The 144,179-nt window shown below is 46.2% G+C and overlaps 1 protein-coding gene across 3 annotated transcripts; it reads right to left on the reverse strand.

Annotated features, from left to right (window-relative positions):
• Positions 1 to 9,298: 9,298 nt before the first annotated feature.
• IGSF11 (immunoglobulin superfamily member 11) lies at positions 9,299 to 114,482 on the reverse strand. Of its 3 annotated transcripts, none has more exons than XM_030471915.1 (7): positions 113,955 to 114,482; positions 16,174 to 16,337; positions 14,767 to 14,974; positions 13,859 to 14,014; positions 12,743 to 12,865; positions 12,360 to 12,510; positions 9,299 to 11,677 (listed from the first exon to the last, which is right to left on the reverse strand). In XM_030471915.1, the coding sequence occupies exons 1-7, from the start codon at positions 114,286 to 114,288 to the stop codon at positions 11,227 to 11,229; spliced, it is 1,587 nt and encodes a 528-aa protein (XP_030327775.1). In that variant the 5' UTR covers positions 114,289 to 114,482; the 3' UTR covers positions 9,299 to 11,226. The 3 variants fall into 3 exon arrangements, with proteins under 3 accessions (XP_030327775.1, XP_030327777.1, XP_030327776.1); XM_030471917.1 differs by lacking the exon at positions 113,955 to 114,482 and adding an exon at positions 90,162 to 90,178; XM_030471916.1 differs by lacking the exon at positions 12,743 to 12,865 and having other exon boundaries at positions 113,955 to 114,102.
• Positions 114,483 to 144,179: the final 29,697 nt, after the last annotated feature.

Raw genomic sequence — 144,179 nt, forward strand, 5'->3', positions numbered from 1 at the left:
AGGAAAGGGAATGGGAAAGGGAAAGGGACAGGGAAAGGGAAAGAGAAAGGGAAAGGGAAAGAGAGCCCACAGCCAGAAGGAAAGATGATTTGAAAGCTAGAGAGTAAGAAAAAGGAAATTAGACAAGAGGCTTCAGCCTCATGGGCTGGGGGGACAGGCCTGAAGAGGGTAGGGGACAGGGAAAAGAAAGGGGTAGGGATTGGAAAAGAAGGAATGGCAGAGTCCACAGAAAGTGAACAGAAATGTCAGCAGTAGGAGAGGCAAAGCAGAAGTAGCAGACAAGAAAAAAGTCCTCTCTGAGGCAAACAGCAAGGGAGGGAATAGCTCTGCGAGGATATGTGGATGGAAGAGGGAAAGAGATGGAGAAAGCCAGAGAGGGTAGGTCTGAGAGCAGGAGGCTGAGGGAGTAAGACTCTGTGCCTTTGGGACTTGGCTTGAAAAGACAGTTACATCCCCTTGGCGTTGGAGATGAGGCATATGAGGAGGGACAGCACAGAGGAAAACCCAGCTGCCCCGTCTATGCTGTGGCTGTCGCTGTGCAAAGGAACTGTGCTCACTGTGAAGGCTCTCAACAGCTCCACAGAGAGCGGCTTTTGCCAGCTCCCCTCTGAGCACACTCCCTGGTCGCAAGTAACCAGCATGTGGGGAAGCTGTTAATGCTGCAGCAGTCCTGTCAGGAGCAGCCCAGGCAACACAGCTGATCCTGTATCCTGAAAGAAAGCTGAACCACCACACAGTGCAGCATTGAGAAGGTCCTGACACCAGATTAGAGAGGACTGACTTTTGCACCGCTCCATAGAGCAGCAGTGCTCCTCCAGCCAGGGGGGCAAGTCTTAAAACCCACCTGCTGCTCCACAAACCCAGTGGATGGTCCCTTTTTCAAGGCCACACAACATGGCAACCAAAGCTCTCCATCTCCTACAAATAGCATCAGAAACAGGAGACCCATAGCTCCCTCTTCGTCTCTAGTTAGCAAAAAAGGTTTGGTTTTTCACCCAGGTCTGAGGAGGTCTCTTGAGTTAGCTGGGACCCTGCAACTCCCAGCCATAGCCGGGAGTGACAAGACTAACCACAGCTCTCCTCTGCTTATGGAACAACCCCAGGATTGAGTTTGCTTGATGCTAGATAAAACCAGCCCCCCATGGCTCTCCTGTCCACTGGATGAAGCCACCAGGTTTGCCAAAGATGACTAGGACTGAATTATATCTCTTCTTGCATCTCTTAAGAGCTAGTTTGAGCTTGGCTGATCGCCTACGCCAAAGAGGTTCAACCCCAAGACAGCAGAGTGAAGGAACTATGTAGTCTTGAAAACACAGGTTAACACTAAGGAAAATCCTAGTCTCTGGTTACAAGGCTACTCCTAGTATGCCCTCTCTGCGGCATCTGGCAAAGTTAATACCCAGGGCTGGCAATGTGTGTATGAAGAAATATGTAGATTATCCTTAAAAATTAAAACTCTTATAAGGCAGTCAGTCAGAAACAATATTGGAAGCATTCCCTTTAATCCCTCTGCTTAGTAAGACTGAGGAGTCTCTGAGCAGAGATCTTTAAAAGCAAGTTAACCATCTTTCAGCAAGGGATTAAATATAGTTAAACCTCTTAGGTCGGACCTTATGGGGGTTATGTGTGCACGTGCATGCGTGTGTAGATGAGGTGATTTTCTTTAAGTATTTCTCAAGCCTGTTCTTTATGATTATATCGGTTTTCCACGTGGGAACAAAAGTTTCAGAGACACTAAAGCTAATGTTTTCACTCTCAGGCTCCTACGGTCAGATTAGCCAATCGGTCTGGCTCTGACATGCACTCTAAAAGCCCATCTGTGGCCTCTCAGGATGGTGTCTGCATCCCTGCTTACCCCATGTCATGCAGCAAGCCAATGCCAAGAGTGAAACCCTGACTAGTACCCCAGCACCAAGTTTGCTGGATCACAAGTGCCCAATGTATTTGTCTTCATTTAATGTGCTTTTTTTCTACCCACTTGAGTAATTTCCTTCCTTTGAAGGATATAAATCACATGCCTACAAAGTAAAGAATTAACTAATTCTTTAAATTTATATTTGCATTTAATTTATGTTTAATTTTACTTTAATTTATATTTAATTTCAAAAAGGAGTTTGAATTTAACTCTTTAATGTCTGAGATGTGACTTGGCTTCCCTATATGAAGATGTTTTATGGCTTCAGCACCAGCTGGCCTGCAAACCAGTTTTACACTGGGGTGCTACTGTGGGTGAATACCCTTGCTGCAAGTTAAGTTCATACTGCCTTCATTCATTTCGCCTTAATTGAACTACACTGCTCTCAGCCCCAAATGCACACACACACATCGAGCCTTGCCCTAAGTTAACTCGATCAGTTTAGCAGCTCCATTTCATTGCGTGCCACTCTAAGATGGAGACAAGGTAACAGAAGTTTCTCTTTATTTCTCTAAGTCACACCACAATTTAATTTTGACCCTGATCATGTTGCTGTTAAAGACTAGGAAGAAAATGCAGGAATGGAGCCATTCCTGTTGACTTTAATGACATTGATAACAGCAAGTGTTAAAGGTAATCTGTTAGTACGAAAAGGGATAATCTTTCTGTTTACAAAGTGTAGCTGCACAACAGAAAAACCAACAGAAGCTCTAAATGAACAGTGAAAAGGACCTAAAAGAAATTAATACGTGGAGAAGAATCATAGTGACTATGTTCTAAACAACCTCGCACCTAGTACCTGTTCTCTCCCACTACTACCTTGTGTAGCAGTTGCATTTGTGAGGCCTGTTCCCTTCCCTCTGTGCTTCTCTCTGACAATCAATGGATTTGCAGCAACTCTGAATAACACAAGTCTAATGCTGAGACTTAAGTTTGAGAACTGAAATATGATGCAAAGATGCATGGCCATTACATCTAGAAGACAGGCAGTCACTGATAACTTCCAAAAGCCTTTGTAAAAGCAAACAAAACAAAGATCTACAGCCCAAGAATAATCCTTTGTGGCCAACAAAAATCATTTAAAACTGACAGAGGCTGATTTGATCAATTTTAATGCAGACCTTGAACTCCATGCTCAGAAGTATGACACAGCCGTCAGACACTGCAGCTCCCTCCCAGCCAGTGGACAAGGAACTTTGTGCCAGTTGAAGGAAAGGTTAGATGTACTGTGTATCTGGTGCGTGCTGGGGAGAGATGGGAGCACAGGCTTATATTAAAGGCTACCAGAAAAGCCTCATGGGCTGTATGTTTTTGACTTGACTGACAAGAACAGAAATGAGGGCATGGCATGGAAATCCTGATTATAAAGCTGTATTTCAAAGGCACACAGTATTTGATGAGTAGCTGGGCTTAGAGCTGTGGTTTGGACCATTTCATAACCAGCTTTTGGTAAACACAGACCTCCCTCTCTGATTTCTAATATCCTAGGACCCCATTGCCTGGGGCTAGAGATGGCTCTGAGTAAAGTGAAAAGCTTTGGAGCCTTGGTCACATCCAAAATCTGTCAGGGTCATGTTTCCTATTTCCCATCTACACGTAGCTGAAAAGAAAGTCTAACTTGAGAGGTTTGCTTATAATCACCTTACCTTTTGGCCAAAAGCCTCACCACACGTGCCAGAGGAAGTACTTTGTTCTCGTATCTTAACCCAAACTCCCAATGTCCTTGATGCTGCAACTAATCTGGTCCCATTATTGAGCATGGGCATGGGCACTGCTTTCACAAGGTCACTCAAGCCTTGGATCCCCAGAGCTGGCTGGCAGGCACATGAGACTTAGTTTGCAGGCTCTTCCACTCAGTGCGCTCCTAAGCTCTGAAACATTGCTCTTGTGTGGAGGAGCTACACAGCTCAGCCAAGCAGCTCTTCTCAACCTCAACAGCAGGGCAGAAGAACAAATCTGAGTCGGTTGTGAGCCCATAAGAAGTCAGTTCCACTGGTTGATGCAGGTAAATAAGGAAGCAGCATCTCTTTGCACTATTTGTGTCCCATCTGTTCCCTAGTACTGCACATGTAGCAGCCCATTCCCCATGCCTTTGAATCGCAGATCATCATAACAAAAGGAATAGCTGGGAAGCTAAAGACAGGCCATGGTGAAAACCATTTGCTTCTGGGACACAGACAAAGTATTCCAGCCTCCCCACCACAGCACAGCAAACACTGCAGTACTAAGGACATATCCTAAGTAACAGTCGTAGGAGAGAAAAGGAAGAGGTGTTCATACGCAGGGCACAAAGTACTTTGTTCTTGGAAGGACCACAAGGAAAAGAAACCAACCTACGAGCTACTAAGGAGGTGAAGCCTGGTGCAAACAAGCTGCACAGGAACCGATGTAGTTCTTCATCCCTCCAGAGGATGTCATCGTAGAGCCACCAAAAAAACCGAGTTTTGTGACCCAAATCTGGAGAGAGTGAATAAATGCCCAGTGCTCAGCCGCTCACGGGACAATAGCCCCAAACCTCCCTGTTTACATTCCCAAAAGTAACCAACTTCCCCTAGGAAACTTGTGGAAGGACAGGAGGAGCGGTAAAACCCATCATGATGTGAGAAATGTGCAACAGGTTAGCCTGGAAAACAAATAGGATGCATGCTTTAGGTGACTGGGCTGACCAAAGGCATAGGGTGTTTACACACCTTACAGTCGGGCCTTGCTTTCAACCTCTTTTGGTGTTCCTGAGCATGGATGGGTGCTTGGAGGATGCATTCACACACAAGATCTATGAATATGGAGATTGTGTTCATAGATAGCAGAAACAGGCCATTCTGCAGCCCTCAAGGAGAGAGCTGGTGGGAGGTCCATATGCTTGTTCACCCTGTTCACCCATTTCTGTGGCTTACGTCACTAAAAGGCAACCTTTAGTTTTGTGCATATTTGTCCCAGCAGCAAACCACAGCCAAGAGGAAGAGGCACTGATGATGTTCGTGGCACATTTCTGGAAGAGCTTCTATCCCTAATGATACTTTGAGAGTCTAAAGCCACACTGGCTTTTCTACTGAGCTAATTCTAGCCTCTGCTGCCTTTAGTCCTTCATGTGGGACACAGGGGACACAAGCCTTTGCCACAAGCCTCGGTCTAAGAAGGCAGAAGATCACTAATGAAAATGCTGTACCAGTGATGCAGAGCACTAAAAGAGAGTCTCTAAGCTACTGTGCAACCTTAGAAACTGCCACAGCTTAAAGTACTGCTGCTGCAACCCAGAGCACACACATTTTTCCCATCTCAGATACCCATATGGACAATGACCTGGTGATTGTTATACTCAGCTTGCCAAAGTATCTTGAGATCCTCTAAGAATAACAAGTACCTAAGAGAAATCCTGCAGTTATTGATAGCATCCAGGAAACTGGAAGGCTGGCTGTGGGTTTAAATACAAGCAAGCTAAACTACAGCATATCAACTGGAAGCAAGTCATCATCCCTTCCAAAGTATGAATTAATAAGTCCAAATCCAAGAGCTGACCCAGGCTACACCCAATGCTAAAGAATCACTTACCAGCCAGCCATGCAAGCTGTGTCTTAATCTCCTCTCTTCTTTGCTGCTATTTGTTTCTAGGGTTTTGTGTTTTTACACGGATAGATTAAATTTCCTGCCAACCCACTTTCTCATTCAAACATGCTACAGAGGATGTGGAGGGAAGGAGGAAATCAGGAACAAATAATAAGCAGAAAATGGCATTAGAAGGCTTAGTGAAGAGTCTGATCTTTAGCCATGCACGCTTTAGCATGGCCCATTCCTGCACATCAGCAGCACTCTCTAAAGCAAGGGAGCCTCTATCACAGAGAGAGAAAAAGTGCTTTTTTAACTGTTGTTGTCTATGGAAACTCATTAAAGAAAATATCCCACAGCCCTGGAGTTGGGAAGTTCCAAGTTTCTTCTCCCCAAAACCCCTGCATTTGCCAATCCATGCCCAAAGCTCTTACCACGCACTATCTCCCTCTCCCCCTCAATAGCTGTAGAGATGAAACCTCTCTGGTGCCCACCAGCTGGCAACAGAGCTTTGGGCTAGTGCCAGGCTCAGGAAACGCCTTATGTGTGCCTTCTCTTGCTTAGGAGGTTGCAGACCTGGTAATTCTAGTAACATCCTCCTGGCACTTGCAATGCGCTGGGCAGACATGGAAGAAAGCAGTCTGGAAAGACACATAGACTGTCACTCTCCCTGCTTTCAAGGCTTGCTTTGTCCCTAATGTTCGCCTGGTGCCCACCTGAGCACAGACGTTCAGTGACACTGAATTCCCTTTCTCAGCACCCATATTCTCAAAACTCATCAACACATCTTGCCTTACTGTAACAAGGGCATGTTGGAGGAACCCTTGCTTTGCTGGCATCAGAAGAACAAGCTACAGGCAGGATGGCCGGCAGCACTTGGAAAAAAGCACAGGGAGAAGGGCAACTTAGTCACATCAAGCTACCTCTCACCTGCTCTGCTCCAGGTATCCCTTTAACAGAGGCCATATGAGTTAAAAGGACAGCCTGTTAGGTTTGCTCTGAAGTTAACATGTGAAAGGGATCCATTTCCTCAGTTTTCCCTGCCCTCTGCCTTAGAAATGCTGAAGACCCTCTTAAGAGAATCTGCTGAACCTTTTTGGGTGCATTTAGTGTAAGCACATGCATGCAACAGACTCATCCACCTACGAGTCATCAGCACCATGGCTGGAAGATCCCGGTTAGACACAGAAAGGCACTTGCATGCCTAAAACAGACGAAGCTGGGATGCAAAACGTTGCTTCCAAGAAAAATCCAGTAACTTGGAAAACCTTACCAATAGGTTTGATGAAACCAGAAATTTATCATGAAAAATCCCCAATGTCTTTCCTTTTAGGGGAGTGTAAAAAAAATTCAGTTTGATTTCCTCTGCCCAAATGGATCACGCAGTTACTTTGGTCCTGGGTGTTATCTGAGGCTACCCTGATGAGGTACCCTTCATGAGGACCTAAACTATGACATAAGGTGGATTGATCTCCTGAGCATCCCAGGTCCTTATGGGAAGCCAGGTAGCCTGAGACAGGACACCATCTGTTAGACTGGCTTTCTCTGGAAACTCATCTGTGTTCTGGCAATAGTTTGATGAAGTGCATGTCTCTGGGTAATTTTACTCTTTTTTAGTTCAGATGAATCAGCAGAGTTGAGTCCAAAAGCTGTAGAAGTTAAAAAAAACCTTCTGTCAGTCTACAGCTTCCCAAATGTTTTCAATTGAGCTCTCATCTACACCAGCCTCTAAAAAGATCTTGACTTCTAAAGCATGAAGCACCCTCCCATGGTTATTTCTCTGTCTCAATACTCAGATACACAGTTAATCCTTGTGCTAGAACAAGCTCTCTTCTGACGTTCTTTGGTGGAAGGTGATATAACCAATAGGTATTGACATTTCAAGTAACATAGGTGGCACCCACAGTAGTGGACAATCCCTGTTACACAGCTGGGATTGAAGGCTGTCCGCAAACTCAAGCACTTCAGTAGTGACTTCCACTGACAACCATAAAAGCTTGGGCCTTTGTTTGCTTTTTAATGATAAATAGTCACTTTGGAGCACTATCCAGTCATCTAACTGGTATTATTTTTGGCTAGATATTTATATTGCAGCAATGCCTCGCTACATACAATTTGCAGGCTAAAACTCCAGCATCCTGGGTGCTGTACAAGCCTGGTAATCTATCCTGTCTCTTAGGAAATTCTCCTCTAGATCAATAGGCAGAGCCATGCAAAAGAATGATGTAAGGGGCAAGCCATGACAAGGAATGAATAGGATAGCAGAACACTGACAGGGCTATCATGGGAATAAAATACAAAGATGCTATTAATGTCACATCAAGGTTGTACAACCAAAAGATGAAAAATGAAACAATAAGATTCCTACAACAACTTTCCAAGAATGGCAATGCTGTCATCTCATTTACTGTAAGGCCTATAGCTGAAAGCACATTTATAGGAGTATTTGAAATTAGGTGTTGAAAAATACCAAGGAATGAGAACATGATGCATGCGCAGCAGGGCTGAATTATTACTGCTGGTTTATCTGTAGGTTTCTGGTTTTAATAATCATTCTCAGAATATCTGGGGGATTTTAGAGAAGAAACAGGGAAAATTAAACACAGAGAAAAATGCAAAATCTTTGGCAAAACATCAGGTTGCCCTCACTAATAATAACCTTCTGCTAGCAGCTATTGATGTTGACTAAGAAGCATGTGCTTTCCAGTGCCCTTATGCCCTGGAAGTGTGAATCATAGAACAGTTTAGGTTGGAGAGGACATTAAGATCATCTAGTTCCAAACCCCCTGCCACGGGCATGGGCACCACACACTAAACCGTGTCACCCAAGATGCTCTGACTATGGGGATCAGCGCTTTTCTTAGCTTCTTGACAGTTTCCCCTATCAAACTTACTCAAAAGCCAAAGAAAGTCAGTGAGGACCATCCTGGTGACTGCCTTAAATTCTGACTCTGGGATGAACATGCCATGTTTCATATTGGAAAACTAATACATGAGCAAAGTTAGGCAATTTTAAAAGACATTTACCCACATCACTCAAAGCAGTGAAGGATTTTTCCCCCCAAATGGCAGAAAATAAAACTCACCTTTGTCTAGAGAAGTAGAGACCTTGGAAACCTGGGAAATTGTACTTTCAAGGGCAATGTGTCAGTCTATTATGAATGACAAAAACAAGACTATAGTACCAGTGTTCACTACAAGACTATAGTACCAGTGTTCACTACCGAACTGGCTGGCCTAAGAGCATGCAGCTCTTGGTTGCACGGTTGCTGCTTTACTGCCATTCGTATCAAGGAGGAGTATTAACAGCCAAATTGACTGTAGTTACAGAATTAGGTAAAGGGGGTGGAAAAAGCAGCAGAAGGCAGTAAGAAATTTTTTTTTTATATGAATAAAGTTTTATTGAATTTTAGACAATTAGAAAGAACAAAGAAAGAGGAGCAAACAGTCTCATGGAGGGTAGGAACCAGAAGAGCTTTCCCAGTAGAGGAGGGGACCTGCTGAGGGCAGTGTTCCTGTAAATGTCACACAGGGGTTGTTACAACAGCAGAGAGAATGTGTCTGGGCTTTTCTTTGATTGTTTTCCTTTGTGTTTTCCCCTCCCACATTAGGGTTTCTAAAGCCACTTTTCTTCCCACTTCAATCCTACCACCCAGCAGCAAAGCGAGCAGACAGGCAGGAAAGAGGATTGCTCTGGTAAACCATGTGTACACACACACAGAGCAGCCTCCTGCCTGCACGGCTGCAGGGGTTTGCACGCATTCTGGATGGAGTTGTGTAGAGGGGAAAGAAGGGAGGTTGGATTATTTCTTTTTTTCCCCTCCTTTCTGTTTTATTTTGTTTTTAAGCAAAGAAGGCACAAATTCTCAGCCAAGCTTCAAACCTAGTGCTGCCTGGGAGCCCCCAACCTCCCAGAAAGCCAGTGTGCCCATGTGGGAACCCAGCCCTCATCTCTCCCCTCCTCTTCTTCAGAGTCTGTGCTTGCATTTGAAAGGTACTGCTGGGGCAGAGGGGCCCGCCCAAGGTTTGTGCACTGCTAGGGAAAGGAAAGCCGTGCCAGGACAAGGAAAGTGGGGATGAGGAAGAGTCTGTTGGCTTAAACAGACCCTTTTTCCAATGTGAGAGCTACGGAAAGTCACCTGTGACTCCCCACATTGCTTTTCCAAGAGCAGATCTGGGATGGCTCTGGTGCTTTTGGAGGTGCCCACTGGCTTTACATGTGCAAGGGTTGGTGTTCTGCAAGAGGGCTGAGACACCCATCCAGGCATGTTCCCTTCAAGCCAGTGCTCTTTAAGAGGGTAAGTCCCAGCCCTCAGTCCAGCCCTCCAAATGGCACCAGGTTCCTTCAGCAGTTTCAACTCTTGGCTTTGATTAAGGCTATTTAGTTGCAATAGAAAAAGGATAGGTGCCAGCCACAGCCACCTCCCTGGCTGCGAGGAGATGGCAGAGCCACTGGCAGATACCACCAGTACCCGGCCGCGGGACATTGAGGGGAGTAGGGGAGGCAGAGAGATAGCATGTGGGCTTCCACAGGGCTACCCCCTCCGTTAAGCCCCTGCCTTCACTCTTTCTAAGGAGAGAGATGTGGAAACAAATCCTGCCAACCTCAGCATCTGCAAAGTCTGTGCGTGTGGGAGAATGGGAAGGAAAAGGGTGATGCCTCCATGTGAGGGCTCCAAGCACAACACGTGCCCTGCCGAGGCAGCACTGCATAGGCTGGCTAAGGAAAACCCACCATGCAAATACCAAAGCTCTGGGATTTGAAGCCACTTGCCCCAAACCAGAACAACTCAGGCAGATGCCTCTGGACCTGCCTGCTGCTCTGCCACACCACCCTGCTCCTCTCTGCCTCCTGAATAACTCCAGCAACAACCAGAACTAAAACCAAAAAGAAGCAAGCCCTACAGAAGCAGCAGTAGCAGCGACGCACCATCGCCCTGCACTGAGTGTCTCAGCAGAAGATGCTCAGAGAGCTGCATCCTCCACAGCCATGAACAACATGAGCTCTGGTGGCACCCCAAGCTAGTGCAGGAAGAATGTCCACTCTGAGGAGGACCCATGTGTGTCTGTGTGGGTTTGTGTGCGTGTTGGGGTGGGGGAAGAACTGCAGAACATAAATACAAACACTCCCCAGTCAGTGCCTTCAGCCAGCCATCCCCTTTGGCCAGGCTGGTGGCTGCGCCTTCATCTTGCCCCTCCAGCCTGGTCCATACCTCCTGGCCCTGGTGCACTGCTCTTCCTCATCCAACAGTGGGGCTGGGGCCATGGGGAGGGAGCTGGGGCTGCCATGTTGAGGCATACCCTGCCTCAGCACCTCTCCCTGCCCCAATGCAGGCTGTCGTCCTCTTGGAAATAAAACAGCAACAACAACGGAAAAAAATAATATATATATATCTCTCCCCAAGCCTCCCCGAAAGACCCAAATGGATGGAAATTGATCCCTAGAGGGAAACAAAAGCAAAAGTCCCCCCAAGGTCAGGGCCAGGTGCACGTCCCAGCCAGTGCCCAGCAGCTGGGGAGCACATCCCAACATCCCTGCTCCTCCGGCCTTGGCACATCTGCAGCATCCACCAGCACAAGGAGCTCCAATGCGGCACAGCCGAGGATGTCCCACCAGCCAGCAGCAGCTTCCAGAGGGGAGCGCAGGGGGAGAGGCAAGTGTGTGTGTGTCCCCCGCCACCTTGCTGCCTTTCAGGAAGGAGTAGGGTCTCTTTGCCCCCATCAGGTAGGAGAGGTCCCTTGCTTGGCTCTCAGCCACCGGTATGGCCCTACACAAGGGAGCCAGCCCGGCTCTGAGCGGGCACCATGACGGGGACAGCCCCGATCCGCTCCAGCGTGGCCTGGCTGACAGCATAGGAGCGAGTGTGCGGCAGCCGTGGCTTCCTGCTGACCGAGCCATTGCTGCGCATCACCTCCTGAGGGGACGGTGCCGTGCTGGCCGTCACCACCAGCGTCTTAGGGGGAGCCGGGGATGGGTGGCCGCCGTTGGCATAGACGGGGCGGGTGCTCGTGCTCCCCGAGCGGGAGAAAGGGGGCTGGTGGGCATCGTTGGCGTTGCTGAAACGGGTGAAGGAGTCTGTGGCATGGTTGGCTTTGGGGTCGTTCCAGTAGCGGCTGTTGTAGGTGTTGGAGGAGGTGAGGGTGTCATTCTCCGATGAGGATGCGTCGGCGTGGAATGTCTTCGCAGTAGAGGAACATTTGGGCGGCAGGTCATCTTCCCTGTGAAGGAGAGGGCACATGGAGGGTGCTGTCCCGCTTGTCCAACACCTCCCCACCACATCCTGCTGGGGTTAACACCATCAGTTCAAGGTGAAGGACAGCTCCAACATGAACCAGCATTACTCCTTGGTCCATTTACTCACCCCTCTTTGCAGAATCCACCTCTTTGCACATTAATTGGTCCGTGTGCCTACCACTGAAGCAAACAACCCACATTTATGTGTCTAGGGGGGCAAAACCAGTGGCTGTATCAGCCACTACTACTTCGCAGGTAGTCAGTATGACTGTACAACCAACGAAACTGACTCTTGGCAGAGCTGCAGGAAGCCACCAGAGGGAAACACTGGGAGAGTAACACCAGAGAAGACCAAAGTTCTACCTCCAGCGCTTTTCAGCTATCACTGCCTAATGTTGTGGTTCTGGATCCCCAACATGTCGTTCTCCTACAGAGCTAACACCACCAAGTCAAAGCTCTCAATAAAGGCAATACTGAAAACAAGATCTGTGATTACCGTTCTTCGTTTGCTCCCTTCATTTTCTGAACATACAAGGACATTTTCCCCTGACCGACGGGAATAAACCCAGGATTAGCAAAAGTGAGAGTTCCGATTGTCTTCCTGTCAGCCGCTGCTTTTGCTAAGCAGTCAGAGGTTCCCTGCCACCAGCTTTCCCTGCCTCTTACCTTATCTCATTGGGAATCTCCTCCTCCTCTTCTTCTTTGTGTTTATTTTTCCAGTAAAACAGTGCCACAGCCACCAACACAATGCAAACCACGAGCACAACAGCACCTGTGGCCACCGCTCCTGCAATCAGGCCAATACTCCGGGGATGGGCTGCAGGGACAATTGAACAGAGAATGGAGAAGAAATCAGCGCTGGGCTGTGGCCATCCATGAGCATTTGAAGCTAACGTAGCTTGGAAGGGGGGAAAGGCAACATCCCCTTTTCCAGGGCACAACAATCTTCTGATAGAGAGGCACATGGTGGCTCACAGCAAACATGGTTACACGCTCTACTGTCACAAGGCAGAAGCAGGTAACCAAGCCTCCCTTGGCAAAATACTTACGTGCAACGACTTGCAGGTCCAGAAGGCAAGTGCTGGTTCCAATGGCATTTGAAGCCACACATTGGTAAAGACCTGAGGACACAGTGCTGATATTTCGGAGAGTGACAGTGCCCTGGACTTGGTCTAGTCAGAGAGAAAAGAAGGATTTAAATCCCTCCCCTCCTTGAGGAAAACCATGAAAAGGCAAAGCCAGCAAATAGAGAATTTTTGTATGAAAGAAATAAATTAGGAAATAAGCTTGAGATGGAAGCACTGTGTGTGTGTGTGTGCGTGCACACACCACCCCTCCCAACCATGGACAAGATTAGGTCTTCAGGAGCTTACACTACGTGTTTCTTTTTCTTCTAATAGCTAAATTTCTGCAAATGAAAGCTTGGGAATCTCAGCATTGTGTGAGGAAAAGGAGGAAGGATGATATGTTCTATTACCTATACCCAGATCCACCTACCAAGTGGACCCTTGCACTCCCATCCCTGGGCTTCCCACCCCATGCTCTGCCAATTTTCCTCATTCTTGAATTATGTAAAATGAAAAAGCTTATGTATTCTTAAAATACACCAAAATAAAGGGCAAAAGTACAGCTATCACTACTTGGTCAGGACACCTAGACTTAGAAATCTTATGGATGGGACTTGGAGCTGGGTGATACCCAGTCTGATCAGAGCCTTGCTTTTCACGCATATGCAAGGCAGCTCTGGCAGTAGCATAGAGAACAGGGATCTTGGTATGAGAAGCTGGCAGTATTTTCCTAGGATGATTCTGCTTCCCTTCTCCCAGTTTCCAATATATGACCCTTTCATTTGGTTTAAAATTCAGGTGAGTCAGTAGCTGAGATCTCCAGCCACATGCCAACATCTGGCAACCATGCTCTCTTCCATTCAACCAGACCCTTGTTTCTCAATGGGGAACATGTTTCTGTACCAAAAACTCATGAAAATTTAAGTGGCCACTGGAGGGTACCTAGTCCACCATGGGCTCTAGGAATCTTTGTTCCAATAAAGTGACCATGCAAGTGATGGCAAACACTCAATGAGCCATGCTTCCTCTGGCGGCTCAGAGAAGGGAAAGCCTAAGCCGTCATCTGGGAAGTAAGAGTATAATCAACAGAATGAGCACCTTGTGTGGCAGTTGGGGGTAACTTGGGAATATTGTCCAGTTTCTCCCAGAGGTATGTTGGTCGGGGAATGCCTTCTTCCGAGCTGCAGGTCAGTGTGATATCGCTGCCCACGTCCAGGGACCCCTGGATTCTGCAAAGCGGGGCAGAAGGAGGAACTGCGAAAGAAGAGGGGAGGGTAACAGCAGGTCAGGAAATACAACCAAACAGTGGAGTTTCAGGCTCTTTCTGGATACGGGCTGCTGGGGAAAGCAAGGACACCGGCAACAGGTGACAAGGGGAAAAGAGGGAGGCAGCAGACAAGTACCCCTTAGGGTTTGCGAGGTGACAATTCACAAAGATTCCTAACCCACAGCCCATCAAGGTTACAGACTACTGCCGACCTTCACAGGGCCCAGTTCTCTTAGATCCCTCGCTAGAGAAAAAGGTGAACATTTCTGTCTTTGAGACAGCAAGGGTGGTGAGAGCTAATAGAGGTTGCTGTGGTCAGGTTTTGCTTTCATATCCCTATAATGGCACACACTCTGGAGTACTGAACATCCTAAGGAGCATCCAGGATTAACTGCTTTCATGAAAAGGAAGCGAAGATCTATAGTCATTCTCTTCTCCGCAAAACTGTTCTGGTCCCTTCAGCTCTCCAGGATGCCCTCATACTTAATTCATGCTTCTTTGCAACTCCACACCACAGTGCTGCCACAAAAGTTTTCTCTTCATCATAATTTAAAACTCCATTACATGTTACCTGTATATGAAGACTGTGTGCCCTACAAACTCCCACAATACCACCCCTCACCACAGGATGCCGATGGGCTTCAATGTGTACACTACCATATGTCTCTGCTATGATGCACTACCATGCACAGGGATGTCCCTATTTCTCCCCTCTCCCCCCTAACACCAGAAAACGCACCCAATACAGTAAGTCCAATGACTCCAATATTCCTGACTCCTCGGTCGGGAAGATTGTTGACTAAGCACTGGTATGTGCCAGTATCCGATAGCTGAGTGTTGTTGATGAAGATCGAGGCACTGGTGGTTGGCATTGTCACAGCAAACCCCACTCGCCCATAGAATTGGGGTGCACCACCGAAGATCTGACCCCCTTGGTAGAGAATAACCTGGAAAAGAAAGGAAAGCTCAAACAACGCTGAGTAAGGAGGAAGAACAGCATGCAAAACATGAGCTTCTGAAGCCAAAAGGAGCAGTTCCTAAAAGATCTCTAAATAACCAGACCTCAGTATACAGTTGTCCAAGGCAGACCCATCATAGCAGAGGTGTTTTCTCTAAAAGAACACGCTCTGTAGCCTATTTTATGTCAATAAAAATGTTCACAGGTAACAGAACAGATAGATACCCAAGTCTTCCAGCATAGCTGGATTGGCAGTACCAGCCTGCTTCATATAATAGTCATCACCCATCTGGATAGAACCAATGTAGAGAAGCTGAGACTTTACAGGTCAGTGAGTACTTTGCTGAAAAGCACCTGCCCAGTGGACAGCATCATTTGGGGTCTCAGCCAGTAAGGTGCTGCCATGATTTGACACTTACTAAAGATCATTGGGATGAACTGAATGACGGGCAATGTAACCCTTGAACCTGCACAGCCTCTACCAGTCAGGCAGCTTACACAGCTGTACATATTCAGACCAAGTTCCTGAGAAGCAAGTACTCATCAGTGCAGGTTCTCACAACTGAATACCACCTGTGATGGGGGCAGTGGGACCCAAGACAGATGCATTTCAGAGCAATGGCGATGTTCTGCTGTCAGAGTTTGTGGGCAAAAAACAGATCTCAGCTTATGATTCGTGTGCCCACCATGACAGACTCTCATTTGCTGATGTTCATAGGAATGGCACTTGCATAAGCAACTGACAGTGCAAAAGAAGAGAAGCAAAAGGACAGATGAGTCTATGAATTGAGTTATAGCACATTTGACATAGATTTCACCAGTTTAAGCCTGACGCTGCTTCCAGGTCCTCCAAATCCAATATACAGTGCACCAAAACCTGGATTACATCTCCTGTGCTCTTCTGAACACAAAGGTCCAGGGCAGCAATACAGTACCACATACACCTGCACACCCAACTGCACTTCCAGCCAAGGTGGCCAAGGACACGATGTGCATCACTTAATAAGGCACTGAAGAAAACAGATTCATGTTAAGATCCAGGGGGCATGTTCAGCAATGAAGGCACAATGAAGTTCTGGGACAACCGGAGACTCAGTGTTGTAAAGCATCTACACCCAGATCAGCACAAAAAGGGTGAGGTAAAGGAAATCCCCAAAGAAATACATGCTCCAGTAAGAAAGGACCTACCTGTTGAGGCTGGTTGGCGTTAGAAAGAGGAATGACCATCCAAATGACATTAAGGTTAGTGAGAGCAGCGTTAGTGGTGAAGGTGCAGGGTAATACTGCTGTCTGGCCTCGTGCAACCTGGATACTCCCTGAACTGACTGACACCTCCAGAGGACACACCAGACCTGGAAAGAGAAGGACACCTAGTTCAAGCATTGCAAGTGGCCCCATACACTTGCAGGTCATGACAGCAGCATCCTGGTTTTGCACAGTTACACCTTACCGATTATTTCAGGCTGAAAAGAATTATATTCCTCCTTCAACAGATCAGGCTGCTCTCATGCAGACCTTTTTCACAAACACATGCAGATAGGTGGCCCTTTTAAGTGACAACACTCTAGTTTCAGAGCCTCTGAAAACAATAGGTTTTGTTTTGGCAACAGAGAAAGAGCTGTAGGAGCAGCCAAGCTGGGGGTAAGAGATAACAAAGTGTGTTTTCAAACCCATCAATCTTAAGGGTATCCAACATCACTGAAACATAAAAGGAAACTGCATTCCAAAAGTCTTCACCAAGAGGTAAGAAGTGTTCTCCCCCTACTTCTATGCCTCATAAAGTCTCGCATGAGCAGAAACATTTTAGTGCTACTTTTAAAGGGTTAAAAATGTGAAACTCTTACAGACCAGGTATTACTATCTAGCTGCTGAAAAATGACTACTGATAATGAAGGACCTCATCAAATCTCATTTATTTCCCAGCATTTCCACCATTCACTTATTTGCATTCCACACAGGCTGGACAAGGGCTCAAAGCCTGATAAGCCCCAGCTTTCCAGCACAGCAGCTAAAAGGCTGAAGGTTTTAGACTGCAAGTCACACAGGAAAATGCCTCCTACTGCCAATATCTTGTCAAATGAAACTAACTAAGGAGTAACCATCACTGTTTTGAGCACCACTGAAATTCTTTAAACCATTTTTCCGCCAAAAATCAAAATATTGACTCCAAAAACCATCTCTCTATATGACAGCTCACCATCTTCTTGTTCAAAGCATGTGGGAGGCTGCTGGAGAAGAAGGCAAAGAGTTTTCAAGCTCTTAGGCAATATCAGAATATTGTTAGTACCTAGGTGTAGTCCATGGACCACACTATCGTCTTGCTGACTCCAGGAAAGGCTGCCAGCAAAGCTCCTATTTTCTGCTAAGAGACACTGGTTTGCTGAAGGTGAAATGCTTCATGAGAATAAGCTTTAATCTGAACTACGAAAAAATCAAACAGGATGATTTCTGAGCAAAAGATAAGTGTTCTTCCACACACTTGTCTGCTGTGGGATCCTTGCCAGCCTTCCTAATGGAGAGATGGGCTGCTCAGAGCCTGGAGGCACTGAGCTTCAGATGCTACAGATCCAAAGTTTCTAGCACCTGAAGAGCCTATGATGAGTGTCTGGGTTTGGACTGATTGCCCTGTAGCTGCAATACCCCAGGACATTGCAAAACCTCCCTCCTCCATGTCTGCCTCCTCAAAAGCCTCAGGTAGTTGAGGGAGGCTCAGAAGTGCTTCAGAACACAGCTAGACAAAATGCCATTTTAATGTCTCCAAGTGAAATTCATTACTTTCTTACTTTGCAGGAAAAAAACCCCCGACTTTCCTCGCAGGCTTGGAACATATTTAAAAGTACGGAATTTCGGAAAGTCCTAGGGAAACAGTTCATCTCTGGTGCTAACATCTCAGAGAATTGGGTGCCTGGATGAGGAGCAGCTGGTGAAAGCTTCAATTCCATCAATCTCCTATGCAGGGCTGTCAGCAGCAAGTGGAAGTAAATCATTTGAAGAGCCAGTAATAAGCATCACCTTTATTACAAAGCATCTGCCTTCCAGTTGCATCTGTGGTCAACAGACTGGGAATGGTTTTGTACTCCTCATTTGCTTATGGCTGGCCAAGCAGTGGCAGTAGCCCAAAGCCCAGAAGTGATCCATGTCAAGTTTGGAGATGGCTTTTACTGAATATGACCCTGATGAGGGATCATATTTTCTGCAGACCTAGAGTTGAAGGCTACCTTGCCATGACTACTCATCCAGTCTAGTATCATCCATGGGCTAAACAGTGTGCAGAGTTACAACAATTTGGACATTTATTGGATTAACCTCTTATTCCAACATGGTGCAGAAAGCTCTTCTGCCATGTTCAGTGTAGATTTAATGAGATGCTTTCCATGAGAGGAAAAACAACTACTCATCTGATTGGAACAGCAGCACGTGTTCTTCAGCCCCATTCCTTATGCCCTCCAAGAAAACCCCACACATTCAAATTCTTGTCATTCAGAAAAAATAATGCTTAAGTGTGAGTTATTCACTAACAGTAAATTCACTGGAAAAGACAGAGTTTCCAGTTTGCATTGCAAGTTTAGTTACATCAATCAATCATCAAGCTGATGTGATTTTCATACCTTACCACCCTCTTGCTTCTCCTAATATTTACTATTAGTTGATTGCAAACATCCTGCAGAATAATAAAAACACTAAAATAGAACACGCATAATTTCTTCACTTTAAAAATATCTCTTCAATACATTTGGGAATTTCCCAATCTACTTATGAACACTTTATAAAAAGGAAAGAAACATATAATATTCCCTTTGCTTTGCCAGTACCCGACTCCTGCTCTGCGGCACCCCACAGCCCACATAATCTCCTTCCCTTTTCAAGGAACCACAGCATCCTTTTTAATTTGAATGCCATGAAGTGGTTTCAGGGGAGAAGGGAATGCACTAAGGCAGAGCTGAGGTCACTGTCCATTTCTCTTGCCAAGGGGAGCTGCTTTGAAGCTGCCATGCGAGATGAGCACCCCACACAGACCATGCTGTCCTGTTAAACCTGTCTTGTTAAACCACCTGGCAAGCCAGCTCCTCAGACTTGTCTTTGCCTCATGTATCCCAGGGCCTGTCAGCTGCTCTTTGGCCCTGAATGTGTACAAGAAAGGAGGCACTTAAAGACAAGGACTCGTTTTGTCAAGCTAAGTGGCACCTGCAGGGCTACAGCTGGGGAAAACACACACAACCGCTTCTGACAAGTAAGCTTAAACAAGGCAATAGGAGAGTCAGGAGACCAAATGTAGGCAAAGTCCTCTTCCACCAGCATAAACAAGGGAAGTAGGTGTGTTAGCACAGCACCTGGGGGGCATTACTACAACACAACTCCTTTCTAAGGGGGACAGTTGAACGACCAAAGATCAAATCTTCCTTAGAAACTACAGTGTCTTTCTTTGTATCTCAGACTAAGTATCTACGTGGCTGCATCCTTCCACACCAATACTCACGGCCCAAAACACAGGCGGATGCTCACAAAGAAACATACACTTATGAACCTGTATGCCCAGGAAGACACCTAGTAGGAAAACTCAACCAAATGATATATGTTTAAACATTCCAAATTTCGGAGTTGCAAAAACGTGGCTTTGCATTAATGCAAAAAGAGGGAGGCAGGGGAGAAAGGGAGGAAGAGATTTCAAATTTAGCATATCCATTGGGATGAGGATTTTTCAATGCAGCCTAAGGAATAAGGACTTGAATCCCCTTGGGTAAATACAAATGCAAATATAGACATATGCACATACATACAGCCCATCTACTAAGTAAAATTGCACGTAAGAGATCAGAAAAAACACGCAAAGGATATTTTAAAGGATCTCCTTTTGCAAAGGCACACAATTCAGATCTTTTCTAAGCATTCAAAGAAGTTTAATGACTTGTGAGAGACAACAAGCATAGATCACGACAAATCATCTCTTAGAATTGGATTACAATGGCCATGACACCCTCTCTTGTATGTGCAGACTTCTTACTTAGTAGTTAAGCAACCCTGTAAGCAGCATGCCTGGAGGAAGAGCAGGGTACACCACTGTCAGCAGAAAGAGGAATGGGCCCTTCCTGTACGTAGGACACTTTGATCTTAGCTTGATTCAGCAAAGGCTTTCTCCTTTGATCCTGATGCAGCAAGCTCCCATCACTAATTAGAACAGATGCTCCACTTTTGCATCCCCTATCCGGGACCCAGCCAGCAGAACAGTGTTTTGGCTATAGAGGCTCTTTTCGAGTTTCTTCATGTTTCCAGGACCAAGTAATTATTCTGGCAACAGATCACTCTGATTTCATTTGTGATAGCTCACTGCTGGTTTTCCAAGTAAGCTTAGCTCCCTCCCCTGCATCCATGAAGGAGTCTGTACAGATAGTTCATATGACATGACACAAGTGTGTAAGGCCCAGTCCCACAACCAGCATTTGCCTCCCTGTTGGGCATGAAGGGGGAAGGCAGGTGCTGCCACATGTTTACTAGCTGTCCTACAAGGGTTGTAAGCCTGAGAGGCTTCAGAATACACGAGATGCAGTGAAGCTGAAAGACATGGGCACATCTTAGCACTTTGACTAAATCGACTGAAAATGTTCCCAGCTTCCACTCGTTTCCAATCTCTGTGCTAGAGATTACCAGCAAGACCAGCAAATTACCTTGGCTGACAGTGAGTGAAGACTTCCACCACCATCACTTCACATCAATAGGCCAGATTATAACACGAACACCCGATGCACAATCACCAGTCCATGTCACCATGATGACAGGCAGTCAAAGACCACAAGGACCTCAGAGTCTGTGCCTTCGGGAAGCACTGTGGTCACACTGTTGAAGTTGTGCAAAGGGCACGTCCTCCTCTACTGCTGGATCATCCCCAGCATTTGGTTTTCAGATGCAACCATGCTCAGAGAGATATCCGGGTATCACTGGCTGAGTTGCAGTATAGAGCACAGACAGTATAGTGCACTATATTTAGCGTTGATCTCCCAGGACCACAGAAAAATTAAGGTTTCCTTGGAGGATCATTCACACCACAGAAGTCAAGCTCCTGCCTCACTTACTTCTAGAGATCACTCTCTACTTTGCAAGCACCCCCAAGTACTCTTGGCAAGTCAGCAGCATTTGGCACCTGCTAGCAGCAACCTCCTGATACACAGTGGCGTGGAAAGCTGGGCTAGCATGACGTTGCATATGCAGAAGCCAGAGTACAGGTTCACTCTGCAGTGCTGGCAAGCCAGGGAAGCAAACACCCAGGGGAAAAAGGAGGGAGGGAGGTGTGAAAGGGATGAAAAAACTCAGCTGTGTGCATTCTGCATCTCTAGACCTCAAGGGAAAACACACAGAAATGTGTGTGGCTGGGGGGCGAAATGAGAATAAAGCTTCAAGTTCTATCAGCTTGCATCTGAAACCCAGGGAATGGCTCCCCCATCCATCCTGGCGCAATTAGCAACCCTGTTGCCACGTGCTGGGGAAGATGCCTTTGGCAGTATGACATTTTGGGTCCCTTGTTAGAAAGGCAAAGATGAGGTCGCTCAAAAGCTTCAAGAACAGGGTAGGAACAGAGTGTTTAATCTAGCGACAGAGGGAGAAACTGCAGAAAAGTCTTTTTCCTAAAATAAAAGGAAAACACAAGTCGCTGTGCCTTTGACCTGCCTCACATCTCTGAGTCTGGGACCAAAGCTGCCTTCTGTGCTAAAAAGGAGACATATCTCCCACTCCAAATGAGCTGAGGTACGTTGCCAACCCAACACACTGAGAGTAGCAAAACCCATACCAAAGAAGGAGTGACTCAGCTGGAGGAGACAGTAGTAGATGCAGGGAGGACTTCTGCCACAGGACCTGCTAGTGCAGCCACTATTCAAAGGCCTCTGAAGGATCTGACTTGCAGTTACAAGCACTGATACCACTGAAGTTATCCAGCATGATATGACAGCATCCAAACAGGCTGCTCGACAAGCTGCCTGCATACTGGTCTTGCCCATTCTCACTACGGATGTGTTATCCCCGCTAGTTCAGGATCTATCTAACAAAAAGCAGTATTCGCTCAGCCTAGTATCTGGAGGCAGCTTGCAGTAGACTTTAAACTGCTTGTGGAACCAATATCACCAAGCACAGGTCTGAATTAATGCCCAGCTGGGCTGAACTATTTTCAGTTCACTAAGGAAATCCTACCATGGAAAAACTTCCAGCCTCCAAATGTTTTCTGCAGGGCAGGCATCTGGGACAGATGCACACTGCCATAGTAAACTGTACCCTGGGGCCAATGTGCCCTAGCACAAACTTTCCTGGGGAGGATGCTTGGTAGAGACCTACTTGGGACAATTATGCTGGGAGCAATAGTGAGAAGAAGGGACGGCTCCACTACACTATAGTCCTTCTGCTAGCTCGCAGAAAGGAGAAGGCAAACTTTGGCCCACACACATCTGGAGGGTGATTGCACCCATGCCCTAGTTTGTGGGCATCTGTTGTACAGGTAAGCCTATTCCCTTTATTTGAACAGGGGCAACACCCCAAAATAAGGCTCGTGCTGGCTCTTTCTGGCTCACAGGTCTAGTAATGGGGTAGTAACTTGACAGTGTATGAGGTAAAATATCCAACTCTTCCCTTCCTATCTTTTCTGGCTCTGCAGGATAGGCTGGAACAAACAGTGTGAAAACTATTACACCTAGCATGGGTTTAGAGCACCATTTCCATAACACAGGTGTTAAATATACATTGACACTAGCTTTTCCTCTGAGGTGTGTGCAGTATTACTCTTTCTGTTAAACACAGGTCAAAAGCCAAGTTAACATGTAAGCACCTTTATCCCTGCAGAAATCATCAGGCACAACTGCTGCTATCTAGTCATCTGTCCGGCATAAAACCTCCCAAATAAATAGATCCATTTTACCACAGTAAGAGCAGTCCCAGGATTGCTGCCCACCCTGTGGGATATGCGGGCTAGCAGACACTAATCCAGGGAGAAAACACAACATCAGGGTCTTTAATTCAAGCCCTGCAGCTTTTCTTGCCAAGAACCAGACCAGCTGATCAGGGACATTGGCTACCTGTAAACCTGTGCTGATCATACAGACCTTTCTGCCTTATCATTTATAACCTCATCTGAACTAGACAGAAAGCTAACAGTAAAAGTTCCTGCTGACCCACTCTGCCCTGGCCTCCACTGCTGCCCTGGTGAATAGCAGTCTCTACCACCCTTGCCATCCTCCCTTTCAGAAATAGGTCTTTCTCTGCAGACCAGCTGGGAGGAGGATTTCAAACAACTGTCTGATTGAGATGACACGAAGCACATCTTCCTGCCACTGACCTTCCCAACCCGCAGCCATGGGCAGGATGAAAGCTGGACTTTAAGACCAAAAACAGGCAGAAAAGCTTTTGGCTATATGTACTTCAAGAATGGTGTCAGTTGCCTCCCATCGATTCCTTCCCCATTTCTGGAAGAGATTCCTTGTGTCCTGCTGAGCAAGTCAATCAGCTCCAGGAGGTTAGAGGATCCCTGTTAGTGTGGGATCCTCATTTGCTCAGGTTTAGACCTCAAGGGTTTGATTTGCTGAACTGCTAAGCATTCAAAGCTGCTAGGGAAATCAAGAGGGGCTGCGCTCTGCATGTAGCAGGGATCAGATGATGTTAAGCTCTCTGTGTGACCTGAATGTGGCTCTTCCAACACATCTTAATCCTTGTGTTTAATTAGTCACAGTCTTCAAACGCAAAAGTGTTAGAGCAGCTTGCTAACGTGTGGGAACAAGAACACAAATCTGGTTTACAGATGCCATGGTGAGAGCAGGGTTGGGAGCCCAATGACCCAAAGGTCCTTTCCAATTCTGGACTCCTGCTGTGCTCCCAGTACTGTTTCCTGCTCTGTGTCTCTATCCAGCCTGTCTGAAGCTGCCTTCTTCTCATCTCCTGCTAGCTGGGATGGTTGCCTTGCATCTCTGCTGCCTTGGATGATGCAGTATGCATGCAAGTTAGAGATAAAAAACCAACTGCACTGTATTAGAGCAAGATTATAAAAATAGGAAGGGACATCGATAGGAACAAAATTAGAATCTGCAGTGACATTAGCTAGGATAAAACTAATCAATGGCCATGCTCTGAGGCATAAGTTAATCCCCTCTCCATGGAATAGTGTTGCACAATTAGGTACATTATGGAAAGTTTAACACTTCCCTCCGATGCATGCGGCATTGGCTGGAGACAGAGACTGCTGTGATCTGAGCTGGCAGTCCTTGAGTTCGCAGCATTTGCAGGAGAATCAGGGAGCAGCTGCACTACTGAGGTTGGGGAATTGTGTGCTTTAGCAGATGAGCAAGACCAGAGGGGACCGGGAACTCAAGTGCTCACTCATTGCTCCCTGAATTGAAAGAGTGGATGGGGAGGTAAGCCTAATTTAGCCCACTTTATAGGACCATTTGGTGTCAACTTTGCCCATTCCTGGCTGTGCCCAGCATTAGAGTCATCAGTGACTCATCCTCCCAGGACTCAGGTGGGCAAATCAGGAGGAGCATGCAATCTGTCTACAGAAGATGGCTGAAGGCCACAATGAGGCAGCATACCCAAGGTACAAACAGGGCACTGTGTCCTTGCAATAGGGGTGCCAGTCATTTCTTTCCATCCTAAGGTCCTCCAGAGAGGCTTGAAGCACTGTATTCCAAATCATAGGTGCAGGCAAAGAGGAAAGTGAAGGTTTAGCTGAGCTTAGAAAGGTATCTCCCTATTCTGCGTCTTCTACAAAGCTGAGACTGTCAAACACAGTCCTTCCTCCTTCACCCCTAGTGCTGTGATAGATCAGCTCTGGCGAATCCTGCTGCAGTTACTTAAGATGCTGCCATCCTCTGCTTTTTGTCTTGTCACTCAGCACAAGATTATTGCCCCCAGACCAGCAAAAGCAGAAAGGAAGCTGTGCCTCCATCTCACAGCCAGGCATTAATAAGCAGAACCTGTTGAGGAAGGTGTAAGGATAGGCTAACTTGTTTTGCTGTGAAAGAGGAAAACTGCATTGCAGACACACAGTCCTGCTCTGCTCACTGCTATAGCGGAGGCATCATCCAACAATAATGAACATGTAGGGGTGGGAATGTTTTAAATGACCATGGACAACTTAGGAGGTTACTTTAGCTGAAGGGACTTGGGAATGAAAACTTATCAAATGTTCATGGCAAGTACATTTAAGGTGGGAAGCTCAGCTTGGGTTTGCAAAGAGCCTGCAACAACAGCTCAGAGCTGCAGATTTTCCCATTATCTAGCTCAGATGCCAAAATAAACCTCTCGCATCCCTCCTCTTAATTATCTCGCTGCTTGTCAGTCACATCAGAAAGGAAAATGCACCTTTTACAGCAAAGATTTATACCTATGTTTCCTGAAAGAGGAAAAAGGCATGGAGTTAACTGAGAGCTGCAAAGGTGTACATTGGTTTCATTTGCTTAAAACAGGTTGCAAAACCTCACGGAAGCCAGCTTTTAACATTTGGGAAACACCACCATGGCCAGTCACTGTCTCTGAAAGCATCCTCAAGCACCCCCATGGGTATCTGTAACCACACCTGGGGCCAGCTGAGCCCACGTCATGCAAAGTACAGAATGAGGCTGCATGAGATAAGAGCTGTATGTAACTTGCTTACCCCAGAGCAGAAGACTAATTAGAGCTTTCCCCAGGATCTAAGAGCAAAACCAGGCTCGAGTTCCCTCCTGCCCATCCCATTTCTTTGCTAGTATCTTCCCAGCACAGCCCAGTCAGCAGAGATGTGTTTCGCTGTGGACCAGTGCCAAGTGCTGGCAACAGCATGTGACATTGCTGACAAAGCAAAGTTACCTCCTTTGGGACAACAAGGCATCCACTGGTGCCTCTGCAAGAGAAATGGATCTGCTCCCAACACTGGGGAACAGCCAGGGTTAGGAAGCTGGAATTAAAAGAGGTCGGCAAAACTCTGCTAAGACACTCACTTCTATTTTCTGTTTGCCGAGCCATAAAATATACATTAACGGCCCAGCAGCTTTGTAAATGATTTATGGTCAAAAGAATAAATTTCTTCCTTCTCCCCTGGCTTAAAAAAAAAAAACAAAACAGAAGTGCAACATAGTGATAAACTGCTTAATAAGGGAAAACAACTGGAGGTTTAAATACGCTCAATGCTATATCGAGTGGGAAGGACAGAGGCAATAAGGAATAAGATTAACTCCCAGTAAGGGGAGCTGGTACAGAGGAAAGCAGGATGACAGGGTGGGCAGGCTGGAATATATGATTTGTGTGTGGAGGGGAGAGGCAGGAGCGCTGGGTGCAGCTGGATGGGAAAAGAAGTGAGGATGGGGGAAGGAGAACGGGCTCATCAGTAACTTGTAACACTTCAACACAGAATGCATTGAAAGATATGTGTTCTGCATATATCTCCACCTCCTGCCCCCATTACAGGAAAAAGGCCATTGAAACACAGGCTTCAAACTCACACCTGAGTGGCTTTTTCACCTACCCTGACACAGCCATCATTAGGTCTAACTCCAGTGCACCTAGTCCTGACCTACAGTTCAACTACTTTTACCCAAAGCATCTAGAGTTATGTTGATCCTTTCTCAAAAAGAAGAAAAGGCAGCGGCGATGGATAAAATAGGGACAGTGCTCGCCCTAGGAGGCACAGGCTGGGTGAAGATGCAGGGAAACTCTGCTGCATGGCTCCCTCCCTGCAGACACTAGTGATATCCTCTGAGAATCTCAGGTGGCTTCTTGATGCTGCTGCACCTTCAAGAAATGATGAGGCAGCAAGAGAACAGGAACAAGATGCATCTACCCACCCAGATATTGATGAGATCCACCACAAACAGGAGTGCATATGTGCAACGTGCACATACGACACAAGCCTACTGAGGCCATGGGAGCAGCATGGGAGCTAGGACTTGGGTTAGGGAAGTGAAGGGGACCATGAATAGAAAGGGGTAGGAAATAAATCCTCATGAAATGGCTATGCATCTCCAAGCTAAATGCAGGAGAGCTATGCCAGTGCTTTGTGGAGTACCCACCTTAGCTGCCTTCCCCCACTACCAGGATACTCCAGCACCATCATCACCCTGTGGTTGGTTATGATGGGCTGGTCCCTCAACAAAGGGGTGCCTAATGCAAACCAAAATAAAATTAAATAATTTTAAATCAAAGCAACCCCTGAGAAGACAGAAATCAGCCATTTCTGAGAAGAAAAGTTTTCATTTATAGAGTGATGCCATTCTCCTTGAAGTCAGGAAGGACCATCACCAGAATGAGTCTAAAAGGGTCTGGTCCGGCAACCCACAACTTTCAGCTGAGGCAATACCAACAAGGTGGCTGCCTGCTTTCCACCCCAGTTTTGTCTCTCATGTATGAAATGTTCTCATCCTATGGAGTACACAAGCTTTGCAAGCGAAAGGATATTTGGGAGATATTCTTTGGTTTTCACCATGCCTTTGAGCTCCCCTACAATTTTTTGTGCTCTGTGAGTCCTATTTCATCTATGCATGGCCAGCAGTGCCCACATGGATGGGCTGATTCGGCCACAGATACCCAGGCTGGTTTGATATGCCCTAGCAATTCCACTAAAGGCAGTTAAGTCACTGGAAATATACTTGATGTTTCAGAATTAAGCACATGTTTAAATATCCTGCCAAATTGGGCTTAAAGCTCTAATCACATTTGCAGCCATTTTGATAACAAAACTCCTGCGGCCCACTGATGTGAGAGAGAGACTTTAAGTGAGAACGTGCATCTGAAGCTTCCCTGTCTCATACATGATGCTTAAAACAAGCCTGATAAAAGCAGTCCAAGTCTCCAAAGGCAGTCAGGTTGAAACTAGCTTTCATAGGGATGTTCAAAGACATAGACTTCAGTATCTTAAATTTTGTTAATCCCAAACTGCTTTGGATTTAAAACTATTAAAATTATTAAAAACAATCAGAAAAGAAACAAACAAAAAAGGCATGGTCTTTTTTCATTTAAATTGAAAAGGTAGGAAAAGCCAATTTGTCTTCCGATCTGGCAAATGTCAGGTCAGTAATTGAATGTTTCCGATTATGAGTTGAGCTGTCTGAAAGAGGTTGTAAAAGGACAATTTTCCACTGGGAAAAAAAGAAAAGAGTTTTCATTAAAATCAAAATAGGTTGTAAGAATATCACCTTTGATGACATTTTCAGTGAGTGAAGACAAAATGAATTGCTTTGACTTTCCCATTTAATTATGGTAATATTGGCATACTTCAGTTCAATAAGGTAAAAACACTTTATTTCAATCTATTTAAAACTTTTGCCATATATTTAGTTACTACATAAATTCTGACTTCTCATGATTTTATTCAGTGCTGGTACAGTGTTATACATACACATACTTAATATGCTGTGGCCTTTCAACATCATGTGAACAGCATCTTTTCTCAATGGAAATTTCCCCTGATTTTTGTTCGACTCACTGAAAAATCTGGACTCTCACTGTCATGTGAGACAAAACAGAGAGGATACATTAGGACTTCCCTGGAATAGATGAGCAGTTTGTTACCAGCTTTACCTACAAACGATCCCAGCCCAGCTGGAACTAGATGATCTTAAGGTCCTTTCCAAACCTAACCATTCTATGACTCTATGAAGAGTTCAGGAGCTATAGGTGTGTCCATGTGAAGTTTGGTCCTGATGTTGCTCAATGGCCAGATCAGGCACAGACGCTTCCACACATGAGCCACAGCAACACATCTATTTAGGTACTTTGCAGTCCTTTCCCTGAATGAGACTCGCTTCCTCTTCTCCACCCTCTCCAGCCATTTGGGCTAATCATTCCCACATCGCTTGGTGGAAGCAGGACCAACAGATAGAATGTGAGCAATCAGATTATTGCAAACCTGCTGCCTGTCTGCTGTGTCCCCTTTTGGCATGTGGGTATGTGCCAGCACAGGGCGCAAAGGGAAACAAGTCCTGATGCTGAGAGGCTCTCTCTGCTCACAGTCTACCCAGGGTTGAGCCATCTGTAGCTCTAAGCATCCAATATAAGATGATTGAGCCTGTTTTATTCACAAATGCTGAGCATCCTCACCTCCAGCTGGTGACAGCCCTCTAGTTGGGTACCCAGCATCATACTGAAAAACCCCAAGTGCAGAAAGCTGCACACGTAGCTCTACAATATGCTAGCAGGTAAGGCACTGGGGCAACGCAGAGAGTCCCCATTTTGCAGTGAGGAAAACCAAAATGGAGAGAAGGTATAACTCACCTACACACCACACAGCAAGTCAATGGCGAGACAAGAATAGGACTTTGGCGTGTGATTCATGGGTCTTGCTCTGCCCATTAATCACGCTCTCCAGCACTGTGCCAAGTATTAGTATTGGTTTCAAATTAACACACACATTTCTTATCAAGGAGGAAAAAAAATAGTCAAGAAGGTTCACTATGTTCAGCTCTGTTGGGGGCCAACGCAACTGTAAGAGCAAATGCTTTCTGCAAGAGGCCCTGCCCCAAAGTGCTGCAGGCAGGGAGGCATGCAATACTACCTTGAAGGAAGTGTCAGATGAACACAGAATGCTCCAAACCTCTTAAACAGCTTTTCAAAACACACAGAGTACCACCATAACATGTTTGAAATGCAAGAAAGAGGCTTTGTGAATGAAGATGCTGTTTAAGACAACGGTCCTTCCACCTCCTTCTCTGATGCCAGGAGTTACCCATGGGTGCCCAAGTCTCACAGTGCTGTCTGATTTTACGCTTGCCCTGTCTTTCTCCTGTTCTCCAATGTCCTAAATTCCCTTTTACAGAACTTGGTAACTTTTGCAAACACAAAGCTGGAACAGGCTTTCCTCATCTTTAAGAGTCAGAATCTCAGGAAAGCACTTTGCAAACGTTCCCCCTCTGTAACAGATGCAAGAAGCTGCTTGTGCCCAGGCAGCAAAGGACACAACTACTCTGAATGAAGAAGGATTTCTGCACAGCTGGCTCAGTTCTTCACACAGATGTTGTCACTCCTGCCAAGTATAAGAGCACACTGAGCAGCATTAATATGAAAAAGCGCAAAGCGGACACTGGTTTAACAACAAGTTGAGAATTCCCCAAGCACAGCCTGGATGCTGGGTTTCCCCTTTCATTTGGTTTTTTACTTTTATGCCCCCAAGGTGGGGATGCAAAATGGAACAAAACCATAAGAAGCCACTGAAAGATGTCTTAGCCTTTTGGGGGTAAATTCCCATCTTGAAATTCAAAACACACATGTTAATCTTTAATGTTAAACCCTGTATTAAAAATTCATTCCAAAATCTCACAGTTTGGAACACTTACAAGTCCATTGCATTATTAAAAGCTCAGATCAGTGCTACTCTGCATAAAGAAGTCTCTCCAAACTCTCTTTTCTCTTGAAGCAGGTACTCATCGCTCTCTCTCCATTTTATTCTTAGAGCTCAGAGAAGTCTTGCTGTTGTTCCCAAGAGCTGGGAAAGGCTCACAGCAGGGAGGGGTCTCTGGGTCCCATTTCAGAGTACTGCCCCTCACTCTGTGGTTCTGGGGAGCAAACCCAGAACTGGTGGGAACAAGCAGGACACTTCCAAACAGCACTCCCTTCTTTAGCAGGGGTTGTGCCCTTTTGCAACCAAATCCTATTCACAGGCATCAAAAACATCACTGTCCTCAACATTCATCCAAGTGCCTTGGCAATGCTGGGGAGGCTTTGTACCAAATTCTGCAGGCCAGCCCCAGTGTTGAGCTTGCTGGTACCCATGAACACCTGCAGTTTTAACAAAGTGATGTGGGATGCACAGCCCTAAGGAGAAAACAGTCTGTGCCCAATGTGATCTGGACTTCCACAAGTTGCTGTGGGCGAAGACCTTTTTCAGAGGACTCACTGAAGTATTTTGCATCATGAAAGGAAGAATTCATAGAATCATAGAATGGTTTGGGCTGGAAAGGACCTTAAGATCATTCAGTTCCAACCCCCTGCCATGGGCAGGGACACCTCACACTAGCCCATGTCGCCCAAGGCTCTGTCCAACCTGGCCTTGAACACTGCCAGGGATGGAGCATTCACCGCTTCTTTGGGCAACCTGTGCCAGTGCCTCACCACCCTCACAGTAAAGAACTTCTTCCTTGTATCTAACCTGAACTTCCTCTGTTTCAGTTTAAATCCATCACTCCTTGTCCTATTGCTACAGTCCCTGAAGAGTCCCTCTCCAGCATTACTGTAGGCCCTCTTGTTCCCAAACTGCCCTATGCCATGTGCTACAAAGGTTGTCATTTAGAAACCTGGAGCACGAGACTGACCCCTCAGTTTAAGTCATTTTTTGGTGCCCTATCTTTTTTCCTGGGGAGGGGAGACTGAGGGACAAGGCATCACATGTTGCCTTGGTGTTGTGAATTTTACAGTGATTTCGAGAGGTATTTGCTGTCTTACCAGCTGCAGTCTTACAATATTGCAGTGGACAAGCAGGTTTCCATCTCTAGAGTTTGTGATACCACAGTGTTTATTGTAAGGGGTAAAACTTCCTTTTTAAGCATCAATGTTTTTGACAGCCACCTCAGCACAGTTGCACTAGCAGTTACCATCACAAAGCAGCCTCTCTCCTCCCCCTTTCCTGCACTCACTGGTTTGCTTCCTTCCAAATCTTCCACCTGAGACCATACCCAGGAGGCTGCTGCCACTTGCAGCCGGATGAGTCTCCGCCAGATGAACCACTGTGCCAGCCAAGGTGAGGGCTGCCCATGCAGTTCCCCGTGAGGAAGGTGTATGGGCAGCGAGCACAGCTCTTGGAGGTGATGTCTCCCTCAGAGAGGTGCTGATGCCTCTCTGACCCTCCCAGATGCCATCAGAGGAGAGGACCTCTCATCTGCAGTGGAGACTGCTACCTGCTGTGTGAAAGGTACCGTGTGAGACCGAATACACTGTGCCATGCAATGGGCAACCCCAATGTCACAAGACTCCAGGGGAAAATGATGCAATCTGTGCCTAGCCTTAAAGTAATACTTGTCATCAAGGAGGAAAAGAAAAAACACAGAGAAGAGATTAAACACATACAAATTGTACTTATGTCTCCCTTGTTTATCATAACTTTTCCTGCCATATTTGCTAATGGCAATAATAATAGTCACTGTAGTAGAATCGTGCTTTGGCTTCTTTCCCAGACTCTCCTCTTGTTCAACAGGCAGCAAAACATCACGAAAACTTCATAGAGACCTGGTTTTGCAGGATTGGACCCACCAAGAAAGGGTTTTGACAGTTTCCCATGGAAGCTGAGGAAACAAGAGAGGAGTGGAGGAGAGAGTCTTGGGGACAGGGGAGTGATAGGCAGGAGGAAAAAAGGTGGCACATCTCCACTATATATGCCAAGAGCAGAAAGTAAGGAAAGCAACAATCATGAATGAAGATGCAATCCAGCACACCAACAGGCCGGCTTAGGATGCAGATGTGTTCCCCCAGCAGGATCTGAGCACCCCTGGGACCCATAGGAAGCAAGGAGCAATAAGCCCAGGTGACTTGCCCATGCTTGTGCAGAGCTAGATGTGAACCCTTGCTCCCCAGAGCCCAGCTTGGTAGTTCATCTCCCAGATCATGTCTCCTTCCATAGATTCAGTCTTCTACCTTTAAACTTATGTGCCCATCAATTCAGATTACAATTAAGACTCTGCAAATATGGCAAAATATATTCATGAACATCTGTTTGAATAAGAAGCCTGAATTTGCTTCTATGGTATTCACCCGACCTGGTTTCCTTGCCTTCTGCAAGTGCTCATACCAGCTCTCCCCTGTTCAAAGATGTTGACATGAGGGAGAGGCTGCTGCACAGGCTCAGTAACCATGAAGATGGTTTTGACTGGTGGAAGAGGGGTTTCTAGCCTCTGGTCCGCAGACCTCTCAGGGGTTGCAGGCTACTCTTGGATTCCATGAAAACCAGCTAAGATAAACAAACCTGAAGTCAGAAGGCTAAAAATTACCGCTTCTGCTTGCCTGGCTGTGAACAGGGGCAGTGTCCCCTCACCCCACCAATGCTTTGTGCTGCTTGGGCATGTGGTATTAAGACAGGTAAACAAGCAGAGAGACTGATGGAAGGAGCATAAGCCGTACCCCAAAGTCTACATGCAGGTCGAAAGTAGTAAATACTCGAAGCAATAGATTGCAAGCTAGAACATTACCCTAGGAGAAACATTTCTGAAAAGCTGAGAGGAATAAACTCAGCCGTATACACTTGAGAGATCATCGAGTTAAATCAGCATGGCTTAAAACCCCACAGACGCAGACAGAAAGGCTGCCCACTGGATGCCTCTGCAAGAGCCCTATATCTCCACAGATATTTTGGATATCTCTAAGCGGGATGTGGAATGGCTAAAGAACAGTACAGCAGGGCAAGAGCTGAAGGAACTAACAGCCTGAGGAAGATCAGCACTACACTGGATAAACCTTAGAACAACAGCAGCTCAATAGGAATTGTCTTCTGAGGCTGCCAGAGGGATGTTATTTATGTGCACAGTAAACACAGGCCATAGGGAAGGGATTCATCTTTAATGACAAGGTGGTATTTCGGGAGGCTGTGCCATACTGAGACTGGCACAAGGCTGCTGCGTGTCCAGGGACAATATTCATCAAAGGAACAGCTTTTTATAACAGCTTGCCCAGCTTTCATTATAGTAGGACCTACTGATATGTATTTCTACACTCATGCCACAAAATGTCTTTTCCAGGCTCTAGGAAGCAATACAGCATTTCTGCTAGGCCGGAAGATGGTATTGCTTCAGACAGCAGCAACAATCCATAACCACAGAGAACAGATAAAGAAAATCCAGCTATCTTTGGAGAGTGGAAGTCTAACAAATGAAAACAAGCTTCCATTCGTCTTGTGACATGAACATCCCTGGCTCAATGTAATTAAATGGGTTTGATTCATACTTTTAATTGATCAAGAGGAATGGTGGTGCCACCTCCACAACCCCATTGCTCCTCAAATGATGACTAGCTCAGCACTTCCCTGGCAGAGAGAGAAGAGCCTTGGGTATCTGGCTCACCTACCCTCTTTCGTGTAGCCCTGCCAGTGACCCTCACAAATCTCCTCTCTAACACCAGTATTGCCCCCCACCAATAAGACCCTAGAGTACCTGGTTCCAAGCAGTGTGGTTGTGCCCATCACTGCAACAGCACAACTGGCCATGGCTGTGAGAACCACAGGAAGGGGTCGAGGGGAAAATTAATGCTCCCAAGTTGAAGGGCATCATATGGATCCTCACTCTCCAGGACCTGTGCTCACTTTGCAGGCCATACCTCCAGCCCTGTGCCATAGGGGCACCAAACATGGGGCTGCGGGATGGGGGTTAGCAGCATGAAAATTCCCTGCCATAACAGCACCTTCCTCTCCAGCGCTATGGAATGATGGTACTCACTGGAGCTGACAAGGCCATGCAGCAGCAATTCAGTGTTTTGCATCCTCCAAGAAGTGAAAAACAAGAGGTGGCAGGGTGGTTTTACCCCTGCTTTCTGGATGCCTGAGTTTCTGACAGATTTCACTGTGAGGGGCTACCCAAAAGCTCCATGGAGCTGGAGTGTCAAACGTTAACATTCAGCACTTAATTTGTGGTGCAAATCCTGTCAAATCCAATTGCGTCTCTTTGCCCCTCCGAGGCATCCCAGGCCCTCTCCGCTTCTGCAGGGGGCTGAGGCTTTAAGGAATGACCAACTGTTAAAGCGAGCCTGCTAAAGCAGCAGGATGCACAGCGTATGCTCCAGCACCAGGCATGTCCTCTCCCCTCTCTTCACCTCTGCCAGCTCCATGTACTTACACAGAGCGGTCAGCAGGGAGTACACCCCAGGAGGCTTAATTAACGAACATATTTGAAAGCTCCAGGCATCATCATGCTAGCAGAAATGAGTGATAACATTAGCATCTGAGCATGAGGTTTTGGGGCTAAAAAAGGAGGGAGATGGGGCTGGAGGCACTGATTGGGAAGCATCCCAAAAGCACAGGACTCCCTGCAGGAATCTGCCAAACTCATCTGTACCAGACACAAAGGTACCAGAGGGAAAGGAGCCTTCTAGCAATGGGGGATCAGGCACAATTAAGTGGGTACCCATAACACAGCAGATGCTTCTTTCTGCCCCCTGTGAAAGGAGAAAGTGATCATCATGAAGAGAGGAAGGAATGTAAGAAATAAGATAGAGAGATACATCAAAGGGACAGAAAAGAAAGAGAAGACAGATAGAAAAATGCTAAGAGATAAATGTAGTATGGTTTTAATTTGCATGAGAAAAGTAGTTCTCTTTTCCCTACCCATCATCTTTATTAGCAACGAAATTTGCAGCGAGGTCTCAGGCTAGCTATCTAGCTATGACAACAGCAAAGCTCTGAAACAAACTGCTCCTGGGAGGCTGTGAAAACTCCACATCAGGCAGCTTTCAGAGGCAGGATATAGAACTGACTGAGGCTTAACCAGGTACTTTGCCTGAGCAGGATACAGATCAGATCAGTGGTTCCTGTACTTTTGGCCCACTATCCACTACCAGATTTTAGGAGAGCAGCTGCATGAAATCACTGAGTTTCTAAAAGTTGCTATTTAATACAGTTTGCCTACATAGTGCGCAGCTCATTCCCAAAGACCACAGTCCAGATATCCCTGGCCTAAAAAGATATCCCAAGATCTTCTCAAGCTTCTGCAGCTCTCTACCTTTGAACATGCTTTAACTGCAGGGACATGCGCCAAAACACATGAAGGGAAGAAAGGATGTGCAAGAAGCCCACTTTGCCCCGGGACCTACAGCTTGCTCAGCAACAGTACATCTGTGGTATGTAGACACTAGGAAGGGTAATCTCCCCAGTGCTTCCAACTCCCTTTCTCAGTCCCGCTACCCACCATCCACACCAGCACACAATACTAAGCCTGGAGATGGAGCACATCAAGCTCTGAACTGTGTCATTTCATGCCTATGACCAAGGAAGCCAATGGCACGAGAAGAGGTTGGTGGTAAGCAGCTTTTCCTTCATCCCTCTCTTCATGACACTCCAGGATGAAGGTACATGGGAGAAGATGCCTCCTTGAACATCTTTCTCTGCATACCTGCTGCAATCAAAATTCTGACCAGTAACCTAGTCTTGGGGCTAGATGGGCCTGAGGCAAGACCCAGCACAGCCACTGCTATTAAGAGAATGGAAAAGCAGTGGCTGATCTCAGGCAGAGAACAATTATGGCTAAGAAACCTCCTGCTGGGAGCACTGGAGCATGACAAAAGGTCTTAAATCTCCCAGCCCAGCACCATTCACATTTAAAATCCTCACTTCTCAAGCCAGAAGACCCGATAGGAGATTCCTCCACATGCACTGAGGAAAAAAAAGGGAGAAATCTCCTGCTTTTTCCCGGGAGAGGAGGTACAGCTCTCCTCGATCATGTTTTGGCTTACCAGGCTGACACCATGTTTGCAGCCTTAGTGCTCAAGAAGAGGTCACCAGCTTAGCTTGATACCAAGGCACATTTCTACCTGAGTCAGTCTGTTTTCCTGCAAGTTTCCTTCCCTACTTTCCATGCAAATATCAGCACTTGTGGCTATTTGTGTCCTCAGGAATGTGAGTACCTGTGACAAGGAAAACTATGAGAAAGGAACACAAGAAATAAATGGCTGAAGATGAAAAACAAGAAGAAAAGCAGATAAGTTTTCTAGCTCCAAAATTGGACAAAAAGCAACAAAAAAAGGGTTATCTTTCCTTTCCTCCTTTGACTCCTTTCCAGTCCTCTTTTCCCTCCCCTTTCCTCACAGTGAAAACTATAAAGCAGTGTTAGAAAAGAATTAAAACCCATTTGTCCCCACTTCCTCCTCCTCCCCTGACCATTTTCAATAGAAAACATGAAATTAAGAGAAGAATGTAATAGAATGTAATGAAGGAAAAACCTGGACCAGCTCTGCATGATGTTCTGGAGATACAAGCTAGCCCCAAGCGCACAAGTATTTGTCCTCAGCAAAATTCAGACACAGCATGAGCACATGTATCTATAGTAGGTTTAATCCAGCTAGTATGCTAAAACCAGCAGGGATGCCACACTGGAAAGGACATTGTGTACTTTCCTGATAGCAGCTCACAGCAAGATCTGTGCAGCCATATACTCCCTCAGACTCTTACTCATGCTGCACAGAATGGATGCAGCAATGCCATCACACCCTCCATTGCCCAGGCAGACAAAAATCCCTAAATGCACTGATCCATTGCTATAACCTCATCCAGCAAGTGTCAGAGGCCCAGCTCCCGGCCAGGAGCAACAGAGCAGTTCCTGTACACAGGGCTGCTGTCAAAGACACATGTCTCTGTGAGGTTTATTGGCTCTCTACCTCCCACTTGCTGGGAGGAAGCCAAGATGCAGGAATTTGGGAACTTGCTAACTCAGCATTTCTGCCTTGCTGGCACAATGTGTGGACATGGTCTTCTAGAGAGCCTTGTGACCACTTGTTGTTTGCACGGCTGAGATTTAAGCCCAGGTCTCATGAAGCTGTTGCCCCAGAGCACCAAGGCCTCACACAATGGAATGGGTCACAAGACCTATACTACACATTTGTCAGGGAGAGGAGGAGTGAGAAGGACCCACAGAGCACAGCCAACAGGCACCAGTGCCAGCCCTGGCAGCCACACTTAGGCACTGAGCAGCTGGGTCACAGTGCACCACAATGGCTAGGGGAATGAATGCAGGAGGTATGCCAAGCAGAGGTGAGTGCACCAACATTGAAGGGGTCCACACGTCCTCAAATAGCTGAATACACTTGCTCATATAAATGCATAAACAGGGGAATGACCACTGTTTGCTCTGGATCTCCCCCTAAAGCAGATTGAGGAGAACCAGAGGTGGGTTCTCACTTTTTTTCAGTGCAGTGGTCCAGCAGGAGGGAGCAGATGAGGGAAACTGGCACAAGGACACATCTTCCCATGGGAGGGATGATGCATCAAGAACTCTCTGGCCAAAGCACTCTGTTGTTCCCATCTGAGACAAGTACTGCTGCACAATTAGGCAGCAGCCTTGTATCTCAACACATGCCTCCTGCTCTGCTCCCTCATAAAAACAACCCTCTCGTTAAAACATTTACCCACCTCCACTTCTTTTTTTTAGGCAGCATTTAGTTCATCCATGAAAGCACAAAAAGAAGCTGAGCTCTGATATACCACTGCATCCTTCCCTTTATCCCCATCCTTTCCCTCCGCACGATATGAAGAGTAATGACCTGAACCAACCCCAGCTTAAGACAATGGGTGTCTGTGTACTGACTTCAATGGAATTTGGATTATCATGGGATTGCAAAATCTCCAAAATTAATGCAAGTGTAATGCTGTTAAAACAATGGCTCAAAGGGCAGGAGAGTCCTGAAGTTAAAGGTTTCCCTTGAAATTAAGTAAGCCACACATCCTGCATTGCCTATGATTATATCTTCATACAGAGAATGAAACCCAGTGCTGCACATCTGACAACAAAACCCAGGAACATAAACCACCGTGCGTGCAAAGTTAACATGAAGAGTAGATAGCAATAGCTATCTACCTCTTCTTTATCCCCCCGTTGGTACTGGTATCTTGTTCGCTGCAATACTTTTCGTTCTTGTGCTTTCCTTGAAAAATTAATAGAACAAAAATGTTAGAAGAAGACAGTGCATGTAGAACAAACACCGCTCTGACAACAGAGCTCAGAGAGCACCAAACTCTATGTCAACCTCAGCTCCATGTAGCCACCTTTGAGCCTGCTTTCCAATTCACCAGAGGTGAGGCAGGAAAGCAAGATGACGTTGAGGAACAGTGACACCTTCTTTCAGAGCTTCTCAGGTTAATGTCCTTTGTGAGTGTTATTATCCCATCTGCACAGAAGAGAAACTGAGCTGCCTGGCTGCGGTTTTAATCAGAGCACCCACTAAACAGTGGCTGCTGACAATGACAGATGCCCATCTTTAGGCAGGAGATGTTAACCAGAAGCCAAGTACCTGCAGTTACTGTTGAAGGCATCAAGGGCTGGTGGTTTGGAGTAGTCCTTTTTCCAGTCCCTGGGATAATGCCCTGCCTCAGTGTGGCTCCACAGCTTCTCCTGTAGGCTCCAGTGGAAGTGGGGGGAGATGGAGTCAGGGGCAAAGCAGACACCCACTATTTCCATTATTTGCTCATCTTTTGGGACCTGCCTGTTTTCCCCAAGACTTTCCAGGGAAATCCTGGCTACATTTAGTTTGGCTGGAGAACGACGCTATTTTTAGGGAAACAAGTAAGCAGCTGAAGAGCCATTTTTAATTTTCATTTAGATCTAGGATTTATATTTTATTTGTTAATTTTGCTTTAATCTTCTTGTCCTTTATTAGTCCCTGACTTTCACAGCCGGAGAGAAGAGGGACACAGGGAGGAGGGTGAGGAGTAGGACCCCATGGGAGCAGTGGCTAGGATGGTACTGAAAGAGGGAAGAGAGTGAGGGGCAAAGAGTATTGTTGACAGCATCTGATCCTCTGATTAATGTATTTCTAAGCAGATTAACCGAATCCCAACTGCTCTGTGCCAGGCTTCTTCTCTAAGCTTCTCTCTCCCCCATGTAAACAAAAAGGCATTTCCTCTGAGCACACAACCAACACACCAACCATCGCTCTGGCAGACTCCCTGCCCTCATAGCACAATAGCATGGGGCACAGAAGAAGGGGGGAAGCATGGGTCTATGGAGATAACCTCTATTTTGAAGCATATTTTGTGCTCTCATTCATCTCCCCGGGACTCTGGGTGACTCCTGACTTGTCCATCTTCAGGAAGTGCAGAAGGATGCCAAGAGTGATGTGGGAAAATGAAGAAGCAATGGCTGGTACTATTCCGGTCCCAGAGGCACATGAGAGCTTGTGATCTTCTTTTACTCTTTGCTTATCTACAGCTCCTCTCCATGGCTCCCCACCCAGGAAGGGAGAAAGGTGGGTAAGAGCATCCCTAAAAGAGGTGATGGGAAGCACTAAACACAATCCACTTCGTCCCGTCCTGCCCCACCAAAGCCTTCACCCTGACTCCCTACAAGAAAACAACATTGCTGTTTCTACCCAGTTTCTTGGTGCATTTCATAGTCAGCAGTTTGCCTAACTCCTGCAATACTGTGTCACTGTCCCCATTTTATAGACGGGGAAGCTGAACATAGAAGAGACTTGTCTGAGGTTACAGGGCAGCTCAGTGGCACAGCCCCATTCACATGACATAAGTTACAGGCATTATTCCAGGTCACAAGATCAGGCTTGGCTGAATAGGTCTTTCCTAATAAGCCTCCAAATCTAGCCTCCAAGTCTGTTTCCTGACCTCGCGGAGCAACTTCTCCACCAGACATTCTCCAGCTTTTCTCCTCAAGATCAGGTTTGCCATCTCTGCTAGCAACAGCCACGGTGTTCCTGGAACATTTCTGCCTATCTCTAACATGCGGATGGAGCTCAAAGACCACGCCTGCTTTCAAGCATGGCAGTGTTGCTAACCCATCTTGAAGTGGAGCCTGGCAGGATGGAAAGACCTCCTGCCTCCTTCTCCCCTCTTGGAGCCACCCAGTTTTTCAGTCCAGGTTTCATCCTTGCGCTTTACCTTCATAGAATCATAGACCGGTTTGGGTTGGAAAGGACCTCAAGATCATCTAGTTCCAACCCCCTGTCATGGGCAGGGTCGCCTCACACTAGACTAGGTTGTTCCAAGCCCCATCCAACCTGGCCTTGAACACTGTTAGTGATGGAGCATTCTCTGGGCAACCTGTTCCAGTGCCTCACCACCCTCACAGTAAAGAACTTCTTCCTTATATCCAACCTGAACTTCCCCTGTTCAAGTCTGAACCCGTCACCCCTTGTCCTATTGCTACAGTCCCTCTCCAGCATCCTTGTAGGCCCCCTTCAGATATTGGAAGACTGCTAGGAGGTCACACACACAACTTTAAACGAAACACTTCAGGTCTTATTGCACTGAACAGCACAGTGTTTTCCTACTGATGCCTTTTCATCAAGAAAGTCACAAGAAAAATCCTGTGCTGCAAATGGAAGCGGAGATTGTGACTAAACAAGAATATAGAGAGTCAGTTAAGGCTGTAGTGAAAAGATGAGGGCAAGGGGGGAAAAAGCAAATGAATTTATGTTGCCTGAGGCACTGAAAGGAATAAGAAGGGATTTACAAACTCATCAGAAGGAGAAGCAGCACCAGAAAGAAGGCAGTTTCATTAATGAATGAGGATGAGGATGAAATTAATGGTTGAGAAATGGCTGAGCAGCTTTTTTAAATCTGTCCTTAACAGAAGAATGAAAAGAGGAAGTTTGGACTACAAAGAAGGGGGGTGAAAAAGCAAGTTTAAAAAAATCCAGAAGCAAAAAGACCTTGAAGAATTATATGTTCACAAACCAAATAAAGCAAATGACATCCTAGAACTTAATCCAGAGAAGACAGAGGCATTTATTCAAAGCATTTTTCACTTCAATAGAATTAATACAGGGCTGAACGTTAAGCAATCCATATATATAAGCATCTGTGTAAATGTATGCAGGATCAGGAGCCTAATTTGTTATGGCAAGGCATTGACAAAAGTATTATCCCAGTGACAAATAATCTGACAATTTACATTGAGTTAGGGAGGCTCCACAAAACCAACCAAAAAGCAAATGCAATAAAGATTTTCAATAAGGAATAGAGCTGGCAATATTTAAATTCCAAGTCAATATCTGCCCCTAGTGAAATAATGAAATAAATATTTAAGGGTCATTAAGAATCTAAAGAATAAAATCACGTGCAATACACAAGTAAAAATATTTTGGATATAAGGAAGAAGTTCTTTACTGTGAGGGCGGTGAGGCACTGGAACAGGTTGCCCAAAGAAGTGGTAAGTGCTCCGTCCCTGGCAGTGTTCAAGGCCAGGTTGGAGTGACATGGGCTAGTGTGAGGTGTCCCTGCCCATGGCAGGGGGTTGGAACTGAATGATGTTAAGGTCCTTTCCAGCCCAAACCATTCTATGATTCTATGAATACATGTGCAGAACTAGCATCCAGAGGAAAGGCATTAAAGGGAATTTGAAGCTTTAGGATTTGAAGGATTTGACATTGCCCCACTGCGTCAGTTTGACCAGAGCCAACAGCCCACTGATCAAAAAACTGGCCAGAGGTACCAAAAGAAAATACACTTTGTTGGACTGGAAAGTGATAAATGACGTGCCAAAGGGTTTGCATCCGTGTTGGTCTTATTAAACCAGTGACACAGGAAACCAGCACTAACTGTCCATGAAATTTGCAGCTGACACCTTACAGAGAAATTGCAAATATAATAGAAGACAAAGAAAAAGGCCCTCGACGAACACAGAGCTCCTTAAAATTAAGCATGTGTGTGGGCAATGGTCCGAAATTTAAAGCAGAGAGTACCATGAGTGGGACAGAGGATGATTGAATCTGGACTCATCAAAGTCACAAGCTGAACCCAGCAAAATAGAAAAATTCAGGTAATGTCCCTGAAGAGCAATAATCCAAAAGATGGATACTCAGCAGGAGGGAGAAAACAGAGAAACTGTTTTGTTCTCTGAGACTCGAGGTTACAGAAAACAGCGAATAAATAATTTTGATGTTGCTGTATTAGCAAAACAGATTCTTGTAATTGTGGGTGCTGAACAGAGGAGCATCCCATCGCAGCAACGGAAGGGAGGAAAGACTTTCGGCACCATTTCAGTGCAACCAGCCCAAGGATTCAATTTTGTTCGTTCCATCAGTTTTTCCTCATCGGCAATAAATGAGCAGCAAACTAGAAAAAAATCAGAGATGATTGATAAACAGGCTTGGAAGAATTTATAAAGACGACTAAGAAGGGTTAAATGTGTAGAGCTTACCAAGGAACAACTCTAAGGAAGTAAACTGTAAAATACACTTGATGCATGTGAATGCTGCAGAGTAGAAGGAGGTAATAACTAGGATTTATGAGATTAAACTAGAAAGAAAAGAAAAATATAGACCTTACACCAGGAAATAAGTTGGCCTGGTTCTGCTTCCACATCAGTGAAAATTAGAACTCAACAGAAATGAAAGAGGGGCACAGAAAACAGGTACTGTAAGCACACCCAGAGAGATGGAGATGCTTTTGGAGATCCCTTCCCTCTCTGCCGGTCTTTGCACTGTCTGAGATCCCAGCTCCCAGGCTTCAGGAGCAATCTTGGTTGCATTGATTTGTTCCTTCCTTTTAGGAAAAGCAGAGACTTTAGCCAGTATATAAGCCCTGGGCAGAACTTAAACCTCTGCTGAGGCAAAACTGTATTGCTGGGTATTGCAGCAGCTCTGGCTAATCTTATGCCCATTAGCAACATGTGTAGTTACATAAAAGAGATATTAAGGCTCTAATTCCACTATTCACTACCATTATCAATACAGTGACATACAAATACATTAAAAAGGCCTCCTGTCGCTCGGGAGGTCATGTTTCCAGATGCCTGCTGACCACAAGAAGGACTGGGATTGTGGCACAGTTTCTGAACTCCTCTAAGCACTACCATGCAACATAAACAGACCTGCCCTCTTCTCCTGGACGATGATGAAAATCAACATTCTTTTCTCTCATCGAAATTTAAGTCAGCCGCAACTGCAGGTACATCCACAGAGCACTAAATCCAGGGAGGAACATCCTTGGGGTCCTACATATTTTCAACAAGACAAATCCAACTCCCCGGTCAGAAGACATTCACATCTGTTGCTTAAGAGCCAATGAAGGAGAAAACAAGAGTAATAAGTGCTCAGCAGCCCCAAGGACCTTCATCTGAGCCTGCTGCGAAAGGTCTGCGGTACTGCAGGCACAGGGAAGGACAGATTACACTAGAGGTACAAGTACAGGGAAGTGCTGCTGCTTGGTGGTAACTCACGTGGTACGTCTGGCCACTCATTACATCCATTACCACAGGATGAAGGAGTGCTGCGATAAGGGCTTTCCGAGGCTTTGTCCACTTACTGAAATAAACAGGCATCGCCTGCCTGAGAGGTGTCTTCTGGAGGTTAATACACTCAACATCCTTATTATATTCATTCTTCATGTCCTGATGGCTAAATCCTGGCTTGCCCTGCCTTCATATGCTGTAGTGTCAAGCAGATGGGAGGCATATGTGCACTCCACACCATGTATTTTGGGCAGGGCCAGATGCAGCACAGCGTTAAGTGTTCCAAGGTCACCCAGTGGCAACGATACCCAGTTACACCCCATGGTCCCAGAGAAGCAAGCTCAGCTGCTTGGGAGCAAGGACTTCAGACCTGCCTTCTTTTAATGCCTGGCAGAAGCACTTCAAGAACTGCAATGGTTTTACCCAGCAAGCATAAAAACTCTATGCAGCTCACTTACCCCACCCAGAGGCATTTTGCTCTGTGTCCTGCAAATACCAAGTTCTGCAGCCTCCAAGTTCCACAGGAGAGAGGGGCAGATAACAGCCGCATCACTGAATTAAACCCAAAAGCAGCAATGATGCTAGTGAGGGAATCCTACAGACCTTGACAATTGTGAAGTTCTGGCCCTCTGGAGCCTTTCTCCAGTCTCTCAGAGTTGTGGAATTGATCTGGAAACCACTTTATTAATGTTCTTCCTTTTTCTCCCCTTGTCCCCAAGCAGCAGCATCATTTATTAATTTATGATTAAATGAATTATTGATTCTCACTGCACCTGCAGTATTCGCCATTGTCCTTCTTCCCCAGGGAGATCTTTGGCTGATGTCAGAATGGCAAGATGTCAAAGGCACAAAGAGGGAGAGAAGAAACTCACTGCATACAGGACCTGAGATAAGCATGCTCTGCACTGAAGTGCCGAGCAGCAGAGGATGGATGCAATGCACCAGGACACAGCAACGCTGTCACCTTCTCAGACAGCAGTGGGGAAAACAAAAAGTGCAAAGCCAAATGGGTTCTGATAAGGAGGGAATGAGCAGCAGAACTATTCACAGGCATTCAGCATGTGGAAAGGTATAAAGAGAAGAGAATAGGAAAAACAACATTTGACCCAAAGCAGAAGCTTTGGTTTTATTCAAAAAAGTCAAGCTGCAGTTCTTTGAATACATCACTGAAAAAACCTTCCAGGCTTTTGGCTTTTGCCTTGTGATTACAATCAACAGATGGTGATTATTTCACAGGCTGGGGCATCTGGTCAGCTCCTAGCCAAATATAAAGACCTTTGCGTGATTTTATCAGGCATTCTGGGCCAGAAACAAACCCAAGGTTGGGAGCAAAAGAAACAAAGTAAAAGAGAAGAGGTATTTAAAGTTGCCTAGTTTTGGAAGTACTTCCCTTCCAGGTGAAAAGCAGGCAGGTGATGGGAGATGTGGGGAAGGAACATACAGTATCTTTACGAGAATGTGCCCCTTGCACAAATAATCAGAGCTCAGCACTCCTGAAACTGATGGAAATTTCTGAGCCAGAATCTCCATGTCATGAACTAAACCTAAACCTTGACCCTTCATCTGGACTTTGCAGGTCAGATAAACCTTCACCTTTTTTTACAGCACCTTTCATCCAAGCATTGTAATGTGCCTCCCTCTAAAAAGCCAGGCAAGTTTTACTCCTTTTGAGAATGGGAGGAACACATCAAGGGGAAAAGGACAACCAAGCCACCACAGGGAAACATCCTCTCCCCATGCATCTTTCCTGACCAGAAGAGCTGAAAGATTCTCCTTGAACTAACTGTGCAGAAAACATACCTCCTGATCTTTGCCCCTCCTGAAGCCCTTGCCTCCCTGTGAATCACGCTTGCCTCAACACCAAGTGGTGCATGCTGCCTCTGTGAGCCTGCCTGTTGCCCACAGACTGAACCTAGAGCAGGGAAAGACCTAATTGCAGAAGACAAATTATCCACTTAGGTGGGAGGTGCAGGGCTGTGTTTCAGGGAAATGAATTCTGGGATGATGCCAAAGAAGTGGTAAATGCTCCATCCCTGGCAGTGTCCAAGGCCAGGCTGGACAGAGCCTTGGGTGACATGGGCTAGTGTGAGGCATCCCTGCCCATGGCAGGGGGTTGGAACTGGATGATCTTAAGGCCCTTTCCATCCCAAAACATTCTGTGATTCTATGACAGAGGCTTTGGGCATGCATGTGTGCAAACTCCCCCTTGAAAAAATGCAATGACCACATCTGTTCTTCCCCCACCACAAATTTGTTGCACTCTTGTCAGCCTTCAACTCCATTTCATCCTAAGCAGATTCTACCTCTGAGCAGCACAGGCACTACAAACCTCAGGGAGGTAAGAGGATGTTATTACCTGCACATCTCACCCAGCACCCCAAGAGATTCCCCCTCTGTTTGCTCATGTGAAAGCAACTTTTTACCACCTCCCTGCTCTCCCCTTTGCTGTTGGTGTCACTGCAGGCCCGCCTCGCCTCATCTGCAGAGAATCTTCAGAACCCTCATTGCTATTTTGTACTACAGCAGGACGGCTGAAAATCAGGAAGGCACACAGCCAGAGAGCAATTTTGCTAGGAAGACAAGACAAACACTTTCTGCTCCTGCCTTACACATGCCTCTGGGTTACTCAGCCATTATCTGCTAAATTAAGGCCAGCACAGCTGGCCTTAAGAGCCCGTCCTGCACCAAAGTCACGGCCAACCATGACTTCTTCATCATCACCGTGGGGCATCATCGCTCTCCGGCAGCTTGTGCAGAATCCTTGCCCTCTGCTCACAAACACGAAAGCCCTGCTCTCACGGGCAGCATGAAGAAAGAGATGAGGATGTCCTCCGGGTTCCCCACCATCACAGCTTGCGTTACAACATACCGCTAAACAGTTTCGGACTCCCTCCCAGGGAGAATGGGCGGAATTTGGCCATTTCATTATGTGCTCGGCAGGATGACGGGCAATAGCGGAATTAGATGCTTGTTCTCTATCTGAGGAGGAGTGAGAGGGACACCCTCCAGCCCAATTTGTACAATTTATCAGAAGGCAAAAGCAAAACAAAGCCTGAAGTGGTGCAGGGGGCATGGATGGATAATACGGGAGTGAAATCTCCACAAAGAACACATATACGTCATGGGACGAAGGAAGGAAATAGCATTACACTCTATATGTAAAATGAACAAGCTTGGCTCTGAAATAAAAGAGCAGAACGCTACCTCACTGCCTCCTATTAAATTGATGGACTACATGGCTGTGCCCATGGTTTCTCAAGATAAAAACGCTCCTTTCCTTAGAGACAAAGGTTTTGACCTTCACAACGTTACCGGGCCTGTGCGCCTTTACCCATTTCAATTTCAGATTAGCATCTCGCACTGTCAGTACCTAGAGGATTACTGTTTTGGCCTGCGCAGCAACTGCAGTTCATAAAGGTATCCGTTACCCTCCCCCTTGTTCACAAAAGCAAGGCAGATCTGACCAGATGGCACATGCTCTTGCGCTCTGTGTCAGGCTGCATTAATTCAGGGGAAATGAACTCTCCTCCAAAACTATATTTATTTCAGACACCTCCATGCCCAGTTGCTGGGCTGTCCTCAGGAAAACCTAGAGCCAGCTCTTTTCCATGTGCTTAGCAGGGTAAAAAGGATGGCAAAGGCCTTGCTGGATGCCAGGAAGGAGGAGTACCCACAGGGTCTCAGGCAGATGGGAAGTATTTCAGTGCCCCTTCCCCAGGGCTTTGATGAAGTAGCTGTTTCCCCAATGCTCAAAGCATCATGAAGCAGGAGGTGCTCCCACACTTCATTGGACTATCCTGGTAAGATCTTAATGCAGTGCTACTGGAACAGCTCAGCCTTTTTGGGAAGGTTGCATTACACTGCCTTGCTAGGATCAGGAATGGGATTCCTCTAAGCAACAGAGAAAGGCAAAAGCTGTTCTTGTATGGTGGAAGGTGAGCAACTTGAGTTACTATCTAGATCCAGCTCTTTGAGAGCTTCTGCAGGGTTTAGGCCAGGCATTTCACCTATTCATAGCTCTGGCCGTGCTGCCCATTGATGGCTCATTTCCTTCATCTTCAGCTGGAATAATTTTCCTCATTGCTGGAATAATTTTCCTCATTGCTGGAGATAGTATAGAGAGTGTACTGGAAAGGGAGTCTGATTGGGTAAGAAATGCCCTTTGTTCCTCTCTGTAAAATGATATTTACTATCTTACATAGCACATATAACAACACCTAAGTGCTATACTATAATTAGTAAAATCACGCAGAGAAACTGTTCATGTGGATAATGATACTTTGCGTCCTCCCATGTGGGTAGTTTAAGGTTGAATTAATTCATATTTGCCCAGCTTTGAGAGATCTATGGAATAAAGGCTATTGTTATGCAAATAATTATTAATAATGACTCCTCCCATGCTACTTCCCATTAAATGCACTCAATTTATAAGTCAATTTATAAGGTGCTTTTCTCCTTGCTGCAAGACAAACTGGGTTCCACCAAAGGAAACGTTGGTGTCCGTGTACCTGGCAAGGGAGGACAGCTCTGAAATGAGGGTGCTTTCCCGAGATTGAAGGCTTTGCTTCTGCTTTCTCCTTTCTATGCTACAAGCAACATATGTGACCCTGGAAGTCACTTGGAAAAGCAGTCACACTGCCTACTCAAACTCAGACATGGTTCAGAGGATCTCAATACAGAGACAAGCTCATGCAGAGGGAAATCCAAACCACCAAGTACCTTATAATTTGCACAGAAGTGAATAATTATCTTCATTACTCAGGCTGAAGCACAAACGCTTTTGACAGTAAAGCAACTCTTAGTGGTATGACAAGTATAAATACTCCATACATATAATACTCAAGTCCTACACTAAATAAGGACAGGTATCTAACAAAGACAGTGTTTAAGAACATCAGGGTCTCAATACAATGCAGGCATGAGGGGTTTGATATCACAACCACAGATGTGCAAAACTGCTCCACAGCTGGGTGCTAATTTTCCTGAGAGGTCTCCCACTGTGGATGGAGGCAGAACCACACAGAGTAAGTAGATGACGAATTTCATATTGGGTAAGGCTTCTCCCAGGTTGCAAGGTATATAGTGAGCCACATAGGGGTCACACCAACACTATACCCACTGGACTGCTGCATGACCTGGGCAGGATAGGCTCTGAGAGGCTAATGGGGACCCCCCCAAGTCATCACCCTCCACCATTGACATTTATTTTTGCAGGGTTCCCACTGCACCAAAGCTCACAGATGCCTGAGGCAAGACACAAGGTAGTAAGGTTTGAGATGGATGTCTTCCTGCATCTTCAGCAGCTGCAGACACTAGAAAATCTGCAGTCAGAACTTAGCTCAATGGGGGGTTGAGTACCACAAGAAACAGAAATGATGCCTGCTCTTCCCCCTGTAGTTCTGCAGACGCAATCCAGCTAAGCATCAAGGAAAATTGATTTGTGTCACATGAATGAGCAAGTATGAGGTGAAGGCACTCCTGGAACTGATGTGGTAGAAAGAAGGTCCTTTCTCCATGCTACCCCACTTTCACAATAAGCTGTGATAAATAGATACTAATCATTGCCACAGACAGCCCAGCATTCAGACGTGTGCCCTTCCCTGAGGCCCCTGGAAGAATGCACACTGTGTGTGTTTGCATGAGGAATACAGCCACCCCCACTGACCGCACAGACCTGCAGGTTTGCTCACTCAGTCATCAGGCCAAGGCACAAACACTTGCAGTCCACCTGCAGGTACCCAAAACCTTCAAGAAACAGACCAAGGTATTGCAATATATGCTGGTGTAGCTTCCAGGAAGGGGACTCCCTAGTGATATCAGCAAGTTGATAAGAAACATCCTAGAAGTCTTCATTGAACTGTAGCATATTTAACCTGAGAAAGCTGTTCCTTGCTGGTAAGGTTTCCAGCCACCAGGAGGGATGGCTTCATGTTCTGACACATGTGAATCCCTTCAATGTTAACTCCACAAGCAGCAGTAAGCAGTGTGGGAAGTAAAGACCTATACTGCTGACATTTTAGATAGGTCTCAGAAGTTCAATCACATATGGATTTTTATTTCAGCCCTAACAGCTTTTCCTTAGGCTGTTTCCCACAAACAGGTTTGTGGCACTGGGGTCTGCTGTAGCAGCCCACTTTGGCTAGGATAAGGCATCTCTGATTATGTAGGGCTTGTGTAAATGGACTTCTCTAAGGACTGAGATCACTCTTTAAAACATCATACCTGACCTCCCCTGTAGAAAGTAAAGATCATTTTCTGTTGGCCAAACAGTGTCCTAGGGCTCAATAAGGAATCCAGCTAAATATCTTTAAAGATCCAAACCTGCGCAAGCAAAGTATTGTTACCTACACAGCCACAAGTCTTTAGCTAGAAACTTTCATCTCTCAGGGGCTTTAAAGGCTTTTAGGTCTTTCTGTCTAGAAGTGAAAGTGGCACAGGAGAGAACATTAGGGTGGTAAGTCCAGGCAGGTTACAAAGAGTAGAACTTCCCTTTTTTCTTTTCCCTCTCTTGGACCCACTCGCAAGAGACCCACTGAGCATAGAGATTAATCACAGGCAAGAAATACACTGAATTTTTGGAAATGGCAGTAGAGGTGCCAAAACTCAAGTGTTACTGCAGGTAATGCTCAAGGTTCAGTTTACTATCCCAAGTAAAGATGGTATTACTGATCACAGAAAGCATGCGATCGCCATGGTCACAACAGGACAGCTACTTTCTCAGTGCTCTGGTTAAACTTATTCTTTCAAAGAGGAACAAAGAGCTTCCTGAGCAGCAGAATATCTGAAGCCTGATTTCCTACAACTATCTGGTACATGGCTTCTCAGATGGCCAGTAACACATCCGAGTTCCCACTGCAGCAGAACCGGGTAGCATCTTCTCACTCATCTCCAACAACCACAAGTTCTCTTTCTTCAATGAATTACTCATGAATGACTGCTCCTCAGTGACTTTTTAGTTTCTCCTGTAGAAAGTATCTCTTCTGCAGAGGCCTGTTTTGCCACTGGGGTATGTTTGCTACCTGGAGCCTGTGGGTTTCACTGCTAGGAGTGGCATGCACGTGGGGCTCCCATCAGGGCACAGGCCCAAACAGAAGCATTAAAGAAGCAGAGCAGCAGGCTCTTTCTTGGATTGTAGTTAGCTGTCTGATTGCTCTCTTGTAAGACTGGCCCTGGGGGGTAGTTGTGACATATGACTGCAGTGCAAACATTGCAGGTATTCCCTAGGCTGGGAGTTACTCAGGATGTAGTACCACTTTCACGTTACAGGTAACATATGAGCAGCATCAGAAGAAACAACACTAATTAGATTACTTATGAACCCTGAAAAGACCAGGCAAGAGGTGAAACAAGAGACTCCCTTCCAGACCTAGAGATTAGTCACTGACCAGTGAACTGGCATTGGCCTTAGCAGTTGTGTCTATCAGCTCTGCACAATGTAGCCTGAGACTTGTGATGAACTGTAATGGACACCCCCAGCACAGACGAAGGCCAATAATTTCCCATACCATGTGTGCCAAGCTATGAGAAATGCCAGTACTTTGTGCTGTAGCAGAGGCACAGCCAAGAGATCCTTTCCAGATTTTATGGCTTAGGGATCTTCTAGACCTCGGAAAACCATATCTGCTCTCTGCAAGTTTTGATGGAAAAGGGGAAAAACATAAACATATTCTGCTAGTCCATACATGGAGGAGAACCCACTACAGCCTGGTTACAGCACATGTCAAAAATGCAGGACTTAATAGTATGGAAAGATGCTTTTCAAAGGGAGAAATTTGCAGTTTCATTCATTTACAGCAATGCTCCACACTCCTTTTCTACTCTACCAGCAGCTCAAAAGATGCTCAGCCAGCATGAGACAGCTGTTTTGGGTTTGCCCTTTGCCACAGAAAAGATGCTGGGAATAAAACATAGGCTCAGGAGTTATTCTGGCCAATAGGATACCCCCGTATAAATAAACCCCCCATTTTACAGACTGAGGCATGAATCATTGACCTGACCTGCCATGATCCCATAGGCAATGAATGACCAAAGCAGGAGCAGGCGCTGTCCCAAGAGGAGAAGCAGAAATGAAGAAGGCGCATCTGCTTTCTTGCTGCTCTGCATCGTCCTTTTGCAATCCCTCCCTCTGCCTGCAGTCTTGTGATGCACACCTGGCACTCATGTCAACCCTCCACGTACGCCATTGATCATGGATCAGGCTTCACAGGGTGCTTTCTGCTTGTTTGTCACTAATGGATATCATTTTTAAAGCGGAAGAGATAGGGGGGGAGAAGGGATGAGTGAAGGCTGTCGCTGCGCTCAGTCTCTATGGAGATAATCCACAATGCTAATACGTCCTAAAATGGTAATAAAGCCTGTGTTCTCTTATGTAATCCCATAGTAAGAAAGAGCTCTGTCGGCTTGCCTGATAAATGATATCTCTGTAACCTTGGAGGGGATTATTGCTAAAAAACACAGGAAAAACAAAGCGACACACACACACGCAGAGGCGCACTCAAATCCATCAGATACGGCAAAAGGACAAACAGCTCCTGTGCGTTGGCCCCATGATATTATGTCTCTGCCATCAAACACGGAAAGGACCTCCTGGCAAAGCAGCAGCCCTGTCCTGGCTCCTCCTTTACTCGCAAGCCCCACTCCCTCCCCAGGCACCTCAGCACCAGGAGCAGGCAGAAGGCAGGTTTTCCCTTCTACTGTCCTCCTTCCCTTCCTCCCTCCCCCAAAATGAGCATTCAAAGCCCCGGCAGCTGGCCAAATCCAGTTTGCCTGCGTCACTGATGCACGTGGATTCACATCTGTCCTGCCCAGCGGTGATGGAGCCAGGGCTACGTGTATCCCCGAGAAGGATTCATGCCCCCAGATCCATCAGGTTGTGTATCAACAAGAGGGGAAACATACTTTTTCTGGGCACAGCTGAACGGCACCTTAGAGGTATAAGGATACAGGAGTTTCGCAGGCAGGGATACACTCATTTTGGAGCTGAGTTTGGCTGGTGAGCCATAAACCAAAGCCAGGCAGCTCTTTGCTCCTGTGCCTCAGGTGCAGAACAGAAATAAGGCACCACCAGATTAAAGCCATGCGTCATGAGGGGAACTACAGTGTACAGGTAGCTCTTTCACCACCTCCCTCTACTCCACGCTTCCCCTGCACAAACATGTAAAGGGATCCATCAAGACAGCCTAGAAACCTATCAAAGGCTCAGGTCTAACACAGTAATTGCTTGAGCAAACACTCCTATCCTCATGCGAACCAGCCAGCCCCACGTTCCCTCCTCCAGGACATGGCAACCAGGCAGTCACAAGGCTGACCCCTGAGGACAACTCACATGCCATCATATGAGAACCAAGCTCTTATCTCAGTGCCAGCAAAGGATGGTGACTATCCAGTATCTCTTTCCCACAGATGAAAGCATGGGAACATCTAGTGGAACACCAGAAAACTTGCTTGGGAACAAGAGATGACATCAGGCAGTTTCCATGGATGATTAGCCATTCACCCTTTCATGATGGACTGCGTTTAAGAGACTTTCAATGTTTTCTCAGACAGCAGGAGATTAATGAATAGGGAGTCTCAAAAGTTAAAGAAGATTCCTGAAGGCAGGAGAAAGACAATTCTGAAGGGAAAAAATCAGTCCTAAGACTTCAAAAGATGTTGTTATGACACTTAAAAACATGTTAAGGGAGCACAGCTTTTACCAGTCAGTGCATGTAGAGAGCTCTAATTCGTACTCGATGTACGCAGTGTGACTGCCTGGAAAATAAAGAGTTACAATCATTATTCACAGCAGTCACATTTTTTTAATTAATAATCTCCTAATTGGTATTGACTTAAACCAACTGATGGCAGTCTTATGATGAGCCATTCCCAGCCAAGCTTCCTACCAATTGCCCTCGGGTCAGGAAAACGCTGAACTCCATCATCGGGCAGAAGCTTTCTGCTCCGCACCAGTCTCCTTTGTGGGCCATGGAGAGGTCACCCCATGCAGGAGATGCATCCTTTCTCCAGCCCTTTCTTGCTAGCACCACGGCTGCACTGAGTCTCTACCCTGCTGCAGCCTGGCTCCCACAGCATCTAAAACACCAGCACTTTCTGGTGCAGTGATTTCCCTATGAGGAATTGTGATTTAAAAAGGTGATCCCACAGTCAGGGCTGCCAGAGCTCCTTCCCAATGCCACCTTGGTGAAGAAAGCAAAGGCTAATCCACCTCCAGGCATTCTTTTATAGGAAGAAGAAGGAGCAAACCTTGCTTTTCTGTTCAGACACAGGCTCAAGAAGTGGAAGTCCCCCTCCACCAAGATCTGCAAGATATGGTAATCTGGGACATCTCTGACATAAATGCAATACACAGCTTGGACATGTCTCTCCGAAGCAAAAAGGGCAGTGCTGACAAAGGGCAGTGTTGTCTCTGAAGCAGCTCAAGCCACAACCTCACCTAAGACAGGTCACAGCTATAAAGAGAGCCCTGGGGCAACAACCATTTTTGGCCTGAAGCTCATTTACAGCAAATTTCGGGTGAGATTAACTTCCAGAAAGAAAAGCACAAGCCACCTGGGTACCAAAGGCATCACAGCAGCCCCGCTATAAGACTCCCCATCCTTGGCTGCAACACCAGGCACACCGAGGGATAGCGATGCGAAAACTACGGGTCTGGCATCAGAGTATGGCTCGGGGTATCCCTTAAAACAATGCCGTGCTTCCCCCTGTCCCCAGCAGGGCCGAAAAAGTTCCTTTTTCCCCCTAAGCCTCGACAGGGCTTCCTTCATCCTCGGGACGATGGATCCCCCTCCACTACTCCGGAGCAGCATTAGAGGGCAGTGCGCTGCCTTGGAAACGGGATGCGTGTGTTCCCCCAGCCCCGGGCCAGGACCACAGGCACACACCGCGCAGGGTGTCCCCCCAGCTGACCCTCACCATCACCACCAAAGGAGGGGGCCATCCCTAAGCCCCCATATCCCAGGTCCCATCCGTCCATTCCCAGCTTGCCCACAGCACCAGGGAAAATCTGCAGGGGCTGCGTTTTAATTAGAAAATGCCGGGTTTTAATTAAATAAATGTGAAGCTGAATAATGCAATCGGGAGAATTGCCTGCGCTCTTTCATTCTGCAATTCAATCTATTTTGTGCTGTCCCCACGCTTTTGGTTTCCATGTGCCAAAGATTCTTGCATTGATCACTCGGAGCTGCATTGCAGACTTTGCCAGGGACAAAGCTGGAAGCACTGGGTGTTGAATAAAGGGCAGTTGGAACTTTTCACAGCTGGGGATGCATCAGAGGCAGCCTGCGTCTGCAGCAGAGGAACTGATTTGTGAGCACCAAAGTTGCCACTGACCTTAAGTGGAGTTCAAACAGCATTCCTGAAAACCAGGCCAAAGAAGAGGGTAAGAAAACATGCTGTCCCAGCTAGAACTAGGGATAGGAAGCAAGTAAGTGTGCACACGCGCATGTAAGTGAGCACATAAACCAAGAGGGTATCTTCACTCTGCAGCCCTGCGAATACTTCATTGATTTCCTGAGCACGCAATTGTTAATTTCAAGGTTCTAGAAACCAAAATTACAAAACAAACCCCAAGATTTTTGCTTTCAAAAAGCCAGTTCTGGTTGCTAAGTGACTACAATATACTTCTCTATCACATCCTTTGAAAAACCCACGCACTAAGAGCAAGGAAATTGCTAGGTTAGGACATCAGGAATGTGCTCTAACAGGATGATGAATTTTATATAAGTATTTGTATGACAGTAATGATCAGAGACCCCAGGGAGCCAATGTCTTTAGTGATGTTAAGAGTAAAAGATGCTTCCAAGGTCTTAAACAAGCTAAAATGGGGCACAACAAGTTGGTGTAAGAAACCAGAGCACAGACTTGGGAAAAAGGAGGACAAGGAAGCAGCTCTATCAAGACTGAAAAGAAAACCCACCACGAACAGAAGAAGCTGTAAAGGGAGGTATCTACGGGAAGAACTGGTGACTGAGGCTGTAAAAAACTAAGTTTGAATGGAGAGCTGGTGGAGAGCTTGAGGGAAAGGGCACAAAAGGCAAAAGCATGAATAAGGGGCTAAAGTAGGAAAGTTTTAAAACTAAGGTCATAAGTTTGGGAGAACAGGAGACACCAGAGGAGCATTCTGCAGGAAAAAGCTCATAGTGAGGGTACAGACAGAATTATAGGTGAAAATGTGGAGGAAAAACCATGGAACTTTGATAGACTGCAGGCAAAGACGTAGTAAGAGCTGAAGCTATGAGTTGAAGCAGCACTATCAGTAATAGCTGCAAGACAGCAGGCACTAGTTCTGGTTACTGGAGCAATATATGCAAAAATGCTCAAACTGGGAGAATATGATTGCTCTGTGCTTTATCAAGCATCACATAATGAAAAGTATGAAGCAACTTGACTTCCCTTCCCACATAGCTCTGGAATTCTTGAAAAAGACTATTGGTTTTATTTCCCAAATACTATTTTCCAGAATGCTTGTCCATAAGAATTATTGTCAGTGAACAAATTCATCAGCTGACTATGCCTGTGAATAGTCTTTCTGCTTGCTGATTCTTAGGAATGCTGGCATCACTGTCTGGTATAAAGTCTGCATGTAGCTATAACAAACCCCGTTGTTTTGTAAATACCCTTTTGTTCATGCAAGAGTGCTATGCTTTCCCATACAGCTCTTCTACATTCCTCTCAAACAGGAATTTCACATGCAGTGCCAAGCAGGGATCAAAGACAAGCAGGCATAAATATTTTGCCTTAGACTGGACCCTCACACAGGGTCTGTGCCTGGGAAATGGGTAGGGGGCTGGCCCATCGGGACTCTAGCTATGTACAGACATGATGCTTGGGCTCTTCTCCAAGCCAGAGGAACACAGCACCGAGACCTGGGACTCTGGTCCAAGTGTAACTACCCGCTAAATATACACCATAGAGAAGCTCAGGAAAGACCAAGACAGTTTGCACAGATAATTCAGAAGGAAAAGTGACAAAACTTGATTGGATAATGAAATTAGAGAGGTGGCCTCACTTTTAAGCCAGAAAGCTATGATTACTCTATATATACAACATACATATACACTCTATATATACTCTATCTATATACTCTATATATACACAACACTTCTGTCACTTATTGAGCTCACACTGTGGGTTTGTGTGGGTGTACATCAGTATTTTGTCACCCACACAGTTTTCAAACCTGCTGGTCAGAAACTCTAACAAAGCACAGATACCTCCCAGATCCAGGTCCCTGTCAGGTTTGTGACATCAAGGGAATGAGTAAATGTGTGGTGACAAACTGTTGTAACAGCTCAACAGACAGCTGCCTGATTTCGCCTGCTGTTCATCACCACGCATAGATCCCAAAGCCAAGGACCCAACTTTCCAGACTAGGAAATATCCAAATAGGAAGGAGAGGAGAAAGTGAAGGATATTTCCAACGGTCACGGAAATGTAGGAAGGAGCCAAGTGCTCCCAGCTGGGGGGTGAGAAGGTGTAGAAAGCTTTGCGGGGCACAGGGTGCCAGATGATGTGTGGACTCTCTGCAAATGCTGTGGTGCTTGATCCTGGGGATGTCAGTGGAAGAACATTGCGTTTCAGGAATGCTGGGGATGTAGGACAGGAAACTGCAGGCAGCCAAGTTCCCAAGTGAGCTTTTCTTTTTGTGTCAGCAGGTGAAAATACCATTCTCTTTAAAGTTCTATAAAAAAGGGGTAAGTACCAGGTAGGTACAGATACAAATCAGTGTAAGCATGCCCACACACCGCACAGTGCTGTTAGCTACACATGCATGTGCAGCACTGTCCTCTTTCACCCAAATGTTGCCAGCACAGAGAAATCAGAACAAGCCCAATCTGAGCACACTTGCTCATCACATCCCTGCTTCATGTCCTGTCCCTCAGGTGAGGAAATCTCTTGTCTCTGTTTCCAAACTGAGCTTTTGTACCCCAGGGGCTTATAACGTGTTTTAAAAAGCACTTTGCATCTGAATGACGCCTGATCATTATCTGTAGAGATATTCAGAACAACCGAGTATCTACAAGCAATCTCTGCAACATCCATTACCATCTAGCAGATAAGGTACAGATCTGCCAGGCCATCTGTGGCTGAGGTTTTGGTCATCCCTGAGCCACAAACCCCTTATATCCTCAGACAAATAGCACCATGGCTATCCACACGAGAAACACATCTGTATCCTCTCCTTCACTGCCAAGGAGACACGGTAGTGGGGTGTGTTCAGGAGGAGAAATACTTGAAGGTTAGTAGATGAACCGCTTTTTGTTCTTTCAGTGCCACAACTTCCTGCTCTTGAACCGACACATTTTATTTCTGTAATTGTCTGGATAAAGAAATGGCTCATGCAGTCTTGCAGGTGCCTTGGCCATCCTCTTCCTGCTCCCATCTTGCAGCTCCTGCTCCCCTGCCCCATTACTATACAGCTCCCTGCCAGCAATACTTGAGCATCCCTGGCATGCAGTAACCAAACACGGCTCCTTAGAATAGACATGCTCTCCCCGTGGCTCCCACTCGGGTAACCCTACCCCAAGGGAACAGGGGCTGGAGGCAGGAAACCGAGGTGGGGGGCAGCAAAACAGGAGACACTCAAGACTCCAGGGATTAACTTTATCCATCAGGCACAACTGCTGCTGCAGTCCTTATCCCCAGCCCATCCCCAAATCCTCATGACAGGTGGAGAAGAAGGGGGTGCCCATCACCCTCTCAAGAATCCCCACACGCATGCCTAAGGGCTGGATATAGCCAGGTACGGCCAGAGGCATCCTAGCAGAGGGCGAAGATGGTGAGCCAAATAAAGACATGGAATTCATCATCCAAGTGGAGATAAAAATACATGGATTCCACCCCTGCCCTGAGCAGAAGGAAGGGCTGAGGCTGCTCATCACCAAACCCAACAGATTTCATTCTGCCCTTCCTGAAAGGTTTCAAAAGAGGCAGCAAATACGGACTCAACTGCAACATGCAAGTCAGGCCAAGAGTGCCAGGAGCCCTTCAGCAGCACTGGCAGGCACTGCTTGCATGCATTGCCTGCTGTGTGCTCATGGGGTGGGTGACATGCTGCAGGGGCTCCTACGAGGCCAACGGAGTCAGTGTTACTCCTGGGACATGGCTGCCAAAGGGCAAGACGGGTACCACATCACAGGTAAAGTGAAGCTGAGTGTATATCAATGTGCGTTCAGAGGCTGGGTAGCTGCACAGCACCCCATGAGCCATTGCTGAAGAGCTGAGAGTGAGGAGGTGAGGACAGCGCAGGGTTAGGGGATGAACACGATGAAGCCTGGGAGATGGCCAGGCTCCTCAGACAAGCAAGGCTGGAAAAGGAGCTACTGTCCTCAAGCATCCTGCCCCGGCCATTGGGCAAAGTACCATGACCAAGTGAGTGGTCTGCATGTAAGCCCAAGGAAGAGCAGGGAGGGAAGCTGTAGGAGAAAATGCAGGAGCACAGGTAAGAGCCCCTTTGGCTGTGCACGGGCTTGGAGTGGGAGGAATTGGGAGATGGAGGGTGTCATACATGGATGGAATGAGTCTCAGAGAAAATTAAAAAGCAGCAACAACTACTAGACAGAAAACACAGATTCCATTTTTCTGCACCACTGAACTGAATCACTTAGTCTTTTATGAGACCAATGATGTACTAGAAATAAAAACAAGCCACCCTCTGCCTGAGCAGATGAGGCATTTCTAGTGCAGAGCACACAAGAACAGGTCAAAGAGCTACCCTACATACATCTCTCACAGCACAGCACCGTGATGAGCAAGGCACATGGCATTGGCAGGATGGCAGCACAGTGTGCAAGGTGGCAGGACTAGAGAGACCCATCAGACTTGACACACTGGGGAGGGCTGGTGAAGGGGGCTGAAGCCCTCTATCCTTAGGTAGAGTAACTTTAGGAGAGTTCAGTCTCAGATTTGGGCTTTGGTGCTTCACTATTCACTGGGAACTCAAAGTATGATGCTACGTCCCATCATGGTTCAGACCATAATCCTGTGTTTCAACTGTCCTGTGACAGACAGAGCTTACCTGTGGATGCAGCCCTTTTGATCCAGTTTCTCTGCATTACCATGGGACAGACCACTGATGCAGAAAGAAAGAGACAGCAGCTATAAAGTATAAAGCTTTAAGGAGGTAACTCTAGATATAATTAGTGTGTGACGTACCAGACTCAGAGCAGCAATGGATCTGCTCTACTACCCAGCAGCCGGTGCAGGTCTAACATAACAGAAGGCACTTCGAGTGTGTAACAGAGCGATCAAGAAATACAGGGTAACAGGAGAAGGACAAAGCCTGCCAGCAACCTGGAACAGCACAATCAAAGTGTCACTTGTGCACTACATCTCTGAGACACGCATCATTTGGTAGAATGTATATATGTAGGTAGAGCTATTCAGGAACAAAAACCAAGTGGCAATTGCTAACGTAGCAATAAATGCAGTCAATATGGATTGCTGGAGCAATCAAGTTGTCTAGAGAAACCGATACCTATGGGTATCATGATCAGTAATGCAGGGTTAAAATACCTCAAGAACAAGAAATTTTAGTGCCTAGACTGAGCACCTCTGTTTGCTGGCACTGTCTTACTTTGGAGAAACATTGCCCTTTTCACAGATAGGCTTACTTGAAGCAGGATTGTGCCTGTATTTCACCAGCCACTTTCCTCAGATGGCTTCAAAGCTTCCATCTTAGGGCTTAAAGGTGCCAAACTGGATCAGGCAGAGCCAGTGTACTCTGCGGCAGCTGAGAACCAGGCACCAAATGCTGACTGGGGCAGCAGCCATATCACCTATATGCAAGTTTTCAGGAAATTGAATGCGATGTGAATCACACACTCAGGGATGCTGCATCTATGTTAACGGCTTTTACATAAAATGTGATTTAACTCAGCTCCTTCCCCCTGTAACTATCAAGGTCTTTGCAAGAAGTCTCTGAAGCAGAGGAGCAGTTAAGAAGCTGTAGCAGCTGAGCATGAGACAACAGGGTGCTTCGCACTGCAGCAATACACTGGAGGCAGTTCAGAGTTGCAGTATCACACATTTACTGGATATTATTGCTCAGTGATCAAGGAGTTTACTACACCAGCAGTTACATTTTGGGGTTTAGGTCAGCCCTCCCTGGACTAACTGGTCTGCTCACCCCTTGGAGAACAACTATTGCGAACATATTTTGCAACTCATTGGAGAAAGCCTGCTGCACACTTTGGAGCCCCCCAGCACATCCTCAAACATCCAGCTCTGTCTCTGATATATGCTTGAAAGGAAGGGGGGAAAAAACCTAACAGAAGCTGAGATTTGCCAGCGTTGCCAAAATTCTGCAAGGCTGGCAGCAGCTAGGATCTTAAGGATGGCAGCTGAGAGAGAGGAGATCAGGTAATGGCCTAATGGGAGCAGAAGGAAGACGACAGCTGATCTGAGAGGAGATAGAGGGAAGCAAACAGAGCAGAATATAGTAACAGATCTTGTCTGGGAGCATCATCTGCACTGGTGATGGCAAACCCTCAGAGGAGACAAAAAATACATGTCCTGAAAAGGTGTGCTGACATGCTCTATTAAGTAAAGGAGTTTCTCCAAATAAAGCCATTCCCACCTTCAGCCCACTCTGATGACAGAATAACCACCCAGCTTCAGCAACAAAGTGGTGCAGCAACCAACTGGGAGGACTCACAATGAGAAATAGACGGCATGCACAAATCAACACGTACATACATGCACACACACGAAAGTATGGAGGAAATTCCTTAGCAATGTACTGCTTCAAAACCTTCTCCAAGGCAGATGAAGAAAGCTTTGCCCCTCTCTGTCTGATCTGTAACAGGATGCCAAATGCTTTCACATAAACGAAGACAAGCCCATGTTTCTACCCAGTTCTGACTGTGAACTATCCCCAGAGGACTGTCGTACCCCTTTTTTGAGGAGGGAAATATCAATAACCTTTTTACAAAGAAAAATCGCCCAAGGATATGACTCCGAGAGGCTGAAGTACAAGAAAGACATCCTATAAAGGGACAGCAGTATAGGGCAAAGAGCTTTTACCATCACCGACATGGAAGGCTGCATGTTAGACTACCCAGTTTCCCATTTCAGCGCCTCAGGCTCAGTAGCAGAGCTGCTTAGGAGAGCCCAGTGTTCCTCACCTCCCTTCAAACCACTAATTTCACTGCACGGTTATCCTGAGCTCTTCCATGCCTGTTGCCCCAGCTCTCAAACACACAACTTTCGGACTTGGCATGTGAGCTCAGTTCTTGCTAGAGGCCCAGGTTAAAACCCAAGTGTTGGTTCCACTCCTGCAGATAATCACTACCTCCTCAGCAGCGTCGGCAAGGGGTCCTCCTGGTCCTGCTCTTAACTCTACCAAGATGACGCCTCTGCCCCTTACCTACACACTCCCAATGTATGCATCATCCCCTACAAGCCTATGATCTTATAAAATCATAGAATCTTCCCTCAGATCAGCCTTTAAAGACCACATTTTGGCCTGCTGCTCCTGCATCAATACTTCACTTCCAGAGCAGCAGGCAAAGGAAGTTGATGGGAAATCATTCTCATGTGCTGGGGTCAGGGAACAGCTGCACTCCCAGCTTAGAGCCAGGAGAGCCTTTAGTTTGGAGATTTGCACTGAAGTCTGCCACTATACAATGGCTTTGCCCAAGCCAGGTTTCCAGCAGGATTTCAGGCCAGGAAAAATTCAAAGCCCTCAAGCTATGCATCACAAAGATAAAAGATCATATCCTTCATCCTCAGCATTTACAAATCATGTAACAGACTCAGCAGCAACTTCCAGCTGGGAGACTGACTGATGACCTGCAATGAGGACAAAGGCACCTGAGAAATCATCCAGAGCACAAGCCACAATGTGCAGCCATCTCTCAACTGCTGTTGATTCAGGAAAACCACCATTTGGGGCAAGCAAGCTTCACTTGAGTAAAAATTCCCTATACTATGGGAAATCTCCAGCAGGTAGTGATTTACACAAGTTTTCAGCTTCACTAGGTGAGGGACTTGGGACTAGATGATCTCCAGAGGTCCCTTCCAACTGTAAGAATGAGAAATCCTGGTCTGCCATTCAGATCAACTGCTCATGCAGCTCTTCATGACAATTTAAGTTGCACTTTGGGTGTAGACAGGATCTGGAAATGTAACCTCTTCAGCTGTTCATACCTCTCCCAGTTCAATACGCAGCTTCCCTGCTACCTGTGCTGCTGCACAGACACTGGCAAAACCAGTTGGCTAGCGGTCCTCCAAACCCCAAATGTCCAACAGAGCAGCTCTATACCTTGCAGCACAGACACAGCAGTGCAGTGAGAAATGTCACAATGAGGGAGAGGTTATGAGGCCAACCTAATACAGCTGGAAAAGGCACACATCCCCTTGCAAAGCAGGAGCAGCAAGATTCATGCAGGGCAAGATGCTTCCGAGGCTCAGCCGCCACTGCAGCATCTGTCCCCGCAGCACATGGGTGCTGGGTTTGAGTCATGCAGGTGCTTTCTTGTGTCGATGGCTTTGAAGAGTGCCCATTCTGATTCTGAACTGCCCAACTCACATCTGATCTGTGAGTTATGTAATCACCAGAGGGAAAACAGGGTTTGTTTGTTTGCTTTTTGCTTTAATAGAAGTCATGTAATCACTTTAGGTTTAAGCTCCAGCCCAAATCGGACTATTTTTACATTTCAGGCTTGATCTCTCTGGAAAGAGGATGAGTCTTTTTGCCTGGCTTACAAAGAATGAGTTGTGATAACAGTGAGTGCTAGAGGACGGCATGGAAAGCAGTGTTTCCCTTCTCATCCTGAGCCCTGGGGGTGCACCCATTTGTTGCTCATCCCTCAGCTCCCAGGTAGAGATCCCTGGGACCTGAATACTCTTTCACATTTGCTGTAATGTTTTTGCACCTATACATCCCACTGCCATTGCCCCAGAAGTAATTCCTCCTCTATTTCATCACAAGTTTTGATCTCATCACATTGTGCAGCATTTCTGTCTAAAATCCATCAGCCCTTGATTTTATGATACTCCCCTTGACATTAAGCTGTCACTGTGCATGCTACCTACCACCTAAACATTGAGGTGGCAAGTTTCAACCAAAGGAACTGACAAAAGATTTGCACACTAACAAATCATACCTTCCATTACACGGGTGTTGCTTTGCACACAGACCAAGCCTTAATCATCTGGAATAAAATAGGCTTCCCCACTACACTTTGCTGTTCTCCCCATTTGCAGCAGAGTCTGCCTTCTACTGAAGACAGTCCACATTTTAGAGGTGCTTCAACCTCGGTCTAAGCCACCATAGACACAAAATCTATGTATAGACCTTCCTCAAGGTGCAGAGCATTTACAAACTGATATATTGCCCCAGGACCCATCAGAAGCTGTTTTTGCTCCTTGTCAAACGATTTGGATTTCACTCCACATTTCTTCTCAGGCAGAAATGCCCATCATGTTGGCAGTGGGATTAGAATGGCATGGAAGCCAGCCAGGGTGAAAACATCCCCATTAATTTTTCATCTTTCCTCAGGCAACTCTGCCTATAGATCTCCACAGGTATTGAGACAATGCTGTCAACTAAAACCATTAGCTCGTCTTCCTGCTGCATCCCCAGTGCATAGCCAGCAGAGCTGCTGGTGCAGCAGTGGAAGGGAGTGATCCTTCAGGAATGGCTGTGCCCCTGCCATACTGGGGGGTCTGGGGCACCCACCAAGGCCCAGAACATGTCCCCATGGACTGAATGGACCATTTCAGTCATTCTCCTTCCACAGCACCCCCAGTGCTGGCTGGAGACTGTTTTCCATGAGTAGTTTGATGTCAGGTAGCCCTTTGTGCTAGGTACCACTGGGCAGCCATCACTTTGAATCAAAAGTGCTTACACAGCCTAGAGCATCCCTCCACTGCACACCCTCAGCACTCTTCAGTGAGGCCCACAGAGGTCAGATCATGCTGGGGAATCACGTCTCTGCTAATGGGCATCTCACCAGGAAACACTGAGATCCTCCCGTGCTGTGCCCCAAAGCTCTTGCAGACAGCAGCAAGGGTGATCTGACAGGTTCACAGAGCTGCTTTGCTCCAACCTATACTCGGTCCCCTCTCCTCTGACATTGTATCTCCCTTCAGTCCTCCCCATAGAGGCACTGAAAGAGATGTCAAAAGCAATCATCCCTGCAGCCACCCTTCCTTAACAGCCCTGATAGAGCCAGGCCTCCCACTGGCTCTGCTCCCATATTTACTGAACCTGAATGGGCAAAATCCTACAGCAAAGCAAGGAGACCTTCATAGGGAAAAAACCAAAATGCTTCCCAAGGTGAATTGTCAGCAGGGTGTTTTCTCTGCCAAGCCCAGGCTGGGAGAGCAGCTCTTCCCATAGGAGAGCCATACTATTAGAGACCCAAGGCTTTCAGGCCAGATGTAAAGCTAAGGACCAGAGTACTTATAGCCATTAGAGATCCTGTGGTCCTTTTGATTCTGTTTTTTATAAGATTAAAAGTGATAAGCCCAGTGTCATGGCTAAATTCCAGCTCAGGTGATTACATGCTCCCTATCTTAATCCCCCCTACCCCTCCAGAGGTCTGACTGGATGGCATAATAGCAAGCCAATACCGGCTCAATAACTCACATTAATTTTACAGAGGAGGCAGAGCAAAACCAGCAAGCCAAGCTCAGGGAAGACTCTGTTCAGAGGTATTTAGAGCCAAAGAGACTTTGACAAATGCAGATAAGCAAAGAAGTATTTTAACTGTCTACCAGGCAGAATGCTCTCTTTAAAAGCCGATGAGAAACTCAGAGATTTGTATGCATTTGAGTGCATGTCTGATCATACGTCCTATTGCTATAGACCCAGCCATAAAATATTGCTAAGGATGCAGCCTTACAATACATACTTGATGTGAGGACCATTAACAATGAGAACTACGTAAGTACCAAACTTGACCAGATGGCAGGAGTATTTTTGCATTTTCTCCTCATACAGTTACCGATGGCTCTGCACCATCATCGGAACAGCTTTGTCCTCCAGCTCTAGAGCCATAATTGCATTTTATTGTTGTATTTCATCGCAATTGAGTGCTAAGCACAGCTCTCAAAATGGCTGCTTTTGTTCCACGTACGACCCTTCCCCCTCCGTGCTGCCTGTTGGGACACTATGTTTATCTTCTCTAATATTTGTTTACCTTTCTTTATCCCATCTATTTTCCTTGGCATACATTTTTAATTAGGTGTACTCCTTTCATTGCCTGCTAACGCATTCATTTAGGAAGTGCAGTGCTCACTATTGCTGCAAATCTCTGCTGTATGCCTAAAAGGTCAAGTCTATTTCCTGCAATAACCTTTGTCTGGCCACATTGTCAGTCATATATCACAGGTAAGATGGCCCCTAAGGAGGCCACTTGTATTCAAAATGTATTAAAATACTTTTCCTTTGGTGATAAGGATTCATAAATAGTAACAGAGGGGTAACAGCATCACACCAGTACAGTAATTATTTTTTACTTTCAGAGAGAATACACCTTTCACAAGGGACATTCTTCCTTGTAACTCATGGTACACTTGAAATCTATGGAGATTTTGGTCAACATATTGCTTTTCTCTTTGAACTGGCACCCACTGTCAAGCCACTGAGCCTCCAAGTCTCCTATGGGTAGAAAGCTCACTCGACCTCTGTGCATTTGTCTGAAATTCCTCAGAAAACTGGGAAGCACTGGAGCCACCTCATTCAGTGCAGCCATTTCATTCAGTGCTCCACCAGAGATACTAACTTCCCATTTGCTTTTCACAAGCTGGTACCCAGAATGAGGTGCAGGAGAGAAAGCAACAGTAGTGAGAGATGAGCGCTCCTCCTCCAGCCTTGTGAGTGGGACAGGGGACCACGATGTGATTGGGATGCTCCAGAGACAGCTTCAGCATTGCAAAACAAGGCAGGTACCAGGTTTGTGTAGTCAATTAGAAAGCATTTGGGGATGCAAACTGCAATGGCAGTTTATCCCCTCCTCAAAGATGGTCACAAGCAGCCTTGGGTGTCTCCACATACAAGGAAGGCAGCACTTCTGGGCTGAGGAGACCATGCTCAGGCATGGAGAGGTAACCTGCCTTCACCCAGGTCAGTGGCAGAGCTAGAGCTAGGATTTGAGCTGGGAACAGGAATCAAAACCAGATGGATTCATGCTTTGCTGGCATCCCAGCTTTGCCCACACCTTGCCACCACTTCCTTTACATCGGTCTCAGTGACTGTGTGGCTATCTAAAGACTCAGTTCTGGGCTGAACTGCAAATACACCCCAGAAAAGGACAAAAGGAAGCAAAAGGACACAGGAGGTGGTGGGAAATCATGGATGGGCAGGCAGAGGGTTGCAGCATAGTCTCAACACAGCTTACACCAAATAGACCCACACCTTTAGCATCCCTGACTTTCAACCTCATGCATTTGTTACCTCCTCAGGTATACAACAGTTGGGTGCCTATCGCAAGCCAAGTAACTGAACCGCTTCCAAGATAAGCCAGGCTCTCCTCAGCACTGCTGTAATTAATGTACCAGCCTTCCCCTTTCCCCTCCCTGTGCCAGGTCAGCAAATTCACTGTTATGCTAGTTACTAAAACTGTTTCTCACTCTCTCTGACAGTTTATCAATTTTATTGGTATGAATACGTCTTCCCCAGACAGCCCTCTGAAGTAAACGTATGTAGAACAAACAGCTGAAAGTGTACAGGACAGACAGAGCAAAAAGCTTATGTGATACATGGGGCAGGAGGCTGGGAGAGTGATGTTGAGAAGAAAACATGCCTGACCAGAGGAGAGACATCATCCTTACCCAAAGAAGCTATGGGACTGCTCCTCTGGGACCAGGGGAGGGCAACACTGGTGCTGCTTGTGCTCATAGCCATGCAGTAGATCACAGGACCCAGGGCAAGATGTGCAACCAGGGCTGGCTTCTGCAATGCCTCTCTAAGCACTCGCTTCTTGCAGTAAGACATTGCTGGTTTCTGGGATGCTGTGGGAAGCCTACTGTGAAACATGACAAAATAAGATGCATCCAGGCTGCCTGTGAGTTATCAGGTACAAGAAGCACTCCTGCATGATGGAAAACAAGTGGCTAAAATAGAGATATCAGCTCTCCAGCTGTGTAAGCAGGGGTCCTCACAGTGAAGGCACATGTACACCAGCCTTCTCTGCTTTCAGAATGCTCCTCAGATTTCATTGCCATCTCAAAGCTGATTATATTTACCCTGCAGGTATTGTCTGCATTGTATTTTAATAATCTGCCCACCTGTTATTATTTTCTCTCCCAAATCTGTCGCTCTTCAGCAGTGCTGTAATTTAACTCCAGCTGAAGGCTGCTTGGGTTTGGATGACAACAGCTTTTCTATTAGTATCTGCCAGAGACAAAGCTGAAGCTCATCAAATGATAAACAATCATCACTGCCTTTTGCTCTGAGATTTATTTAGATTGTGATGCAGAGGGAGGAAAAAGCTGAAAAGCATTTGGTTGTCACAGCCTCACTGTGGGCAAATGTTGGCCTGCAATCCTGACATGACCTACCAGGCAGAGATGTCCATTGGCCTTAGAGGTTTCCTAGTGACAGTTGTGGCACCACCACACATGTAGTGTGCTATTTTCCCCCCATCTCTTCCATTTCACAGGAAGGTGAAAAATCAAGATCAGATGTTGTTTCTCTGGCTGCATGGTAAAAGGGGAAAGAGCAAAATGGTCATCACATGGTCTACTGCATCTCTGTGGTGTCCAGGTATTACAAGAGAGGGCAACATCCTGCCCTGTTACACCAAAGTTAATCTAATCCTTGTGAAAATACAGCGCGCACACCACTCCATTATTGAACGTGAATGTACATGGGAGGAGGGAAAACTCCTTCCTGGATTTTGTGGGTGACCAGCAGAAGCCCCAAAAGCAAAATTAACTCTAAACCAGGCTGACTCCAGAAAGCCGAGGCTCTGCTACCCTGAAAATGTACATTCAAGTAGCTCTTCTGTGCTTGTTTCATATTTCCCTTGGCCAGCATCTCTTTTAACTGTGCAATACGACATTTTACATACTAAGCAATACCAGTCAAGATCTGTAGCATCTCCTCCCCGAGAGGAAAGCAGAGGAGGAGGGGAAATAAAGTATCATTGCACTAAAGTAATTCTGATCTGGCCTAGGGGTATATTATGATGAAGCTTCGCTCTCTGGTACGCTTCCAAACGTTTCCATTTCCTCCCTGTCACTTCCTCTTGGCTAAGTTCGCCTGCACCGTATGCACAGCTGTCAAGTACACTGGGGATGCCACAGACTGACAGCAGCTCACACAACTACATCATCTTGCAGCACAACCCTCCCGCCTGGTCCCGCAGCCCTGCCACCTCCTTTGCAATGGTGGAGCACCAGCCACCAACCTGCTCCCTCCATCTGAAGCTGCCTGCAAGGAGTTGTCTCTTGCCCTGGCAGGGAGAAGGTGGAAAGAAGAGCAGGACCACCTATGGGCACAGGTTTGTTCCCAGGTACGGAGCCAGGGTTGCGCCTTTACTGTCACACACACATGCACACCACTGGCCTGACTGGCATCATCAAAGGCAGCAGTCGATGGCTCCCTGAGTTGACATGGGCTTGAACACAGAGAGAGACTGAGAGGTTCATTTAACATTGCTGGAGCCAGGACTTCAGTTCAATTGAATGTCCTGAAGCAAGCTAAGACCAGACTGCAGCAGAAATGGTCCATAAGGCAGAGAGATGGAGCCTCCCAGCCCAACAGGCCAGATGCAAGTTAGCAAACTTTACACCGTCTAGCCAGTGTGTGTTGGCTGCGAAATAGCTGATACAGCTCTACTTGAAAGATGCCTCCAGTTCCTCATGACACCAGATCTCAAAACTTGGATGTCTGTGTCAATGTCATGCTACAGACACTGATATTCTGCATTCTGTCATAGACTGCAGTTATTCAGACTTGCCTGCCTGTGGGAAGGAGGCAGAGGATCAATCCTGCAGTTGCCACTGGTTGCATTATTCGTTTCTATAGTCAGTATTTGTCTGCAGCAGATTTTCTTCTCTAAAGATGTCTGGATATTTTCCAGGAAGAAAGCTTCTATTTCTTAACTGGTGCTGTTCCCTCACTGGAAAGAAAAGGATGCACCACTGCTGGTGATTTCTGAGGTGACAGCAGCTGTCAGAGTCTAGCAGAGAAGGTGAACTTAACAGCTGAAAGAAACTTGCTATTATTATGTCAGGTAGAACATCTATGCGAATGCTGAAACATCCCAGTGCAGCTTGACTGCTCTCCTGTCAGTCTTGTTAGGAGCTCAGTTTATTACGGTTTGTTATTGCTAGGCTGAATTCATTTTGGGGCCTCTTAATTACAACGCAGTCTGCTTTGGAAATAAAACCTGCAACGGTGTCTGCAAGCACTCGCAGAGAATTATACCAGGCAAGCTAAAAAAAGATGTTAGAGGCAAACCTTCAGCTGTAAAGGTCTCCAATTTATGGCCAAGCAGGTTACTGCAGGGGCATTCCAGCCGAGTCACTCTGTGTTAGGATGATGAAGACAAGGAGCAGCCGCCCCAGGTAAGAGCCATAGTGGAGCACAGGCACCACGTCACAGCATTTGCCATGCTAATACCTGGAGCAACGACCTTTGGGTAGCTGGTGTGCAAAACAGGGACACGTTTAGGGGGGCATCATGCAGGTTTGGGGAGAAAGGTAGAAAGGAGCAGGAGAGCAAATGAGGTACAATGTAAGGAATTTGTGTGCGTTACAGATAGGTTCCCATGGGCAGCTGTAAACTTGGTAAACGCATTATGTTTTGGAGATTAATGAGGTGAGATGCTTGCAATGGGACCCTGTTCTAGGCAATGCCTTCTGCCAGCAAAAACTCTGCAAACTCTATGGAAAACATGCAGGCAGCTGCGGGGGGATGCGTAAGCATATGGAGAGAATCAACTGTACACAGGGAGCAGTCCCCAGCAGTGTACAGTCAGGCTTAATACTGGGAAGGGCGGTGGTGTGTATTTTTAATGAGTAAGAAGGCTGTAGCACAGCCATCACCAGAAGCACTCAAGTAGACACTTCACCTGCCTATGGCAGGGGGTTGGAACTGGATGATCTTAAGGTCCTTTCCAACCATTCTATGATTTGTCTGTCAGGAGAGTGATGCCGCCTTTTCTGCCTGGGCACAACTGTGGGACAATAAAGGACTAACATGTTACGTGGCCATCACTCTGCTCCAGCCATGGTCCCTTCTGAACACCTCCAACAACATAGACCGGGTGTACAAACCCCTCATAAGAAAACTCTTATCCCTCGTGCCCGAGGTAAAGGAGAACCTCCCCATGCTGCAGCTGGGCCTCTGCTGTCCAAAACACAGGTCTGCAATTTTTAAGCCTTATTGAAAGGCAGAGCGCAAGCCCAGCAGCATGATGGGCACCCCAATTCAGCAGTGCAAACCAAGCAGCACCTACAACATCAACATGGGCATGCTCTGAGGCTTTTCTATCTCCACGCAACTCAGTACCACCAGTGCTCCCCCTATTTGAACAAGGACAATTGCTCTCTGCAAAGTCCAGGGGTAAAAGTGCTGCCACCAACCTCCACCAAATCCTTCTCAGACCTTATCAAAGACACATGAGGACTGACACCCCACTGCAGTTTGACAGGAGGCAGATTTAACAGTGACAGTGTGGGGTAAAGCGTTACTGCAAAGTGTCACATTTGCAACACCTCTCCACTGAAAATCACAAGTAGTCCTGGTGCTGTTTTTATTTCTTCATATAAAAAGTGTGGAGTGGGGGACAAAACGTGTGAGTGGTCTCAGGCAGCCCAGTCCTGGCTAGGCCAAATCATTTACTCCAGCATTTTCCTGTCTATATATATGTGCCTCAAACAGATATATTCTTACCATTGTCACTCATCAGCCAGACCAAAAAATGTCTATTAGGAGCTTCTCTCAGTATTCCACCTACATTTCTCTCCCTCAGCTTTATCACATCACTCCTATTTGTATACCCCCTGCTATCCTTCTGAGCAGCACCCCTCCCTGAAGTTCACACCCTTCAAATTACAGGAAGACAGTTGGGTTCCCCTCTTAATCACCAATTACCCATTATAAACGCATTTAGTTGCTTTAATCTTTCCTCACACCTCAGCTCCCCTCCAGCACCCTCGTCATTATTGTTATTCTTTGAACTCTTTCTAACATGACAATAAGATGTAAGCAGTGAGGTTTGGGTGGGATCTGACCAAAGCTGCATGCTAATTTGATCATTAGCCAGATTAGGTGTCTCTGGCAAGATGCTGGTGTTCGCTTATTCGCACATCTCATCGCTCACAGCACTGCTGTCCTCCAGCCGGCTGCAGTTCCCTTCTCCCACTGTCATTTGTTGGGTTTATTTAACTAAGGGATTAAAAGCTTTCAGGACAGTAATTACAATGATCATTTGAGTGCCGGCTCTGAAGCCTGATGGCACACCAGACATCCTCCAGTGCTGCATGGCATGCCCTCTGGCATGGGAAGTACCTGCAGGGATAGGTCAGAGCATTCCCACACTCATAGCCTCAGCAAGCCATCTCCACCCATGGCAAACTGAGCCCACGGCTAGAATGCTGTGGCCACAGGCATATGCAGGAACTTGGTGCCATCTGAAACATAGGGCACTGCCTTGCCATGGCCAGCCCTGCTAGGGAAGACTGCCTGTGCCCATGTTAGATAGCTCTATCCACAAACACAGACTGTATCTAGGGCAGGAAAGGAAGCTAGGGATGCTCTGAAGTGGCAACTGCAACCTTTTACTGTCAAGGAAAAAGAGGCAGCATAAAAGCCACCCACACATGACTGTAGAGTCACTCTAGCATATTAGAGCCAGAATGAAAAGAGTACCTGGTGATACATAACCACAAGTACTGAATGATAGCCTAAGACTGAAGCACTTGTTCCCAAAGCACAGGCTGGGAAGTGTCCTACAGGTAGACCTACACTGCACTTTGCCCACTGGGCAGAAACACAGGGATGTCAGACATCTTCAATTTGTTAGTTTTCTGCATATGTTTCAGGAACAAATGTCCATAAAACGGAGCTAATGAGTCTTGCCTGGTTTGAGACACGGAGCTGAAAAGCCCTTCACATAAGGAACAGGCAGTATTAATAATACATTAGACTTCTCTGCAACACTGTTCTCATGGCTGAGAACATACGTGACCCTGTGCAAGCTTCATCATCTCCCATTTCTGTGCCTTGGGGCTTCAGGGTAATTTCAAACTTTGAAAGCCTTCCCCTCCACTTGCTCCAGTTTCTGTTATTCCTAGAGAGCCATCCAAATTTCACATCACCTGCGCAGAAGATAAGTAAAAATTGCCACAGACATAGAGGAGAAATCTAGGTTAATTATGTTGATAACTTAACCCCCGGGCTAATCTCTAGTCCATTAAGGTAAGCAGATGGTCAGCTCACTGCAGGGAAGAGGAAGAGAGGATGAAGTAGCAGCTCCCATTCACAACATGCAGGATCAGACACATCCCCGAGAGGGTGGGCATTCCCAACCTGCTCCCTTCCCCCATGGACAGGTTTCTTTGCATCCATGTCTGGCAAGGTAATCTGGAAAGGGAAGCACAGATCCAACAGGAGATAAACAAAAGCCCACACAAGGAGGGGGTTTTTGTGATTTAAGTAATCAGTGCCTAGATTGAAAGCAGGGAGGGATAGGGAATGGGAGGCACATGCAGATGGGTCTTGCAGGCAGGCATACCTGAAATGGAGTGGTTAGACAATATATCCATGTGAAATAAAGCTCACACACAATATGTCATTGCATGAACAGGGAAGCATTGCAAATAAGTCTCCTGACCAAAGCAGATGCTGAAAGTCCCCCCAGGAGCACTATTGTGGGCTATGTCCCTCCCAAGGTGACAGGGAGAAAGGACCCTGTGGTCAGTGCACAGGGTTAGGAATAGGTATCCCAGCTCCTGTCTCCAATTCTTTCAATGACAAATACATCAAACAGGAACAAGGCGTTTTGTTAGTTTCTCCATCTGTGAAGAATCCCTCTACTTCTTGCAGGAGGATTTTGTAAGGCTTAAATGCCTGTAAAGTGCTTTTTGGCCCTCAGATGAAAAGGAACAGTGACACGGCACATCTCTGTTAGCAGTCATCCCATTTCTTTAGTAGAGAGACAAGGATGCCAGAAACTGCTCTGCCTGCCTTAATTGCTCCCTGGCTTCCACTGAAATTGCACGAAAGTCTTCATCTGCTCTCCTCCGTAGAAACAGCAAATCCCAGGAGGAGAATAGATGTTGTACATCTAGGTTTATGTGCAAACAGCTGCAGGTATAGGAGGGAATCTCCAAACTACCCATTTTAGGAACCACTTATCAAGGCAAAACTGCCTCATCCCAACTTCATCCTCCAACCACTGTAGCAAGTGACTTCCCAAACACTGGCCCTCTGCAGACTACCTGCTAGGACACCAAAAGTCTCCACAGCTTGGGAATACCCAACCTTATAGGGAAACAGAAATTGGGAGCTTCAGACTCACTATTATTTTTAAAGGTACAGTTTAAGGCTAATGTTCATACTGCAATGTTGCATTGCAATATATGAGATAGCTATGTGAACTCATCACAGGATCAAACCACAACATAACTGCTGAGTGGACAGACTAACATGCAACATGTACATTAATTGTATCTGAAGGAGATGGGACCAGCTGGTGCACATTAGAGCCATTTGGCTTATTTCGGGGACAGCCTGAGCAGCCTTCCCTTAAACATGCATTGGAGGCGAGCTGCACTTTGGGAAAAGCAGGGGTTGGAATAAGAAGATGGCATCAGTAAAGCCATGGGTACGTTTACTTAGTGTATTGTGGGCAGAAGCAAACCCTGACCATCCTGTGAGTAGATAAAGCTGCACAGCTGTGGTTAGCATGCTGAGATGCAAGATGCATTAGCTCATACTGACTGCTGCACTGAAGCAGTTTCACGGCTTTCAGACCAGCTCGGATGGAAGGTCAAGGGAACTTACTGCAATATGTCATGTAGGCATTGCTCACATCACCTCCCTGTGAGCCTGCAAGTTCTCTGCTCCTCATCTTTTCCCCTTCTAAGTCCTCTTTCTATAGTGCAGGTTCTTTGGGAGGCAGGGACTGATGACACCGAGCACTAACGTGCACACACACAGAAGGATGATTCACAAAAGAAACCACTGCTTCCCTCAGGAAACTACACATGGCTTCTCCAAGCACTCATCCTTTTCCTGCTGCATCTTGCAGGAGCAGCAACAGAAGTACAGCTTCTGTCAGAAAAACGACTGTTAGCAAAGAAAGATCCCTTCTCACTGCTGAGACCTGCTGCCTCTACATGCACCCGCATGCCCAGATCTGCTCACCCAGATACATTTTAATGGCTCCTCATTCCTGTAGGTACTGCATAACCAACTGAGCTGTTCCTCTTGTGGTTCAAGTTTCAGTATCAATAAAACATTCTATGATAATGCCTATAACCAGCAGCATCAGCCCCTTACACAATACTGCTGGCTCGTGCTGGCATGAGGAACCAGGCATGTCCCCAGCTCCTCCAACTTAGATGGCTCACCACCTCCTTTCCCACCATCCCATGCCAACTTCCTCATGCTGTACCCCTTGTCATGACAGCACTTCTATAGGCAGATAAGTGTCAAAACCTTGGTGTCACCGACAGACACTTTAGCCACAGGTCCCTAAATCCTTTTCCAGACACAATTTGGAAACATCAAGGAAGTAAAAGCTTGCAGAACTCACCCTGCTAAAACTGGCATTACCAGCAATGGGGTGAGAGCAGGAAAGACGCCTTCTTGTATCTCAGAGCCCTGCATGAATTGGTGGCACAGTGTAGTGCACAAAGGCACTACTCCTGCTCTGGTGGCTGGGTGACATTGGCAACACAGTGCACCAACCAACTCTGCACTGAGCCTTGCCACCCCACTTTGTGTCCCCTGCTGAAAGACTGCCCATTAGTGCTGGAAAAAGTGGGAGATATTTTAAGTAGCAAGAAAACCATCTGATAATGGTAGAACATGTCAACATGGCAGGTAGCAACCCTTTAGGACCCTGACAAAGGGCAGAAAGACACCACATTTCAGTGAGGCTTTCCTTGCCCGAGTCACTTGAAGGGGGAACCCTGCTTCGCATTCAGTCCAGTGTTTCTCAGTGATAATTTCTAATCCATCAGATGAAGGATTACAGAAAGTTAGAGGAGACAGATGGTGCTGCAAAGACAGAGAAGTCTTATTGCTTGGCTGCAGCCTGTACTTCCTGAGGTTACAGACAGGATTTTGGAAAGCTCCATCCTCCATGTAAGTGGCCCATGGACAGCCTCATACCATTGAGATGCTGGCTCAATGTGGGGAACCGCAGAGCCTGCTGGCAGGAAGGTTTGCAGATGGGCTGCAAGGAAGAGGGATCCCTCCTCTGCACAGCCTCAGGGCTTTTGATTTGCATTCAGGCAGGGAATAAGGATACGTTACATCCAGCCAGCACTTTGCAGAGGCGCAAACACAACCCCCATTGCACACTGCTTCCCTGTACCACAAAAACCCTGTCACTCTTCCCAGTTTTACCTGCTGGAAAACGAGACACCGAAGTGGCAGAGCCTGGGACAAAGGGATAGAGGCTGCTCCCTGCAGCCTGCTCTACTGTCATCCAGGACCACCCAAACCCACCTCACCCTACCCATCTCCTCAGCCCAGGCAGGGCACCACAGTCGCTGTGATGTGCTAGAAGGGCTGCAAGAGAAGGATGCTTCAGTCTTTGGATTTCTGTTTTAATGAGTTTGCAAAAGTCTGCAGTCGAATGGGGGTTCTTTTGCATCTGCTTTTTGAACTTTTTTTTCAAGACACATTAGAAATATTAGGTCTCAGCTTCCTAATTTTTGCCAAAGACATCTCCAGCGAACCAATGAAATAGTCACATCATAAACAGCAGAACTGAAGGCTGAGCCAAGAAACTGGAAGAACCATTGAAAACTCACCCTCTGCTTTATGTTAACACTTATTTAAACCAGTTACCTAACAAATCATAGAATAGTAGAATAGTTAGGGTTGAAAAGGACCTTAAGATCATCTAGTTACAACCCCCCTGCTTGTAAGAATAAACTGTTATGCTGAAAGCCAATGTAATTTTCAGACAAGGATGAAGAAACTTCACCATACACCTTCCCAATCTTTCCAGAAGCCCTCCAGGAAAACCTGGGAGACACCTTCCTGATATTTCCCATGAGAACAAGCAGAGAAAAATAACCCAATCATAGATCCAGGGGATTTCAGACACCCACAGATAACTGCACAGTCATCAGCAGCACTGCAGTAACCTCCACAAACCAGCAATGGATCACTGAAACGTGCAGAAGTTCTGACAAAAGAAACATTTCTGCTTCTAATAGTGGACATTTCTTCTTTTTATGGGACACCTTTAAAAGAAGGCAAAGCGAACAAACCTGAGTCACAGCACTTGGCTCTATTTTTGGCTTCACAAACCTCAGCAAAACCTCCCCTTTTCCCATGCCCTAGTCTCGCTTGCTGCCAAACAAGGATCTCTGGGACATTTCCAAAGCCTACAGATGAAAATGTATGTTGACAAGTCCAGGAGGAATAAGCAGCACCCCCTGATTTCACACTGGCACAGCCAGGACACAGGTTCCCCTTCCTGCCCACCCCATCACATTGCCCATCACATCCAGTACAGGGGTGGCAGAGGCTTCTTGAACAATCCCAAGCAGTTGCAAACTGAACATGCACCCATGCCCTCAGTTAATAAAAACTCCAGAAAGCCCAAACTGTGCTTCCTCCCCCCCCTTTCAGAATAAACCACCTAACGCTCAGTGGACCAAAATCCAAGTGGTGAATCTGAGCGTGGTCTGAGGGCAGGCAGCGCTTTTGACCTCCATCTTCTGCTTCAGTGGAATGTGCTGAGGGCATTATTTACAGCAGAGGCATTGTTGCACACCAGTTACTCTTTCTTTGGGAGCTGTGGAGGCTGCAGGAATAATGAGATAATTATCCCGTTTATTCCCAGCAATGGTGGGAATGAGACCGCCTTTGTCCCATGCTCCGGACTGCACCAGCTCAGGCATTTTGTTCTACCTTTGTGAAGGCTCCCGGGACATTTCAGGCTGAGGCAGCACTTGGTTGCACATGAGGGGGCACAAAGACCACAATACATCCTGGGTATCCCCACACAGCAGAAATCCTCCCCCTCTGTGTCCCTGTTCCCCTCAAAACACAGGCTGTGCCCTACTTGGGTCCGGAAATGCAGACAGCAGATGGGAGGGAATTAAACTCAGATTGAGGAGAGAGACTCAGACCCCCTAGAATTGAGACTTATTCCTGGCAATGCACAGCTGAAAAGCACTTAGATTATCAGTGGTCCTTGTTAATTCACCAGAGGGTATTATCCAAGCTTGTTACAAGATTGATGTTCACTGTGGTACAATCATTCCTAGTTACCCCTCAGCACTTGGCCTGGATAGGGATGCAAAATCTAGTAGCCAGAAGTTGCTTCTCTTCCTCACTTGATCATTTTGCTGATCCCTTGGCCTGAGCATAATGACCAGATTAGACGGTTTTTGGGTTGGTTTGGGTTTTTTTTGACTTCTTAGTCTCCTTAAACTAAATTCACACTTCTGTGGGCCACTTGTCATCACTGCCAGGAGCATTAGAGCCGATGAGAACCTGTGTGAGGTGCTGTGGCACAAAACCAGCATCATGGAGAACCAGAGACTCCAGCAGAAGGCTTGCACCAACAGAGCAGACACTCTCCCCTGATGGCCCAACACATCAATGGCTCCACACAGTCAGTCCAGTCAAGAGACTGCTGGAAAGCAAGAGGAAGGCACTGCAGACACCAAGCCTGACAGCAAAAACAGAGCTGAAAGTTCTTAATGCAAAGTTACATGCTGCATTGCTCTGCCTGCGGGTGGGCTAGATGGGCCTTTCCACCCTAATCCTTTTCACCACCCTGTATTTCAAGGAAAACACAGAACTGCAGGCTTCATAGACTGCAAAAACCATCCTTAGGTAACACCTTTCCGCAATATTCTTATTTCAGCAAGCACTGCAAGCATGATGGGTCGCTGCTGTCCTATAGCAGCTCAGCAGCCCTCTCACAGCTGCAAGGTTATGTGCAAAGGATCATCATCTTTTGCCCCATCTCCACCACGTCTTCTGGCTTTCACCAGAGGAGCGCCTGTGGCCCAATGGCTGCGTGGGGATGAGCACAACAGAGCCAGTCATCGCACACAACAGTTGCATTAACAGAGGTGGTGCCTGTGGCTTGTCGAGGCTATTTCAGCTGGAAAACAAAAAGCCTTTATTCTTTCCAACCCCATGTTTTTCAATGGGCACCAGGCACGTGAGAGTGGCACGACTTTGCATGCAGCTGTAGCACCCACATCCCGCACCACCGGCAGCAGGAAAACCACTCACTGCAGCAGGCATTTAGCTATGGAGGCACACACCTCATTTACACCCTCAACTACCCAGAAAAGGGGCAAATATCCTGCTCTTCCCTGCCTGCTCTCTGGGGAAAGCTGCCAGGCACCAAGGTCCCATGCCTCCCATTGCTGGGGCAGCAGAGGAAGGGACTGCATGGCAGTGAAGGGGAAGCAGAAGTCAAGTGTTTTTGGCAAATAGAGAGCGTAAGCAGCAAACCTGGACAAAGTGCGAAGAAGAAGAAAAGGCAAGTCTACTAGCACCAAATTATTCTCCCTGGTTTACCCAGGTGTCCATGTTCCTCTTCTCTCAGATAACTAAGAAATAAATCAGTTCTTTATTATATCCAGGTGGTCATTTGTTCATGAAGGAAAGAAGCAATAGAGATTATGGATGTCAGGGACAACACAGGAGTTGAAACTCAGAGCTTTGTTTCCACTCCACTTTTCCTCTCCTCTCTGCCAGCATCTGATGCCTAGGTAAAGCAAAAGACCTGCTCCTTGCTGTAAAGCAACAGCCTGCACATCCCCTTCCTGACCTCTCTCTTTCAAACTAGGTAAAACTAGTCAGCTTTCCAAGCTTGACCCCAGCAGGAAAATCCAGCCTCTGTGCCAGGAAAGCGTTGGCCAGGGCATCTCTTCCCTGCCGAAACCCTCTGCCCCAGCCTATGGCCGTGCTAGCCATGTGAAGCTGGGCTGCTGACCTTTTCCTGGCACGAGCCTCTCCACACATTTCATAAGGGGATTGTTGTTTTCTTGTGGGTTACACTTTTAAGACCATTACATTTGGAGCACGGATAGAAAGGATCTATTTAACCAGATCTTTTATTCCATCACCCACACGTACACACTTGCTGCTCCCCCACAGCCAGCTCTCATGCACATACTCACCATGCATGCCTTTTGGCTGCCTCCATCACACCAGGTTTAATTAAACACCCTCAAGACCTGCTTTCAAACCCAGATTATTGACAGATTACTATGTTTTTAATGGGTTTTTTCATACCCTGACTGCTGCAATTCAGAACCAAAGTGAGGTGAACAAAAAGATTCAAAGGGGAGAGAAGGGGAAGCACAGCAGTGCTCAAATCTGAGCAGCACAGGCTGCACTTAGAGCAGGGTGCAGGAAAACATGGCATCGGTCCCCAAGGTGGTCCAATCCTCACCATGGACTGTGAGTAATCATCAATGAATCTCATCCCAGTCACTAGGAAGGAAGGACTGGAGGCACCATGGAATTGCTTATGGTGTTCAATGGGCATTTTGATACAGAAAGGTCCCACAAATAACTTCAACCCTCTTCTGGGTTCTCCTATTACCCTGACAGCAGAAGACCCAAAACTGTAACACTACAGAGTGCCGAGGAGCAGGAGGGCAGATGAAGTGCTCCACTGACACCTTGCAATGTGTCTTCACCCTTGGGAGGTATTTATTGTGCAAAAATGCCCAGAAATTTGAAAGAGTGGAGCATGCGCCGAAGTACAGGAGGGCTAAAAAAAGCCCATCCAGATGACAGCAGATCCTGCTATGCTGATCAGAAGAAGAAATGCCCTACAGATGACCAACAGCCTGAAACACGAGATTAAAGCATGTGCAAGAAAGGCTAAGGTTAGGAATATTGTCCAGGTAAACTGAGAAAGCCTAGAAGGAAATCCCCCCATGGATGCCAGCACTCGGACTGGAAAGATCCTTTCAACTGCGGTTGGTGTAGGCTTCCCTGTCTAACTGAGGCTTTGGTTTCCAGGACACCTAATGCAAATGACAGTGAGATGAATTGGGTGGGTTTTTTTGAGTAAATAATAGACCCAGGATTTACGCTGGCTGCTCATCTTCATGCTAGATCCAAATCCAATGCCCCTACCATTGCCAACACAGAAACAACAGAAAGGTTTTACATTGCGAGAAGGCAGGAAAAAGAAGCCATGACAGATCATGTACCACTGCTGAGTATCTCTGGGAGAGCTCACACCATCCCTGCAAAGACACAGAGGAACAAGGATACTGGGGTGGGGGAGAAAGAGAGAAACCCCAGCCTGATTTTGCAGCACTGGATATTAGTGTAGCAGGAAAAGCACTTCATTCCCATGCACAGGAGCAGGTGAGGAGGAAGATGCAGCTTGCCATGGCCAAGCCAACACACAGTGAATGCCAGTAGTCTAAATGCTGCAAAGAGAGGGAGATTGCCAGGAGTCTGCCCCTCCTCTGCCCACCCTATGACTCCCCAGGTGTGACCACACTTGCTCCCCCAGCTTGTAGCATACTTGTCCTACCTCCTGGGTTTCTTGCCAGGCTTAACTCAGCACCTGCAATGGCCCACAATGAAAAGCACTGTCTAATGCAGTGCTAAGTGCTGCATGCACTGGTTTCTGACAACACTTGCCAACTGTTTCACTGCATCACAAGGCAGACAAAGGCTCACCACACAAAGCATCAAGACTCAGGCTCAGCCCAGTCCAGCACCCATGGCAGCCAAAGTCCTACGCCTGAGTTGACACTGGTTTTAGGGACACAGCACAAACTCCAGTTTATGTTTATCTGGGGACTGTCCTCAGACAGTCTTCTTGTTCCTGCCACTCCTCCAGGGAACAGGCCTCTGCCATGCAGTTGCATGCCTTGAAATAAACAGGATGGCTTCATTGAGCACCAGCACAAGTCAGAAGCAGCATCAACTCATAGTATGGGCTAAGCAGCACCTGCAGGACCTGGGCCAGGGCCAGAAGGAACATCTCATCTTACCCCTCAAAGGAGAGCAGAGGATCTCTCATCACCATTTGGGCTGCCCAGGGGATTAGCCCACAGTTGTTTTCCTTTGATGAGGGAGAAGGCAGGCATGTGAGCCCAGTTCAGCACACAGGGTACCCTCTGTCAGTCAAAGGACTGAAAGCTGCTGCAATCAGGGCCAGAAAGTGCCTCAGCTGAGCTGAGCTGTAACTGGTAACTAGAAAACCCAGCAACATTCCTGCTTTCTTACAGCTAATAATCTATCCAAGTTCACATTAGAGACCTCCTTTCCCCCAGTGGGGTTATTAATTTAGTTTCCTTCCTTAATTTGGTTGTATGTTTTGATGAATTCTGGCAAATGCAGCATTCTGGAGACTACAGAAAATCAGCCAACCAGGTACAAAGCTATAAGGATGAAGCAGGCAGTGCAACATCACAGTCCTTCCCCTCCCAGTGAAACTAGGCTAAAAATGGATCTTGCAAGCGCACTGTTTAGTTACTGCATTAAGAAAAACTCAAGAGCCTCCAATTCCGTCTGAAATGCACAGTTTGGGCTAAACAGCCCTTTCCATTCTTGGCTCCATTTAGGCAATAGATCTTTCAGGACTTTCGAAAACTTTAAGCATTTGAAGCGAACTGTACAAGAGATTATTAATGTCCCTTTCTTTACCTGCCTTAACTCCTGAACCCTCCCTGCCCATCCCAGGATACACACAACCATTAGGAGGTGGGAATGCAGGTGAAAATGGAAGCACTGCAGCGGCATGCCGAGGTACCACTCCCCATCAAAACCCCTATGTACAAGCCTAGGTTTAGGCTGAGGCTGGTGCCTGGGCTGTAATGCCAACTCCTTCACTGAGCGAGCCCATGCCGTCAGGCTCCTTCCTAGCCATGGCACTCATCCCGTTCCTCCTCCTTGGCTGCACAGAGGCTGTGCCGGATCACCCCTGCATCCCACACAGCCAGGGATCAGCTCCCACGATGGCTACATGAAGCTTAAGCTTCTTCCACTGCAGTTCTTGGGCCTGCTCAGGATGAGCTGGGATTCAGGGTCAAAGTGTCATTATTCCTTGGCAAGCACCCAAGGGCTCCAGGAGATCCAGTATGCAGAACCTGGCACCATTCCTCCATGCTGCCCAGCAGCCACTTCTTGATGCCCAGCCACTTCACAAACCCCACTGATTTGCCCAGCGAGGTAAAACCCCAAAGGACAGAAGCTTAGCAAGCTGAAAGTCAGAGCTAGACACTCCCATGCCTGATTCCAAGGGGGCAGAGAGAAACCTCACACCATGGCACAAGCACACTGCTCCACGAGGCATCAGCAGGGAGAAAGATGCAACCTCCTTGCAGGGAGCAGAAGCTTCAGCCCCAAACCCCACACTGCCCTTCTCCCCTCCTGAGGTTAGAACACAGACATGGCACTCGCTCACTGTGTAAGCACAGAGCCGGAGGTGAAGGCAAAGAGCAGAAACTATTTCAGGTTCCATGACTATGACCCCATCTCCACGAAATAGGATTAGCAGACACAATCCAATTGGCTGAGGAGGGTCACGGTGCTGAAAATAGTTCTGTACTCTTGCCCTCTTAGCTGGTAAATAGCTTTCGGCCCCCAAAAGTGCTGAGCTGCGCTATGCAGTGGTGGAAAGGGCTTGCACAGGAGTGAGGCAGCTCGAGGAGGGGGAAGGGGAAACCTGGGCACCGGGTGAAATGCTGCTGCGGCATATTCAGGTCAAAAGGACACTCTGAAAGGAACCATTAAAGAACAGAAAAAAGGAAGAAAACACAAGAAATGAGTTTGAAGATGAAACTTTAAGTGGTTTGCAATGATGATTTCTATTTAGGTGCATCTCATGCATAAAGCCCACATGGTTAATGTGGGACTAGGAACATAGGAAGCGGCGTAGGACAGAATGTATTAGCACACAGTCTAGCCTCTGTCACATAATCTCTTCCACAAACAGATTGAGAGTCATCTTAAATGCTGTATGGGAGTTTTGCTCCTGCTACTCTGCTTGGAAGCTTCTTCCCAAACTTCCCCAACAGTTCAGAACTCTGCTTTAATTCCCAGACCAGGTTACTTAGCAGATTTACTACTGCCAGCAACTTCCCTTTGTCTTAAAAACCTCTTCCCCCATTGCACTGTTTACCTGCTGACACACTTACAGAGCACTCTCATACTTGCCCCTACCGTTTTCCTCTGGCTAAAGAGCCCAAGCTCCCCTAATCTCCCCTTGCAGGACAAGCTTTCCATTGCCTCATCATCCTGACAGGCACCTGCTTTAGCACAAGTGCAGCTTCTGCTTAGCAAGATCAGCCAAGAGCAACAACCTCCACCCAAAGGAGGAGCCTGTGTAATGGGAGGCTGCTGTTTAGTTGTTGGTTGGCTTGGGGGTGTTTGGTTTAGGTGGGAGGGTGGCCTCTTTCATTTAAAAGGCAAAACTTTCTCCGTTTGTGTTTTGGTTGCTAGATTTTTCAGTGTCAACACTTTGGTCTTTTCTGATCCCAGGGGAGTTGCATTCTTTAAGCTCTTTTAAAGCTGCCTGCACTCAGCTGTCAGGGTAGCCCCATGTACAGCTCATCAGTTGCCTGTCCCTCCCCATGGGCATTGGGATGATGGAAAGGAGGAGCTGATGCTGGAACAGTTTCATTTCTGCTCTCTGGCACATACAAACAGCAATGCCATTCCTAGCTGTCCGTACAGGGCAAAAGCAAAGCGTGCACACAGCAGTACCAAACTCACCAGGATGGAGGGGCAAGTGGGGCTCAGAAGAGCTGTTCCCTTCCTCCTGCCCCTGCTCCGCCTTGCACTTGCAGGACACTGATGGCACTCGCTCCCCTCCTGCTCCATTTCCATTACCATGTGATGATGCAACTAGACTTTCACTGCAGTTGGCTGAGGAACGCTGCTGTCCAAACTGATGAAACAGCAATTCAGCAGAGGATGCAGGAGGCACTTTGGAGAAGTGGCAGTGACACCAGACAAGCTTTCAGCACATTTATCAAAGTGCCTGCAGATTCCATTTCAAGGCAGGAGCGACACTTATAAATAATGAGCAGAGCTGCTCTGCTTCTAGAGCATTTTAATAAATAAAAGCGTAAAAAAGCAGCCTAAACAGCACAGTTAGTTCTGCTTCTGCAACACTTTTGGTCTTCCAGCAATACATATCAATGATTTTCTCCTTTGCAGTCCCTGAAAGCATGACTCTCCCCGGGTGATGCCCCTTTAGCATAGAGATGATCTTTCATATACAGAGGCTATCACTCTGTTACTGACAAATGCAGAGCTCTATGTGTGTGAACACATGTGCGCATGTGTATATGATTTCATTCACCAGATGCTGGCTTAGGCTTCAGGCACAGAATAAGCCAGCCCAGCCTGTTCCCCGTACACTCTGTCCTTATGCATGCCCTCTTCCTTCCAGTCACTACTGGTTTTGAGGATTGCATTTGGGGGAATCTGTTTGCTATTTCACCCAATTTTAAATCCTGACAAAAGGAAAGAGCAGGAAAATATTTCCCAAGACCGAGCTCTGCCAATGTCTCCCCTTTCTGCCCCGCAGCATCCCTGCTGTCCTGCCCATAAGCCAATTTAAAGCACTGATGACAAAATGCTTAGCAGTCTTCCAATACAGCTTCAGAGGGCAATGTGGAGCCCGCGCAGAGCATCAAAGCAACCTTGCAAACACCACATTTCCTTACACACAATTAAAACACAGCCTGACCTACTAGGACAGCAGGATCACAATGCACGTACACACAGCAGCACAGGCACACCCACACTGCCCAAACCACATCCCTGCTCTTCAAGGATGCTCTGCCAGAGGACTCACATCTCTGAAGGTCCTGCAGAGCTCTGGCAGTCCATCCTGTGGCCAGGCTTGAACAAGGGTGCACCGCTATGAGCGTTGTGCTTCATCCAGCCTTTGCAAGTCTCGGGGAGCAAAGTCAGGATGGCTCGGTCTCTCCTGCGCACCCTGTGGTGCCTGCCCTTTCACGCCCAGCTTGAGTGATGCCCACCGTATGGCACGGTAAGCATGCCCTCTCTGCTAATGTGATTCACAGCCTAATTAAACCCCTGCAGAAAGAAGACATTTCCCCTGTGCCTTGCTGCGAGCGATCTGCACACACTTGCAGAGATGCAGCAGTGCTTGCTGCCACAGCATCGTCTTTGCAAAAGAGACAGGAAGGTGTCGCGGGGAGGGAAATGGCTTCTACTGGAATAATTCACTTCACTGATGAATACTTGGAAGTACCAGGCCACCAGAGCTTCCCGGTCCCCACTCCAGCATGGCAGGCAGCGTGAGTCATGGGTTGGCTGGAGAAATACACCTGATGTGCTGGTGGGAACCCACCTCTCCTGCCCAGGCCGTTCAGGCAAATACATCTGAATCTAAAACAAGGGGCACACTGTTACTGAGACCATGAAACCCTAACGAAAATAAGCAGTTCATTCTCCCCTTGCCATCCGTTCACAATGGTAGTCACTGCAGGTCACACAGGAAAGCGAAAGAGGGTAAACAAACAATTCCCAGGAGCCTATATCTTTATGGGTCCAAAAGGGAGGGGAAAAACCCCAAACAAAAGAACAAGAAAACCCCCAGATCTAATCAGATACAAGTGTCACAAAAATTCAGAATAAATAAAAAAGGGATACAAATAAATAACCCAAGCCCAAGTGCCCCAGTAGTATTGTGCAGCTGAAGAGTCTGCTCCTCTTGGGAAGGGTTCCCTTTCATTGTGAATGCATCCTGCTGAATTACACATTGATGCTAGTGAAGGGATGCTCCCTTCCCAGCAGGGGAACTGCAAATTCAAAGAACTAAGAATTCAATATGCAGCTGTCAGAAAAAACACTGAGCTGTTTCCAGGACTGTATTTACAGCTGGATTTAGGGGGGGTTTATATAGTATTTAAAGCTACTGATGGGTTTGGGTTTTTTGGAGGGTGACTTCTACTTTTCCTTTTACTTAACCGTGAGTCATCCATGATAACCATGTGCAGATTGGTTCATAAAACTGAAATGCAACAGGCTGAACTATCATCACAGTCTCCTACCTAAACACTCCTAATCTGGAAATGAAATGCTGAAGGTTCTCATAGTAATATTATCTCAGTGCTTTACATACCCAACATCCAGCAAAATGGTCTTTGGAAAAAAAAAAAAACCACAAGGAAATATTCATACTGAAAACACAATCTTCTCCAAATGCAGTAAAGACGAGAGAACATTTCCCAAATGTCACAATTTAGAAACCTATTCATCTGAGACATTAATGTTACAGTAACACAGCATCTATTTTTCTCTCCCTGAATTCCCTGACATCCACTATTAAAATATAAAGAATCAGCTCAGTTATGTATTACCAGTTATGTATAAGTGGAGCTGCTCAGCTTGAACAGGCCTCACCAGCATAAACTCTGTAAGAGGGAGTGCGGCATTTAAAAGCTATTTGGCAAGAAGTTCTCCTCCTGCAGAGTTTATACACCCATAGAAGTACAAAGATGGAAACAATCTGTTTGCTGGGTTAAAACTTGCCTAAAGTTTCCATACTGAAAATTGTCACAGGAGCTCAAGAATTCCAGTGGGATTTAACTTCCCCTGGGTCCCTTGCGCTTCATTAGTTGGTAATGTTAATACAAGGCCTGATCTTGCTGGGCTCTGAGCATCCACAGCACATCCACATGGGCTGTCAGCTATCATAGCTCCACTGAAGTACTAAACATAACAGTGCACCAGGCCCTATAGCCTCAAACAGCACCAAGTGCTCAACCTCCTTGAAACATACTGCTATTAATGCTGATTTTATTCAGTTTGTTTTCTATTCCTTTTTTCTTCCTCACAGCAAAGAGCAAGAAGAGTCCTTCTAATAAAGAAAATGTGACTATGAGTTTCTACATACTTTTGATACTTTCATATTAAAAATAGCCCTGCCCCAAAGATCGAAATAAAGGCACCATCCTTCACAACTCCACAGCACCTTCTCCTCAGAGCATAGTGATATCATACCACCATAAAGACACACACAAAACACTGTCAAATCGACAACCAGAAACCCCCTCCTTCCTCTAGGCTGAGCCCAAACTGAGAGACTTCATCTCAAAAAGAAAGCCATTCTTACTACTCCCTAGAGGATGAAAGCTGAGTGTACAATGAGGTTTCCAGCACTGATACAGGCAGCCAGAGGACTGCTTGGAAGAGGAGGGAGTCATCCTGCAGTGATGCCACCAAGCTGGGAAGGTGGTACCACCAAACTGTTGTCTCTCCCAGGTACTGCCACCAATTTGCTTAAAGTCTCTGCTAACTGTTTATGTCCAGGTGCTGGGAATATTTCCGTGCCTAATTCCTGATGAAGTCAGTGGATGCTAGGGCAACAGCTAGGAGCCTCCACACCTCTTAGGTCCGTCTCTTACTCTTCATTTTGCCTCCTTACCCATGGGCACAGGCCAGCAGCCACAGCAGCCTGTCCATAGCAAGAGAATCGGGGTAACCAACAAGCATCACCCAGGGCACCTACTGCCAGAGCTTGGGGAATAGCAAATACTGGATTTCCAGTGCTTCCATTGACAGTAAAGAAGCAGTCACCAATCTGGTCCAAGCTTCCATCACCAACCTGAGCTCTGCACTGCTTGTAGGATTCACCAGCACCCTCACACCACCAGTGCTGGGGTGAAAGTGGAGGGGATGAAGGCAAGATCTCTGGGCCCCTGTACACCCCTGCTCTACCATTTGCATGATGCACAGGGGTGTAGCTCACTTGAATTAATGTCTCTATTAGGAAGAGGAAAACAGAACTGCAAGTGCTCAGTGCATGAGAGGGTGCCAGCAGAGGCAAATGAAAAGCACTTGGTGGAAAAACCAAGAAAGGTAATAAAAGGTGCAGCTAAATTAAAACTTTATGAAGTGACCAGAAACAAGCATTTCCTTTCTGTATCAGCCATTTGCCCATACTGACAGAAGAGAAAGGTTTCTCATTCTTGTCTACTGTGAACTAGCGATTTAACACATTGGAGCTGGGTTTAGTGGGCTTTGTTTGCTGCCAGCCTTGGCAGAGGTCTGCCTGGCCTCATCACTGTCCCCACGCTCCAGCTGGCTCTTCCTACAGCAGCAGAGAGGGAAGCCTGCTCTGCTGCTGCCCCTTCTGTGCCTGCTCTGCAGAATGCAAATGTCAGCGGTGTGACACTATCTGGGGAGAAACGCAAACAAACCTGGAGTCCCTTACATCTACCCACAGAGAAAAACCAATAAAGAAGGAAAGTGGCTCAGAAAAGCAGCCCCCACAGCCATCACCCTGGCATATCACAACACTGGGAGCTCCGTTGTGGCTTTCCAGTTGGGAGTCCTCGTGCCAACAGCAGAAATAGCCAAGTTATCCGAGACCTTGCGGCAGAGAGGAGCTTTCCCATGGCAGAGACCAATCCATTGTGACACCTGCACCAGCATCATCTGGAGGGCAAACTCAAAACACACTAACAGAGGGGGCTGTCAGCCCCCATCTGCATGTGGCTGTGGTAATTAATGAGACTCTGATGCTTCAAACCCAAGAGGAAGGGTCCTGCCTAGCGACCTTTAGTCCTGCCAAGGACTCTTCATTAGGGATTGGACTCTTCAGCAGGGACTGTAGCAATAGGACAAGGGGTAACAGATCCAAACTTAAACGAGGGAAGTTCAGGTTAGATATAAGGAAGAAGTTCTTTACTGTGAGGGTGGTGAAGCACTGGAACAGGGTGCCCATAGAAGCTGTGAATGCCCCAACCCTGGCAGTGTTCAAGGCCAGGTTGGACAGAGTCTTGGGTAACATGGTTTAGTGTATGATGTCTCTGCCCATGGCAGGGGGTTGGAACTAGATGTTCTTAAGGTCCTTTCCAACCCTAAATATTCTATGACCTGCTCAGCATGGTGGGATGGGGCCAGAGAGTTTGGTTTGCCCAAGCTCTGACGCCCCAGGGCAGCATCTGCCCTGCTGTTACCCCACAACCCTGGAGATGGGGAGGTGCAGCTGCATGTCTGGAACAAATGCCAATACAGAAAGCTACCTACCTGACAGGGTGTGGGTTTTAGATAAACATCAGCGATGAGACGTAGTTTGCCTTTGACCTGAGGCATCAGCATGAACTCATGAGACAGCAGCCCTGGGCACGATGCATGCTCTCCCCTGTGCATCATCCAAGCCTTTGGCAAAGAATTCCATCTCATCCCCCATTCCCTGCTACCACTCCAGTTTGACTTATCCCTCCCTTTCTTATTACCTCGGCACCGCACGAAAACCATCTGCGAGTCAAACAAGCCTCTGATAGACCAGAAAGTCCTAAGTGGGGGCATGCTGGGGCTGCTTAAAATGAGTGGCATGTTGCCCAGGGCCAGCAGCCTGTCCCCCACCAGCCCGGCGCCCCGGGCTTCAGCAGAGGGGCTGAAAAGCCGCATTGAGGACAGCGGGACGTCAGGGCTGGCTGAACATCCCGTCTGCGAACAGTGGGCTCCTTGTTCACCAGCCTGGGCGGTGGGGAAGCTTCAGCAGAAAGCCTGCTATTGAAATGGAAATCAGGGCCATGTACTCAGCCAGGAGGAGGATTGCAGGCTCCTCCCAGAAAACAAGGTCCGTGGAGGAAAGGATAGAGGGGGAAGGGGATGGAGGAGGGGCGTGCACTCTCCAGCACATACACTGCACGAGCAGATGCTGGAAGGGTAAAGAAACAAAACTCCTTTGGGGGAATAAAGGGAATCCAGACTCCCTGGTGAGGGCGAGGGAGGTGCTGGTGTAACTGTCTCTCTTAACCTGTGAGAAGCAAATTCAGTAAGACTGGACATCTAACATGCCCATAGAATCAATCAGGTTGGAAAAGACCTTTAAGATCAAGTCCAGCCTTTCCCCGGCACTGCCAAGTCCAGCACTAACCCGCGTCACTGAGAGCCTCGTCTACACAGTTTGTGAACACTTCCAGGGACAGCGATCCCAAAGGCTTAAGCACAAGTGACCCACATTACACATGGAGAAATAACAGCCTCAAGGAGTAAGGCCACATACCCATGGACTTGTGGCAGGCCTGGTGGAGAGATGTGCTGATAACCACGTGTAAGAATTGTTATCAAGTCTTAAGAAATTTCTCCTCTTCAAACAGCAATCCAACTGTTCCTTCTCACTTTTTTCCCCACTGGTGGAGGGGTGGAACAAGGTGAGAGGGTAGGGTTAGTATCATCAGCAACTTGTGGTGTACCATTACATGATAACATTCCTTTCCAGGCTGCAAGAAAATGCAGTGGCTCCTCACACAAGCCGTCTGAACAAGCAATTCAGCAGTGGAATAAATCAAGGCAAACCTTCAATAAATTAAACCTGAATTAAATTAATTAAGAGGAGACATTATGACTTCAATCACAGGAAATTCCACAAGCCGACCTGTGGCTTCAATTTCACAGCTGTGCTTGTGCTACCCTGTGGTGCTATCAGTCTAAATTAATTCTTGGTAGAATCCCAGCCTGGTTTGTTTTGGAAGGGCAGGGACACCTTCCACTAGAGCAGGTTGCTCCAAGCCCCTGTGTCCAACCTGGCCTTGAACACTGCCAGGGATGGGACAGCCACAGCTTCTCTGGGCACCCTGTGCCAGTGCCTCAGCACCCTCACAGCAAAGAACTTCTGCCTAATGTCTAATCTCAATCTCCCCTCTCTCCATTTAAAGCCATTCCCCCTTGCCTGTCACTACACACACTTGTAAAAAGTCCCTGTCCGTATTTCTTGTAGGCTCCTTTAGGTACTCGAAGGCTGCTATAACATCACCCCTGAGCCTTTTCCAGGCTGAACCACCCCAACAACAGCCTGGGAGACTGGCTGCCCCACAGAGCCCAGCAGCTGAGGTCCAGATCTCTCCCCTTATCCTGAGTCTTCATCCTGGATCAGGCTTGATCACACAGGGAAACATCTCTTCCCCCAGTCTTAATGTACCCCTTTCCCATGCACAGTTTCTCTGGGCAGGACACTGGGAAAAGGCAGAGCCTAAAAATGACCTTTAGTTTGCATTTCTTAGGCTGGAGTGAAACCAAAAAGCAAAAAGTTGGGGTTTTTTTTTTTGTCTTCAGTGTTGGTAATGAGATAACAGAGAGGCAGTTTCAGAGTAATTCTCTGGGACTTCATCCAAAGTTTAATTACTACAGGACATGATCACAGGCCACAGGAAAGAAGAAATGATACACTGAACTCTGGTCTGTAACTGGGCTTGCTAGGAACCCCTGACAAATCATTCACAGCAAAGATATTCAAGACGAAAAGAGCAGAAAGCAAGAATCAAAAGAACAAATGAAACATGTACTGCCCACCTTCACCTTTCGCTTTAGGAACTCATTGATCCCAATGTTTCTCATTTGTTCTGTTTCTTAAGTACCTAATAGACAACAGGAACATCCTTGGAATTAAAGCTATAGAGAAACACAGGGAAGGCTTCATTTGCCCAGAAACCTGGCAGTCTCCAAAAGCTTCTTTCTTTGAGAAAGGTAACAAAGCCTTTCTGAAAACAATTCAAATAAAGCACAAAGTGTCATGGACAGACACAACAAATATATCTTTTCAAGGCCCAAGGTGGAAGGGAGATTGCTTGATTAAAAAGCTACACTTCCACATTGGGAAAGACTAGTGTGTTCTGCAGAGTAATGAAGCCTCTCTCCAGATGTGTATCACCCCAAGGAATTAAGAGCCACTATGTGTGGGTTTCTCACAGCACCGTCCCTCTCATACTTTCAATAGCAACTCACGCCTGCAGACCAGAGGGCAGGGAAGGAGAGAATGCTCTCTTATTGCCATGGATTTTGGTAGAAGTGGTTCAGTTAGTCTCCAGGTAATGCCTGGCACCCATTTGAGCCCTCTTACTATCTGTGATTTCTGCACAACACATGGTTTAAAAAATTACTTTCAACTTACCATCGGTTTGAAAATTTACTCCCAATTGACAATCACTTGGTGAATGATTTAAGGAAAAAAACCCCAAAACTTTCCATTTGAGAGTCAGCTTGCACCAGCTCCTTGTGCGACTGGTAATCTGGATCACAGGGTGCTGGGTCTTGACACAATCTGAGAGCAAGAGACCAGAAAAGCTAAATAGAAAGTTTCCTTGCTTGCTCCCAGGAATACCCATGCCGTGAACAGCCATCTCCCAGTTACACAACTCAACCTGCCTGTATGAAGAATTAGGAGCAAGCAGATGAGGAAAGCCACCAAACCCCACTCAACTTATTGGAGCTGATAAGGTTTGTGATCTCAGCATATGTTTCATCGGCTTTTAGCACCTTTTCTCCATGAGGAAGTGGGGAGGGAGGGAGAATGCCACACCACCAAATGTTGTCATCATTGTGTTTGATCAGCTTCCCCTCTTACTTCCAATCTACCTGCTCTGTGCCCAAGCCCTGAGAAACACCACCATCTATCTTGCATCTGAGTGAAGACTTCTGAGCAAAAGCCTGCTACATTACAGTAAGTCAGGGGCCTGATTTCAGGTAGTGGATCATTTCCATGTGAATCGGACCAACCCTGTCATGTTTTTGAGGTCACAAAAGAAGAGACCCCCAAGCCCTTACAGGCTCCAGGTTTAGTCTTTGGCAGGACCAAACTTCTTCGGCACCTTTAGGTGCTGGGACTAAGCCTCAGCCTCCTAAGAAAGCACCTCACCACTTCAAAGAGGAGGTGGCTGTTTCCGACGTGCCTTAATACAAATGTAGGTGTCCAGCTTCAGGCACCCAAGTGTGATGTATTTGGCCTAATTGAACTGGCAGGAGTCCCACTGTCTGCCTTTGCAAAAGGCTGGGACAGTCTCCACAAAACACACATCACATCCAGCCAAGAGACCGTTTTGTTCTCAACTTCCACTCTGCTGAATAAAAACAAAAGCAGGGAAGAGCAGTAATGCCCAAAGAGCATCTTTCTACCGCTGCCAGGGGAAGCGGCATCCCTGCTTCGCTCAGTGGCTCCTCTTCCTCAGATGCTGCAGCATTGGGGGAGAGACTAGAAGTGCAGTAACATGGCATATGTGAGCTCTCCCACCACTTTTGGCAGTCTTTGCTGCCAGAGACCCCAGGTACAATTCCTCCACCTGGGTAACAAGCACATGCTGCCCAGCACGTTGGGAAATCCAGTACCTATCCCTTTCATTCACATCTACATTTGCAATCATCAGCTTGAAGCTATTTGCTTTACACTAGAGTCATCTCTCTGCTTTTCCTTCCCATTTTCTTCCTGAAGAAGCCGACTCTGCCCATACTGTGAGCAATGATGGTGAAATACTTGTACTGCAGAAGTCCCACAACATGTTTTGCTGGATAATCCCTGCACCACAACTCTTCTCCTGTTAAACTGGACAGCAGCAAACCTCAAGCACGTAGTGAATGACAACCACACCAGTGAGTTTTCAGCACAGAAGTGACAGGAGAAAGGGAAAGGATGAAAGGGGCAGTCTACTTGGCAGAGATTTAAACACCCTAGAATTTAAATTCATTGCTGTTTACTGTTACTAATATAACAATTATTATAAATTACCTTTTCATTACATTCATTCATCTGCTTTTTAACACTTATTGTGCGAACATCAGCCTTCACCAAGGTAGTTTATACACAAACTGTCAAACCACTCAGGTATCAACACAGCTCAGATATTCAGCCAGACTCTGCTAGAAAAGCAACAGCACCACTGGCGCTGCTGAAATATAGCTATGTACTAAATCAAACTAATAAATATCACATACTTGGGTTTGTGTTCCTGTTTCCTTCAACCTCCAGGATAGACAGAAACTGAGCATATATTTAGCCCTGTGTTTTACTGACTTTACACTGAACGTGTGACTGCAGCTTTTATTTGTGGTATACCTTCAAGGCCCAGCCAGCAGGTTGACTTGCTGGGTCCCCATGGAGTTTTTCAGGGAGCTCAGTGGTGTAGCATCCCACGGTTCCTCTGGGATGGGGTGCTGCTCTGCTTGCCCAGCCAGTCCCAGACCCATCCTGCCCTTCTCCTCCAAGCCTCATCAGGCCACAGGGTCTCTCACAAAGCACAGCCCCACTCCCAGGCTCAATCCCTCTGTGCGACCCACAGGAGAGGCCAATAGAGCTCGACAGCCTGAAGCAGAGAAGGTTTGGGGGACATCCCATCAATATGAGTCGCCCCACTGAATCCTCATCTCCACCCAGTCCCATTTGTTTCTGCTTCCTCCCTTCTCCCCACCACCCCTTGGCGTATTCCCCCTCTCACCATGCTTCTTTGTCCCCAGGCACCCCCTGCCTTGGTCACCTCCCTGACCAGGTTCCCTTTCTCCTTAAGCAGGGCCACTTGCTCCTCCATCACCTCCAAGTGTAATAAAGGAGGTCCCCTGAGCAGGTAAGGGAGATACAGCCCTGCATCCTGCTCCTACTTCCAAAGACCAGCCCCAGATCAGCTCATGCAGGGGAGGTCATGGTGTGCATGCTGGGGGGGAGCATAAGGCAGTCTCATCACTCACAGAGGGTGAAAAGTCAGGGCCTTTTTCCTCACTAACTTCTGGTGTGCCCCTGCTGAGCACATGAATGACCAGATTTGATCTTAGGGCTTTTTCCCTAGCCAAATTCAGGTAGATTTTCTCGAATGTGGCAGAAAGCACACCCGTGTCACACAGACCATCTTCCTGCTGTGTTTCAAGGTCTGGCTGCACAACACTGTGCAAAGAATTCAAAAGAAAGCAGTTTCCTCTTCAAACAATAGGAACCCATTTTCCCCCCAATCTTATTCTCAGAAATAGGACAGAGGTGGCTAAAATTTTCCATACAAAGTCAGTTTAAGCTAGAATCCAGGAATGTTTCAGCCTATCTTTTTAAAACCCAGCAAGATAAGTGTCTGTAAGCAAAGACAGGATAACAACAATGCCCATCACTGTTACTCAGGGGACAACAATTGTAATCAGGAGGAGTGTTAACTCCATTTACCAAAAGTGAAACCAAGGCAAGAAAAAGTGAAAAGTATCACTGAAAATACCAGCTATTAACACAAGCAGCACAACCAGCCTCCCTATGACCTAAACCCACTGTTATCATCCCCAGGCTGCAGATTCACCATGCTGTTGGTGCAGAAATAGAGGTGCCTCCCATCAGGGTTACCATAGGTCCTGCTAGCCAAGTAGCCCTGGCTCTGCACAGCATGAATGAGAAGCTGCTGCAAGAGATGGATTGAACATGGAGTGGCTCAAAGCCTGAGCGAGGCATCTCTGCCAAGCAGGCAGCACACGGAGCCAGTGTGGGTATATGCCTGCACCCCTGAGCTGCTGCTGGTCAGGAAGTCTCCAGTGCACAGCACAGAGACACTTGAGTGACCCTGCATGGTGCCAGCCAGGTTTGATACAGCCGCTCGTGAATCAGAGTGAATACACCGTGCCAAAGCCTCTCCTGCAAAGCCAATTAGGTGTCTTTCCTCTGTGATCCCTTATATGTAGTGTCTGGGAGAGCTTATCCTGAGTCCTAAGCAAACACGTGGAAGGCAGATCAGGTCTGGCACTGCATGCAAGCTGTAAAGCCCTCACCTGACCTAGGCTCTAGGGAACACAGTGCAAGCATGAGCATGGTGCCAGCAGGGCTTGTTATTAGTGGGAGGACACCCACGATGCCAACCACACTACTGTTTCCAGGGGGAGCTTCCAGATACATTTGCTTATCTACCCAGTATCTATAGCATCTGGGTGCTTCATGATCCAGACGATGCTACTCTGCATGACCTCAGTGTAACAAGAGGAGCACTCTCTGAAAAGACCAGGGGTAACAATTCCCTGTGCAGCATCCCTCAGGAAACCACCAGCTTCATCCAGCTGCCCCAAGGTAGGATTTCCTACAGCTCTGTCACCCTGCCAGCTGCTGGCTGAGCCTGTTCTTAGACACCTTCTTCCACTGTGGGAACTCCACAACCTCCCCAGACAGTCTCCTCCAACCATTGTCGACCTCTCCTGCATGTAGGAGACCTCCAAGGAAGATGCAGCTTCTATAGAAGCCAATGGTATGTATGGCATTCTGGTGTCTGGGATTAAGGTTGCAACTGTTTGGGTTTCTGCAGGAGAGCATGAGCACACAAGCCCTGGGAGCTTTAATAAACCATGTGCTATACTTACATGGAGAGCAGCCCATAAGATAAACAATCTCTTCACAGCACCCCTGAAGTCTTATGAGTAGTGTATTTGTATATTTACACTGATGGTAACATAGATGCATCCATGGAACCCCACACATCGTTGTGTGTAATGACATGGGAAAAACATTGTAGTTCTGCTTGGCTGGGCCCCAAGTCAGGGCTGCTTTGCTGCAAACCTTTATCCTTGTTATACATCTTCGGTCATATTAATACAGCACCAACATAAGGTTTCTCCCTGCCAGTGTCCTCAGATACAAGCCCCTGTCTGTCATTTCCTTCCTAGAGGAGGGGATAGCAAGGCCCACGGTGCCAGTAACAGGGCAGGGGTGAGACACATGGCTTCATGCTCACTCCATGCTCCTCTACTGCATTCTCCAGGCAGCATTTCCTCCTGCCTCCTTCTCCCAGGGCTGGTCAGAGAATAAAAGCCTGAGAAAAGCTATAAAAGTTTAGTTCCAGGACAAGAAAAAGCAGAGGAAAAGTAATCTGGAAGGTGAATCTGTGGGTTTTTTTCCTGTGGGGAAAAAATTCCCCTACCCAAGTCCTCATTACAGCAAAAGGAGTCCAAAAAAAAAAAATAAAAATAAAAAAACCACACAAAACACTGCCTTGCTGCTGCTTTATTGGTGTCAACCACTACAGGACAAAAAGGACAAAAGTGTTCGGGCACAGCCAGCCCAGTACCAGCAGTTATCCCTTTGATCTCTCTGCAGACTGCATAAGAACACAAACGGGGGCACAATAAAAGCCCCACACCTTTCTATCATACACCTATCAGTGTGCTTGGGCAATGAGAGCCAAATAACTGCAAACTCCTCCAGTGACTTGAAGTACAGCTGCCCCATCTATTTGCCAAACCATCTGCGGGAGAAGGCGAGGACATGCAGTTTGTACCCATTTTCTGTGGTGCTTCTTTATATCTGCATAACCACAGACAGGGTTTGAAATAAAAGTCTGCTCATGCATGCACACATACATATTCCCCTGCCCCACTGAGAGGACAGCTTCCATCCCTATTAGTCCCCAAACTTCCAATGGGAAAAAGCATGTGTAGGCAGGATGAAGGGAACAGTCATGAGCAGAAGCTGTGATCTGACTCTGTCAGCAGATGACTTCTATTTGCACTCGTTAGCACTGCCCTAGCATGAGCTAACACCACCCCCTCGGGTGATTTAAATTTATATTAAAAAAAAAAAATAGAGGAGAAGGGAAAAAAAAAGCCCACATTTCTATATTTAGGAGGTCAGGATAATCAGGGTGGAAGAGCCCATCTGTTTGACGTTCACTCCAGCTGCTGTGGATGCAGAAATTTGTCTATTTTCTTTCATTTTGCCTGTTTCAACTTGTCCTGGCTGACTGCGACAGGCACATAGAGAGAACCTGATGTATGGCCATGGTCATTTAGGTCTCAAACTGCGCACTGTCCCATAGGAGTCATTGCAGAATCAGTTGGCACAACCAAGATCTTTCCCAAGGGGGCATAAACCAGTTAATTATTTTAATTACTATGTGATTCCTGCTATAAACCAATCTACATTTATAACACTGAAGAGAGCGTGACACAGAAAGGCAGAAGATAAGACACATCTTACACCTCTATAAAAGTCAGTTTTAGGAAGGTAGCCTCCCCTCTGCCATGTCCTCAATTTTGGGATATTTCCCCATATAAAGGTGTATTCTGTGGGATAACTCCTCTTCAGTGGCACTAGCCACTGGATGGAGACATAGCCACGCTTCTTTTCAAGCTAACCTGTTCTGCCATTTTCATCCCAAGGCTCTATGAAAGTAAGCCCATGCTAAATTCAGAAGTGGCTCTTTGATCTCCCACCTTCCTGAGCTGACCAGGCTCTGGTCCCAAAATAACAAGGATGCAATTGTCTCAAGCAGCCTCTTGATGCTGTTCCTGTCATAGATCCGAGTGCCCACAGCCCTTGCAAGGTATAGCATCACTGCCCCTGTAAACCTAACGCGGTGCTGCTTATTTTGCTGCCAAAGGCATCCCTGTAGTGTGTAAGGACACGTGGCACACCATTAGGCCCATTTGCTGTTTATCTTATTTGGTATAGGTGATTGCTTTTTAATTTCACAGTGTTCATCACTGGGGTTATTAAAAGTGCTGGGGATGAGCATAAGCCTGGATAAAATTTTATGCTATTAATGTTCTGAAAGCCCTATAAAGAAGCGAGGAAAGTACCAGTGAAAAATTCAGAATTCCAGCTTTTCCTTGCAGGGGCTTCTCCAGCCCTGGAGCTGGAATCACAGAACAGAACATGAGCAGCACTAATGATAAATAGGAATATAGATGGGGAATGCATCAGTCCATGTACTTCCCAGTCCTTCCTGAAGCACACACTGCTAGTCCAGCTCCAGCACTCCTTTCTTCTGCCTGATCAATGTTCCCCTACCTTGCCAACCACACAGAACTGCCCCATTGATTTCCATTCCATTTAAGATGCTAAAGTAACTCAGGCCTGTTCCTCACAGACCCAGAGAAAGCACTCCTTTCTGTGAGGGTCCCTTTGGTCAAGCATTATCTAGTATTTATGAATTAGCTTTTTTTCTTAGAGAGAGGATAAGCCAATAAAAGCACATGGAAAATATTCTGAAATCTAAGAAACCATTAAAGATGAAAACAGAAATAAAATGGTAAAATTAATGGCTGAGAGTTTTTTCCATTCATGATGTTTCCCTCAGTTTTTAAGGAGAAAAAACCACACATGTGGGAAACTTCAGATGAAGTGTCTTGTATTTGATGGAATCAGACATACTGCAAGCTAGTGCAATATATACAACATTGTCTCCTCCACCCCATTTGAAAGATGTACTACCCCATAATTGCAGATGAGGAAACAAAAGTCTTTCATATGTTCACTTTCGTGGAAGATAGATTTGTTTTGTTCTATATTTTGGGCCCTAATTCAGCAAACCACTTCAGCATATGCTCAAGTTCATCATTTGCCACTCTACCACTTATGCATCTACTCAAGAATATGCCTGAAGTCAAGCATATGCACAGCTCGCTGCTGACTGTGGTCCTTACATCCTTCTGCTTGTTTCTGCAAGTATTCTTAATGACGTGAATGTACAAGGAAGTAACACATTTCAAGCAATTTTAGCACATGCTGGCAAAAGGGAAATGTTAACTTGCCTATCCACATAAATACTCTGAATGACTAATAAATTAATAGCTGATTCTTGGTACCTTTCAGACACAGCATATTTCTAGCAATTACTTTAAGCTGTCAGGAGAGTGAAATACGATGGTGCGAACTTTTGCTCTGTATTAGTGCCGAGCAACCAAACCTGGAGCTGAAATACTGCTCCCCACTAAAGGGGACAGAACAGCCCTGCTCCTAGGCATGCAGTATGTCAAATATTATTTGCAGAAGCTATTCAGTAAGTAATTTCAAATAAGCAAAATGCAAAGAAACCACAGGATGTTCACAAACTATTTGCAAATAGAAATGGAAGAGGAATTCATTAAATTATTTGCTATAAATTATTCACCTCCCTTTAATCTTACTACCACTTAGACTATAAAATTCATGCCATAAAAGATACAGGATACATAACAAGGCATCATTAACTTATGCATTTCCCAGTGCTGCTTTATTTTGACTGTCCAGTTATATTACTGCATTAAGACAGCTGTTTGTCTTTAATGGACTTGGAGTGTAATACATTTTCGTTTTAAGCGCTGAGCTAAGGAGACCTGGTCTGACTTTAGCCTGTGATTTGATTTTGAGCTCCAAGGCTGCATAACTCTTCAAATCTGAGAGAAGAATCCAAGCTGTTCCCTGAGCAAAACCAAAACAAATGGAAATTAGCCAAAACTGTTGGGTAATTTCATTAGATTTCCACAATTTGGGTCCATTTCACATAAATTTACATTGATGAGCACACTTTTGTTTTTATATCCATCAAGCCACATAGTCAACACTTTCACAAATATGAGAGATGTAGGAGGCGTGCATCAGGGAGACAAGGAGTAAGGGGGAGCTAGGAGCAAATCACAGTCAGGGGATGGCAGTGGGACTCACTGGCTCTGCACTGGATGATGAGGGTCAGCAGCATCCCCATCTGAGTTGCTTTTCCCCCTCTTGCAGCTGCAAAATAAGCTGCTAACTGTGCCCTGGCTATATGGGCTATATAGACAGAGGAAGAAATCCCAGAAAGAAACTTAAAATACAGTATATAATTCCTTTTAGCCATGAAAACAAAATCCCAGAAAGGGTTCTCACTCACAGCCAAGGATGAAGGCAGCTTTTTCATTCTGTTGACTTGTTTTAAGAAACAGCCATACTCCACCACTTGTTTGGTCTCAGTCATTTTATAATATTTTTTTACACCATATTTGTTTTCTTTTAGTTAAAACTATGATGATTGTCACTGAATTTCTCCGTGGAAAACTGATGCAAACTGTGGTTATTTGGAAGAAGAGAGTGAAAAAAGGGTTCTTGCAGTTGTCAAAGTAATCTCTCAATTGTCTCCAGAGCAAATGCTCTCTCTGCTGGTGCAAAGATTGCAATTAAAGGCTACACCTCATCATCCATAGACATCTTTACTCTTTGGAAGTGAAAGGAAAAGTTGGTTTTGCAGAGCTTCATCATCCTGACTGACTCATAGCAGGCTTAGCCCTTCGCGCAGTGGACATCAGGTACATTTATCAAGCCACAGCACAGTCATTACGTAAAGTGTTATTACACACTAGTATTTCCACTGCATTTATCAGTGCTTTAAAAGACCCTCACACAGGGCCAGAGGAGGCAAGTTGGCATCAGAGACCTCTTGAAGACTCTGGTCCCAGCTCCTGACCTACAGACCTTGAAAGCCAAATAAGCTTTATTGCAGCAGTTGCTATATCAAACACTGGGAGAATAGCTATGGCACTGCTGACAGGACTGCTTCCTCCCCTTGCTTATTTCTAACATAAATCCACCTCAGCTAGGCTGTTTAAAGGAACCCAAGGGAATTGAGTGCTCAATTCCCATAAGTACCTTATCAAGTCCCAATCGTAACAGACAACACTATTTTTTCCCTTTTCCAGAGTGAAGACACAGCATGGGTAGAGAATGGATGAGGAGGAAGGGCTGCATTTGACAGATGGAGACTACAGTTCCCTTGGGCAATGAAGCCAATTCTTCATAATCAACGAGAACCAGATCTACTCCTTTCTAGAGCAGTGCCCATGTAGACCATCCGTGGCAAGACTCACACAGAAACACAAACTGAAAGCAAACCTTTCATGCAGCAGACTGTCCTGTGCCTCTCAAGCCAAGCCTAAGCACTAAGCTATCCCCAACTGATCTCGCAGCAGAACCCAGTGGTCAAGGCTTCCTCCAAAACATCCTCAAGCCACAGATGGTCAAAGATTGACTTTTTCAAGCTGAAACAGGGGATGTTCAGGTTAGATATAAGGAAGAAGTTCTTTACTGTGGGAATGGTAAGACACTGGAACAGGCTGCCCTAGGAAGTTGTGAATGCTTCATCCCTGACAGTGTTCAAGGCCAGGTTTGATGAGGCTTTGAGCAGCCTGGTCTAGTGGAAGGTGTCCCTGCCCATGTCAGGGGGTTGGAACTGGATGATCTTAAGTTCCTTTCCAACCCAAACCATTCTGTGATACTATGATTGCCACAAGCTCCACAGACTGCACACGCAGTAGCAGCAACAGAACAGGCAGCAAGCCGGAGGCAAGAAGGACAGACATCCCACACAGAGTCCCCTTCCCCAGGGCCACCATCTGGGGATCCCATACATGACTTTCGTTGTGGAGGTGGCCGAGGCAAGGACGAGAGAAGAACTGCATTGAATTTAGTCACTGCAGATTTTCTTTAAAGACTCAAAATCAGTATCTATCCAGGAAACACTGCCATGAAGACTCTGGAAGGAAAAGTATTCAAGCAGGTTAAACTGACTCAACTGCCATGGAGAAGGCATGGACTGGCAGTCAGGAGATGCAGGCTCCAACCCCACTTTGGCCATAAGAATCCTGCCTCAGTTTTCCCCATCAGCTGCATGATGATGTAAATTACATGGCTTTTACCTAAGTCAGTGGAAAGGAAGCATTAAAAACACAGGTGGGTGGTGCAGAGCATAGATACAAAAGGTTCTGAGAAATATGTGGGCATCTTTCTTCATGCTCCTTATCTTCTACAAAGTGGTTATTCAAAGCAAAAATAATATACCCTTCCTACAAAGGCAGCACACAGACACATATATTTAGATCACTGTGCAAACAATTACCAACTGTCTCTGAGGCAGAAGAATTGTATTCTGTGCTACAAGAGGGGGAGAAAAAGACATCCGAAGTCACCCTGGAGCAAGGAAAAGATCCAGATCTCTGGGACAGGTTCAGTCGTGGTATAAGCACTGATGGAAGGTCAGGAGTAAACGGCAAAGCTTTCATGAGCCTGACGTGGAGGTGCATCAGGTACTAGATCTATATAGGACAAGCACTCATCTTCCTGCATGTCAAACAAGTAATTTCAAACTCCTAAATAAACAGGAGGACACTGCAGCAGAAGCAGCCCTCAGGAAGGACGAGCCAAAACACCTTTTCAGTCATTTTATTCTGCAGCTTTTTTGGCTTCCTCAGCTATCCTCCCCTTGCTTGGCTGAGGGCATCACCAGTTCCTTTTCCTCACCCACTTGTCACTAGGGGCACTCACTTGTCCCCAACAACCCTTATTATGTGTTTTCTACCCCTTCTACTTGCTCAGAGCATGGAAATGGCAGCAGAGAGACAGTGGCAGCAGGTGGGAAGGGAGCACGCATCTCCTAATCCTTAGTGTTCGCAGCCAAAACAAAGGAAGAAGTAAAGAAAGAGAAGGAGCTCCCTCCACACCGCCCGGTATCTCCCTTCCATGCATAGCATTGCTGCTGCTGAATTGCAGCCTCAGAAAGAGGTAAGAAAGAGGCCCAAAAGGCAGCTAGGAAACCCACCATCCATTGGCTTCCCCTCCACACGAGGCGAGCAGGCTCCTTCTGCTGCAGTGACTTGGCAAGCACACTTCGGTCTGACTCAGCACCTCGCCGGCACCTCCTGTCAATTATTCCTACAAACTGCTGATGCCGGAAGGGCTATTTGCAATTAGGATGCAACACAAGCTGGTGGCTGTAGGATGCTTCAACTCCCCCCCATCCTTTCACCTGAAGCGATCCCTTCCACTTCAGACCTCTGGCTCAGGGCTGAAGCAATGAGGAAGGTTGAGGGAGGTAAGGGGTAGTGAAAAAAGGGCTGGAGAATGGGGACTAGGGTGGGTTGGGGGAAGCCTGTCTGTGTTATACCTATTCTGTGGATAAACAGAAAACTGCTGTCAATGTGGCAGCCAAAATGCAGTCTTACAAAAACAAAAAAGCAGCCACTGGGAATAGGGACAAGAGCAGCAAGAAGAGATGAGACTATGCAGAAAAAAAGACACTGAAGAACTAACACAGAGCATTCCCCAAAGAACAAGCAAAACACAGCCTTGCTGCAACTCCGTGCAGCTGAGAAACACAAGCCTGTGCTCTGTGTCCGAGGCATTTTCAGTGCAGAGGCGCTGATTGCGGATGAGTCCCATAATAGGGGCCCAGGGCACACCAGCTGTTTCAGGGGCAAAAGGAAAGGCTGTCCTTGACAAGCCAAGGACATGGTGATTCTGCAGACAGACTGAGGCTATTCTGTTCCTCTGCCAAGTAGCCAAGGTCCTGTCAACCTCTCTGAGCCGCTAGCTGCCAATACACAGGCAGAAAGTCAAGCAGGCTTGTCAGCTTAGGAGCTCTGCAACTAAAACAGACATTCCAACATGAAAACCCCATCAGACAGCAAAGTTCAAACATGCTCAGCTATGGAAGTAGCCCCAGAGTCCACACAAGCCCTGCAGCCCCCTACAGAAGCTTCTCTCACAGGGCTTCACTAAAACAACAGGGTCTGCCACCCACCCCTCTCTCCTTCCCCAAGGGTCACAGGAGATTCAGGCACCCCCATCTCAGGCAATGAGAGGCAGCAGAGCAAGCAATGCATAGGGACACAGAGCATTCCCTGCAGGAGCACCCAGAGACCTTTTAACTGAGAAGCATGGCTATTTTCTGAGATATCACTTCAAAACCAAACATCTCAGAGTGTGGCTGATGCTGATGGAAGCACAGGTTAGAGCCAGAGGTGTGAAGCTGGAGCAGAAGGCTCCAAGGAGCACTTCAGGTTTGAAGCTGAAGCCTGCAGCAAGCTATTGCCTACAGCATGCAATAACTGCTTTATACAGTATAGGAAAGGGATGAAATAGCTATGTTAATGGTTAAAGCATCCAACATGTCTTGCAGTCTGTGGGCCCACAACTGCAGGATTCATCACAGACCAAACCCAATGTGGGCAAAGGGGCAGAGACAAACTGCAAGATGAATAATGCACAGATCCCATGTAGATAGCCAAGGCTGAAGGGGGAGAAAAGTTAGCTAGAAACCAAATCTCACTACAGCAACCTGGATTTACCAATGGCCTCCTGATCAGGAAGGGAACATCTACTGCACAGTGTGCAATGAGAGCAAAGGAACAACAAAGTCAAAGAAAACAGCAAAAACCAGTGGCTTCAGCAACATGGGCAGGAATTAGCGAAGTGTCACAGCAGGTTACAGCTCTGCAGCATCTTAAAGAGCGTAGGTAGGGCTTGGAACAGCAAGTCCCAGGGCACTCAGAAGCTAAAACACTGCAACTGATGCAAGGAGCAATCTGAGTCACAAAGTAACGGTGAACTCACAAAGTACATAATCAAACCTAACATCCCTGTGAGAAAAATAGCACCCAAACTCTGCATCACACCTCTTAAACATTAGAAAAGACAATTACAATCAAAAACTGGTCAAAACACCTCAGCTCCAAAAGTAAGGGGATTAAAGTTGTTATGGTCTGCATGGTGGTGTGTTGAAGTGGTCTTGGCATTGTCACTGAAAAGGTACTCGGTGGCCCTGAATGAAAAAAAACTGCTGAGAAGCAAGAAAGCACATTCTATGGACCGACAAAAGGAGCAAGAAATCATTCAATCTAAGCATTTGCTTCATAAGATGGTAGCTAAGAGGGCCGAGAACAAAATTGAAGGCCAAATTGCAGAAGTCAAAAAAACAAGCAATCATTTCAGTATATTCAAAGGACACATCCCGAAGTGCTGAACAGTAGGGGAATGACATTTCTTAAGTGGCTGTGCTGCCAACAAAGACATGCAAGCTTTTGCTAAGTCAGGGAGTTCTTCAAGTTAGCAATGCTTTCCCTGAGAGAGGGCACAAGCTAACCTGGGGATCAGGTTAAGCCAGTCAAACTCCTTAAGCCCCTAAAAGTACACAACAGGAGACAAACCCGCTTGGTCTCTGCTCAGAGGAACTTGTGGCCTTTCAATCCACTCAAATTTTGGGAAGAAAAGGGCAGGATTAAGTGATTCATTTTCAGTCATTTAGCAGATGCACTTCAGTAAGCGCATCTGCTAAACCATTCTGAGTAGGATGCCAGTTAAGTGCCAGCCCCATCCCTGCTCGTCTGGAGTGGGGATCCCCCTTTCCCTATTGCTTCCCCGCAAAATGGGGTTCATGCCACTTGGATTCAGGCTGAGCCCAGAGCTGCTGCCCCACAGCTCAGTGCCCAGGCTCAGAGGCATGGGAGCCCCTCTCCCCCTGCCCTCACTCTGGCCCCAATTACAAGAGATTATCCCCAGGTTTCATACCAGCTCTGGGGTGGTTTAATCTATTCCTTAATATCTGGCAGAGAGACAGGGGGCTGAAAAAGTGATTTGGGCTGGCTGAGACAAAAGAAGATTGAGGGAGACTTCCAAGGGATCTGACAAAACTCGGCAAGCGGGCAGCATAATGCCAGATGAAATTCAACATTGCCAAATGGGCAGTAATAAGAACTTGAGAGAATAATCTGAACTACTCATATACCATGGGGCTTTAATTCAGATGTAATCACTTGAGGAAAATATCTTGGTATCACTGTAAACGGCTCAACGAAAACATCTGTTCAACATGCAACAGTGGTCAAAAAAGCAAGCAAGCTGTTAGGATGTCTAAAGGAGGAGGCTGGAAAGGATGCTGGAAGTGTTCAAATGCCACTGAGAACACTCAGGGCACCCTCAGCTGGAATCACTGTGGTTACCTCTGGGCAGCACACTTGAAGATAGAGAAAGCACAGAAAAATTTCATCCCTCACCAGCCAACAACACTTACTGGTCAAGCACAATTAAAATTGGGACAATTTAAGCCGGAGAGGAGCTAGTTGGAAAGAAGTTATCAAATGGGCATGAAGTGAAACAGGAGCTTCTATGGTTTTTTGTTTGGTTGGTTTAGGCTTGTGGGGTTTGGTGATTTTTTGGGGGGAGGGGGCGGGGGTTGGATTTTGTGGAGGTTTTTTGTTATTGTTGGTTTGGAGTTTTTAAGAGAAAGACAAAAGGTTGTTCGATACAGCTGAAGAGCACAAAATGTGACCAGACATAAGGAAACTATTACAATTTTCTTTTCCTTTTCTGTTTTTACTTTTTCTGCTTATTCTAAACACAGCCCATAATTAACAGTGAGAAATGATCAGTCCATGTGTTTGTAAAGTCAAGAGCTTAGCAGAAATCGGAGGTCTGTGCGCTTATACGGATAATGGGAACACCCACCAATAAGGCAGGTAGAATGAAGGAAAAGAAAAAAAGCATAGCAGCACTACACCCTCACGCTTCCAGGCACTAGCCAACTTCTAATTAACAAGGATTAGGAAGTAATCTCCCCACTGGACATGCAGAGAGGGTGTACCGACCCACCTGCTCCTGACAGACACCATTAATATGCCAGGCATGGGAAGAGCTGAGCCTGGGATAGCTCACCCATAGCCCATGCCATTTGGGAGGCTGAGTTCTGGGTGCCCAGAGGGACTGCGTACACACCATTAACTAAAGAGGGGGCTCTGAAACCCCACAACTTTTCCCAGAAAGGGAATTTTTGCACCAGTTGCTTTGCAGGTGGAGGGAGCTTCCCTGAGGAAAGGAGAAGGGATGAACGTTTTGTTCACTCTGTGTTGGTGGCAGCAATACCTATGACTCAGTTCATTTTATGGCAAGGAAGTGGAGTGTGGACACCCCTGAAATTAAGACAAAATTGACTTGAGTAGGCTTTGAAGCGCAGAGCAATACCTACACCAACCTCCTCCTAGGGCAACCTGTAGCACTGCATAGCACTAGGCTCCTCTTTGCTAAACATTTGGTACCAATTGCTCACTGTGGGGTGTCAGCACCCCTCACTGAAGCATCCAGCATTGGCCAGCCGTCTGACCTGGCCTAGCACTGCTCAGACAGGCCACTGCAGGGATGCACCACACATTGCAAACAGTGTGTCCTTCCCCCCACAAATGACATTCCTGGCTTCAGTATCAAGTAAAACCAAGCCCAGGTGTAACAAAGCAGGTTCAACATCAGCTTTCTCCTGCTGATGCTTGTGAAACCCAACCTAGCTCATGTTCTCATAGCTGGGTTGACTTATGAGGAGAAAAAAAACACAGCACAAGTTTTTATCCTTAAGTATGCAATCTGATTAATACCAAAATTACACTAGAAATTAACATCGTGCAGATATGCAAATGCACCAGTACCACTGTGCTGCCAGGAGGAGCTCTGCACATGTACCGGTAATAGGAGGCTGAGCTCTATCTACTAGTCCTGTTCCGACTTCTCCAGCAACTGCTCCAGAAGGGGAAGCAAAGATTAACAAAGAGGTTGTATTTATTAAACTTGTCTCAGTTTGTACACCATATTCTACTTCCTTTGGTGCAAACAGCATTCTACTGCACAATGAATAAGGAAAGGACACAGAAAATACCACATGTGTACCTGGTGTTTGCATATGTGTGTCAAGATGGCAAAAATAATGGACAGAGACTGTGCACAGATACCACAAGTTGCTGCAAGCTGGTTTTTATCAGCGTTTTTGAATGCCCCATAGAAATAAAAAAATAGCAACCACTAAGACTTTTACTGTAGATACTTCCAATAACCCAAACCTTGTCAAACATGGGATGTTTTGTAAAATCATAACTGTGTTTCAAAAGAAAAACAAGGCAAAATTGTCAGAAATACAGAAACATCCAACTTAATCATCTTCGGGTTGAAAAAGTTTTGACTTCTCACATTGTCCTGGTTTTGGCTGGGATAGAGTTAATTTTCTTCCTAGTAGCTGGTGCAGTGCTGTGTTTTGGCTTCAGCCTGAGAACAATGCTGATAAAACACCAATGTTTTAGTTGTTGCTAAGTAGCACTTACCCTGAGCAAGGACTTTTCAGTCTCTCATGCTCTTGTGCACCTCCTCACTGGCAAAAGCTGTGAGGAAGCAGAGCCAGGACAGCTGACCCAAACTAGCCAAAGGGATATTCCATACCACAGCATGTCATGCCTAGTATATAAACCAGGGGGAGGTAGCTGGAAGGCTCTGCTCACTGCTCAGAGACAGGCTGGGTATCAGTCAGCAGGTGGTGAGCAGTTGTATTGTACATCACTGTTGTTTGGGGTGGGAGGAAGTGGTGTTTTATCTCTTTTTGTTATCTGCCTTTTAATTATTCTTAGTATTGTATTATACTTTAATAATTAAACTTTTCTTATCTCAACCCACAGCTTCTACCTTTTTCCCAGTTCTCCTCCCTATCCCACTGGTGAGGGCAATGACTAAGCAGCTGCATTGTACTTAGTTGCCAACTGGGGTTAAACGACAACACCCCAAAGTACCTTTTTGTTTAGGGTATTTTCTTGTATTGTAATAATATTAATAATAATATTGGTTGTCCTAAGACGGAATTTCTCTCAAAAAATTTCCTGTCAAAACCAAAGCATCCAACTTCTGTTTCCATTCAGAATGAAGCCAAATCCCTCAGCCTTAATGAAACAGAGCATTTGTCCTCACCCCAGCTCAAGCAATAAAAGCAGAAGCCATAACGGACACAAGTGACCTCCAAAACCGAAGAGATGTAAACATTTAAGGGGAAAAAAATAACCCAAAACCACAACAGTTCACTGTGCATACTTAATAATATAGTGCTTTCTCCCTGGTGCATAAAACATGAAGCATTTGAGAGAGAAAAGTGGGTGGCATATGACTAGGAGCCCTGTAACTGTGACTTCCCTAAAGAAGAGGCTGGGCAGATGTCCCACCTGACAGCAAATCATTTCACCTCTGTACACTTCAGTTTCCCATGCTAGAAATCAAACTGACTGCCCTCACAAAGTGAATTTGGAGACTCTCAACTAGTTAATGCGTGCAAATGACTGTGCAAACACAAGGTAGTATTAACCAGGGGACTGTCTTTGTTACACTACTGTCTGTTAAACAACCAGGAGCTAAATTTCTCTCTGAACATGTACAAAGGGGAAGGCAGCATTAAGGCTCCACAAGGAGAAAACTACAAAGAACATGGTTTTCAGTGCATGCACTTCTCCTTGAAATAAACTGTGTTAAAAGCACTTTACTTAAAAAGCGCAATGATAGTAGCATCCAGCTAAATATAGATGACTCACCACAATTTAGTAGTGAACATCCCTAAAGAGTACCATTACAGTATTGCTTAACCTGCTGCATAAATTCAAGCATTCTCCTGTGGTTAGAGTTTGGACTAAGACACTCAAGACTACTACCAGCATCTGCCGACCTTCAGTAGGTCACAAAGCCTCAATTTCTCCATCTCTGGTATCGGTATAATAATAAAAACACGTCTCCCCACTGGAGGCAGGAAAATGATTTCTAAGTTTCTTAATGAGTTGTTTACACCATATTTTGTATGTCCATATTACTACTGAGCAGCTAAATATAGCTGTTCTTGAGGCACTTTGACATCCCTTGGAGAAGGGTATCTTACAAAAGAAAACTGGGGTTTAAGCAATACTGAAGAAACAGAGAGAAAGAATCCATTTCCAAACTAAGGGAAGGATGCCCGCTTCAGAGACGCAAGTAGTAGTTACTGCATCTGTGCCTACTGCTGGGGACCAAGGTCAGGCCGTAAGCAAAACGATTTATCTACACGTCACAAACCCACACAGCTTGACACAAATGGCAATCTGTTCCAAGGAAAGGAAAAAGAAAACAAAACAAGGAAAGCATAAGTATGGAAGAGCAAGGGACTGCCAGAGTCCTCCCTTGCTAGGGTTGAGGACCTGGTGCAGGGCTGGGAAGGATACCTGAGCTAGCACAAGGGTACTGCAAGGCCAAAACTGCTCAGTTTCAGCTGTGATAACCCCTGACTGGCAGGAGGGTGACTTCAGGTGAGGACTAGGAAAGCAGCATGAAATCTGCAGCCCTGCTGTTGCATTGATGCACTACCACCAGGCACACACACAGCCCCTACCCTCACCTTGCTGCAGCGACTGTAGCACACCAACATCTCACCTGGTGTGATACTACATCACAGGATCCAAACACCATGCAGTTAAAGTTGGTTCTGCAGTTTAGCTGTACCCAATGTGTGATTTCTAACACATCTAACAATTTGCAGCATGCTATTTCTGGCCACAGAGCAGGATTGATTTGCAATTGCAGGTTTGGTTTCAAAGCTCTAAACAGAATTCCCCCCTATCTTTCCTTAAACTTCTCTAGGGAGCCTGAAAAATATTATTTCCTCAAAAGTTATTACATTCGTAATGCTTTAGAGGGAAAACATAGATGCTGCCCCTGTCCCAGAAGCATTAAATGTGGGTATTATAGGCCCAGAGAAAGCAGACAGTTAAAGAGAATCACTGCTATTCTGCAACTTGCAAAGCAAAGTAAGAAAATGGGACTATAATGTTTGATTGACATCTCACTACAAAGCCTGACTGTATTTTGTCATAGGCAGGAAGTGTGAGAATGATGAAACGAGCTCCAGGAACCATTTTCCCCCACCACTTCTCATTTGTTCCACATTAAGTATTTCTTCTGATTATACACTCTTATAATTTCTAATCCTTTAACTTTTCAACCTTTCACCTTTCATTTAGGTGTCACTTCGCATATGATCCCATCGTTTTTCTTCTCTATCCTCTATACCAATCTAAAGCCTCAAAAAAGGGAATAAAATCACTCTTCCTAGCCAGACTTGGCAACCCAGAGCAGAAATACACTTACTGGTCTTTTGCAAGTGGTGTTTAGAAAAAGCTCTCCCAATTTTATTTCAGCTTTCACTAGTTCCTTATACTTTATCAGGGTTTTCTTTTCTAATTCAAGAACCACCAATAAGACAGCCATACCACATAACACAGAAGTAATTGTGTACCACAGCTATTTTCACCTACCACCATCTTCTAAAAGCTTTTCCTAAGGCAAAAAGGAAAATAAAGCCCCAAACTTGAGACACAAGTGGTTCATTCAGGTAATTTTAAAGCCCTCAAGGGCAAGGAAAAGCATTACACTAGTGCAGATAAATATTTCATGGAAAGTGTGTTTCAGTGCCTAGTTCTCTCCATTGTCATTGTCCCCACATGCCCTCAACCAAACCCAGGAATTAAACATGGAATCAATCTTTTTGCCTAAAGAGATAATTAAATGCCCCTTTAATTTTAATCTGAAATCTAATTACTGTTATATGTTGTTGCAGAGGTATCACACCAACACGTCATCACAGTTACACCTTTGCAACATCTGCAGACAAATTGTGGCGTTGAGAACCTGAAAGTCATTGAACTCACTTTCCTAACTGGGAAAAGTACAAAAAAGTGAACAAATAAGATTAAGTGTGGAACAGCTGAGATTATTTCTTTCCATTAAATGCTAATAAACTATTTGTTTCCATAATTCATCTCTTTGAAGCCAGCAGGTGCAGTTTCCAGTTAATGGATGCGACTCGCACTCCCAAATGTGCTCTGAGGACAGAACTCAGAGTGCTTTTAGGGCTGAGATGTGTGTAAGTTCTTTTCCATCACAAGACTTGTTTCTCAGTGAGTCTCAGGCAGAGGGAAACTGCCTGCTGCACCTCACAGGGCAGTAAGAGCCATCTACCCCAAGCAGCATCTCCATCCAGATGCAGACTATGAGGAAGTTTCATCCAGGCCTTGCTGAGATATCTCTGGTATTCTAGTGGGAGAGCCTGTCATTTCTTACCATCCTCCTGCTTGATCAGGGATCAGTTGCAGCAGATTTCCCAGTTTCCCAGCAGAACAGTGCACCTCCACAAAACTACTTAGTGGACCTCTGCATGAATGAGTAGACCTTAAGAAAGCTACCTTGTAGACCTCAGTAAAACATAGCTGAGCAGGCCTGCTCCAAAGTTTGGCATGACTTGAATGAAAGCATTGCCACCTGATCAACAGATGAGTCTGAACATTCCGCACTTTGTAATTCCTGCTGTTGCCCTTATCACAGCACCTCCTATTGCTCTCCAACAATGCACTAAGTGATGTTAGTAGCATCTGCCACATGCCGTTTGCTCCCTCACCACAAAGAGGACCAGGGCACACACCTTATTTCGGAAGGGCTGCTGGACATGGGAGGTGATGGAGTGGTTTGTGTCTCTCCACATGCTATGGGGCAGTCACTTCAGTTAGAGCCTGGGAGGAGGAGAAGGAGGTAGAGGAGGACACGGAGGGCTCCATGCATCTCTACACAAAGTTCCCTGCTGCCTCAGGGCCTGAAGGATAGACCCAGACTTTTCCACCTAGGTGAGCTTATCATAGGGGGTAGGCCCAGACAACGTGAAGCCCAGCTTAAAGCAACTTTCACAGCGCCGCAAGAATAAATAGAATACTAGTATAAGAAGGATGGTGCAGTGGAAAGAGCAGCAAAAGGAGGCACCGAGCGGAGCAGCGCTCCTTCCTCAAGCTTGCCTGCAAAAGCACTCACCCACCGCCGCATTTCCGAGCATCACCGGTGGGACCGCAACCAAAACTTGGTTCGCTCCCAAACCGGCTCAGCGGACGGGGCATCGCCGTCCGCGGGTACCGCGCCGCATCTCCCCCCGAGCAGCACTCACCTCGCAGGGCCAGGAGCGCGGCCAAGGCTACCGGCACCCACCTCCCTCCGCCGCCGGGGCGCCGCCGCGTCATGCCGGGCCGGGCGAGGGGCGCCGAGCGGGCGGCCGAGCCCTGCCTCTCCCCGCAGCCGCAGGTGCCGGTGGTGGTGCCGATGGTGCCACCGCCGCCGTCCCGGGACCGCCCGCTCCGCCGTGCCCCGAGCCCCGGTCGCCCGCCCGGGGAGGGCGGCAGGAGCGGCGGCCGGCCCGAGAGCGCAGCCTGGCGGCCCCGAGCTGCCCCAGCAACCCGCTGGGCTGCGGCTGTCACCCCCCGTCCCGGTACACGGCGGCACATCCGCTACACTCCTGCTCTGTGGCGCGGGCCACCCACAGATTGGGATGTGTCCATCGCCGCCAACCCGATACCGCTGCATCCGCAGGGATGCTACACGGGCCAGCTTCTCCGGAGCATCTTCTCTCCAGGGCCTGCCTATAGCTGCATGGAAGGAGAGAGCAGCAGCACACAGCAAATTTGGGATGCATGGGACCAGGCATTGCTGCAGCACACACAGTGTAAACATTGCTGGCTCAGCATATGAGCCACCTTAACTGCTATTCCAGTATCTGAAGGAGATCTACAAGGATGCTGGAGAGAGGCTCTTCATCAGGGACTGTAGTGATAGGACAAGGGGTGATGGGTTCAAACTGAAACAGGGGAAGTTCAGGTTAGATATAAGGAAGAAGTTCTTTACTGTGAGGGTGGTGAGGCACAGGAACAGGCTGCCAAACGAAGTTGTGGATGCCCCATCCCTGGCAGTGTTCAAGGCCGGGTTCGACAGGGCTTGGAGCAACCTGCTCTAGTGGAAGGTGTCCCTGCCCATGGCAGGGGGTTGGAACTGGATGAGCTTAAGGTCCCTTCCAACCCAACCATTCTAGGATTCTATTCAAGGGAGCGAGAGGTTCAAGTGTTCAGCACACCCAAAAAATCAGACCAAGACCTCTCTGAAGGGAGTAAAGCAGCTCTTGGAGTTGGGGCCCCACAATACCATTTAACAGAACAATCACCAACAAGTTGTCATTAGCTTAACTAATTGCAGTCCTTAAGGCTACACAAAAATCAATCAAAACTCAAGTGCACGTAGGGGGTGGGAAGGGAGGAAAGGAGCTCATTAGAAGCTTAAGGTTACCCAGGGAAAGGATCAAAGCAAAAAGCTTATATTGACTGACTTCTTGCACATGGCCTGTCCAAGTCTGACCATGTTAGCTTTACTCCCCTAAAAAAAGCTTCCCCTGCCACTGAAGCACAGCCATGCAGCCTTCACCCCCTGCAATGCTTCTCCCTACCTCCTTCCCAGCCAGAGACCCTGAGAGCATCCCCATGCTCAGCATCTCTCAGATTTTTGCCGCCTCAGTTGCCCCAAACACAGCACTGACCCTTCATGTGGCTGCACTTCAACTGAAAAGGGGGGAGCTTCACCTGGGAGCAAAGATGACAAGGAAAAGCCTCTGGGGTAGCAGAAGAGAAATCACTCTTATCAATATGAAAAGTTGGTGTCTGTGAGAACAGTAAGTGAGAAACTAGCTACCAGGTAAAGCTCTGCCTTGCCCAGCATCAAGCTTTGGCACCCTTCTACCAAAGGGTTAGGTAAAAATGCCACTCCAGCAGTCCAGGTTTACTGATTTTTCCTAGTTCTGGGAAAAAGCCACTATTTATAAGGAACAATGGCTGACCTGCCTTTATCAGGCAGCAAAACTGACTCCCTGTTGGGCAGAACAATGGGATGAGAAAGCTCTTGCAAAACACCCTCCACTCCAGCCCTGCCATGGGCAGGTGGGCTAAGAGATAGTTTTGCTCCACTAAGGAGCCAGCTCTTGACAAAGGCTCAAGCAGATGAAGCAAAACACTTCAGAAAAGCACCAAAGGGAGAGTCATGGCCCAATGTTTCCCTCATTCTCCAGCAGTATGGGGACTGGAGTTCTCTGACTCCCTTAGACAGCTTCTCTTTCCTTCAGCCGACCTGCTGCTTGCTCACCTAGAAAAAGGACAGAGGAATGTGATGTTCTTATTGATCAGCAGCAGCTCCAGGAGGTCCCCATCCTCGTGGGTACATAGAGTGGCTGCCTGGAGGAACGCAACAGTTATGTCCATGCTCCTAACTACAATGAAAGCCCATGAATGTCTCTTGCAAAAATAGCCTCCTTTAAAGTCAAAGACAGAAAGCACAGAGCACACTGGGCACAGTGTCCTGCCACTACCCTTACTCCTTCATATAACTCCTGGGGATGAAAAGATGCAAAGACAAATCAAGCAAAAGCAAGAATTGCATATTCTCCTCCCTACCACTGCCGCACTGCTTTTCTGATCTGCCAGGGCTTGGAAGCTCTCTTGACCTAATGGAAAATAAGTGTTTTTTAGTATAAGGACATACTGTATTTGGCAATGCCATTCCTTGGACTGTTCCTTGAATCCTGCTGTGCATCAGCTGGCAGGTAAACAGCAAAGATCAGTTCACCCTGTACAGTGGCTGAATTAATTTGCTTCCTAAAGAGCACAGTGAGAATGTGAATCTGTGGTGGTCAGAGAAAGCATTTTTGCCCAAAATGGACCCAAACATCTCTTCTGACCCAAGCTGGTAGGAGCAGGGAGTATTTTATTCACCTTTAGGATGTGGTCACCACAGCAGACACTGACATACCTGCAAACCACAGTGACACAGCAAGTGACTTTAACTGCTTCTTGCAGCAACTGCAAGCACAATCTGTGGCCACGCTCCAGAAGGACAGAGCAACCACAGGGAATAATAATCTTCAGATGCACCAGTCAGTCCTCTCACCCTGGCTCCCTCCCCACCTTGCCACAACCTCCAAAAATAGCTGCAGATTGTACAGAGAGGATGTGGACAAGGAGATGCTTCTCCTGGAACTCTGAATTTCTACTTGAGTTGCCCTTGAGCCTTCCCTAAAACAACAGGCTTACGCCAACCATTTATTCAGTGAGTGCAGCATACTCCAGCTGGTTGGATGCTAGAGCAAGGAGCAGACATATTTGCTGCTGCAGCAGTCTGTTTTCCCACCAGTGAGTGTTGATACCTCTTCCTTGGCACTGATGGAAGAGCACATCACGGATAGAGGAGGTACATTTGCAATATCCCAAGCATCAGATGCTGGCAGGTGAACCACTGCAGGACTCTGTTGTGTTACATTGCTCACAAGAACAGACATGGGATCCTTCAACTAAATGGCCAAGGTATTTGCCAAGGCTTTACATGCTAGGCTGGGCAAGGACAGAAAGAGAAAAGTGAAAACACTCCCACCTTTTTCTTTTGAAAAAATTATGATAAGTAATGCAATACTCATGTCTCAGGGAAAAGCATCTTTCTGAATCAAATTGGAAGGCAGCTTTCTTCCAGGACGATGCTTTTTCTTCTTCCTTTCCTTAACATGGCTCTAAAGCTGCCCCCAAACAATGAGATGCAGCTAGGTTTAAGAGATGCCAAGTCTTACATCACCTTTGCCGTCTCCCAGCTTGTTACTGGGTTATCTATTGTCAGGCAGGAATTTATCGAAGGTGACATTGCTTACAAAGTGATCAAAATCAGCCTCAGTGAAGTGTCCTTCCAAGATATAGAGAGATGGATAAAATTCACTCACTCGATCATTAATAACCTCAGTCTGTAGGATTGGTTATCTCTTTTTGACAGAGGAAATAGAGTTTGCAGATTGAACTCTTTTAATCCTATCTGAGAAGAAATATGAGAGACCTTCAGAGACACACCCAATCAACTCTTATTTACCTTCTCAATAGAAACATTAAAACAAACCCCTAGATTTATTTTGCTGAGTGCCTGTGTACACAAAACACATGTCACTAACCAGAAGAATAGCAATACTCCTGTGAACTCATCCATACAAAGAGATTTTGTCTCCCCTGGCCACAAGGATGGTCACTCAAGGTTCTGTCCAACCTGGCCTTAGGAATATTCAAGTGAAACCAGCCCCAAAATAACAGGCAAATTCCCACATTCCTTCGATACCAGATGGCAAAAGTGGATGTGTCCATGGAAACCCAGGTGGATTCAGCACACTTTCAAGCTGATTGGAACTGAAGTAGACCACTGCACTGTTTCTTTCTCCAAGGCTATTTTGACCCACACCTTGAGAGCAGTATTACTGTGCCTGTCCCCACTTCATGGAAAGGGAGCCATATAGTCAAGCTTTTCAGGCAACAAGGAGCTGGGCTGAGGCATTGCTGCCACTACACCTTTCCACCATTGTGGGCACACCAGTTTGTCTGGTTTCATCATCACATGCATACACAGTACCTACAACACACCAACTTAGTGCACTGCCAGATGCTCCTTTCCTCAGTAGCACAGGGAATAAATGCAATTCTATCACCCTTGTGATTTCTCACCACCCTGGAGCATCCCAATGCACTTTAAGCTAATCCGCAGTCTTGCCAGCATATCTCCGTCTTTCCTACATCTTTTGAGTTCTCCTTGGCTGCTCCCACAGTAAAAGAAAACCTCCTCAGCTACAAAATCCTCTCCTCTCTCCCCTCCTCCTGCCCAGGGACCTTGTGTATATCTACAAAACCAAAGCTTTTTATTCAATGTTTTGAAAACCTCCATCTTCTTCACACCTACCCCCCAAACCCTATCCACACAGACATGTTGGGAACAAATTGCTCCCCAAGGCTTCAGCTAAATCTTTCCTTTGTACCTGCTGTGGTTAACAACTGTCCATCGTACCCTGTCAGCCACACGCTGCCACCCCTGTCACAGCAAACAGCGGATGCTGCATCCACATAAAAGTATTTCATAATGCTGCCATTTCCATAATAACTTTCTAAGTCCTACATCGACAGATTTCCCCAAATCATTACAGTAAGGGAATTAAATCTTCCCCTAAACACCAGCAAATGATGCTAATGACAAGTCTTCCAAGTAACACACCCCATAAAGCTCACAAAATGGAAATCAATCACTTCTATTTTTTTGCCCCCAAAACTGCTGAAAGGGTTTATTACACAGCTGTGACAGAAAACAGATAGATGACCAAATTGAGAAGAAATACACTAAAAGTTAAGACTCATGTGGACATATTCCTGCAGTTGCAGTACAAAATGGGTCTTCAAGAATCTTGTTTAGTTGCAGTCTTGCTGTGGCTATGATGGTCTAAAGATATGTGAGGTGCAATAACTCCTATGGAGAAGCAATAACTTTTACTAGACCAGCTGATGTAGCTGAAAGATACCAACAAGCCTTTGGGCACATTGACCTGAAGAAGGGCTTCCATGCTTGAAAACTCATGTGTTTTATCTTACTACATCCACCATTCTAATAAAAAGATATTGCAGCTTTCTGCATTTCTTAACTGTTTGATGTTCATCAACAACTAGTAACTACATGATGTTTTTCAGCCACGTACTTGCTTTTTCCTATTGGGAATAAAGAGTCCAGGAAAACAAGAAGCTAAAATCCTGCACTAGTGAACATTCACCCACTTAATCTTAGTGTCACTAATGGTGCCTGTATCAATAAGTTGCAAAAATAACTTTTAATCCAGCAAGTTATTTAAAAAGGCCAGAGATACCCCAGCTAATGGAGATGTTAGTTATGTATTACTAGCCTAAAGGTCAATTTGGGCAAGGTTTCCAATCCATAAAGCACAATGCCACTTATTACCACCACATTGAAGTGACTATTAAATTCTGGAGAGCATGCACTTCGCTCCTGTCTGTCAGTGCTTTCATGGGACAAGTGCTCAGCATCTTCTGGGTCTGACTTGATCCTCCAAAACAAGGAGGCAACCACATCTAAAGGGGTCAGTCCCTCAAAATCTAGGCAGCCATGTGCCAACAAATGAAGTCTTCTGTTTAGAAGCAACAGAAGAATGATATAATAGAAGAATAAAATACAAGCTTGCACTTTGACACAACCTGCTGGTTAACATTTTAGCTGCTCATACCCCATACTTTGGACTCAAACTTCTCCTTATAGCAGCACTTGCTGTGCTGCTGGGAAGCTGCCCAGAGCCCATGCCAGCTGATCTGTTCTGGAAGGAGCCTAAACCGCCTCGTAAATCACTGCTGACAGCAATGCAAGTTTCTGAGCTATTATTGACAGTATTGCCTGCTGTTGTGCAGTGTTAGCCATGGGCCACACGGTATTTGTCAGAGGACATGGCACCTGAGTTGTTGAGAGTATCTTGGATGTGCGCAAATTTAGCTCTGCCAAACATACTGCTTTGGCATAATACGCCACAGTTTCCTATGCAGGGCAGGGTGTGCATAGTTCACATTAGCCTGGGCCAGAAAGAGTTTGTTTCATAGCAAAGAGACAGTGAAGAACTGTCTTTTCTTAGAGACCTTACCATGCTCACTACATAACAGAAGAGTTGCCAGGTGAGTCTACCAGAGCCAGGATTCAAGCCAGAGGAAGAAGTCATCAGAGCTGATTTAAGGACAGCAGGAAGGATTAAACTCTGCCCTCATCAAACTCCAGAGCCAGAAGGTGCTAAGAGCCTGAACCAGCAACCACTGCTGGGGAAAAGAGGAATAGCTCTATGTATATAACACAAGGCAGATTTGCATCTCCCACCACAGCCACACAACAAAAGGTGTATTTTCAAAACATGTTCACCAATGCTCTTTCAAATGCCCATTTAGGGGCTATAATTCTAGGGTCCACATCTAACGTGGGGCAGAGTACAGCCTCTCCATTTTGCACTAGGGCTTTTGAGTTGGCAAGTAGGATTGCAAGCACCCTTTTTCATGCTTACATAGGTAGCCTGGACAACGTACTTCAAAGCAAAGATAATGTTAACTGGCAGAAGGTTTTGCTGTTGAATCTACTCCCAACCAATTTTTGCTTCCCTTTATGTATATAGCAAGACATTTTCTTCTCCCTCCATTGCACAAAATGGTCATTATAGCTGCAATTACAGCACCAACACTAAAAACTCAACAGGCTCATAGAAGGTAGTGTCCTTTCAGTCCAAATCATGTTTTCTCCAGGTCAGCACAGGAACACAGCTATAGTCCCACTATTTGCCTTTAATTGTGAACACAGAACTTCAGTCTCCAGCGCAGAGTTGTCAGCCCTGCACCTTCCCTCACCCCTGCCTTCATTTAGTGGTGCTTAAAAATGTATGCTTAAAAAGCAAAGTTGAATGTCTAAGCGCAAAGGAAAACCTCTCCATTAGCACTCAAATTAAAGGCAGTGGGGAAATGAAGGAAAAGCATAAATTGATTTAACATTTTCAAGTGTTTTTCCTGGACCTTTCTCCCACCTCCTTTTTAATGAATCTACCAAGATGACAGCCCCTTTGGGCCAGTTGGACTGAAGAGCTCTGTCTGTAAAGCACTACATTGGGACTGCCAGTTCATTTCACCCCGATGGTGCTGATTTATGCCAGTGCCTGGACAAGGATTAAGCCCTTTAAATTCTAACAGCCCCTTGTTCCTTTAACAGTCCGATTTCAAGCAGGAACCCTTACTGGACCCTGGATGTCTCTATGGTAACACAACAAGATCGTTTTGTTCTAGCTCGCAGCGTTGTGTGCATATTGAAAAGCACAGAGAAGATACTTTGAAGTGGAGAGTCCAGATCAGCCAATTCTGAAGCCTTGCAAGAAAAATGATTATGCAAATTCAACTCCTAAAGGTGAATGGCAATGAATGCTTTCAACAACAATATGGTTACAGTATGAGAAATGAGAGCAGCGGTCTCAGCAAGGTGCCTCGCTCAGCAGTACAAAACCCACTATACCAGTTGCCTTACTTTTTGCTTATCTTAGCAAAACGAGGACAGAACGGGTCACTCCAACAAAAGCATTCCTGAGTTTTGTAGCTGTTGCTGCAGCACAGCCAAGGCTAAGCATAGCCACTGCATGCACAAAGTCAAGTCTCCAGGAATCATAACAGGGTCCCTCTCACATTAATAGAGAGGAAATAAAGATGCAACAATATAGCCCCAAGTTCAGGACCGGACTAGCAGAGGAAGTAATTTAAGTGTCTGCTTGCCCCCAGCCTTAGGAAAACTGCATCTCACATGCAGGGGTTTTTTCAGTCTGGAAAACAGAAGGCTCCAGGGAGACCTTATAACTGTATTCTAATACCTAAAGGGGGACTGAAGAAATCCGGAAAGGGACTTTTTACAGGCATCCAGTGACAGAACAAGGGGGAATGGCTTTAAACAGACAGAGAGGAGATTTACATTAGATTGAAGGAAAAGAATTCTTTATTATGAAGGTGCTGAGGCACTGGCACAGGGTGCCCAGAGAAGCTGTGGCTGTCCCATCCCCGGCAGTGTTTGAGGCCAGGTTGGACACAGGGGCTTGGAGCAACCTGCTCTAGTGGAAGGTGTCCCTGCCCATCGCAGGGGTTGGAAATGGGTGAGCTTTAAGGTCCCTTCAACCTAAACCATGTGATTCCCCAACCCTGTGTGATTCTATGATATATTCCCCTAGTGCCATCTAACTTGTGGTTGGCAGCACTCTGTGTACTCTCTCACTTGCTAGTTTCTCCAGAAAAATACCACAAGAGGAGCCTGGTCTCATGAAGCACTGCAAGTTGGAAGGGCAGGAGAACATCTCATGCCAGAGGGCACAAATCTGAGCCCAAGGAAGTTATTACCTCTTCTGGTTATTGTCTCTCTTATTTTTTCATGGCTATCACTCACCTACTGAGTGCCACTGTTGCACTATATGTTGTCTATAATAAATTCTTATTATAGACAATGTGGAAACAGACTTTATATGCAAACCCAAAAATTTACTGTTAGTGTAATTGAAATCTTAAGAGTCCAAAGAAATATTATTTGCCTAAATTATTAGAAGATAAAGAAAGCCTATTATCTGGAAAAAGCCTGAATAATAATACAGTTGAAATTGTTTTCTATGCTTCCTGGCAAACATTCCATCTTCCTCTTCGCAGGGAAGAACACTATGTTGATGTATTCTTCCTCCTCCATCTAAGGTACATATGGAACCAGGTTTACACATTTTTCTAGCAAGATTTTACATTTCACTCCTCCTGCCTTGGTTTGAAAGTCCACACCACATCCAGATTTACTACATATGGTGAACTTCTAAATATATTGGATTTTGTTCTTTTTAATCTTTAACAGTGGTTTTGCCCAGCTGCCATGTCCACATTTCTTTACTTGATCACTGGTGAAGTGTTTCTAGAGCTGGGGTCTACGCTGATATCCTGCACCTCTTTTCTCATCACCCTATGCCTGTTCTCTGCACTGCATCCTCTGTCACCTATTTCAAGGCCTCTTATCACACCATGCCTGCATTGCTCCATATGGCTGTCAGTATGAGGAGTAGGGAATGTGTGTGACCTCCACCGAGGCTGCCCATTTGAAAACAAGAGGCTCCCAAAAACATAAGGTAGTAGCAGTCGAGTGTTGGTCAGCCAGAGAGAGAATGTTCTGCTAAGGGAACACACATAGTGCTTCAGCCCCAGCTGGAGAAGTAGAGGATTAGACTTTAAAAACAATTGGAGTTTTTAGTTTGGTAGCATCGATTCAACTCAATTTAGCTAAATTAGGCCCCTAATAATAAATTCACTTTTTTCTTCATCTACATGTTCTTCAAAGGCATGTGCTGGACCAACCTATGGGGGGCTTCATTACCAGTGGGCCCCTTGGGTGCAACTGGAATATGAATATGAAATAAATCTGAGAAGGCCTACTTACCACCCCCAGTGTTATTCACTGTCTAGACACAGCTAAAAGTGAGCACAAACCAGATCCAAGTTTTTCAACTGGGTTTTTACCAGAAGTGTTTTTCTTCACATTGCATCTTTTTGTCAAGATATTCTAGTTTGAGCTTCTCAGATACAGAAAAGGTTTGAAAGGTTTTTTTTCTTCTTAAAGCTTTGCATTCAAAGTGTTGCCTATGAGGCAACTAAGTTAAGGGAAAAAAGTAATTTGAAAGAATTCTTACTTCAAAGAAAGAAATTAGCAAATTAAACAATTTCAGCAGGATCAGCATTCAGTTGAGACCAGGTTGCTCAGGGCTTTGACCAGTCAGTCCCTCAAAGCCTCCAAGGACACAGACTCTACTCCTGTGAGCTCACTATTCCAGTGGTTAATTATCCTGTGCAAAAAGGGCCTACCTCCATCTTCTTGATGACTTCCACATATGCATTGGAAGGCAGGTTTTTATTCCCCAGATCCTGCTCTTCTCCAGGCTGAAGAATCATAGAATGGTTTGGGTTGCAAAGGACCTTAAGATCATCCAGTTCAAACCCCCTGCCATGGGCAGGGACACCTCACACTAGACCATGTCACCCAAGGCTCTGTCCGACCTGGCCTTGAACACTGCCAGGGATGGAGCATTTACTATTTCTTTGGGCAACCTGTGCCAGCACCTCACCATCCTCACAGTAAAGAACTTCTTCCTTATATTTAACCTGAACTTTCCCTGTTTCAGTTTGAACCTATCACCCCTTGTCTTATCGCTACAGTCCCTGATGAAGAGTCCCTCTCCAGCATCCTTGTAGCCCCCTTCAGATGCTGGAAGCCCAACTTCCTCAGCTCCTCCTTGTTTTCACATGTGGTAGTGAATCGAAGCCTCTAAATCACTGCAACGGAACTTGATTTCAGTCCGTTGTAATCAGAAGAGAATAACACCAAGCTCATACTGGTAATAGGGCATGCTAACCAACTCAAGCTTCCTCATAGTGGTATCTGCACTAACATAGTTCAGCAATTTAAAATGTATGTAGGACAGGAAATGTCTAAGTGATTTCCCTGGACATACAACTGTTTGAAAGATGATGCACTTAGGACAGGGTTTACACTTGTGAATAAGGTTACATTTGGAAGGACTTCTGATCCTACCCCAGTGGCTCAGGGCAGCTTTTCTTGACCTTATCCTCACCCACCCATTCAACCCCCAGTTTAAGATGGCACAGATTTCTGTTCTGAGTATAGAAATATCAGCTCCAGTTACCAGGGATACTATGTTCTATAATGGTTTCCAGGAGGTGTTGTCTCTAAGGATTAATCCTTCTCCTACAAGGGAACAAAGCAGCTGGTTTTCTCTAGGAAGGCAAAGGCAAGCAGCTACAAACTAGGTTTTTCAGAAGCATCTCAAAATGGATCTTGATATTATGAAGAGCAAGAGCACAGTCCCCATCTTACCTGTACCAGAAGGAGCCCTGAGCCATACAGCAGAACCTGATCCTCCTCAGACTAACACCACTGTTGATTTTTTCCTCCTTAGCCCCATTCCTCATCACTCACATGTTACTAGTAAGAAAACCAGAGGACTGTGCAATGTTACATTCATGGTGTTGGACTGAAAATTTAAAGCCTTCCCTATGGATTAAGTAAATGCAGAGAGTAATATGCAGTCAAGGGCCAGAATATGCCTTGGCCTGCAGCCCAATAAATGAATCCTTAAGGAGCTGGCAACTCACTTCCATACAAATATAGCTCTCTCCTCATTACCGATCCAATATGAAATACTGGGGAAGGCTACAGGAAAACAGACGCCTGGAAGAGACGCCGAGTTATATCCCTGCATACTGATTTATGCAGGGATACTTCCCAAATCTCTAACAAGGGGAGCACAAGCTGTGCCATCAACAGTACTCCCAAGGTGTGATACGGAGGTGGACAGCAGAGTCCTACGACAGCCTTGCAATTCCTACAGCTAGAGGTGCAACAGCAAGTTCTTCAGTGCAGCAACAGCAACATAAGGTTTTGACTGACATCCACTTACAATCACCTGGCAGGAGTCCTTCCTAGCAGTGTAGCAGTTCAGTTTAAGCCTGCTTGATATTAAGAGATGGGCCCATAGCAAGGGCACCTAATGCCCTTACAGGAACCAGGAGCTCCAGCCTAGCTTTCCTTCCTCATCACATTGGTCATGCCTATAATGAGGCATAGTGACCTCTTCCTGCCTGGCACAGACCTCTTCTTTTACAGGCAAATTCCCTTCTTTTCCATAGTCCTGTGTTAGTTGCAGCCCACCAGAAGGCAGGAAACCACACATCCCTCACGATCAAAACTCCAGCCTCTGGTGACACTGGCACCCAAAGCCCACTTCATCTACATTACCAGACATCCACCTTTGCAATGCTGCTTCTGCCCCCTTAAATTGCCTTCCTGAGCTTTTTTCTCCTTGGAATCAAAGTTGGCCTCCATGAGGGAATGGCTACAAAGACAGAAACTGGGACATTTATGGAAATAGAAATTCACTGAGCATGAAAATCTAATAGTCTAATATTAGTGAGCAGCATTGCCTCCCAAAATGATCTCACCATTTTTCAGGTGTGTGCTCTCCTTCTCTCACATTGTATCTTTAATCCTGTTTGTACAGCACCAAGCACACTACAACTGACATTCAGGTACGGTATTCCTAGACTCTGGAGCTGTAGAAATAAAGAATGTGATATGCCTAATTGGAGGTGTGATCCAGGCTATAAATTTTACAGTCCTCTCAAAACTGAATTAATCATGTACCTTTCACCAGCTCAGCTATACTCTGCCCATTAATCCATCTTCCCCAAGATGGATTCTCGTGTTACAAATAACTCATCAGTTTCAAAGGCATTTCTCCCCAAACTATTCCCACTCAGGACAGACAAGATTCAGATTCAGCCTTGGGCGAGTGATGCTTTTCTAGGCATAAAACCCCTGCACAACAAAAACCCTCTCATCTTTAATGCCTGATGGTCCCAAAAGGATAGAAATAGGAGCTTCGTGCTATTAGGGAAGGGCAGTTCCAAGCTGCACAAAGGGGACACACATCCTGAAAGGACTTGAGATTTTAATGCTATGACTTTTTGTGCATAGAAATGCATTTGAGTCATTTTTAAATGGTTGCACAGCTAATTCCCTTTGAGTTCTGTGCAGTTGGATTCATTGAAATGGAAGCAACTTTGATCACAGTAGTAGCATTGTTGTAGCTGTGAAGGCTTTAGGCTGAAGCTGAGACAAAGTTTGTAGCAAAAGGAATTAGTTTTTATTAGATCAGCTAAGAGACGGAAAAAAAAACCCAGACAATCTTTTAGGCATGCAAAGATTTCAGAATTAAAAAGTAAATTTCTTGATCTGAACACTAGGGAGCCAAGGAGAAGAGATGTCTTCAGCTCACTAAATAATTCCAGTGGCTCTCTTGCAATAGCAGTTGTCATGCAATGGACCAAAAAGTCATCATCAGAGCTCCTTCAGGACGAGCCACATAAACAAGCTGTGCTTCAGGACATGAGGAACAACTCCATCCCCAACTCATTCCAAAGCAGTTTATCTGGCATAACACTTGCTCCCATCCACACATAACACCACAGCAAAGACTTTCTTCCTCCAGCTGACTCTTAGATCACTCTTAGCTAAGAGGGAAAAGAAAGAAAACCTTTGCTGCTGGTGCTTAGTTTGGCTGGGGATTTTTATGGTTTTCTTTTCTAGCTGTTTATAAAAGCAAAATATGAAATGCAACAAGTGATGACATGAAGGGAATTATTATGTACTGAAGAAGGTCAAAAAGAAGCTAAAGTAGCACAATGTCACAGCTTCAGCTGGGAGCAAGCCAGGATTGCCATCCTTAACATCTACAGCAGCTAGAAAGTATCCAACATAAGACAATTCAATGTTTCTCCAAAGGAGGGCAAGCTCAGCACCCCCTAACCCTTCACAAGAAGCAAAAGGGGTTGCTTTTTAGGGCCAGTAATGGCAGGAAAAGCAACACTTGTTACAGAAATAATATGCCTTTAGGAGGAGAAGGCAAGAGGAGTTAACTTGGGAAGCTCCTGTATTAAGCTCACCTACAGGCAGCCCAAGCCAAAACATTTTTGGCCTCTTCCAAATGTAGGATATTAGCAGTCCCTGCTACCTTTGCATCCCTTGGGCTCTATAGCCCTCTTAAGCCACAAAGAGGGAAAGAAAATCTCTTGTTCAAGAACACCTTTGAGCCAAGTTGAACTCTAAGATGCCCGCTGGAGACAGACAGAGGTAGCAACAAAAAGTCACCTCCCTCAGTGCTCTAGACACCACAAAACATGTTCAGGCTGCCTGGTAAAGCACAGCCCCAAATCAGAGCTCAGGTCTGCAACAGGCTGGTTCAGACTGTTCACCACCAAATGCCAAATAGGCACAGTAAAATAAGGCACAGCAGAGCCCACATCAGTTGATCCAGACAAAAAGCACTTACCTTCCCTTTCCAAAAGCAGCATAGTAGCACTTTCCTAAGATTAAAGCAAGCCCATCATGAAGCAAAGCCAAGCTTTTATACTTTGCTGCTATTTAAGCAGGCCCAATGACACCAGAGAATGACCCAACCCACCTTCACAGCTGGCGCTGCTTATGTACTAATGGCCATCAACAAGACTGCAAAGGGAGATTTTTGAGGCCCTGTCGCTTGCCCTTATGAACAGCATTTCCTCATTTAGCTCTCACAAGTTTCCTAGCAACATCCTTGCATGCACACTAACACATATATTAGATCTTGCACTGGTACCTGTAGAACAGTCAGAGCTGAAAAACTTTGCTTTCATATTGATTCTGAGGGAAATCCGTTTGCTTCAAGAAAGAAACCCCTTCAAGGCAGCAAAGGCTACCAACACACTCGCGACACTGTTGTGAAACCATGGAGCGATCAGTGAAGGGAGAACCCCTTTCATTCAATTTCATGATCAGCATTTTTCATGTAAGAAGGCAGTGGGTTATCCTCTCCCTGCAGCTTTCAAACATGGCAAATATCAATACACAGGATGATGCTCTGAATAACACATGAAGAAGTCGGAGTAGCCAGTCAGGCAGGCACTGGACAAAGGGTCAAAAGGAGCAATAATTCACTGCTACTCAACCCATGTCAAACCCCCCATGTGTCTAATATCTATCTCTTTGGACAGCTGGATGCTACCATTATTTCTCACTGCCCAAGACAGTGGCTTTCTTGCCCAAACCAGCTAGTGGATGAGTTCACCTTACCTAGCACTGTCTCAGTGAGTCCATCATGGAGGAAGGACTCATCCCGGTCTGCGAGCTGGGTTCCAACTTCACTCTTCATGCACCAACAGTGTCCGCATACCAGGAAGATAAGGATTCACCAAGTGCCCAGAGCAAAATCACAGTAACTAGCAGGAATGAGAAACTCCTCTTTGTTAAGCCCTGCTTGCAGCAGTGACACAGGGATATATAACACCCCGGGCTGGGGCAGGGAAGACAAGTTCCTCATACCATCAGTGTATACCAGCACCTCCCAGAAGCAGCACATCAGCACATTTACCTACCACATTTGCTGTGTGAATGATACAGAGGCACATAACTGGCTTGGACTGAAATCACTTGTAGGCTCCTAGACAAACAAGAAGCATTTGGGACACCCCTCAAGGTGATTGAGACTATCTTGAGGCTTTGGCGGTCCCAACTTACAGTCCTCCCCACCCTGTGCTCCAACTTCCCTTGTCTGCAGGAGTAACTTGAACAGCAGCTTTCCACTTGTCTGGAAAGTGAAGCGGAGCACGCTCTGAAGTCAAGTTGTACCCTGCATCTTGCTCTGCTGGAGCTACATGCAATAGACATGTATGGTGTGACAAAACTGCCTTGAGCTGCTTTAGAGAAAGTGATTTGCTTTTGAGGCAAAGAAAGCCTTGTCTTCCAGGGGTCACGAGATACCTCCTGATTCACTGCTGCCTTTCCAATGGGGTTTCCAGCCCTGGGAAAATCTAATGCTGGTGAGCAGGGCTCCTCCTGTCTTGGGGGGAACTGGTGCCACACAGGGCCATGGCCAGTGGCGGGGAACTAGAGCAAAACCACCACCGGGAAGCATGCATCTCTGATTAATGCTCTCAGGCTGCCTGTTGACTAAAGCACAAGAGGATTGGTAATGCCTGAGCTTATCATCATCACGCTTTGAGAAAATCCCTCTCCAAGAAACAGTGTAAATAAGTAACGTTTTACAAGTTAGTGGACTCTCCTAATTGAGTAACCCTTGTAAATTAATAATATTGAAGGAAATGTGCAAAGACTCCACTGACTTTCTGGAGGATGTCTAATAAACTCCAGGATTACTAAAGTGCCCAGAGGAGCTGGTCCCCAAACCTTATCGTAATTTATTGAGACACTAATGATACCTAACTTCTAGTGGTTTTATCAAGAGCAGGAGTATAAGGACAGGAGAACCATCACCAGGTCTTCCCTCCTGACATAGCCAGATGCTAGTCCTTCCATTCCTACTACCTTGCAGTGCCTCAGAGAAGGATGTGGGTCTGTCTCCTTCCTTCGAGGAGGTCCAGCTAAAAACCATCATTGGAGCACCCTGCAGAGCCAATGTGGAAAGTCTGAGGGGCATCTCTGTCGCTGTTCCTACCTGAGGGCTCCACATCTCACAGAGACCATATCTTCTCACCCCGAGCAAACACATTTAACAGTTTAGCCCCGGCAGGTGAAAACATGAAAACCTGCTTGGTTTCTATCACCTTTTCTGTTGCACTTCTTTCTCTTCACCTTCCCCCATTCCAGCCATTAACTGCTTGGTCTCCCTGAGGAGAAGCTGTGATTGGGTGAATAATGCAGAGTGAATATACTTTTTTTTCCCTTTGAATGAACTTTGTCTTTCTTTGCTCATGGACACTGACAGCAGTTTCTGCTACTGCAATTCACTGTTGGAATCTATTAGGCCATCCACCCTGTATTTACTTTGACTTTAATGGCTGTGAATATTCCCATGCCTTCAGTCATGTTGCTCCGAGCTTACCCACCCATAAAATTGTGTTGGTGTTACATGCATTTAGCTGAAGGCCCCCCCACCTTCACTCACACTCTATAGGATTGGAAACGGCTTATGATGATCCAACTGAAGTCTATAAGGAAATTATGAATTAAAAAGCAGATGTAAGTCACTTTTATACTGACATGAGAGAGCTCAGGGAGGAGATTGTGCTGCTTTAACTAACCCAGGGCATGGCTGGGAGTGAGAAAGGCTTCAGATGATGGAGAGGAGCCTCCTCTCAGGTTCATCCATGCCAGTGGAAGAGTAGATGTACCTCAGCCTGTTCTCACTGTCCCGGCAAGGATGGAGAACCTACATAGCATTGCTGGGAGACCAACTGCCATCAATCCCCTGAACAAAATCTGTTTGGATGCCAATGCAGCCCACACCACTTGCAGCAGTGGTCTGTTGTGCCTAAGCCAACAGCAGTGAAGGGAAGGAGGAGGGCTTCCATTAGGTGCAGCGCCCAGCTCTTGAGCCCAGTAGGCTAGACCAAGGGGTGCAAAGTATTGGACAGTGACCCCACTGCCTGCTTCACCTAAGCCAAATCATTGTGCCAGGATGGCTATTGCTGTGCTCCACCAGGCAGAGGACCTCTAGGACATGGACTTGCAAATATGCAGGTCACAAGAAGAGGAATACTTCTAACAGTCCACTAATGATAGCCCCAAAGCAGGCAATCTTGCTGACATGGCTGAGAAGCCCTGAGATAGCTCTAGAAGTGCCAAGCTCCCAGGATTTCTTCATCTCACTTGCTCTATGGAAAATACTCTGATATACAAGACAAAACCCATTTGGAGAGCACCAAAGAGCTCCATGTGCAGTTGTGATAAAATGCCTTAAACTGGCATCTCTAGTCTAGTGCAGCCCCTTTCTAAGGTGTGGGCAGTTTTGGGATGTGAAATACACCTGATTTGTGCAAAAAGACAGCAAAGCAGCCTTGCTGTGTGGCAGCCCTCATGTGTGCACCTCTCCCAGGCAGAGCAGCAGAAGGCAGCCACAGCTCAAGCAGTGGCCTGATGTGTATAGATAGACACAGGCAGAGGTGTGTTCCCACCTCAAAACAGCATGATCAGCTCCACACAAACACACACACTCCTTCACACAGGACCAGGTCTTGTACAGCTCAACAGAGCACCTCTCTCTCTGCCCTGACCACAACAGAGGGAGCATAAGCGATGTTGTGGTCTTTTGAAGAACACAGAGTGGGATGGGGCTGGGGGACACAATGCACAAGACCATGGGTCTGCTCTTACAGGGGTGAGCTGAGCTTTAGACCTCTGTTGAGACAAGCCTTGGTCCCATGTGGAGTGCCATAGCCATCACAAAACCATCCTCCTTCTTCCTCTTCGCCACAGTCCTCTCTGAATCCCTGGTCTCTTCTCTGCTTCTTAGTGCATCACAGGTCATGGTCTGCTCCTTAAGAAGTCCCAGAGAAGCACTCCTGCACTGAACCCAGTGCAGACATCAGGAGCAAGACCCCCAATGCCTGTGACAGGATGTTCCATCCATGCATTCAAAGCAGGATAATTACATTCCTTCTATACTACTAGAAGTCAAACTTACTTCTTGAGCTTCTCAAGCCAGAGATACCATGCCATGGCAAGGTCTTGTTCTTAATATTTAAGTGTAAGTAACATCCCTTTGTCAAGTAAATTCCTGCTTGTGGTAGAACAAAGAGCTTTTTTCTGCCAATGCATCAAGCAGAAGCGAAATCTTACTTGCTTGCATCCCCAAGACAGCACAAAATATACTCCTGAACTTTGGGCGATATTTAAGTCTGAAAGCCAGTTCTCTCTAAGCGCAATTCTATTCCAGGCTTGTGGCATCTGCAGACTTACAAGCTAGATGTCCCACAGGAGAGCACAGAGGAGGAGATATAGGGGGAAATATGTATTTGCAATGCATCCGCATTGTGCAGCTGCACTGTGTATTATTACACTAGCTTCTCATTTTATTAAATCATATCACTGCAGAGAGGGAAGAGCTCAGATGCGATGGTCTAATGGAACATCAAAATATGAAGGTTGTTTGCTTTAAGAAAGAAAAGCATGAAAGCTGCTGATAAATCCCACAAAATTGATTGGTATGAAATCATTCAAGTCAACAGATATAAAGGTGAAGGAAGTGGTGAGAAACAGCAGCTGAAGGTGTTTGGAGATAGAATAAAGGAAGATAAAGGAGCAACGCTGAGCAGCGCTTCTCTCCTCCCCAAGGAGCTCAACTAAGCCCCAGAGCTCCCGGCAGCCTTATGCTTCAGGGAACAGGGACCAAGCTAAATCCCAGGGCTGTCCTAGCTGTCATGAAAGCCCATCCATACTGGTTGCTGCTGGCTAGATCTCCTGCTGGGCTTGTTTGAGGAATGGTTCCTCGCTGTCCCCTTGGCAGATCTCGGTGCAAGGTGACAAGTGCGGGTGACACAGGTCAGCGTCTTCTACTCACAGGCATCCAGTCCCCACCGCCCCTTATGGGAAAGCACATCAAGGTTCCCCAGGAAAGTGAGGCACGGCACAGCCCTGGCTTCCCCAGTTTTCATGCTACCAGCTGGTCTAATTTCTCTTGACATTTCTTCCATAACAGCAACTGCAACATGTCAGGATTAATTAAGCCAAACAGTGGGCAAGTCTCAAAGGAGAACACGCATCTGCTGTGATCTGCCCCCACCTAGAAGCCAAGGAGCCTTCCCCGGGCATGGGAGGGGGGGAAGGAAAGGGAGAAGGAAGCAGGAATGGTGAGGCATCTTCCGGTGGAAGGAGCACAGTGAGCAGCCTTGAACTGGCAGGGTTCAGATGAACACCATCATGGCTATGGCACTCCAGCCCCAGAGAAGTGCCTTGCGCCTTCTATTTAGCCCTTCGGACAGGCTCCAGGAGTTTTTGCAAGGGTGAATTAGAGGTCTAGAAGGAAACTAAGGCCCCTTCTCCCCAAATGTGGACGTGGGACAGGAGTTTGTTGGAAGATTCCCACTAAGAGGGTCATAGATCGATGTGTGCCTGTGCTCTGGAGACAGGGTTGACCCTTCATGCACAGCTCAAACAGTGGCCTAGTGCTAGGAAGCACGGCTATGCTTGCCAGTGTCAGGCTGGGAAGGGAAGTGAATCCCCAATACAACGACCAACCAACACAACCAGTAATGACAACAGTGTTAAGTGCATACCAGCTGCTTCTCATGAAGTCAATTCCCCCTTCCTGACTGTGAGCTGGAGAAGGATTTGCACGAGAGCATGTGCAGCAGTAAAGGATGCTCATACTTCTTGGTAGCTGCAATAGCCAAGTGGTGGCACAGTATCCAGCCATTTCCCTGGGCCCCCTTTCCCAGTTGGAAAGTAAGATGTAGATCAGCCTCTGAGCTTAACGGGTCTTGGTGGCACTCAGTTTGGTCACTAAGACCAGAAGCTGACCATTGGAAATGCCTGTGACGTCCTCACTCCCCCTTCTTTTTGGTCACTTGTCTCAATGCCAGCCCTGCTGCCAAACCTTTCACCCTTCCAGCAGTCAGACGAGGAGCTGTGGGTAGTCTCCGTGCTTCCAGTTCAGCATTAATTCACACACACTGAGCCCTGCCACTCTCACCAAGGCGGGAGGTGGCTCAGTAATAAGAGAAATTCCCACCACTGCCGTAATGTTTTAAGGCAGAAAAGGTATATTTGAGTAATAAAAAGAAGCTGTCATGGAAACTGACACTACATGTAAAATAGATGTGTCATAACATCCTGTACAGACATAATTACCTAAATACTAGTGTTGGTTGATTATCAAAAACCCTGATCCATGAATCAGCCTTCTGCTTGACTCACTCTGCATGATGTCATTCTATGTCAGTATCTGGATAACCACGGAAATGCTAGGCTGAATGTCTTCTAATTTTAGCAAAGATCTACATTTGTCCAAAAGACTTCACCAACAGTGTATTTAATATCATGCACTTAAGATCAATCTTCTCGTCAGAGATCACAGAGGGAGATCGCTGCATAACCAAGGAGGCCAACAACAGACAGGACCACAAAGAATTCACTGCAAAACCTGTAACTTATCAGTCAGAACTGCTCATTAATAACTGTTGAGAAAACCTACTGGATGAAAAACAGGGCTGAGACATAATTCATGTGCAGGAAAAAGAGCCTTACATAAGCACTCAGTGATTGAGCCCACTTCACAAGGTAGTGATACTAGAACAGCAATCTCTAAGCTATGTTGTACAGATGTTACAATACAGGGTGTTAAAGGGTTCAACCTTATTTGTCATACTCTGCATTCTTCACATGCTAAGACAAAAGTCTCAGATGAGATACTCATTCGTACTTCTGCTCCCTTTCTACCAAAATAAGTGTAGCTATTTGGCAGAAGGTACAACAATCAAGCCGGACTGGGTATAGAAGAGGGTAGAGAGTGCTTACAGGTCTGTGTTCTTTTCTATACATGATGTTCTTGCAAACACCCAGAGCTATGGATTCTCTCCCTGGCACAATCATGATGTATATTGGTCTATGTATTATGCATACATAGATATTATAATGGTGTATACAACCAATTCCAGTAAATCTCTTGTGCTCAGACATCTCTAGATATACCTGGATCACAAAATACAAGCCTGCTTCCAAGTCCAAGTCCTTCCTTGCCCCACCACTGATGAAGAGCTCCATCTCTGTCAGGATCCATAATGAAGAGGCACTATCTCTCCGGAGACAGGGCATACAATTCTCAAGGTCACTGTATGTCCTTAGGTAATACTTCATCTGCATCCACACCCCACAGCTTATTGCACTTTAAGCCTGTCCACATGGTAAGTGGTTTTCTAATACCAGCCATAATTTTGTGCCCAGTTGGCATGTGGAAGGCTATATTAAGCCCAGACGATTAATGCTGTCTTTGCTGAGAAGCAAGAAAATAGTCTCTGTGCTATTATACTCTGTCAGCTTTCCCAAACACTCCAGGCAACTAATTCTGAGGACTTTTTGACTGAATTGACATAAAATGCATCCTTCCCCTCTTGTTGCTTTTTAAATGCTTTAGGTTATTTTTACACTGCAGTCTCAGAGGTCGTTGGCAAGAGCATGTTCTGCCTCCCACCAGGCACTTGAGGAAATTTATGAAGAGAGTCAGGTCCCATTTGTTCTGGTCATACTCAGTGGGTTTATATGTCAGCATAACGTGAATAAGCACCAAATTGTTTGTCATCAGAAGCTCCCAAGGTCTGTCTATGTTTTGGAACAGATACTGTGATTACTGCTTTCAATAGATACAGGAGGAAAACGTGCTCATTGGTAGATGTGGAACTGGAGAGAGGCCACCTGGAAAGAATGAAGAAAGCTCTAGGAAAATCCATCAGAGCAAACCCAGGAAAAGAGGTCATTTATAAGATAGATATGGTGGGTGAAAGATTTGAGAGAAATACATAGTTATATGTTCTTGAATTCTGGGACCGAATGCTTTGTGAACACACCCTTCAGAAGACATTCCAGCTCAGGACCCAGTTTCCAGCTACTTTCTACATCCTCATGGCATGCAATGAAGTAGAAGGACTGGTCTTAACTACTAAGCTGATATTCCTAGGGGAATCATAGATTATACTTTGGTATCCACTTTTTTCTGGAGCTTGCTATTGTTATTGGCTGTCAAGGTGCACACCAAGGGTAGGTTTGCAGCTTAGGACACTCACACTTTATAGGCAGTGTGAGATGTAGTGTCTGGGCTGTAGGTACCTACATGCGAATTAGGGGCCAAACATCTGCTTACAGTCGACAAAAAAAGGAGTCAATACAGGCTGCAGAACTTGGAGAACTATCCAGTTGTCTACTTCACCAAGAGCAGCACAGCTCTCCAAGCTGCACTGCCTGCATCAACTGGATCTCTGCTGTCTGCAGTGTCATAACTTTCCACACGCACACATTTAAGCAATGTGTGTGTGTTGAAGCTAAATCCTGCCATCAGTATGAAGTTTTGGAAACTCACTCACTGCCAGAGGCCAAGGTGAAACACATTTCAGTCACTGCACATCCAGTTGGCTTTGCCTTACCATTGTGTCCTGTTTGTCTTGCAGGTTGCTGTGTCTAACGTTAGTTATCTACCTTCAAAGTGTCAATTGCAAACACAGGGGGCCTTGATATCAAATACATGGGTTATTCTTTTGCAGACTCGAGTTGCTTTATAACATCATAATCAGTGAGACTTTAATTTCTCCGATTCATGTCATCCAGGTAATGGGGCTTCAGCAATTCTGAACAAAAATCAGTCTGAGGACAATCAATCAGACTATTGATTTGTGTGCACAGAATGAGATGTTGCTCAACTGCAACATTTTGACATTCCCCAAAGAGTAGATACAGTGGTACAGAAGTGAGAACTGGATGTTTAAACTCCCCACTGCAGATATATTGTCTCAGCAATATTTCTCCTGTCCCTAGAGTTGCCATCTCTTAGCCAATAAGTACTTTCCGTATGGATGCTCTATTCTGCAGGCTGTCTTCCCATGAGCTTTGTGAATAGGCAGTTCTAGTGGTGCAAGCTCCTCACTCGGAACAGAGAGGGTGTTGATGAAAGCTGCTTTCCAGCCAGCTCAATCCCTCTTGGATCAAGTGATGTTTGGGAGACAGAAGACCTTCTGTTGCACAGTTAGAAGGAAGCTATTTGTTTCACTGTGGTTTACGATGTCAGCGCAGTCATGTGCAGAACACAGCCGACGAAACGGCCTGTACCACTGCGGTTGTGCATCACCATTTCATCAGGAGCACTAGGATATGAGTTAGTTCCTTGGTGCCTGACCTTCAAAAAGGACAATGAAGAGGGTGTTTAAATCTCATATGCCTGCATCTGCTCTTTATTTCTTACGGAAAGAGCTAGCTGTATATTTTCTACAGCATCCAAGTGGCTAAATTTTCCAGTCCTGGACAATGTAATTTCTGATGAGGCTTAGGGTACCCATGCAGAAACCCAGAAAAGAGCAGTACAGATACTATTCCATTGCCATCCAAGATGTCCTAGCATTGGAAGTAATCATGTACTCAGGCTTTCTCATTCTGAATTGGCAAAGAAACCTGGAGCGCCTGCCTCTACTCCCACTGGATTGCAGGGCCACCTTCTCAGCTCAAAAGTTTACCAGTGGAAGCTTCTGGAGAGTCAGGAGTTTTCTGTTGGAAGGCTATTTATTGCCTTTACCACTCTCATAAATAACACAACAGAAACTTCAATACGATAGATTGCATCTTTTATTTATTTATTTATTTCAGTCAGATCACCCCCAGTTTCATGATTTAGACAAATGCAGAGTAGACATTTGCCTTCTAAGGCAGATGAACATTATGGAGACCTTTTCTTGCATATTGTTGGAAAGCTGAGAGGTAGTCTATTACAAAATCAATACTAAGGCTTCGGCAAAAAGAGAGTAAATAACCTGTCCTTCATATACTGGCTAGACAGGACAATATAATGACAAGGTGGATAATGACAATGAAACACTGGAATAGTTGCTCCATTTGGGGGGTGGAAAGACACTATTAGTCAGATGCTTTGGGAAAGCTGGAAGGAAGGAGGACACTGGTTAAGCTGCTCCTGCCTTTTGGAGGGGTTTGATTAGGATAACTTCTCAAAGTCTCTCAAGGCTTACAGTTCAGTAAAAAAATGCAGGATCTGGTCAGGATCAAAGCTCCACAAGCAAGCATCAGTAAGCTAGGCCAGACAGGATTGTGGGTGCATTAGTATGAGACCCATGGCCCGTGCTGCACTCAATTCTGCATTCCAAAACATCTGCTGGAGACAGTAGGAGTTCAGATGTGCAGAAAGCAGGACTGGTCCTTGATATTCAAACAGATGCTCCTAGGATTTGGGTTGAAAAGAGCTCTCTGCCTCATGCAAAGAGACAGCAAACCCCTTCACTTGAGTTACTTGATGCAAAACATGTCTGCTCATTGGCACTGAAGATGCTAAATTAAGTGTGCTACTTTCTATAAATCCTTCCTGTTGTCAGTGGGTTGCCTCTTACTTATGGCCGTTGTCCCTTTTGTTGCTACCAAGGAAAGAAACATAGCAAAGAGCTTTTGCTTAATGAGCCATCACATTTAAACATCATTTGTCTCAGTTGTTTTCCTTTTCTCATCTACCTTTGCTCATTAAACTCCACCCTGCTCGGCTGTTAACAGCATAATCATGGGGAGCAATAGCATCACGAGTTTCCTTGTACCAGCATGGTGCTGCTACCCCTGCTGCTTTCCCCCTATTCACCAGCTCTGATGGGTCTGTGCTTCCCTAGCATTAAAGCCAGGGTAGCAGCAGCTTCAGAGTCAGCTTACTCCGAAGGCTGAACAGCTGGAACTGTGCCTCCCCATATGGAGCAGGTTTTCGGATAGATTTTCTTGGTGCTGCCTGTGACATTCACCTTGTCCTTCTGCATGTCTGTCGCAGCCCATCGCCAACCCTTTGCCTCCGCAGAGCATGTGGGGCAAGGGAAAGAGCCATCAGTCTGTTCTCTACAGATGGCACATCAGCTGTGGCAACACTCAAGGGGACAGAGGACAAAACCAGAAGTGAGGTAGAGGAGCAGTGGTTCGTGCCCCTCTGCATAAGGGTTCTCCTGTATTTCCTTCCCTGGCCAGGAGCTGCAGCAGCCCTAAGCAAGGCAACTGAGGGAAGCAGCAGCCTCACTAATAGGGCAAAGCTTTGGGATAAGGGAGCTGCTCGCTCCAGTCACTCTAAGGCTGCACATCCTAGCCAGAGCTAGAGAGGGCAAAGGCAGATGTGACCCCCAAGTTCTCACCTTCATGTCCTTGCTTGAGTCAGCCAAAAAACTACCCTTGCATCACTGAATCTCTTGCTGAGTCAGTTTTGGGGAGAAAGGGTACACCCATTGACTCTTACCATGGCTCACGTTTAGCATGAAGAACTATAAGATTAGATATAAGAAAGAAGTTCTTTACTGTGAGGGTGGTGAGGCACTGGAACAGGTTGCCCAAAGAAATGATAAATGCTCCATCCCTGGCAGTGTTCAAGGACAGGTTGGACAGAGCCTTGGATGACATGGTCCAGTGTGACGAGTCCCTGCTCATGGCAGGGGGTTGGAACTAGACGATCTTAAGATCCTTTCCAACCCTAACTATTCTACGATTCTATAATAAAAACTCGGTGAGTGCCTGTTATCTACCTCAGTGGTTTAGGTGCCCATCTCTTCTCAGCTGTCCAGCATGGGGACATTCAGAGCCTGATGAATGGCACTTTTCCCCTGTGAGGACAGTGCTAGGACCAGGAAGCTGCAGCAGTACCCAACAGTACCTGTTGCTTAACATGTTATCTGAGTGAAGGAACACGTGTGATGAGTCTAGCCTTAAGTTCTCAGCAGCTGAGTAAGTCCAGTGGGAGACGGCATCTGTAGAGCTGTCATTCTTCCGTTTTGTGGGCAAACAGCTGAGTCTGGAATAGCCATGAGTGTGCCAATGACCCTACAGTGCTAATGGGGGCCTTGTTAACCCTGTTAGAAAGGTGGGTCATGAAAGGAAGTGGCTGTGTCCTCCCATCTGCACCACTGTTAGCTGGCTCTGTATGTTTCTCACCTATACAAGTCAGATTGAGGGTTTTGTGTGGGATCTCATCAGAGAATCATTCAAAGACCTTAACTTCAATAAAACAGGGAAGTCTGTCCAGGAGGAAGACATTTCTGAGAGCATATCATAACCTCAAATCCCTGTAGAGATGGTCAAATTTGAAGCTTCTTCCCAGACCACTAGGAGTACTCATCAGACACCATGATGTCCAACCAGTGGGGAGGTAAGCATCAACCTCAGATAAAGTCCATCTGCCATTTCTCCAGTCATTCAACCTTCCCGTGAGCTGAAGGCAGCCAGGTCAGAAGTTTAGGGTGTGCTTATACCCACTCTTTGCTAACCCCTTGTGTGGCAACTCTGCCTTGACCCATGGCTAACACTGAGCATCTTTTCTTGGGCTGAACTGGCCATCACAACTCCAAGGCTCACAAGCAAAAGTACTCCTCTGGCAGAATGTGGAGCCAAGAAGCAGTGCTTTTCTAATGGGTGGCAAGTGTTCTTCTTTGTCACCACCCAAACCACCATGTACACACAGAGCAGAGCCCATTTTTCCCAAGACAGACAGGCTGTGGCTACCTTCTGCATTCAGCTCAGCCTCAGGAAGCCAAAGGCGAACATCCGCATCTCCAAGGCTCAACCCAGTGAGCTCAACCTTTTCCACAGTGCAACCCTAGTGCAGTCTTACAGAGGCACAGAAGAGTTGAAGTTCTCCCATACTCATTAGATACTGCTGATCTTCACCTCCCCTTTTTCCATCTACCCCGATTGGAAAATACTTTTCCAGCCCTGATAATTATTCTGTGCACCTCTCCTTCACAGGGAAAAATGGCACTTTCATAACATCATGTCCGACACTGGCACAGCAGAGCTGATTCCTCTTTTATGAGGGGCTTGACGCGGAGCCAGGGAAATCTCTCTGGCTCCTCTTTGATTCTCACTGTAGAGATCCAACTTACTCTTTTAAAGCTACACTCTTCATTCAGCAATACCCTCTAGATTTTGTCAGTGTGGGGCAATTTTATCAGTGTAAACAAGGTTATGAGATTGAAAACTAAGTAGTTTTTTACTGGTGAAGAGATGGGTGGAAATTCCTTTTCCCCTTTGTTTTAGTGATGTTTTGGAAGAGGCTTAAATTACACCAAAAAGTCATTTATTCTAAAAGAATGCCTGAAGGGAACATAAACCAATAGCGCCTTAATTATGCTTATATGCTCATTTTGATTGCTTTAATGTTTCTAATTACAGTGGTAACACTACTTCTGTTTGACAAGCTGGGAAGACAATTTGGCTCAACCAAGGAAGCTGAAGCATGGGTTCTGGGAGATGTACATCACCTTCCAAAACGGCTTGCTCCTGCCAGCTTGGAAAGAGGATGCTCTCACTGGCGTTGTGTTATTTCAGCTTGTTCTTCCTTTGGGGCACTGATGGAGTAGTGTTTTCAATGACAGCGCAGTGGCAATGAAAATGATGCTATTGCCGCTTTTGGCAAGAAAACTTTGCGGGCATATGCAGAATCAGAGAAAATAAAGTTGAAAGAAACTGCAAAGAATGATCTCTGGAGAAGACAGTATCATTTTCAGTGTGTTCATCTAAACTTTTCGACAGGCAGAAGGCCCCGAGCCATTTATTCTTGTGCTTTATTACTATACCATTACTAAAGGCTTCTTAATGTCTAACCAGATCTTCCTTCTGTTTAAGCCAATTACATATTGTCCTATTCCCCAGGAGACACAGCACTGATTATTACTTGAAAGCATGTTAAGGCCAATACAAATTTAACAGTGAACACTGGACTGTGAGCTATCTAAAGACTGATACTTACGTACATTTGGATGAAAGCCACAGCCTGGACAATTTTTAAGGGGTCTCCATAGACAGTATAAAGAGCTAAAAAACTTCACTCTGGAAAATATTAATCCAATTTCCATAGATGGCAGAGAAGGGTGGGAGCTTTTTCCTAATGCCTGCAAAGATGTTTCTTTTACATCCAGAAGAATGTTAATTCAGATCCCTTAATAACTTAGTCTGAACTACAACTTAATTGGCAAGCAACGACAATATTTATACCTTTGTCAATTTAGTTATGAATAGCTGACTCCATTTGAATGTTAGAAAGCTTTGAGTTTGGTGCTGCCTAGATTCCTCTAGAGATATCCTGAGTAGCGGAATGACCTCTGTGGTGTTCTTTTCCAGCACATCCTAAGAAATGGTACCTCCAGTCTCCAAGGAAAAGGTCAGTGGGAAGAGGTTACGCCCAGAGCTAACAGCACACCAAACTAAAATCTACTGCTAATTCAAGAGCTGGGCCAGTGCTAACAAACTAGAATGTACTACTCCATGCCATTCATGGTGAAGTAGAAGAGATCTTACAGACATTGACCCATTTCCAAAACTCAGCCTCTATAAAGCCAGCATCTCCTACAGCTGACAATCCTATTTCTCCCTCTATGCCACAGATACTGCTCCTGTGTATTGAAATTTGTGTATTATTTCGTATGTCCCCAAACGCATTCCTCTCCATCACACTAATCCTACAGCAAGAACTGTATAATTGTTCGTGCCTTTCAGACCATGTATTTGGTGAAAAGGAGACTATGGCTGTACTTCTCTCCTATCTCCACCAATTTGTGAGAACCAGCTTGAATCAGAGCTGGCATCTTCATGTTATAAAATACCTCAGTGGATTGTCTTCCAGGAATTGGATGTGGGAAGTGTTTCTAGTCTCTCAACTCCAAGATAGCAGTGCCCAAGATTTAGGCACATTGACATGGCTGGATAAAGTTTCTGTCACTGTGCTATTCCCTGCTGAGCCAAGACAGCCCATCTAAAAGAGCAACAAGGGCAAAGGAAGGGAGAAAACCCAGAAGACACAGAGTAAGGCTTTGGATAAGTATATCACTCTCTTTGTAATCAGTTCAACCCCATTTTTAGTCTTAGACTCAGACTCTGTATGTGCTCAGGTCCAAACACAGAAACCTCTTTATTTCCTTCTGAAAACACTGAACCCATGTCTTTAAAGGTCAGTGCTCCCTCTTCTTGGTTGATTCTCTAATGCCTTCTTTGATCTCATTCCAAGAAGCTTGCCAGTGTCCATCCTGCCCCCTTCCATCCGCCATCCACCCCTTCCTATCCCCTGGCTCCCTGTGTTCCAAGGAAAGCACATCAGGTCCGACTTCTGTAGGCACCAGACTACTCCTGGCTCCGCAGAAAACAGCAGTTATTCAGAGTGAGCAGGAGCATGCGCTTGTCCAAAGCCCTGCAGGTTAGGACATTCATGAAAGTTAAGGTAAATTAACCAAAGATGTGAAATGAATGCACATGAATTAAAGCAGATTAAGTCCTGCATGGATATTCAGAGATAAAGTGACCTTGCTTTGCTATTGTTTAATTGTCACCATAGTGAATTGAGGCCATTTTCCAGCTGTATCAGAGTACCCACACAGAAGTTTAATGCACTTCGACTTCTGCACATTAACTCACACCTCACACTAATTTCTCTTAACTCCCCATGTAAACAAGACCTCAGACGACTGGGGTTTTTTTTCCTCTTTCATGTAACAGTTCACTTTATCACAAAGTGAATCATGTTGGAGAACACTATTTGCAGTGAATTTTCCCTCAGTTGTGCCTGCAGTGACATCTTTGTTGTGAATTGCTGTAGAACTTCTCTCCCTGTCTAAGCTTGTCTGCTTTTTTCCTCTTTGAAACAGCTATATTGAAAAAGAGTATAATTAGTAAAGCAGCATCCCTCCACCAGGCAGATAGGGAACTGCTGGCCTGGTCTATAGGTGGGGTATGGATGTGAGCCAGGGAGATTAACTGCCAGGGTCTGGGTCACACAGGACATCTGCAGCTGAGCAGAGAAACTGTCTAAACCCAGGCCTCTTTTGCCCCCCTGGAAACATCTTTTCTCCTTCCCTCAGTGGATTTTTCCTCATTAGAAATAGTCGATGAGCTTCTTCAAACCTCAGGATCATGCCAG

Source organism: Strigops habroptila, chromosome 2 (assembly GCF_004027225.2).
Source record: "Strigops habroptila isolate Jane chromosome 2, bStrHab1.2.pri, whole genome shotgun sequence".
In the NCBI taxonomy this organism is placed as follows: domain Eukaryota; kingdom Metazoa; phylum Chordata; class Aves; order Psittaciformes; family Psittacidae; genus Strigops; species Strigops habroptila.

Coding starts and splice junctions, on each gene's coding strand:
- IGSF11 (XM_030471915.1), bottom strand. CDS start 114,288: ATGTGCCGCCGTGTACCGGGACGGGGGGTGACAGCCGCAGCCCAGCGG. Junction 16,338..113,954: donor CGCGCTCCTGGCCCTGCGAG/GTGAGTGCTGCT, acceptor TTCTCTTTCCAG/GTCTGGTGTGTCCTCTGGAG. Junction 12,511..12,742: donor GGACCTGCAAGTCGTTGCAC/GTAAGTATTTTG, acceptor TTGTCCCTGCAG/CCCATCCCCGGAGTATTGGC.